This window comes from Notothenia rossii (genome assembly GCF_949606895.1).
Source record: "Notothenia rossii genome assembly, chromosome: 8".
Taxonomy (NCBI): domain Eukaryota; kingdom Metazoa; phylum Chordata; class Actinopteri; order Perciformes; family Nototheniidae; genus Notothenia; species Notothenia rossii.
In genome coordinates this window covers 17,589,216-17,714,009 of record NC_136906.1, presented here as the reverse complement: position 1 = coordinate 17,714,009, position 124,794 = coordinate 17,589,216, and the positions used below count along the sequence as shown (strand labels likewise).

General features: G+C 41.5%; 12 protein-coding genes and 1 long non-coding RNA gene across 23 annotated transcripts in view; 6 read left to right on the top strand and 7 right to left on the bottom strand.

The window, feature by feature from the left end:
* Nucleotides 1-4,801: 4,801 nt before the first annotated feature.
* Nucleotides 4,802-10,436, bottom strand: LOC307016608 (inward rectifier potassium channel 2-like). The gene is made up of 2 exons (XM_079645783.1): nucleotides 10,294-10,436; nucleotides 4,802-8,124 (listed from the first exon to the last, which is right to left on the bottom strand). The coding sequence occupies exon 2, from the start codon at nucleotides 7,874-7,876 to the stop codon at nucleotides 6,554-6,556; it is 1,323 nt and encodes a 440-aa protein (XP_079501909.1). The 5' UTR covers nucleotides 7,877-8,124; nucleotides 10,294-10,436; the 3' UTR covers nucleotides 4,802-6,553.
* A 780-nt stretch (nucleotides 10,437-11,216) lies between these two features.
* LOC307014535 (inward rectifier potassium channel 16-like) lies at nucleotides 11,217-15,545 on the bottom strand. The gene is made up of 2 exons (XM_079642516.1): nucleotides 15,274-15,545; nucleotides 11,217-12,517 (listed from the first exon to the last, which is right to left on the bottom strand). The coding sequence occupies exon 2, from the start codon at nucleotides 12,489-12,491 to the stop codon at nucleotides 11,349-11,351; it is 1,143 nt and encodes a 380-aa protein (XP_079498642.1). The 5' UTR covers nucleotides 12,492-12,517; nucleotides 15,274-15,545; the 3' UTR covers nucleotides 11,217-11,348.
* A 2,692-nt stretch (nucleotides 15,546-18,237) lies between these two features.
* LOC307016140 (5-hydroxytryptamine receptor 3B-like) lies at nucleotides 18,238-21,808 on the top strand. The gene is made up of 8 exons (XM_079645173.1): nucleotides 18,238-18,314; nucleotides 18,401-18,540; nucleotides 18,787-18,839; nucleotides 19,097-19,266; nucleotides 19,691-19,806; nucleotides 19,938-20,148; nucleotides 20,240-20,371; nucleotides 20,510-21,808. The coding sequence occupies exons 1-8, from the start codon at nucleotides 18,257-18,259 to the stop codon at nucleotides 20,764-20,766; spliced, it is 1,137 nt and encodes a 378-aa protein (XP_079501299.1). The 5' UTR covers nucleotides 18,238-18,256; the 3' UTR covers nucleotides 20,767-21,808.
* Nucleotides 21,809-22,026: 218 nt separating this feature from the next.
* On the bottom strand, nucleotides 22,027-25,656 carry LOC307015896 (Golgi apparatus membrane protein TVP23 homolog B). The gene is made up of 7 exons (XM_079644845.1): nucleotides 25,569-25,656; nucleotides 25,299-25,366; nucleotides 25,072-25,216; nucleotides 23,518-23,607; nucleotides 22,902-23,027; nucleotides 22,681-22,809; nucleotides 22,027-22,599 (listed from the first exon to the last, which is right to left on the bottom strand). The coding sequence occupies exons 1-7, from the start codon at nucleotides 25,578-25,580 to the stop codon at nucleotides 22,573-22,575; spliced, it is 597 nt and encodes a 198-aa protein (XP_079500971.1). The 5' UTR covers nucleotides 25,581-25,656; the 3' UTR covers nucleotides 22,027-22,572.
* Nucleotides 25,657-26,379: 723 nt separating this feature from the next.
* On the bottom strand, nucleotides 26,380-46,582 carry otop2 (otopetrin 2). 3 transcript variants are annotated; one of them, XM_079644545.1, is made up of 7 exons: nucleotides 46,471-46,582; nucleotides 29,003-29,373; nucleotides 28,782-28,918; nucleotides 28,629-28,687; nucleotides 27,872-28,014; nucleotides 26,928-27,775; nucleotides 26,380-26,839 (listed from the first exon to the last, which is right to left on the bottom strand). In XM_079644545.1, exons 1-7 carry the CDS (start codon nucleotides 46,515-46,517, stop codon nucleotides 26,669-26,671), a joined length of 1,776 nt encoding a protein of 591 aa, XP_079500671.1. In that variant the 5' UTR covers nucleotides 46,518-46,582; the 3' UTR covers nucleotides 26,380-26,668. The 3 variants fall into 3 exon arrangements, with proteins under 3 accessions (XP_079500671.1, XP_079500672.1, XP_079500670.1); XM_079644546.1 differs by lacking the exon at nucleotides 46,471-46,582 and adding an exon at nucleotides 29,906-29,927; XM_079644544.1 differs by lacking the exon at nucleotides 46,471-46,582 and having other exon boundaries at nucleotides 29,003-29,864.
* ush1ga (Usher syndrome 1Ga (autosomal recessive)) lies at nucleotides 31,411-39,635 on the top strand. The gene is made up of 3 exons (XM_079643572.1): nucleotides 31,411-31,813; nucleotides 36,999-37,452; nucleotides 37,829-39,635. Exons 1-3 carry the CDS (start codon nucleotides 31,650-31,652, stop codon nucleotides 38,627-38,629), a joined length of 1,419 nt encoding a protein of 472 aa, XP_079499698.1. The 5' UTR covers nucleotides 31,411-31,649; the 3' UTR covers nucleotides 38,630-39,635.
* LOC307015748 (tripartite motif-containing protein 16-like protein) lies at nucleotides 40,291-43,766 on the top strand. Its single transcript, XM_079644548.1, has 6 exons — nucleotides 40,291-40,922; nucleotides 41,153-41,248; nucleotides 41,356-41,589; nucleotides 41,830-41,995; nucleotides 42,712-42,786; nucleotides 42,891-43,766. Exons 1-6 carry the CDS (start codon nucleotides 40,404-40,406, stop codon nucleotides 43,415-43,417), a joined length of 1,617 nt encoding a protein of 538 aa, XP_079500674.1. The 5' UTR covers nucleotides 40,291-40,403; the 3' UTR covers nucleotides 43,418-43,766.
* amn (amnion associated transmembrane protein) lies at nucleotides 43,848-45,508 on the bottom strand. Its single transcript, XM_079644549.1, has one exon. It carries the CDS (start codon nucleotides 45,303-45,305, stop codon nucleotides 43,860-43,862), a length of 1,446 nt encoding a protein of 481 aa, XP_079500675.1. The 5' UTR covers nucleotides 45,306-45,508; the 3' UTR covers nucleotides 43,848-43,859.
* A 42-nt stretch (nucleotides 46,583-46,624) lies between the features above and the next one.
* On the top strand, nucleotides 46,625-49,596 carry LOC307015747 (proton channel OTOP2-like). Its single transcript, XM_079644547.1, has 7 exons — nucleotides 46,625-46,858; nucleotides 47,362-47,753; nucleotides 47,828-47,964; nucleotides 48,064-48,122; nucleotides 48,194-48,318; nucleotides 48,402-49,207; nucleotides 49,308-49,596. Exons 1-7 carry the CDS (start codon nucleotides 46,806-46,808, stop codon nucleotides 49,476-49,478), a joined length of 1,743 nt encoding a protein of 580 aa, XP_079500673.1. The 5' UTR covers nucleotides 46,625-46,805; the 3' UTR covers nucleotides 49,479-49,596.
* A 627-nt stretch (nucleotides 49,597-50,223) lies between these two features.
* On the bottom strand, nucleotides 50,224-60,092 carry hid1a (HID1 domain containing a). Its single transcript, XM_079644543.1, has 19 exons — nucleotides 59,881-60,092; nucleotides 59,116-59,265; nucleotides 58,080-58,250; nucleotides 57,454-57,570; nucleotides 56,445-56,551; nucleotides 56,213-56,329; nucleotides 55,443-55,650; nucleotides 54,736-54,792; nucleotides 54,508-54,648; nucleotides 54,330-54,420; nucleotides 53,589-53,740; nucleotides 53,424-53,502; nucleotides 53,103-53,267; nucleotides 52,718-52,945; nucleotides 51,603-51,754; nucleotides 51,438-51,524; nucleotides 51,260-51,351; nucleotides 51,014-51,172; nucleotides 50,224-50,931 (listed from the first exon to the last, which is right to left on the bottom strand). Exons 1-19 carry the CDS (start codon nucleotides 59,944-59,946, stop codon nucleotides 50,868-50,870), a joined length of 2,403 nt encoding a protein of 800 aa, XP_079500669.1. The 5' UTR covers nucleotides 59,947-60,092; the 3' UTR covers nucleotides 50,224-50,867.
* Nucleotides 60,093-60,836: 744 nt separating this feature from the next.
* Nucleotides 60,837-64,962, top strand: LOC307015750 (protein VCF1). The gene is made up of 3 exons (XM_079644550.1): nucleotides 60,837-61,376; nucleotides 61,626-61,743; nucleotides 62,880-64,962. Exons 1-3 carry the CDS (start codon nucleotides 61,360-61,362, stop codon nucleotides 63,102-63,104), a joined length of 360 nt encoding a protein of 119 aa, XP_079500676.1. The 5' UTR covers nucleotides 60,837-61,359; the 3' UTR covers nucleotides 63,105-64,962.
* Nucleotides 64,963-86,391: 21,429 nt separating this feature from the next.
* The window catches only part of bahcc1a (BAH domain and coiled-coil containing 1a), a 60,862-nt gene continuing 22,459 nt past the window's right edge, over nucleotides 86,392-124,794 (top strand). For 3 of the 9 annotated variants that reach the window (XM_079643565.1, XM_079643566.1, XM_079643559.1), the window contains exons 1-6: nucleotides 86,392-86,604; nucleotides 89,562-89,885; nucleotides 115,737-115,919; nucleotides 121,762-121,884; nucleotides 122,097-124,592; nucleotides 124,778-124,794. The exon at nucleotides 124,778-124,794 is cut by the window's right edge and continues 95 nt beyond it. In XM_079643565.1, coding sequence (XP_079499691.1) covers nucleotides 89,714-89,885; nucleotides 115,737-115,919; nucleotides 121,762-121,884; nucleotides 122,097-124,592; nucleotides 124,778-124,794 — 2,991 coding nt within the window. In that variant the 5' untranslated portion in view covers nucleotides 86,392-86,604; nucleotides 89,562-89,713. Of the gene's footprint in view, nucleotides 86,605-87,116; nucleotides 87,303-87,369; nucleotides 87,557-88,595; nucleotides 88,649-88,901; nucleotides 89,442-89,561; nucleotides 89,886-110,293; nucleotides 110,615-115,736; nucleotides 115,920-121,761; nucleotides 121,885-122,096; nucleotides 124,593-124,777 lie in introns of those variants that run through there. The other 6 variants (XM_079643560.1, XM_079643564.1, XM_079643561.1 and 3 more) reach the window with 6 other exon arrangements.
* The window catches only part of LOC307015142, a 59,412-nt gene continuing 54,342 nt past the window's right edge, over nucleotides 119,725-124,794 (bottom strand). Inside the window, exon 3 of the long non-coding RNA XR_013801429.1 lies at nucleotides 119,725-121,498. This is a non-coding gene — a long non-coding RNA (uncharacterized lncRNA). The remainder of the gene's footprint in view (nucleotides 121,499-124,794) is intronic.

Genomic DNA, 124,794 nt, shown 5'->3' with positions numbered 1-124,794 from the left:
AGAGGGATCAACACTGGAGATGACGTTGCTGGTTGCCCCGATATCGTTATAGTAACCCTAGCTGTGGGCCTTTCCTGGCTCTTTTAGGTGCGGAGGCTGCTTGGTCCTCAGGGGGCAGATGTGCCACACGTTCAGTGGAAAGAAGTCAGCTCCAATCACAAAAACAGGTTAACAACATTTAGTATGCAATTAGATTTGTTGAACATGGAGCCAGCAGCGGAGCAGGTTACAGAAACAGGCTTGTGGTCAAAAGTAATCCTAGAAGGAAGGGAGGAAGTAGAGTGGGTAGGAAATGATCACATCAGCGTGCAAACTCCCAGGTGTCAATGTGTGTTACTGTACAAGTAAAACATGGTGTTTTATGTTGTTTGGCAGACATCTACAGATATCAGTAAGCAATGGACTGTCGTAGATTTACAGTTGGTGGTCCTCAATGTAGTTAACTTGCTGGCAAGACCAGTTTGGTGGTAACCTTTATCACCAAAGGGCGTGACATAGTCCAGAGGTATCCGTCTCTCCTCAGCTGCCTTCATAAACAAGCCCATCTCAAGTATCCCCTGTCCTTCAAATTCTCCATTCTTGTAATTGCACATGATTTGATGTTTGAATATGTTCTTATTTTATCATTACTTTCCAGGCTTCACTCAGTGAATTTGTGTAATTTGAGAGGAGTCTTGGCAGAGATCCTGCAGCAGAATAACCACAGACAGAAAATAAATATATTCGGGAGGTCAAGGCAGAGTGAAAAGGAAACATTTAAAAAGAGAAAGCGACAGAAAAAAAGAACAGGTATTTGCACTGTTTCTGAGTATTAGTGGATCCACATTGTCAGCAGGGCTTTGTTATGACAGATAGAGGCATCCTAAATGGAAGATGGGAGGCTTTGTTTTGGCTGATGAACCTCCATTATAGGCAACACTGTGCAACACCACACCACACAGAGCCAAGTCCTCTCAGCACAAGGTGCCGCTGGTCAAGAGCCAACAATGAGCATAAAGTAGGTATCACTTTTCTTTCCTGGCTCTGGATGCATTTGTCAAGGTCAGAGGAGCCTGAGCCAGAAGGACAAAAGTCAGCGGCACGAATAGACAACCAGTTACTGAGAGGGAGGAGATTGCAAAACTGTAAATGTATTCTGCCCCTATATGATAATGTTCAGGAAACAGAGTCTCAGGCACAAACTCAGATATATTAGCATGAAGCATGAACAGTTATTAAAGCAATAAACTAATAATGCACGTTAAACAAACACACACGATTACATGTGGCAGCTACGTGCACACTTATTTTGTGGCTTCTAATGTGAAACACAGCCTCTGTGAATGAATATTGCCTTCATGAAGGCGTGGGTAATGGAAAAAACCTGAATCTTGTCCAACATATTGTACTGCTGGATGCTCCTACTCCTCCCGAGTGTTATGAGACTCAGCTGTCAAAGATAGAGCAAAAGCGAGTGTCAGCAGGTGTTTGTGTATGTGTGTGTGTGTGTGTTGGTGTGTGTGTGTGTCGGTGTGTGATTGTGGGTGGACGGGTGTGGGAGTGTGTTTTGTTTGTTTGCATGTGGGTTATTGTAGTTCAAGAATAAATTATGATTATTGAATACCAACAAGCAAAGTCATTTTGAAGATATTATATTATGTATTATATTTTTATATAAAAGTATCTGTAGTATCTATTCTTTTTTATAATAATTTTTAGCTAGTCAGAACTTTTGTTGTCAAAGAAAAGTATTCAAATCTAAGCGACAAAAGTAAGAAAAACTATTAAATGAAACTCATTAAACCAGTAAACTCCACATGGCCATCACCTACGATTTTGCTGTTGATCACTGCATCAGCTTTATTTTCACTAGCCGGTAATCCCCTTTTCACATAGAAGGTGTACAGTAGGTAAGTGTGTAAGCTATTGGCTGTTTGGTCTGCCGTTAAAGTAAATTTCACTAACAGCCAAAAGCCAGTCGGGGATTTACTCTTGCCTGACCTCTTGCTCAATTACTCTCTCTATTTATTATTTCCTTTTTCCTCAAACTTACAATCAGGTGTCTTTGCCTATACCACGATGTCCGTACCGACAATGATAAACTAACTTTGTATACTGTAGTTAGCTGTACAGCTAGCTAGCTAGCTTATTTTTGTTGTTTAGCTATCTAGCTTAGCTAGCTATACAACAAAGGTTCATAGTACCTAGACAGGCAGTGGGAAAGAGGTGTAATGTTTTCTTTTTTAAGTCAGTAAACCTACTCTTTTGGGTGCTTGCATCCATTAGCACTACTTAGTGCTTGTTGGCTTACACGCAACTGGTGAATTCAGAATGCACTTTTGCACCCGAGATTTCACTTAGGATGTATCGCAATATGATCACTGCAATTTAAAAGCAGCAGGTGGAAATTGTGCCTCGTTCCGCCTGTACAACAAGTCCTCATCTGCTATCATTGAGTAAATGGTTGATCGTTTTGGACAGCAGGTCTCCGCTGCACCGTCAGACCCACCAGGGGCATTACACAATAGCCTCGTCATTAGGATTATATAATTCCTTAATTCTTTTCACTTCATGCCAGTGAGTGGCAAACCTTTGGATGCTGAAAACCAATAATGATAACTCCCAAAGCATTATTAAATATATCTGTGCACACTGTTTCAGATTAGTCTTCAACAGGCAGTTAGTTATGACCTCGCCATGAAAAGAACATCTTGCAGGATTTATATGCTTGTCATATGCAAGGTCAAGCACATCCCTCAGACTTGCATTGCCCTGAGAAAAGTTTGCCATCTGCAGGTTCTGTCCCACTTCCAGACATGTTTAGGCAATAAGTCATTTTGACTGAATGGTTAAAATTTGCGAACGTCACCGCAGCTTTCCTTCACCGTCAAAATCATCACACTACTTTCACGGAAGTAACAAAAAATGCAGAGGCTGAGTAACAGAGACGTCACATCTATAACGGTTGAGAACCAAGTCTATGATGACAGGATAAAGCTGTGTATGCTGCAGCTTCGTCATGTTAAAAACGTTCACTTACTTATACACCAAATTGTATAAATTGTTTAAATGACTGAAAACCTTCATTACACTCTTTCATTTGACACATGTTTTTTTCTGAACACAGCACTAGACATGCATTTAGGCCAAGCCCATAAAGTTCCAGCTATTTATACTGTTGCAGTCTGTGAATGTGTCCCAGATATTTTTTTCTGATATAATACCCTTTCTAAATATGTACAGGAAAGACTTTGTCCAGACTAGACACACTTCCTCCTGAGCGATAAATATGACTGTGTGTTTTAACACTTCTAAAATGATGTGTACAAACTTTCTCTAAGTGTCAGTCCCTGAGATAAACCAGGGGTGTTTCTGAGCTTTTACAAAGGGTAAAAGAATACAAATGCTACACTTTTACTTTTATCTTTGTTGAGATCATATTCTTGCCTATACCTGTTTTCCTTCCGGATCCTAACCTTATGTTTCTTTGCTCTGCTGTCGCATTTTGTATGTTTATATGCATTCCTCTGATCTGAAGGTCAACTTGATTAGCCTGTTGTTAATAGATGGGGGATTTAGTCAGAGAGGCGACATCGGCATCATTGACGGGATTTCTCTGGCCAACGCTGGCTGTCAATTTCTTTGGAACAGGGCACCGGGCACAAACAGGACACACAGTTAAATGTTGAGTAAAACATAATTTCAGAGGTTCCAGAATTTCTCAACAGAAAAGGGACAGTCCTAATTTTCACCCAAAGCCGGAGCTTTGTAGCAGTTTCATTGGCTAATGTGGAAAAAGCCCAGAGGCAGCTCCCACTTCCTATGTAGAACCAAATCAAATCGGCTCACTGCCTCCCTTCGGACGTGTCTGATCAATAGATCCCTCGACTACGTCTCATGGTGGCATAATGCAGCCGTGGATGGAAACTAACTAAATTTGCTGACAGATGTGTTATAGTGCAAACCCAACCATCACTTCTGATACAACTATGTTGATCCCATTTTGTGCATATTTATGCTGAATTCCAAAAGTGATGGACCTTACAATGCTGGCTGGGTCCTGTGTGTATTACGCAATATGTGTGTCCATGTGGTAGAGAGATCCCCTTTTTTTCATCTATTTTGGAAATCTAAGAAAGAAATAATACATTGAATTAACAAATACATGTTCAGGACAGGATGATGACTCCTATTGTTTATTTGTGGCTTTGAAAAATATTAGTTCTACAATATAAACCCACGCTTATTTCTAAATGTCTCTGTAGTTTAGAAATCATTTATTTTCTACAGTTTACAAAAATGGAGTGAAGGCATTGTTTTCATTGCCATTACAAAAAGAAAATACTTCCAGCGTAGCCGACTGATATACTAGGGGTTTTCGATGGGACTTCACAGAAATGGAGTGGTTCAGTTTGGTGAAATAGAGCTAATGATGGGGTGAGCTCTGACAGATAACAACAATTAGTGGAGCACATCTAAAACAGTCGAGCCAGCCTCCAGATGTCACCGATTTTGGGTCAAAATTAGATGCATTGCTTAAGGGAGTCTAATCATTAACAATACATATACAGGTCATACACAAAGTATCATCCACTGAATCGTACTTTTTTAACAATTAATTCACAATCATTTTTAATGATTTTTTTCACATTTTTATTGAAAAAAGGACATAAACTGTTTTCACCAACTGCAATATAATTATACAGTGTTTATTTACAAAAGATTAAAAAAAAAGCCTGTACAGCCTCTGGTTTGTGCAGGAAGGTAGTAGGACCTTGATAGAAAAATAAAGACCTAAGACAGGAGAGGTGTCCATGTGAGATCAGATCAACATTTTTAATTGAATGATTTCCATAATTTAGAGGTGGAAATGTAATCCAAGCATGAATGTGTCACAATAAGAGTTCAAGCATTGTAGCTCAATCTCCTGTAAGACGGAAGTCAAGTGTGCTGCATTATTTTTGACTGTACCATTAATCAGCAGAGGTCCATTCAGACAAATAACTTCACAAGACCTGCGGTGGTTAGGTGTGAGGGGAAACTACAATGTCCAAATTCTGGACCACTTCCAAACCAAACTCATTGATTTTAAATAAAACAGACTATGTCAGCAGCATCTCAATTAATGCAATGCTTCAACGACCAACCACTGTTCGATGAGCAAAAGCTACAGTTTTTAGGTCAGCATCCGCTAACAGATTACTTTACAGTTGTTGTCTCATATATGTATGTACACATTTGGCTTTGGTTATTAAAACAATTTCTGCTGAAGTTGGGGGAATTCTCTTGTCAGGAATAAAAATGCACTAAAGCTTTGGAAAACCCACTGACAGAATCATGCTTGTCTACATCTAGCAATAACATTATAGGCTGCATCTGCAATCTTCAAAACCGATACTTTAAATTACAAATAATACATTTTGGCTCCTAGATTTCCATCTAAACATACAATATGTAACTTAGCAGCACTTATCATCAACATTCATAACCTCAGCTCACGATTGAGCTTCCTGTAATGCTCTTCCACGACCTGTATTGCACATAAGAACATGAAGTCCAGCAAAGACCTTAAGGAGTGGCATTACATTTCACAGTGAATCTCTTCTTATTGCCTATTCTTCCTGTGACATCTATTGCAGTGTGTGTCTCCACCAGGACTGAGACTTTTGTTAAGGCACACGTTGCAAGAGATGCTATACTTAGACAATGTGATGGGCTGAGGAGAAGAGTGTGCTCTTTCATGCAAATAGGAGTGTACTTGCACAACAGGGTAGGTGATGAGTTGAGGGTGAGGACACAATGAAAAACGAATAAATAGCTCGCACAGTACATGGCTCCTTAGGTGAAATAAATAAGTGAACTTTGGAGACTTGCCATGTGTGAGCTATTTGTTTTTCCTGTGTCACGCAATGAGAGTAACGCCATGCAAGACCACATGGAAGATAACTGTTATTATACTTTGCTAAGAGACCAGCTCATTAACAAACAGCGGCCTTTGTGCAGGTGGTTTAATGGGTCAACATATTTTTAGTAGCCATTGAAACAAGATTATTTAAGTGAAATGACAAAATCAAATATGGAGGAAGGTTGTCATTTAAGAGTCAACGTTCCAGGTTCAAATGTTAATTTTGATCTATATTTTTGTTTATGAAGTCACAACCTTGTGTGACTTTTAGGCTACTAATAATATCTATTATACCCAGGAAAAATATGCCCTTTAGAATGATGAACTGTATTTCCCATTAAATTATGGTAATTTTATATGAGCAACTGGCTATTTTACTAAACCTCTTTAAGAAGGGTACACTGCACAGTGTGTCACTGAAGGCATCTAACCCATTTCATCCCTTTAGATCCATCCAAGCAGGTCATTTATCACCAGTTTCATCATAAACAATATACCACCTCTGGATTCCCATGGTGTTGTGTCCGTGAGCTTCTGCATAGAGAACTTTTTTACCCAAGACACAGTCTTTAACAAACCGTCATGCATAACAAACAACAGCCAACAGGGTAAAATGTAAAAGTTTTAAAATACCATGTGGTAGTTTTTAACCGTTCTTTATCCCTGCAGTCATATTTCAGATTCTGCTGTCAAAGGCCTTGATTCTAAGGGCAAAGAGTCCAGATTGCACTCAGAGTCTGACACCACATCTGTATTTGTGTCATCAAGTGCACATACCTCAACAGCCTTTATCTCCCTGATTTCATCCTCCTCCTCGAACTCCTCCTCCATCTCAACTTTTTCGAGAGCCACCTCGTTCTCGTAGCAAAAGGAGTTCCTCGTCGAGTTGGAGGCGCTGGATTTCCTCTCGGCTAGTTCTCTTGCACTACAGTGGGGTGTGCTGGGCACCTCATACGTGTTTTCAAATCGAGAGTAGTCCACTTTGTAGTAGTTCTTTTCTTCAAAGAGCACTGGCTCAAAGCGATAGCCCCAGAGGATCTCGCTGGCCAAGTAAGAGCTCCGACACTGAGTGGTCATGGCTGTAGCCTCAACCATGCCCTCCAGAATCACCACAATCTCAAACTCTGACGTCTCCAACTCCTGTTTGCTCATATCATAGAATGGGCTGTCCTCATCAATCTCATGGACGATGGTGATTGGAGATACCAGGAAGATTCTGTCGATGCCACTATCGAAGCCTATGTCAATGTCTACCTGATCCAGAGGGATGAACTCTCCCTCTGCGGTGGTGCGGGACTTGAGCAGCTGGGCCCTGACATGCGCCTCCACCAGGTGACTCTTCCTAAGGTTCGCCACGCGCCACATCAAGCAAGGTTTACCATCCCTCATGGCCACTGTAGCATAATGGCTGAACACCAGGGTTTCATTCCTCTTTTTGGGTTTGGCCATCTTGGCCATGACAGCACCGATGATGAAAGCGTCGATGATGCATCCCACAATGCTTTGGAAGACGACCATAAAGACCGCAATGGGGCACTCCTCCGTCACATAGCGATATCCATAGCCAATAGTGGTTTGGGTCTCCACTGAGAACAAGAAGGCAGCGGTAAAGCTGTCCACATTGGAAACACACATCTGAGTCGAATTGTTTAAATCCCCGTAACAGAGGGCCACTAACCAGAAGATAAAGCCAAAGAACAACCATGACAGCAGGAAAGAAAGGCAGAATATGAGCACCATCCAGCGCCAGCGGACGTCCACGCAGGTAGTGAAGATATCTGCCAGGTACCGCTGGCCTTTCTCACTCATATTGATAAACTGCACATTGCAGTGGCCATCCTTCCTGACAAAGCGGCTCTGTTGGTGGTGCGCTGTGTGCACCTTTTTGACATTTCCGTTTCCATAGCCATTTGGTACGGCAATAGTGGCCAGCTTCATGCCGTCTTCCTCAGAGGAGACGATGCTGTAACGGTGGCTTCGCACACTCCCCATGACTTCCGCCTGGGAGGGCTGGGCCGAATCTGCTTTGGAAAACAGTCTAAGTTTTTGGTAGAAGCGTTGGAGAAACAGTTTTGAATGATCCTGGGGACAAACTCAAGAAGAAAATGTGGACAACAGGACTAGACCCTAAGGGGACCAATGGAGGGCAGGTCCGTGCTGCTGCAGGCGGGTTGTGCACCTTTGGTGAGGGCAGGTCACTCCTATCTGATGGCTGCTTTGGACCTCATCAGTGAAGTGGGCTGCGGAAATTAACAAGAGAGAAAAAACGCTTTAAAGTAATCAGCAGGAACCAGAGCAAAGATCAGTGCATGTGGGTGTGTGGTTACCTGCCGTCTAAATAATGCACTGCACACTCATAGTTATCTGTGCTATTCTTACCTACACTGACGATATACAAATGTGTGTGGTGCAGTCAGAAAGCACAGGGAATGCGTCGTGCATTACAAGTAGATTAACTATATTATTCAAGCACTTTGATAGCTGCCAAAGTAGGATAGGATGTGTTCCTTGCTAAACGTAAGTATTAAGTAGGCAGTTCAGACCACGGGGAGCTGAATCAAATTACATCATGTAATCATGTTAATCTATTGAGCCACTGAAACAAAGACATGTTGTAGCTCTTTGCAGATGTGTCTCAAAACTCTGTACCAAAGAAGTGAGAAAGCAACACGAGAAGAATACACATAGCAACTGTTTATTCACAACTACAGTTTGATAAATAAACTAAATCATGGAGGAGATTGAATGATTCCCGCTGCATTTCAGAGAGGATGGGTCTATTTCTCCGAAAGCGACAATAACCTTCCATCATATGTAATAGAGCCACAAGGACAACTAAATTAAAAAAGCTATTGACTTGGTTTGTGTGTTGTGAGAGGTCCATTAAAATGCACCACCACAGGCTACAAAGGGCCATGGTCAGCCAGACATGCTCTGCTAGTGCCAAAATAACTCCACTTTGACACTGTCTCATCGAAGAGTCACTGTTGTGTCAAAGTGAAAAGATCCATTTAGTCGACAGGAACTTTTCAGTAGATATTCTTAATACATGATCAATGATTTAATTTTATAGTATACAGTAGAGTTCAGGTGTCAACACAGGAAACAGTCATTTCATTTAGTGAACGACTCTGAAAGTGATCAGAAGTCATGTAGGATAAGATTTGCAGGGTTGGTGCTAAATCCCCCACCAGCATCATCTTTGTTTTTCTCAAGTAATGATCTCACTGCTGGGTCGACTACAAATAGCAACCTGTCACGCACACTATTGGGAATATGAGGCACCATTCATACAGTAATTGTATGATAGAACATGTACCATTATCTTATTTCTGCATGTTTTTAATTACTTATTATGAAATGCTTTCCCCAGTAATGATATAAATGATGTCCTTATTAGAAGGACGATATCCAGTTTCAATAATGAGCGTACTTTCTATTTAGTGACCTTTTTGTTTTGTTTCAGTATTTTGTATTATATTACTGGAACAAGGCAGACTTAACGAAAGTCTATGATGCACACAGTTTAGGCTACAATGCTAAAGATCCTTCAAAAGTGTGTGATTCATATTTTAAGCAGCCTGGATTAAACAGTGGACACATTTTAAACACAGCTGACCCCCATTGCAAATCAATCTCTACCTTTCGTGGTGTTGATGCACTGACACTGAGCTCACACTACACGCACTTATGTCACTCTCTTCTCCTCTCAATGCAAATGGCTTTTTGGTCACTAATCTCATATGTGCTCACTATATAACATCCCTTGTTGCTGCAGGTTGGTACCTTATGATAGTTCAAGGCCAGAGGAGGCAAAACTTGTGATTGTTTGTTTTGCGTGTGTTCTCAATTAGAGCTAACAGCTGAGGCAGATGGAAACTGGTTACATAAAGCTGCTCCATTTTTCATTACACCAATCAATAACTATGACCAATCTTTCAACAGACAGCATTTTTTGTTTTAAACCTTTACAACACTAATACTTTTAAGAGAGAATACTATTTCGTTTTTTGCTGTAATTTTACATATACCTTAAAGTCATATTTAGATTTGTTGTACACAACAAGATCAGTATAGTATTATATACTTTAGTTAAATCAAAGGAAGTCAGCGATACAGATCACGTCATCTACATCCTGCAATCTCCAATAGTAGAAGAAGCAAAACAAATTTGTAATAACCACAATAATAATAATAATAATAATAATAATAATAATAATAATGATAATACATGCAGATATTGTTAATAATACATAACTGTATTTCCCCGTAATTGAAATTATTACAGGACATCAATTTACTTTACCGTTTGAAGTGAGGTTTCACATAAATTATGCAGAGCAGATTTATTTTTCAGACAACATCACTTTATGAGTTAATTATAAATATGCCCTGCCTATTACACCTACCTGTTGGCCATTGCGTTGCAAATTGTCCGCGTCCTTGTTGTTATGGGTCCCATATGCTCCACACATGCACACTGCGTCCCTTTTATTCTTGCTGTTCTTTTATTAGGTTTACATAGCTTCCCGTCTGGCGATGCAAATTCTGCCATAACCCTCTCCAGCAATACTGAAGTAGATGTTTCTCGTTGCATAGACATACTTTAAAAACACGTGTGCCTATCCCCGCCCATATCACTGTAGCGACCAATTAAAATGTGCAGCGCCTGTTAGAGGGTCTGAGCCCACATGGTGGTTTTACATTATCGGTCTGGGTGTATGACAGGAAGAGTCAAACCCACTTTTCTCTAAAACCATGACGTTGATTTAACAGGAAACAAACGTCAGATTGAGAACAGGGCATCTCCAAAGCCGCTAAAAAACACACTGTATACATTTGTGAAAGGATTCAAAGTATTAACTTGATAATTCGTTTTTGTCCTATAGATACTGTCTGAGAATAGAAAAATATTTTGGTCATTGTGGAGTAAATCCTATATGTGAAATCTGTGACTTTCTAAAATAAGCATCACTGCTAGAGTGCTTTTGAGTGCACTCGGTGAACACAAGGTGGCGATGTATATCTTTAAATAGGACAACCAAGGGCTGGCATCACATAATGTGGTGACATTGTTATTATTATAATTCATGTTTCTGAGTTTAAAAGGCAGCTTTTGTTTGTGTTCCAGGTTATTTGAAAGATTGATATATTTTGTGTTAAAGTATAAAGCTGACTTACTGATTATTCGTGTATTTATTGTTATTATAAATTATTATACTATGGTATGTATCATTATGTTAATTTTGGATTTTTTGTGTTTTTGGAAAGTCAGTCATCGAGAACGTATTTACTCAACCAGAACATTTTTTATGAATGTCAACAAATTACATTTGTGGTATTGCATTTTATTCATCTCAACCATTCAAAACAGATTATAACCAATGTCTATAAATTCACATATAAATATATTTACAAGAGCACACCTTATCACACTGTCCATCACCAATCATCCTATTTTTAATCACAAACAGGTTTGCTGCATCACCTCTCCAGTGTTGTGAGTATTCTTTCTGCAAGTGTTCCTCTTGGCCAATGCAACGAGAGGACCGCGGGACAGACTGCCCTCTACAGGACGTCCCCTCCTGTCCAACTCCTCTGCACTGAGCAGTGGCACAGGAACCCACGTGGTCACATTGAACAGAGCGTAGTCCACCTTGTAGTGCTTCTTGCCCAGTTTCAGCATGTCCTGGAAGCGCTGGCCCCAGCGGATGTCTGCTGGTGTATAGGAGGTTCGAGACTGGTGGAGCATCCCCGTAGAGTCACCGTTGTAGGTGAAAGACACCACAAGCTCAAAGTCTTCCCCCAGCAGGTCGTCAGGGCCCATGCTGTAGAGGGGACTGCCAGGCTCCAGCTTGTGGACAATGGTGGCTGGAGTGGCGAGGACAATGTCTCGATCCTGGATGTACACGTCCTGGTATGACATCCCAACAGATCCCCCTGGCTGTTTCATATAGCGGACTAACATGGCCTTGACGACACCCTCCAGTATGTGATTTCCCCTGAAGTCCCCAAGTCGCCATGACAGACACAGAACCCCGTCCCGCAGGTTGACCACCGCACAGCTGCTGAAACCAACCGTCTGAGCTCTCTTACGAGCGGAGGCCATTTTAGCAATAACAATGCCAATGACGATGGTATCCAGGAGGCAGCTGAATACATCTTGAACCGTCACCAAAATAATTGCCACCATACAGTTCTCAGTCATCCCCCTAAAGCCGTAGCCAATCGTCGCCTGGGTCTCCATTGAGAACATAAAGGCTCCAGTGAAGCCACGCACGTTTTCCACGCAGGGACTGTTAGATACATCGTCAATGTCACCGTGTACTTTCGCAATGAGCCAATAACAGAGACCAAAAAAAAGCCAAGATAGAATGTAAGACAGAGAGAAACCCAGGAGCGTCACCCTCCAGCGGATCTCCACAAGGGTGGTGAAGATGTCCATGAGGTATGGGGTCCAGTATCCAGGGGCCTTCTGGAAAACCACTGGGAACCTGCCATCTTTCTGCATGTAGCGCAGCCGCCTGCCCTCATTTTTCCTGCCCAGTGTGTGGATTGTGGTGAAGTTGGTATCAATGATGACTTGCTCACTCCTCTCTGTGCTCATTTTGAATAAAACTGCCTCTCAGACTCCTGTATGAAGAAAAATGGAAGGAGGAAATGCATGTTAGGATGACAAAGGAGCTGGAGTGAATGCATTTTGCCCATTACATGTGACTTAAATGGTACATTTTCTCAGATTTGTTTGTTCAGCTGAATCCTTCATGATTGAGTGAGCAACCGAGGTCACACCGTGCCTCGGGCTGTCAGAAGCAAGCGACTTGAGCAGTGCCCAGCTCAGGGTGTGAAAAATGTACTTCAAGATCAACATTTCTTTACTGGTTGATTATTTACCATTACGGCCTGGATATTGTCAAGACTGCAAGCTGCTCTATAAACACTTTAATGTCTGCATTAGGGCCACATGTTACCATGCAGAGGTTTTGTTTTTATTCAGCTTGTTAAAATATATTTTTTAATAATCAACATAACATAAAATAAGCATTTTCAATTATCCAAAAAAACCTATTAAATTAAAAGCTTAAACTAAATTATAAAAAGCATGTTTTTTTCTTTTTAAATGAATGACAATAAGTGTTGATTTTGATTTCTATACACTATGTATATTGTTTTGTGTTTTTTTTGTTGACTTAAACATACAAAATAACAATAATTTCGTTTTCTTTTAGACACTCTTTTACATATAGATTTGGTCATGACCAAACACTCTGCCTGCATGTGAGGTCGGCCCAGACCCTAGTTTTTTTTTAATCAATACTAAAGACTCACTTCTTCTCCCTGGCCTTCTAGTCAGAGCGGAGCACGACTCATGACATTTCCCTGTGTTTGATTTTTATATTTGCTGTTGTAATTTATTGTCTTCTGTTTGCGATTGTAGTAATGTGTTATTTATTATTTGCATGTACAGCACTTTGGCTCGACCAAAAATCGTTTTTAAAATGTGCTATATAAATAAAACCTGATTTGATTTGATTTGATGACCATCCGACAATATTTACTGTTTACCACAGAGAGTTACCTCTTTTAATGGGTTTTTCTTATCTCTTTGTTTGTGACCCAAAACATATTGGCAAAGGAGACACAACCTTTTAAAAAGTCTTAAACTGACTAATTTTAGAAAAATCTAAAAAAGTAATGGGACTTTTTTGTTGCCAAACATGCATGCAAAAGTGCTCAAGTAATATAATTCCAAGAAAGTGTGTCTTGGTTAATTAAGCAAAATGTGACCTCTATTTATGTTCTAAGGGGGGTCAAGTATTATCCTCCAACCACCTCTAATAGCTATCACCTCCAAATGCTTCCTCAGATGTCAGACTTTAACCACACCCCTATTTTACTCGATAGAACATAAAACACACATTATGTTGTATTGTCAGTACATTTTTATCACTTTCTTATACCGTATACTGTACTTCGAGACTTGTAATCGGACATTTGCTTAAGTTGTCACTGATGAAAGGCACGCTATCAAGTTTCAGCTTGTTAACCCACTCACAGATCAATGTGTTTTTAAAGAGATATTATTCCGTCCAAGAAGTCAGTTCGACTTTCATCTAGAAATTTTACTGCTTAATTGACTCAGTTGAGAACATGTAGCTGGTCTTTATCTCAGTTTATGATAAATGGCTTACAACACATCCTTACTTTCGGTCAGGCAAATGTTAATCTAAATAAGATTTTGCTGTTTTCCACTCTCTTAAGAAATAATTGAAGAAGACAAAACAAACATAGTGACACAACTTGAGTGTTTCAATAAAGCATATAACTATAATTAGACTACAGATATATTTAACATTGTCATTCATTGTTGTGTCACAATGCTTTTGTAGCAGGTGGTGATGGTATATGGTTACCACTCATTTGTAAGCAGGTGAATAAGCAGCCGTGTCACAGTTACTTACAGACTGTTGATTTCTACACAGCAGTCCATGGAGAAGGACAAGTGTAGGTTATAAGGCAAGCCTATGTTATTAAGGTATGGTGGTTCCAAATATATATATATTTCGGGAACATTTCCGATAGCCTTGCTGTGTGCTTTTGTTATTCTCAATTTCTTAACCTCTTTTTACATATTTCACTGCCTTTTTTAGATCAATTTAACCTTTTTCCTTCACCTTTCAAACTCTTTTTTGAGCCATTTTGTGATTACACTGAGAGACTTTGCCACTACAATCTTTGGTAGCCTATATAAGAGCAATCTGTACCTAAGCTTGAATCTCAAACCAGAATGAAATGTCTTAGTTCCTAAAGAACACCTCATGTTTTCTTGTATAACTCTCACCGTATTGCCTGGAAATAGTTTGTGTTATGAGGGTTAATCCTCAAACAACTTCCAATCAATGCAGTTTATATAACAACACATGTTGATGTTTCCCCGTATTTAACAGGAATTCACAAACATTAGGTTAATAGAAAAAATATAAAATATTTAAAAACGAAAATCAATTCTCCGATGTCCTTTTAAATTCCAAGACGTCTCTTCAGTTCAAGCTTGGCAGTACTTAATAATTGCTGTTTGTTTTAAATGAGTTATAATGTTTAACTTTTACAACTTGTAGTTAATTATTTCCCTTCTATCTCGCTTGGCTGTTGCTAATATTATGGAGTATTAGTCTGTGGAATTTGTGCACCTATGCAGCTGCATTTGTGACAATTTAAACCATTTTACAAATATTTGAGTATTCTTACAACAAGAATTCTGAAAGTGCTTTAAAAAACAAAAAGCACTTTTTCCTCAGCATAGACACTAGTAAATTGCATTCATGTCATAATTCTTTATAGATAGTTTTTGTAAAAGCACACAAGGTAAATTGTAAAAGTCATCTTACTTGCAAAGCAGAAATCAGAGTTGTCCGGTGCCACAGAAGCCCATCAGTCGAGGTATAAGCGATGTGTTGCCACAGTGAAATTAACCTGCAGGGTCAGTCTGTTACCAATGTTTGTGGGCTGGCTCTGTGGCAAAGTCCCATTTGGTTCTGATATCACAGCAATCCCTTCCCTCTTAAACCTTATTGGACAATCTGAAATAATTTATGGTCTATGGAATATTTTAGAGGTTCCTCAGGAAAAAAACATAAATGCCCTTCAACGGTCTCTAGATGTTGAAATTGGTATTGCGTTATAAGTCTTTACAAAATATTGAAGGCACATGTTGATGATTTGTAATATTTTAGTGATTTCTATGATTCATTAGACAGAAAGTTAACCTTTGCTTCATCAGCTGGAGATGCATTTCTGATAAGACAAGAGAGATCACACCAGAGCCGCCAGGAAACACTAACCTTCAACACATTTATTGCAGTCATAATCTGACGATGGACAGAGGTCCACAACACCCAAACAACCGTGTTCTGGTTTTAAAAATAGAACATAGGGGTCATGTTTTAATTTTGAAAACAAAACTAGGCTGTCCTTTGAAACCTACCTGATTCATTACATATTGGTTGTTTAAGATGATGTGTGAAGACAGAGATAAGAGACATTCCTCTGAGAGATAACCTGGAAAGAGCAGTTCACACTAAGAGAATTTCACTTCCTTTAGCGCAGCACATAACAAAACCATAAACTGTGAAACAGTACAGTATATCGATGTTCAATTGATTTAACTGTCCACACCATGTGACTTCTTACGAGAAATTACAATATCATCCAACATTTCAATTTGTTTAATTCTGTATTTAATTAAGTGGGTCACGACCATGATTACATGGGGCACAACTGACAATGCAAAAAAATATAACTGTGTGTGTGTGTGTGTGTGTGTGTGTGTGCGTGCGTGCGTGCGTGCGTGCGTGAGTGCGTGCGTGTGTGTGTGTGTGTGTGTGTCTTTGTGTGTGTGTGTGTGTGTGTGTGTGTGTGTGTGTGTGTGTGTATGTGTGTGTGTGTGTGTGTGTGTGTGTGTGTGTGTGTGTGTGTGTGTGTGTGTGTGTGTGTGTGTGTGTGTGTGTGCAGACATTCTATTAGTTATTTGTAACCTCTTCATTGGTTGTATCAGGGCACTTTATTTGGGCAAGAGGGCCCTTTAAAGCAAATCTCTTACCAGCCAATGTGATCTCACTATATATTTTCTTTTATAAGGCCATTCTCTGCAAATTCTAGAGACTGTATGCATGAAAAATAAAACTGTTAAAAACTTCAAACCAGCCTGTCTGGCACTACCAACTATGCTACATTCAGGAAACCTAAACAAGTTTCTCCTCCATTCTGATGATTGGTTTAAACTTCAGCAGATCACCATGTCCACATGTCTAAATGCATTAGGTTGCTGACCCCGGATTGGCCTATTAGACAGGTGTGTTAACTCACAATTGCACAGGTGTACCAAATAAACTGACAAAATGTAAAGACACAAAATATGTTTTTTACATGATGTATATACCTCTATCTACATGATACCTGTATCTATGAACTTATTGGATATAAGATAAATCACTAAATTAGTCGTATTATAAACAATACACGCTACGACATGTCAAAAAATGTAAATAAAAACAGCCATAATTTCAATGAATAAAGTACCAATTAAAAAGCAACGACATGTTGGCGGGGACATAGTGAGCTTAGTTTTATGGTAGAGGGCTTTGTGTGGGGAAAGAACACTGATTTAAAGATAGGAGTCAAGAATTCAAAGAATGTGTTTTGAACCTGGGTGCCAAACAAAGAGAGACGAGAGGCTGCTGTATTTTCTCAGTAAAACCTGAATAAGAGACAATAAGAACAATGCAAGTCCAACACGCAGGATGACCCTGGGAGGCACGTATTCGAGACCAGGCGGTGATAACCTCAGCGCTGACTGATATTGATCAGATCAATCTGATATGACACAAATGTAAAATATTCTAAATAAAGCACCTGTTGGTCAAGTGGTCCAATCATTTAAATAAAACCACATTCCTAAAACTTGTATGAAAGGTTTAATATATGTATGCCCGATTATACACATGGCCATTAAAATGTACAAAAGTCACGTTTGGTAATACGATTTTGAGAAATACTATTTATACACAGAAATAAAGCAGAAACACATAAGAAATAAGCCAGTAATACAGTCATGTGATAAACCTTTTGGGGCTTTTTTATTAAAAGAGCATGCCTACAAATCTGAGATACATTTTATATTTAATAGTTTTAAGAGACACTGTGTACTGACCCTTATTTTAGCACTTTAAATCATCATAGTTATTTAATGTTGTAAAAAAAATAGATTAATACCAAAATATATCCTCTAACTACTATGAAATTGTAACTTTTATTTTAAGAATAACATTGTTTTATAAATATGTTAAATCGTATATTATTGCAGATGACAACCTCATCATGTAAGACATAAATAAATGTTGTGGCAGTGCAGTTTTTTGTAATAAAGATTCTAATTAACTTCATATATCCTAGTGATTATGGGTTTCGTATTGTCAAAAGTAAGGGATTCATTAGCAGCTGTCAAAACAAAAGTCATTCTGTGTAATGATCTTCCTGGAATACACTGAAACCTGTCTTTGTGGTGGACTCCCACGTTAAATATAAAGTCCCATTGAAATACAGGATGGCACGATATAATGACAAAAAGCAGCTGGAGCTTGACTTATGTGTGCTGGCAGGTAAACAGTGTAATTGCACTTGTGTTCTGTCTATTTACACAGGATCACTGCGGGATGCGCTGAACATGAGACGACCATATTGTCCTGCTTACACGGTGGTGCCGATAAGTTGTAAAACGTCACAGTCCAGCCTATTTAAGTGTCATGTCAGGGTGGCAAACAGCCATCAGTCAGTCTGCAGTTATCAATCATATGTCAAGTCTTATTTTCAGAAATGTTAAGATTTGTGAGAAACTGGAAAGCTCTCTTCTTACTGAGTTTACTAACAGTAGGTAAGTGTAACGAAGGGTTTATATTGGTAGTACACTAAAGGCAGTATTCATGTATATTTAATGCTTTGTTTTTCTTTCTACTTTAGGATGTGGAGATGCAGTCTGCACAACTCGCCGATGTCTGGCTGAAATGTTGATCAAAAAAGGCCTTCTATCACAGCCACAGACTGATGACTGCAGCCATGTGATCATAGTGCCGTTCATTGAGTACCAGACTCTGGCAGTTGTGAGTATCTGTTTTGTGCCGCTATCTGAGAACCTTGTTTCTCTTTTTAGACCTGTTAACATAAAGAGAAATACTCATTTATCGTGTGATGTTGCTGTACCTACTGAATATTTGTTGAAAATGTAATTTGATCAGGAAAAAAGAACATACATTACAAACTGTTATTAATCTCAGCAATAATTTGAGACAGAAGCAAACAGGTCTAATTTCCATCAGCATCCAATGATTTTGACTTTTTTTTAACAGAACACAAAGGATCTGCGCCTCATCAGTCGTCTGCAAGCACACATTGTACGTTTGTAGATATTTACAGATGGATACAAAATAAATAAATGTTTTAACCACATTCAATTTGATTTGAAACTACAGGAATGGTTCGATCCTGAGTTGCAATGGAACACATCAGAATACAATTATGGAGACGTGGTCCTGCCAGTTGGAAAAGTCTGGACCCCAGAGATCCTTATAGCAAATGGGTAAGGTTCATGATACAATTCCAACACATGTAATTAATGGACCTCTTGATATTCACATCTATTGTCTTTAACCTGTACAGAATAGTATCAACTATGAAGCACGGATCCAAGGATCTGGTGGTACTGAGTGATGGCACACTGAAGCACTCTGTGATCATTAACACAGAGGTGAACTGTGAAGTCAACCTCTTCAACTATCCATTCGCTTTTGATTCTTGTCCAGTCGCCATACAATCGTCGTCCGATGATGGTATGTTATGAAAACAAATATTATGGTTTTTTTTGTATCACTAACTCGATGGTAAGCACCTATTTTACTCAGCAATCAACATATCTGTGATTATTCTGAAGAAGATTTTGATAAACATTTTTGTCTCAAGTGACTGCGCTGTTGTTTTTTTGGGTCTTATCTTGATGAATTTCCAGTTATTAAGGCATCTTCATAATTTTGATGATTTGATCATCGTAAAATTAGGCCACATTAGTTTACTCAGATGTTTTTTAAATGCGGGTAATGTAGGCGCCAGGTTTTGCCAGAATTAGAGATGGAATAAAAAGGACTATATATCTGGTTCTGCTGCACTGATTTTGATTTTTTTTTTTAAAACTGCATATCATGAATCTGTCAGCGGTATAGGGTTGAAATCAATAGAGTACCCTTTTCTTTCTTTCAGGTTGTGGTTCTAACCTGATAATAGACAAAGTTTATAATGCTGATGGTAGCCAGGGAGACTGGCAAACTGAATCTGTGGAACTTCAGAATATAAGTGATATCCGTCAATACATCCTAGTAAGTTCATGAACGTGTAGCATGGTCATTTAGACTTATCATAGGTAAGAATTCACCTTATTGGTGCAAAAGTGGTAATACAGTAGCCTTTCTCTATTGTAATGTGGCCTTTTTTCTGCCATGTCCCTCAGGTGAATTTAAGTATCAAACCTACCAACCCCTTTGTAACATTACTGATGCCCAGTCTTCTGATCCTCTTGGCTGATATGGTCAGCTTTGCTCTGCCGCTGGAAGGTGGTGAACGCAACGGTTTCAAGGTCACGCTGGTGCTCAGCTTCACCGTGTTCCTCAACATCCTCAACGATATACTTCCTGGAGACAGCTCTTGCAGCCCCATCATCCGTAAGTCAGCTCACATGCAGACAGACACAAACCAAATAGATACACAGCAGCAGCATCATTTGAGTCACTAACAACCTCGTCTTTGCTGCAGGAACCCACTTCTGCATTTGTCTGGTGCTCCTGGTGTTTAGCATGCTGGTGTCCCTGGTGCTGACACGCTTGGCCAGAGACGGTGGTATCGTATTCTGCTGCGGCTCCAAAGGGACAGTCCCCGACAACACAGGTAACAGGGACAGAATGACCTGGCCTTTAAAGGACTTCTCTGTTTTGTTATTGAGTGGGGGATTTTGACGCTTACAAAGTCCTTATTTTTGATGAAACATTATATAACCTGCTCTCATTGCGGCTTCACTCCCTACAGAAGTAGAAGCTGACGTTAGTGTGGTTCAGATTAGCAGCCCAGAGGAGGATGGTAGAATGCTGAAAAGGGTGGTCAACTTCCTGGAGGCTGTTGACGCAGACACACTGAAAAAGGACAGACATTTGAAGCTTGCCAACAATTTGGACAAGGCATTTTTCTGGTTCTATTCAATAGGCGGAACTGTGTACTTTATTGGCATGATAACTGTTATGGTAAAGTATAGATGTGTGGTTAACCATTTTGAATTCTGGTATTAATAAAAATGCATGTTGATACTATAACAAACTGAGCGCACAAAGTTCAGGATATAAAGGCAACGATTGATGCCAATCTCAGCTTACATTTATAAAACTTGTTTAGCTCACTATATGTCAAATACTGCAGATGTATACTCTCAATTATGAAGATGTGCATGAACATATTTCTGAAAATCATACAAATAAAGGAATGTCATACTTCACTCCTGAATCATTTTGAGTCACATCGTGTATGGAATCATATATAAAACTAACATCTGCACACATGACAAGACCATGTTCCTTCAGCCCTCATAAACAGGAGATTTTACTCTAGGATTTCTCAATGATGATTAAGACAGTGTGGCCAGTGGCGTTTTTATATGTACAAAAGTGGTGGGGCACAAACAACTTAGATGTCTATAAGCTTCTGCAGTGAGGCACTGGCACTGACCATTCAGGTTTACAAATATTATATTTTGACCTAAATCAAAATCTAATATTATTTTCAAAAGATTTTTTTGTCTGATGCTTCAATTAATTTTAAACAGACAGTTCAACAAAAGGTTACCCAAAAAATTTAATTTTATCATTTAAATATTGAATTGTTCTCTCTTAGTAAGATCCCATTTTCAATAAAATTGCAGTCTAACCTTGACTTGAAGATGAAGTCCATTTGCCTACCCTTCTGGACAAAAATCTCTATTACTTGTCCCACATAGCTCTAAACAGCTCAATAGGCACACACTATAGACACTAATTAGAAGAAGACAGACTAAAACAGCAATGTACAGACGAATCAGATGATTAAACATCATCTTAAAATATATTTTATATAAAAAAAATTGCATTTTTTGGTAATCATTATTTGTAATACTTTCTGCTGACACTAGGTGTGGCTGTGCCCCTAATGACCAGTCGCCACTGTGCGTGGCATTAATTTGTATTGGAATGAAGTGGTTGTAGTATAATGCCTTTCTATACAAATATGTTAAATGCAAAGTAAAGATAGAGGAAATGGCACTTTGTTGCCACCTACTGGTTAAAGCCGTCACTGCAGGGGGCACTGCACTTTGTATCTGCTGAGGTTTTCCTACTTGGACCTGTTGACATTTTAACCTCTATTCCTTTCATTAAGAATTACACATACAGAATTGTTGAATGCCTGATGACAGGAATAGTGAGCCATTAGTTCATTACATTTCCATCCAGAGATATTTTTAGTATAATATGTATTTATGTATGTATTAACAACAGTTTCCCAGAAAGGTTTGTACAAAATCAGACCAACACTTTATAAACTTCTCCCCATCATCCACCACAATATAGCAGCCTTAACAAAATAAAGCTTCTTGAAACAACATATAGCAGTTAAATAACTTTTAGCTCCAAAATCCAGTTTTAGATAACAAATACCTAAAGTATTGCTTCGTTCCAAATCCTCTCAGGAATAATTATTTAAACACAATCTTCTTAACTTCTCTAAAAATAAAATAAAGCTTATTCAGGATTGTGCCAGTGATGCTAGTGCTTCAATTTCACAATTACATTACCTCAATAAAGATTATAACACTTCTGATCTCTGCATAAACTACTGTATGAATGTATTCTCAAAAGCAACTATTGGATTTCTTTAGAAAATGTTTGGCAATTATTCCTGAATCGATCAATGCACTTGGAGGAAACAACACATACAAAATCTGATTCATCAAAAACTTGAAAGAAATTATAAAAACCCATATAACCTCAAAAAAGACCAACAAGAATCAAGTATCAAGTCATGCGTTCTTCATTTTGCAGACGGGTTGTCACTCATTCTGTTCAACTTCAAGGTCCCTCTGTTTTCTTCATTGCCTTTAGTGAAAGAAATGTAAAAAGTTATCATGTCATTAAGGCAAAACTGTATGAAGGGAAGTATGATTACTCTTCACATACCTGTTTAAAAATCTCAACGGTGAAATAGTTCTTTGCCATGTTTCTCAGGTTGGACTTCCCGCCCACCTTGCATCTGACATAGCCGTACAGGTTGGCCCCTTGTAAAACCAAGCCCATGATTACTACAGCCTGTGGGGCACAAAGAGGAATGAGATATACCGCCACAATAAATAGGATGCAATTTAAATCCACATTAACTTAAAAAGCAACACTGAACTGACCAGCCATTTAATCTTGAGAGAGAAAATGGTGCTGAAAACGAAAACGATCCAAAAGAGAGGGCACACGATGAGTCCGAGCCAGAAGATCCGTGACTCAGCACCGCTTGTTGTGTTCAGACTTTGTGTCTATCGAGAAAGATAAACAAGACTTTGTGTGATGAATTCCAAGATACAAAACCGTCATAATCTTACAAAAATCGTGTCCGATGTCCCCATTGTGACATTTGTCTTCACTTCTATGTTACACTGTTTGATTGTTCAATCAGGTCATGCAGCTACATTATACCGTTAAAAGGAGAGCAAATGTTACACTGATACTTAGAACATGCTGTAAGGTTTATTTAGCTTGCCTGTGAAACTTTAGGTGCACATACAAGAATGCAGTCAACGTGTGTGAAGATCCTCATATTCAGATATGTATTACTTTCTAGGGACTTTGGTTCTAATCAAAAAGAAACATGATGAGGCCGTTTGGCTCACAAGGGATTCGTTTTTTATAAATGTGTCTGTCTTTCAGAAGAAAAACCTTTCTTTGGAAAAGATCATTCTTCTTCTTGAGTTGAAAAAAAGCCCAGTGCATATTCCTGCAAGGCATTCTAGAAATGTATCTGCTTACCTTTCGTGACTCAAATACCCAGTGGCTCTTTCCATCTTCATCCACTTGATTCCACCACCGCAGGCCCACCAACAATCTGCCAGATATATTCTGGAAAAAAAGGGGATCCATCTGTTAATGAAAGCCTGGTACTTTGATTTGATAAACATAACACACGCAGATTTTCAAAAAACAACCCCCAGTTTGAACATGGGACAAAACGAAATAAAAAATACTAAGTATGTAACTTCTGTTGTGTGTTGAAAAAATGTACATGCAACAATTTGAAAAATCAAACGAATTGTTTTAATATAATTTTTAAGAAAAAGCCAAACATGCTCCTCACAGCTGATTTATTGTAGGGATGTAATACTTTTTTTCATGTGATGATGAATTGAATAACAGGAACAGGAACTTCTTACTAAATGATTCATTGATGATTCGAGGAAATATTCTTGCGAAATATTTGGAACTGAAAACAATGACTGCAGCCCTAAATGTGCCGCCAACAAGGTGTTGTGTAGGAAACAAAAACATTACTAGGGCTGCAGTCGAATAGTCCATTTAGCTTAGGAACCTTCCTAACGGAGTGAAATGACCCGGAAGTCCCTCAGTGGCAGCCATGATAAGTGCCGTTTGAATTCTCTAGATGAAAGGAAAGGAGGTTTCAAACTTCCTTTATAACCTTATTTAGCTTAGGAACCACTGGACCTCCCTTTACGAAAGGAGAGGAGAAAATGCTGCCCCACAATGCCTTGCAGCCGCAGCATTTGCCGTCACACAACAGTCTGCTGTTCACGGAAACAACTGATTATGACCGAGAAATTATATCATGAAAGTTACGGTGCTTATTAAGCATTTTAAGACATATTTGGTAACTTACCACAGAAATATGAACGTTAGTTTTTACTGAAATGATCAAATAAAGTCAACATTTAACAGTCTTCACTGAGCTGTGTGGGGGTTGTTCAACTTTTAAAAGATGTTTGAATGGTGATATACACAGTGATAGATGTTAAGGACTAACGTTTATAATAAATACATTTGTATTGATTTTAAAAGATATTTTCATTGTTCATACGTATTGGGATCATTTGTATTAATGTGGACCGGAGTGAGAGGGTGACGAGCATAAGTTTCACTTTCCTTTTTTATTTCAATTCCAACTTTGGTCATGAAGAATATGTTTCTCTGTTGTCCACGTTCATAAGCATAAAGCAACAGCGTCAGAGCATGGTGCAGTCTCTAGATGAGTTTACAGTAGTCCCTCGTTCTTATTATACATCCATGTTGTAGTCCGCTGTATAGAAAACTGTAGTTTCCATAGTTTCCCCACAGCAGCAGACGCACATTCATGACGTCCACTGGCGAATCATAAACAGGTCGGATAGTGAAAGTGCAGTCGGATTCTCTAAAGTAGCGCTGTCTCTTCTCCTAAATCCTTTTGAATTCTCCTATCCACTATCCCTTAACCCCGTGACGTTTCACTCAAAGGTCAAGGAATAGACGTTAGGAGCAGATTTTTGGATTAAGTCCATAGAATATAAATTATCCTATGTCACCTGACCTGCTCACCTTGACGGTCCAGAAGTCACATGACAGCAGGAGGATGATGGTGACCATACAGGCAATGAACCGACTGCTGAACATGTCACACAGTAAGTAAACCAAGATGGCACTTGTTCGGAAGAAGAGATGAAAGAAGGAGACCACCGGATGTCTGAAACACAGATTTGATTCTTTGAAAAACAATGATCAAAACAAGATAGTTAATTTTAAGCTATAACGACAAAAAGAAGCACCTTATGTTGGACTTTCTAACCAACGTGTTACCGTCATCTTCACCAAAAAGCGGAGCGTCTTGGGAGTCCTAAAAACATGAGAAAACATTAGTAGGTTAACGCTAATGCTAATTTGTCAAATACATGTATAACGTTTTCATTTCGTTTAAATTATAGTTTCAATCCAAAGATACATACATGTTAAGGTATAACATGTCAACTAATGGTATACCATACTCAAATAAATATAGTTATTAAGTTATCCCGAAATACTACATTAGGATGGATCACCTGTCTTAGCATGTTGATTCTCCGGGATGTATTTCCTGGTGACGTGTAGTAAACAAGTCCGTGTGCTAAGGACCCAAAGGAGGGAGGTGTGGCTTTTAATATGCCTGACTCAAAGGTAAACCTAACATATCCGCTCAAAAGGGTAAGGCTTTTATTTCAAGCTCTTCTTTAGAGAGCATTTGTTGGGTGCGTTCAATCAAGTGACTGTGCTTAGTATTTCTTGGATAATCCACAGCTACTGGCACGTATTTCAAAACGTTTTAAACTACATGAACTAACACGTTTGAAATATCTTTTTTTTTAAAAAGCCTATAGGCCTACTTTAAATGCCACAGTAGTAGCCACAATAAGGTAACACATATATCAGCTATAACAGTATACTGTTAATTTAGTGCAAAATGAATAATTTCAAGGTTGCAACTTGCAATTAGTTTCATTATCCTTGTATAGTCAAATTTATTTAATCTATACAGTCAATCGTTTAGTGAAAAATACCCATGAGAATTTCCTACAGTCAAAGATTAAAAAACACAATTTAGGCTGAAACTATAAAAATGTTTCGTAATTTTCTTAAAAATGTACTAAAATGTTGATTCCTTTTCTTTCCGATATCTTCGATCACATAATCTGCTAAAGTCTGATCTAAAGAAAAACTGGTTTTCGACTACAAAGCTCTTTCAAAATAGGCTGCTTGTACTTTAGCTTTTGTATTGGGACGGCTAACCAAACCTGTGTTAAAATAATTACAACAATAATCCTTACAATTATAATCATGATAATTGTTGACACAATCATTCTCTTACTCAACCAATTGCATATATTGCCTTTATTTTGTGTGTAGGCTACATAGGTTAAAACAAAAAATAATGTCATACAAGATCAGCTTTTCAATCCATTATTATTGACTTCTGAAAATAAAGTTTTGAATACATTTACTTTGACTCATATACTTGTATAGAAAGTGATGATATTTGTCAGTGAAGAACTACTTCACACATTTATAAAGACATAACAAATATTCATCAAACAAACTAGACTTTATACAAAACAGCTTTCTATTGTCAAAACATTTGTCTGTACACATCATGTGATCCGCAGTGTTATGATGTCAGAAAGACCTCAAACAGACTGGCAACTGAATGCATGCGGTAGAAGATGCCAAATGGAAGTCCAACATTTACAACTGCAGCCCACATGTTGAATTGGTAGAACTCAGTTTCAGTGGCGTGGTCAAACTGGGGACGAGCACCGAATGCTGGCATTATCCACAGCTGTAAGAAAAGAAAGATGAGAACCAGTTCAGTACTTGTTGAATTTTAATACAGTAACTTTGAGAAAGTGATGAAAAATACTACTCACGATGACGTTGCCCAGCAGCAGAAACGCACAAACCTCCTTCAATACCCGTCTCTTCCATAACAGTTTAGGCCTGGGCTCGACTGTGTGGTTGTGCAGGCCGTCTGCTGTGACTACCGGGCCGGGCTTTGTGTCCATGTCTGATTCTTCAAGGATGCTCATATCTTTGCCTGACTCCAGCACATATGGATTTGCCAACACACTGATTGGTTGCAACTCATGGAAGGGCTCCCGATGTAGACCTTCAATGATGAAATAGTTCTGCAGGCCGAGTTGGATCACCATCAGGATAGCCCATGCTAAGTTGAGCCCGTTCAGGTAGCCTTTGGCTCCAGTGACAGCCATTGCGACGATGCTGAAATAGCTGATGATGAACTGCCCTAGTGAGGCTCCCACCAGCAGCCCCACATCCAGGCTGCGGGTGGGGTTTTTGTCTGATACATGTTCCCTGTGGTCTACCTGGTAGATGACACAGCCGATCACAGTTGAAACAGACATTAGTATCACAATCACTATATTCATGACAAAGTGGATCATTACTACTTGGTCTTTCTTGTCTTCATCCCTATTGTACTTAAGTATTTCCATCTCGTACACGATAAATGTTGCCAGACCCGCCACCACTAAGAGAACTCCTGCCAGAGGACCAAGAAAAACCTCAGTCGGGCGGAATTTGATTTTACAGTGTCCATGTTCTTCTGTTACTCTTCCCACATTTTTCCACATGATGTAGGTCATGGCCGAGGCAAATAGACTGAACTCGATGTTGAAGGGATACAAGTAGTAGTAGGCCTCCTTGAAGAAGCTGCATGAAGTGTGGCTGCACTTGCAGGTATCGTCACCATAACCCGCTGTAGGACATAACAGGGCACAGAAATGTTATGTCATGGTACTTTAGTCATTGCTTTATCTGTTTTGAGTTCTTCTTCTTATAATTCTATAATGACCTCTGTTGATGTATAGGCTTCGTCCAGAGAGTTTAGTGGTGTTGCTTGGATATTCTGGAACTGTTGTTTGGTGAAGGGACTCCTCAGTGACCGCAGTCATCCACACAACCAGATTTGTGGAGAGGGTTAGCATCAGCCCACAGCTAAATAATAAGACAAGAGAGAATAATGATCAGAGACAAAAACAGTTACATTACATTACATTTAGCCGAAGCTTTTATCCAAAGCGACTTACAATAAGTAAGTTACAAAATAACTTTTAGTAACTTTGGTGCAACATTAAAATTCAGTTTCCACCAAGTAAAAGAAGTCTTACTTGAATTCATGATTTTCAAACCATGTATAGGTGCTTCAACTACAAGTATTTAGGTCAATGGACAGAAAGAATACAAAAATATACTGTTTCCAGTGTAATTATATTTATATTAAATATAATATATATATTTGCTGGGTTTCTTAGTTCTCTATTATTGTTAACTGAACAACATTGCGTTTTTGACTGTAAAAGGCGTCAACTTGGGCTCTGAGAAATTGTGTTAAGCATCATTAAACGTCCTCTGAAATTTATAAACCAAATGATTTATTGATGGCAATTGATCAACTACACAACACAACGACTCTCAATTGTCAAGGTTACCATCAATTGTCTCATAGAACAAAAGATGTGTTTAGCAGGGTTCATTTTTAGGTATCACATAGATACCCTCAGGAATAGCCTGTTAACAAAGACAGTGAATGAAATTCAATAATCACGTACCGCGTTATGTTTCTTTGGAGCTCCACACAGTCCATGGCGTGGATCCACAAAAAGTATGTCTGCAAAGAGATTGCATAATTGCATCAATATTTTTGCAATAATGAAGAATGAGTACATTAATTGAGCTTCATTTCTTGTAATGGGTCATTTTACCTGCACAAGAACGAAGACAAGTTGCACCACAGGAAATGCAACCTTAACAGCTGAATCGCAGTGGAGGTAGCCCACATAGCTGGCTATCTTGAAAATGTCCATGATGATAGTAAGCAGTCCAAACAGCACAAGTCCTCCTAAAGGGGCAATAAACAGAATCATACAACGGTTTCAAAAATGATAATTATATAACAAAAACGTAATTCTAATAAATTACTTACCCCTGAGCCAAATAGGTCCTGCATGGCAATCTTTGTATGCAATAGCATTTTCTGTCCTGGCCGTGAAGGTGACATAATAAACCATCCAGATGGAGGTGAGGAGGAGGAGGACGAGGAGGAAAATCTGCAGGTCAGAGCTGCTGATATTAACATCTTTGTAAGCACTGCCGCTGACCAAGGCACATCCCAGGATCAAAATGTTTAAACAAATGATCACAGATAGCATCATTCCGAGGTGTCGACCTCGCTCCTTAAGGACCCCATTTGAAGGGATGTTCAGCTCCGGTTCACATGGGCTCCCGGATCGACCCGGTACATTGATGTCGTTGGAAAGATGGGCCTCCTCCCTCTCCCTGTCTTTGATGGTCATCCTGCATGGTTCACAGGGATTGCCATCGGTCAAACAGTCGCATGGATAGCCAGTGTTCAAACACATCCTTCTTTCTTTAAGGTCTGCTCACAAATCAGTGTTTTTTTCTGCATCTTGTTTTATACAAGACATTACAGGTTTAACAGCTACACCCACTCATCGGATCCCTGTAAAGACAGATCCCGCCCAAGCGAAACCTTTTTACTTGCACAAAATCAGCATAATTGTCACCCTGATGGTGCTACACAAAAGAGTAGTTTCAAATCAACAAATGGGATTTAATTTCTCCCTCTCCAGACTCCATTTGCCAACAATGCATGTGACTGGTGCGGTATTGAGTGAGAATTCACAAACACGTTTACATCCATTTTTATTTTAATCTACCTTCTTTGTATCAATAATAAAAGTAGGAATAACATTAGGACAAGTGAAATATATTTAAAAGTCGCTCTTGACAATTACCAAAATCTAGATCATATAACAATCCAACAAAGCATAGACCTTCTAATATCCAACAAGAGGTTTCAGGGTACCTGTAAGCCTACCTGATGCAGTGGGATCCTGTGAGGCAGTCTGAGCTGTCATGCCTTTTATATGGCTTTAGAAAACACTGTGGTTCACTTAGTCATAAATGTCAATAATCTGTTTTGAACACCATATTATTACCAAACACAGCCTGTTGTGCACAAAATATTGATGCAAAGTTCAAAAGATGTTTCCTGGAAAAACCTTTTTTCACGATTTCCAAAATACAAGAAACCGGTTTATTTTTGGATAAACACATTTTTGCACGTAAAAGCCTTCACAAAGCATGCACAATCTTAATGTTATAGAAAAAGGAAAAACTAAACTTTATATGTCAATAGTTATTAATAATCTTTTTTTTCATTATTTTTTTTGCATTTATGAATACTTTTGTCTGGAATCTTTTATTAGTTGTGTTACTTGGTTCTATCTGATTCCCTTTTTGCAGTCTGCATGCAGCTCACAATCTAAACATGATCTTAAAATAGCATAGCATGTGTTACTCTCTTCATTTCATTTCAAACCTTTATTTAACTCTTATCTTATTGATTCCCTGCTTGAAGGCAATACTCAATACAATAAGTTCTTCAATGCTATAATTTTGTCTCTATAGCTCGTCTCTTAGTCTGGAGGTGTAATACATGAAAAGCCACTATCAGTGTCTTTTGTTATGTGAATTTCAATGTGGGTAGCGTCTGATTCTTCAGTCTGCTGTCCCTGCTTATCCTTAATTTACATTAGGGTGGGGCTGATAGGGTACTTTTTCATTGCGACACTCCTGAAATCCATGTTTGTCTGCATTCATGTTTCTCCAGCAAACCTGCTATGGAAGTGAGAACAATGGTTCATTCAAAACAACACAAACTCACAATGACACCAGAGTGATTCTGACTATTCCCTGTGTGTCAGTCACATTGAGACCAGGAAATATTTTGTATTTTTAAATGTGCAGAGGGCGGAAGTAACTAAGTCGGTTACTCAATTACTTACTTAAGTTTACAGTAATTTGAGGTACTTGTGCATTACTTGATTATTTCCATTGTTGTACTTCTCCACAACAATTCAGAGGTATATAGTGTACTTTTACTCCACTTATTTTGTACCTTTAGTTACTTTACATATTTAAACACTTAAATAAGACTTTAGTTACACCTGGTGTAATGCTACCCTGCATACAAAGTCATTACAATTAGCTGAAATGTTACCAGCTTTGATAACACTTTAATGCCTCAATAATTATAATAAATAGGCTAAATAACATATCATAAATACATTATTCTGAAATGGGCAGATCTGAATGATGGGTAGGCCTACTTTTCGTATATGTTGATGCTAATTCTTCTACTGTCTTTAATTGAGTAACATTTTAATTGAAGGACTTTCACTTACAACAGTTTTCCTACACTCTGGTATTTCTACTTTCTATTAAGCAACATTTGAGTACTTCTTCCACTTCTGTGTATTTTACTTAGAGGGTCCTTCTGGGGGATGTAATTATGTGTTTTGACCTCGGCCACCAGGAGCACTGTTACCCACACAGTGTGTGTGCACCGGCGCGCCCATGCCGGATACCACCGACTGACGCCCTAATCCACTGATCAGGACCGCAGCTGGCTGTGGGAGAACTGCGGGACAAACATGGCACTTCGGCCGGTCTCCTACCACTACATCGCCGCAAGACGACGACCATGAAGGTGGTGGTGGGGTTGATGAAACGCAATGGTGTCGAGCATGGTGGATTAACTCTTCACCATGAATGACAGGTACCACCGAGCGGCCCGGGACGGCTACCTGGACCTGCTGAAGGAGGCAACAAGGAAGGATCTGAACGCCCCGGATGAGGATGGCATGACGCCGACGTTATGGGCTGCTTATCACGGCAACCTGGAGGCTTTGCGGCTTATCGTCGGGAGGGGGTGGGTACAAAGAATTGGAAGATATTATTATTATTATTATTATTATTATTATCATCATTATTTGTATTTCAAAATGTTCATCAATGTGCTCTGTCCCGGTTCAAATAAACGATTAAATTAAAAAATGAAATATAAGCTATAGCCTAATTTATCAGGACGTGTGAGCACTATACTTTTCCAATCTTCAATCATTTGTATTGGGTATTAAAACTATTTTTGAGAAAAGTTAAGTATTTCAGAGGTTCCTTTTCTTATTACAAAGGTGTGCGTCAGATTGTGCATAAGGCAACCCATAACAAATCTTCTTTATTGGAAATTATTATAAGAACAAAATGTATTTCTATGCTAGAAGTAGGGCTATGTAAAGGCATATTTTTCATATTTTTCAGTGCAGTTTAACCATACAATGTTCAGCTACTAGACTAGAGCATCAGTAGGCTACTCCACCAACAATGTCTACAGGTCTCTTCGGAACATTGCATTTACTCAGTTTTACCATGATAACTCACATCAAGTTGATATGCCATTATCTCTAAAAAAGCAAATTCTGTTTTCATGGGATGATGGGATATGTTTTACTTTCTTGAAATATTACGTTAAACATAAACAGTGTTTCCCCTAGGATGGAGTCATAACAGCGGTGCTAAGGCACGTGGGCCCAGCATCATGTGAGCGCGGAGCGCTAGGAATTTTTTAGTGTGTGTACGTGCGAAGTGTGCCCCGCCAATTTGTTTCTATGTGTCTGCCAGCACAAGAAACGCTATTGAGGCCTATAGTACCAGGGCCGGTTCTAGCCAATTTGCTGCCCTAGAAGAGATTTTACATGTATAAAGAATACATTAAAAATCTCTACAAAAGACAAATACACTACAAAAACAGAAACGTATTGATTTTTTTGAACATTTTAAAGTAAAATGCTTCAATCTGGTGCACTGTGAGCACACAATTACTAGAGACTAGATCTAGGGGGTACAACTCTAAAAACACCCATATGAAAAAGATCGATTTCCATTTTAATAATCAAATAAGTATATGAACATAACCAATAACCTACCATAGCCAATAACACATAAATGTAACTTATTTTATTTTTGTTGTTCATTCATATCTTATTTTACCTAGTTAACATTTATTTATTTATGCATATTTTTGTATCTCCAACTTTAAACAATATTTTTGGTTTACTGTCCTATAGTATACATTGGAATGATTTAAAACCTGTTTTTATTTATCCTAAGAATTATAAAGGAGCGCCTTGGAAATATGTGTTTACATAATTTGTGGTCAAACGTTTGAGACCCACTGAGATAACTTAAACTCAAATGAACTTATCTAAAAACTCAGAGAGTCCTTTACCTCACTGAGCTGTAATTATTAGCCTCTCAGTCTGACATGAGAGCTCTCCTCCACCCTAGTTGTAGAAACATCTACTTCTTATATCCGTTAGCGCAGCTAGCATCAGATTCTAATAACAACAGCGCCGGTACCGGTGCGCCCTCTCTCTCTCTCACTCTCTCGCTCGCACTTTGGCTGTGAGCTGTGGGCGCCTGATAAGCCAACATCCCCCACTTTCATCACTTACAGCGCCCATCGTACAGGGCAAATGAAAAGTGTAACCGGGGTGAAAAGGGTGTTACATTTTCGTAATTATGAATGTTGTTACATCAAGGCCGAAAATTAGGATGAGCGCCAACGGTCAAAAATGTTTTTTCCCCTCCCAGAGCTACCAGCGCAGCGCCCCCCAGATCTAGCGCCCTAGGCGACCGCCTATGCCAAAAATCGGCCCAAGTATACAGTCTCAAGATTTAGCAAAAATACAGATTTATTGAACATACAGTAACACAAATACTACAAATCCACATAACAAACAATCAAAAATGAAAAAGAGTTGCACTTATTATTATTTTAACTAAATTAAAAAATATATATATCTTTTTTTAAATTATTTTTTTGGGTACCTGGCTGGCGCCCCCTAGCAGCGGCGCGCATATTTCAGCAGCGGCGCTGCGCCGCCCCTATTTGTATATAGGGGAAATACTGATAAATATATATTGCCATACCTTGGAAAAAACTACATTTCATATTTGACACGGTTCAGTACTGCAGGCCCTGATCTATAATTATTCAACACAATAACCTCAGGCTTTGCTCTTGGCTAGAAGAACACTTTGACCAAACAACCTACTATTTGTCTAAAAACACTGATAAGAGAGTGTCTTGCCCAACAAGATTACAAAACATGTCTGCATAGATAACCACCAAGGCACAGGTTTTTGTTTCTGCATTTACTTTTGAAAATGCTCTAGGGATCTTTTTGAGCTGAAGTTGAAGTTAATGCTTTAACATTGATCAGTTAAATATTCCCCAGATACTTTCCACACTTTAGAATCATCCTCTGAAAGACTATTAAGAATATTTTACAGCGGGGGATACTTTGTGAAGCCATATAGGTTATTTGACTGTCAAATTAATCACATTCATGGCATTTAAGATGATGACACTGATTAAGGTCAATTGATGGCAGGGACACCTCTCAGGAGAGCACATAACTCATAGCGATATTAGTTCATCATGTTCTGCAGTCCTACATTCAGTGAATTTTAACTGTGTAAAAGCCAGAACATGTTGGCCCATTAAAATAACTATATGTAAAATAAGAAATGTCAATACTTTGTTTAAATCTGTTATTGTTGATGATTATCACTTTGATGGAAACTTCTGAAGTAATGGAGACAGGACTCAGAGAGACATGGGGAGAGCAGGAACTTTGATGGCAAACACTGATGGTTTATTTGGAGCTTTGGCCGGAGAATTCACAAGACATGTGCCGTGCCACAAGTTGATACAGCGGTTGCCAAACCAATTCTGAAGATCTCTACCCCAGACCCATGTATTTAGCTGGTTCTGAGAGAATAATCAATATTGTGCTTAACAAGATAAAACCATAACACCTCTATCAGCTGACGCCAACAGGCAGGAACAGGGAGACAACACACTGAGCACAGCAGCCCAAGGTTGCAGGTAAAATGGGTCAAAGGTGTGGGCCTAGAAAAATATTTCCCCAACAATCATAACAACCAATTGCACATTATCACCAGCAACATATATCTTTTAAATCAAATGTATATCAGTTAACATGTTAGAAGGCTGCTTCATTGTATAAATGCTGGCCTTACTTCAACAAAGTGAGCTAATGTGATGATGAGGAATCATGGACAGCTCATTCCTCATTTTTTTCTGGCTGACCTGGTTGGCACGTCAGCCACAAAAAAGGGCCCATTATGAAGCAGTTTAATCAGTAAAGTTTGTGAGAGGCTTACTGTAAAAGTGAGACGATGAAGATAATTCATCATGCGAAATATCAAATTTTAGGCCGTTTAGTTTAGCTTTTTTCTGTAAACAAACGGGCAACAAAGGGTGAAAGGCTTCCAGTCCTGATGCTAAACTAAATTCACTATTTCCCACGGAATAAGTACAAACAAGGCCCTAGAAGCATTCATCTGACAAGGACATAATATTCCTCTATTGATGGCACAAAACATATAAACCCCCTGATTGACATGAGGTACTAAAATTAAACATTAATAGCTGCCATAATGTTTCAGAGAGGCAGCAAACTCGTGAGACCCGGGGATATAATGAAGAGAACTTTAATACCGTTTGACAATTTCATGGGAAAGTTGCCATGCAGCGTATAGTATATTGCACTGCGTGACCTGCAATAACATCAAGCTGTCATAGGAAATGAAGAAGCAAACAACCTATAATGCAATAAATAACAGGGGGAGGGATAAGTAGGTAGAACTATCACTGCTGCACTCAGCATTTTACTGGGACAGACATAAATTATGTCAGATTAAGCTATCTTTTTAGATAAATTCTCCACCTACAACAAGCATACTGTATATAATATGAGGGTGATAAATATTTCATCTCAAAATCGAAATTGATCATTGCTAAAAAATTGTTATCTCTTGAAATTAGTTTATGGCTTTTTATGTTCCTATATGTATTCAGCGCAGGGTTAACAGTTCCTTTGTTGGACCATTGTTTTTTGTCTCTTTCTGGTGTGTTTGCCAAATATTGTCTATCATGCACTCGGTTGACAACGATTTCCCTTAAGTTGAACTTCAACAACCCCTGATCCTGAAGCTGCCGTTTCCTTTTGAAACCAAATCCTGTCCAGAAAGAAAAGAGCAAGGGGGCTGAAATCAGAGTGGGACTTTGCTTATTGCTGCCCAGGTTGGGTCTCGCCGTTCTGACACACATTCCCTGTGAAAACCTTACAACACAATCTATCAATAATACATTCACCTTTCGACAGTAGCTTCACGTCTACCGTATAAAATATTCAGCAGTCTGTATGTGGCTGCATTGGGTGTGACACCAATGAGATGTCTCCAAACTGAAAAATATAAATGCAAATAATTTAAGGGTAAAAAATATCAAATTGTTGTGGCCAAAAACATGCTCTATACAATATATCACAAATAAATCCTGTTTTTCTTGGAATGTTAATATCAGTAAGATCCTAAATGGAAACAAAAAATGGGAAAATGCAAATATTGAGTTCAATATTTTGCTTTTCAACTGTACTCTGCAGACAGCCTCTGCATCATTGAAACAGCTGTAATACTTTATGTTTTGTTCTGAAGGAATTCAGCATGACATCACCAGCTATGCACAAATGTGCTTTTTGAGTCGGGAGCAACCTATATGGCCTCCCCTGAAACTAGATACAGGTAGTGTAGCAGTGTTGTTGGCCAGCCTGTGGTCATATTACAGACAAGACAGCAACAGGCACACATAGAGGTAACCCTAAGGTCGCGGATTGTCAGACAAGGGTAAATGTTGCTTAGTTGCAGTTATGAATAATAGTCTAATTATTTTCATTTTAATCAAGACATACTGTTTGCAAATTGGTCAAAGCCTTTTAAAAAGTATTTGTTTTACAAAAGATCTGTGCTTGGATTTCCGAAAGGGCAATTTGGTGTTTAGATGATGCATTATTAAATAAGGCCCCAGTGTTGTAAGGTCAGTGTTGAAAACATAATCAAAAAATGTGTCATCCAAACAAAAGGCCAAGGAGACAACCGGTATCCATGACAGTCAAAACAAGAGCTGAAAATATTTTAGTCAATCTTAAAGAAAATTCTGTATCTAATATCTTTCTTATGACCCACAGAGGAAACCCTGACAAGTGTGACATATGGGGGAACACGCCGCTCCACCTGGCAGCCGCCAATGGTCACCTCAACTGCCTTTTCTTCTTGGTGTCGTTTGGTGCCAACATTTGGTGCCTGGATAACGACTACCACACGCCATTGGACATGGCAGCCACAAAGAATCACATGGATTGCGTCCGCTACCTGGATAACATCGCCACCAAGCAGACAGGCCTCAACACGAAGCTGGTCAGCAAGATGAGGGACAGGGCGTTTCGCGATGCTGAGCGGCGAATAAAGGAATGCGTGAAGATGCAGAAGAAACACCACAAACGCATGGAGCGGCGGTTTCAAAAGGAGACTTCTGAGGCCTCCGCATCAGACGTTATGAGCTTTTCCAGTTACAGCAGCAGCTCTCTTAGCCACAAGTTGCACAAATTAAATTCAGCCACAGTCAGCGTGCCATATTCTCAGGTCAGGAGTTCTTATTTTGTATTCTTAAAGGGTAGTTTGTTTTGTTTGGCATGTTTGCTTTGTTCAGGTTGCCAACTAGACAAGAGTTTTGAATCCCTCCTCTTTAATTAGTGCATGACATGAAGAGACTAAGCTGAATTCTAACATGGTCACAGTGACAATGCTAAAGAGCTATGTTAACAGATGTTACAACTGATTATTAAATTACTAGTCTTAAAAGTATTTGGTCATAAACCACAATATTGATTTATATTATTTTGTGGACCATTGACATGTCCTGTGTAATAATTTAAATTGGTCATAAGTAATGTTTGAAACATTTGAATCTTTAATTAGTTATTGTGACTAATTACTGTTTTTATTTATGTCGTATTAGGCTACTCTTCATGCCACAAACCGCGGGAAGACCAAGATACAGAGGAAGCTGGAGAAGAGGAAACAAGGAGATGGAACATTTAAAATCTATGAGGAGGGGAGGAAGAGTGTTCGCTCTCTCTCTGGACTTCAGCTGGGCAATGATGTCATGTTTGTCAAACAGGGGACTTACGTCAACCCTAAGGACCGTGGGCGTCCCAACGTTCGTGACATGTTCCCCAGAGACAATTACGATGCCATTTCACGTGCCATGAGCGAGCCGGACCTCCACGGGCCCGATGTGGAATACTCTGAGATCAGCACAGACTCAGGACATGATTCCCTGTTCAACAGGCCTGGTCTGGGAACGATGGTCTTTAGAAGGAACTATGTGAGTGGGGGGATGTTTGACCTTGGCGGTCGAGATAAGGACAGTGTAGACCAGTCAGGCAATAATGTGCGTTTACGCAGTCGGCTGCAGCATTACCCGAGTGCAGATGAAGACAGCATCGGCAGTGCGCGCAGCCTTCAGGAGAGGAACGTGGAGGAGCTGCCCTGGGAAGACGTTGAATTAGGGTTGGATGACGATGACGAGGCTGACACAAGCCCTTTGGAGGTGTTCCTTGCCACTCAGAGCATGGGTGACTTTATCTCCATTTTTAAGAGGGAGAAGATTGACCTTGAAGCTCTGTTGCTGTGCTCTGACCATGACCTCAAGAGTATCCACATCCCCTTAGGACCAAGGAAAAAGATCTTAGAGGCCTGTAAGAGACGGATGGAGACCATAGAAGACCCAGACTACATAGAGGACACACAACTGTGACTGATGGGAATTTCTGTTGGAGAGCGTAGTGAGGAAATATGCAGATATTTGTTATGGTGTCTTTGAAATCCAGCATGGATTGTCTTCGGTAACCCACTGTTTCTTCACTTAATTCTGTCCTGCAGATAATGAAAGTTGTTTTATATGGCTCCTCATGATGTGGGCTCATCCATGCTTAATGTTCAGGGGAGCATTGTGGAGTGAAGATTTGGACAGGGAAGACATAATGATTTACCTCTCCTGGTACCTCAGTGGTAACAAAGAAGAAAAGACATTGTGAAGATGAATGTGTCAAGCAAGAATAGGTGATTGTGAGACAAATTCCTCATAGGGTTCTGTAGGATTCAGTGTCTTGTTAGCCTTAGGAGAGTCACTGCAAATATGTGTTGTATGTTGGATGGTGGGAGTCGCCTGCACTGCATGGTTTAACAAACTGAAAGACCATTTTCAGAGTGCAGTCCTGTGCATGCCATGTGAGACTGTTAACAGAGGACTGATTGTGGGGCCAGTGTCCCCTGAAAATGTTTGCCCCTGTGGGGTAAATCTTACCACCTCATGTGCCTGCATTGCTTGTGCCTGTGCATTTGCTTAAAGGTGTCTTTTTCATAAATACTTTTGACATTAAATTCATTGTTAGTTTATTATTAACTCTTTCAATCACAACATTCTGGGCAAAATGTCCACCCACAGCCACTGTTTCCTTCTCTGTGAGTGTTTACAGAAAGACTGTCATATTGTGGCTCACTGTTATTACAGGCAAATTGTTCATGGAGATTCCTGATTTCTTCAGAATGTGAAAAGTGTCTATAGATCATTTTATAAATCATTCTGTTCTATATTTTGCATATAGATTGATTAACTTTTGTAAATAACTAATGTTAGTGTTGACAATTTAACAGTTCTCCAACTGTTGTATACCGAGTAGTTCTACATAATGTATTGCATTCGTTACTGTTAACTACTTGTTTAAAATTGCTAACAAATAAATCCATACATTTTAAGCTGCTCACATTTTAAGAGGTGCCTTTTTGGGATAATTATTGGTTCAAGCTTAATAAAATGTGGCACAATTCGGGATTTTGTCAAAATGTCAAAATTGTGTGTGTGTGTGTGTGTGTGTGTGTGTGTGTGTGTGTGTGTGTGTGTGTGTGTGTGTGTGTGTGTGTGTGTGTGTGTGTGTGTGTGTGTGTCACAGAGAGTGGAACATTCTTGTTTGGGCATCTTCAGCCAAAATCCTCACATGCTGTTCACACACAAAAGACAAGTGTCACTGTTGCCTCTGTACTCCATGACCCGAAATCAATCAGGAAGTTGTTCTGCAGATAAGTGGTGTTGCCTGTAAGCTCCATGCCTCTGACATAACACTGTTATCAGAAGGAAACACTGTCTCCCTCTTGATTCCTTTAGCCACATTCAGTAACCAAAAGCTAAACTATACATAGACTTTAGAGATGATTTTTCAACTTGTTTTCTTATTGGCAGTAGGAACCAGACACTACCGGTTTTTGTGTAACTATTATTGTTGAAATAAACCTTTAAACCCAACTTTACCAGGGAAAGTAAAATGAGTAACTAAGCCAGGTCATTAACAGAATTAAGGAAAGGATGTTTATTCCCTCCCTGGCTTAGTCATGATAAACTCGTAATTTCCTCCTCTCATCTGCTGTATCCTAAGCTTGGCGAGTGTGGATACAGAACAAAGAGAAGAGTTAAACGGGAGGGGCGAACATTGAGAAATGTTCAGCTGGCTGAAACACTTCAGGCGTGGTTTTAAATGTTTTCCTTATGCACTCTGGCGGTCTTTAGATTTCAGAAACGAGCAGCAAAAAGTAGTCTGTTGTGGTTACCGCCTAAAACAGCTTTAGGTGTCGAAGGAAAACTGTCAAAGATGGCCACGCGCAGCAGCAATAATGAGGAAAACTTGAAGGATATTCAAAACAACACCGACTTCAATAAGGAAGTGAGGGATCCTACCACCGAGATGCTGCTCCCACAAGATGTGGTATGTGATTCCTGCATCGACAGCCCTAACAAGGCCCTAAAATCCTGCCTGACCTGTCTGGTTTCTTACTGCGAAGCGCATCTCAGACCCCATCTGGAAAACACGAAATTTCAAAACCACCGGCTTGTGGATCCTCTGCACGACATCGACTGTCGGACTTGTGAGGTTCATCAGCTTCCTCTCGAGCGCTTCTGTCTGATGGACGGCTGCTGTTTGTGTCTGGAGTGTGAGAGCCAGGAGCACGAGGGGCACACGACTGCATCTGTGGGGGAGGCACGGACACAGATTGAGGTCTTAACAACACAACAATTTATTCAACACAGACAGGTCATGTTGTAATGGTTATCTTTGCTATTTGTGCCATTTCTTAAGGTGGTTTCGACTGCAAAAAAAAGCACACCTTTCAACATACCAAAAGGATTGAATATTACGTCATATTAAGTACTTATGTCATATGTAATGGCCTGATATCTTTGTAGCGACTGTTTTTTATGTGTTAGTTACAATTGTTTGTCCTCTAGACTGAGATGCAGAATAAACAAGAAGAGATCGGTCAGAGCTCCTCAGCAGCTGAGAAAGCAATTGGAAAGCTCCAGGACAACACTGACTTAATAAAGGTATGTTATAGGCAAACATACACCAACACACATTTTCCTTCGATTCATTTAATGCACACTGGTCTGGTTTGAATTATGTTTTTTTTCTTATTCCTCTTGATCTTCAGTCTTCAGTGCAGGAGGTTTGTGTTATTGTTGAACAGCAGTTTTCCAGGCTGCAGAAAACTGTGGAGGAGGCCAGGAAAGGGGTGAAGGAGGTGCTGGAGGGAGAGCAGAGACAGGCCCTGAGACAGGCTGAGGGCATCCAGGCACATTTGGAGCAGAAGAGAACAGAGCTGCAGAAAACTTTGGCTCAAATGAATAAACTCTCCAGGAGCAAGTCAGATGTTGACTTCCTGCAGGTACAACATATCTCAAATATTTCAGATAAAAACAAATAAGTGTTTTGTCTCAGATGATCTGGGATAAGCACAGGAAGTTCTCTGAGACAAGGAGTTTACTTTGGACGACTGTGTGTTGACAGTATATACAGAACAGTCATTTCACTTATTTTTGCAGAGATCAGGGTCAAAGCAGTTGCATATCATTCAACAGTCTCGTTTCACACACTAATATATGTCACTTTTGTTTGCTTGTTCCAGGAGTACTCAGAGTGGAATAAAGGAGTGGCAGATGTATGTCTGCCTAGCCCCTGCATCAACCCCATGAACCATCTAACTTCCTTTGTCCAAGTTGTGACAGATACTACCAAGGAGCTGTGTGACCTGATACTCTCGTCCTGCACAGAAAGACTGAAATGTAAAAGTGGTGAGTGTAGTTCATACTCTATCAATATAAATTCCTATCTTAAGCTTACCATGGACAAAACGGATTGAGACTTCCTTTCTTCAGTGTACCTTGTAACTAGGAGTGAAATGTGATCAGAATTGCTCTTATATCAGTTCAAACATACAACTGCTACAATACATTTGCTGATATCATAATGTCTGCTACGATTTGATTTTGACTTTAATTCGATTTAGGTGCTTCGCGTAATCATTAAGAGACAATATCAAAAGCCCCTTTTAATACAATCAGATTATAAAATGATGAACAATATATTCCTTTAAATTTAAATAATAAAAATATATCTGTATAACTTTTCCCTCTTAGAGGTCAGTGCACCATATGTAAGCATGGATTGTTGTTGTTGTTGTTGTTGTTACAAGATGAGTACAGTTATTTTGTTAATTTCTAAAAATCCATGTGACTTTAAAGAAGCTATTAGGACAATTGTGTAGGATTAAACTCTTCATTTTGAAGAGGAGAAGGCCACAAACCTGGTGAAGAGTGCACCTTCCTCTCTTTAGACATGCGTTTAGCCATCCCAGTGCCACTGTCTCACAAGGCCACTACGACTGCTGTGCTGTAGATATGTTATGCTTTTTCATCTTTCTTTGCTCAGCGTTATTTTGTAAACCTTTATTTACACATCTTATTGTCTTACAATAAACCCAACAATCTCTCTGCATAATATAAACTAGGTACTAAATCCCTGATGCAAGACTCTGAACCTTCAGCATTGCCTGATCCTGAGACCCGAGAGGACTTTTTAAAATGTAAATACACTTTTTATATATATATTATATCTGTGTTTACCATTTGTTGACTTTGAATGTTTAACTAAGAATGATTCACCAGCTATATATCCCCTATATTGTAGACACAAGGAGTTTGACCTTTGACCCAGACACCACCCATCACTTTCTCCGTGCAACGGATGGCAACAGAAAGCTGACCAACACCAGCCCCTGGCAGCACAGCTACCCAGAAGACATTGCTCGCTTTGATTATTGGCGTCAAGCAATGACTTCGGACAGCCTTTACTTGGGGAGGCACTATATGGAAGCAGAGCTAAGTGGGGAGGGAGCACATGTAGGAGTCACGTACAAGAGCATCGATCGGAAGGGAGAGCAAAGCACCAGCTGCATCAGTGAGAACGACTTTTCCTGGTGCATGGGAAGGAACAGCCGAGGCTTCTTTGCCTGGCATACTGGTGTGGAGACGCCTTTGGGTGGCACTGATATCACAAGAATTGGCTTATATGTAGATTTTGAAAAGGGCTCTCTCTCTTTCTTTGATGTAACAGGTCCTATGCAGCTGCTACACAAGTACATGGTTGATTTTATAGAGCCCTTATATGTTATAGCCTGGCTGTCAAAGAAAGACAATGTCATTTCTCTTGTTTAAGTTAAATGTTCAGCTGCCTTCACTGTAAGCTTGTTAAAGAGTATAGAGTGCCTTATAAATGTTTATTGAGGTTACATAACAAGTTATCTAATTTTATGGTTCATATGGAGGATTTTTTCACATACGTGTCAGTTAAGGTTACATTTACTACCATCTAGTGGCAACTCTGCAACATGACCTAAGAGACCTGCGCAGCAGTAGGTGTGTTAGGAATTTACTGCAGCTTTACTGCTCTTGAATTTAAAACAGATGGTGAAAAGAAAAGTACGCAAATGTCTGCCAGCATTTCTTTTATTTGCCTTTCATACACACTTGCTGAAAAAAAAAGCAATAAAGCTTTAAGAGGATATTTTTTGTCTATGAAGTGTCTGTAAAATCAAGTTAATACCATTAAGTCATTTTTTTTAAATCATTGACATCTTAAAAGTTTACTTGTTCACCTTCAGGCATTAAAATCAGTTTCATTATCATCATAAACCGGATTTACAAAGTGCACACCTGACTGAGTCATGGAGATTGAATTTTTTGTTTCAGTCGCATACAGTCCAGGAGCTTCAGGCATCAAGTTTGGCTTGTCAAAAATTGGATTGTCGTAACCGTGATCAATAGGCCCATTGAGGTCTTCCTCATCTCTGCTTCTCCTAAAGCTGCTCAGAGATGGCAGGGATGGCAGCGATGGCAGCGATGGCAGCGATGATGGCATTTGTATAACCCCTCTACGAATCAGAAAGACCAAAGTGATTATGATTGAAATCCCAATCAAAACTCCAAACACAGTTCCAACCACCATCCCAGCACTGCCTCCAGTCTGATCGCTGCTGGTCCCGGAGGAGGCTTGAAATTCAGCCTCAGTGATACCCAGGCTTGAGCCATGAGAGCGTGCATCCTTCAATATGTCCCTGGCCAGACCCTCTGACTGTATTCCCTTCTCTTCATCCACAATAACCACCTGGATCTCAGGTGAGGTACCAAAAGGGATGATCCCCATCAACTGCTGTGACTTGAAGATTTTAGACATGCCCAGCTGAATGGATTTGTATTTTGGCAAAACTAGAAATAGGTGATGGATTCGTTGCCTGTAAGTTTGCAGGTTGAAACCAGTGGCAAAATGGATTGTGACAATGGCACCACAAACTTCACAGCAGTGTCCGACAGGGAGGAGAGGCTTCTTACAGCCCAGAGAGGCACATTGAACAGTGCTACAGATACGCTTATGGTTCACAGAATTCCCACAGGCGCAGCCAGAAGGATCTCCACACTCTTGGTTCCCAACAGTGACAGCAGAGGACCCGTGAAACTGCAGCCGGCCTGAAGGTGAGCTGAGATATTGGGTGAACTCAGAGGTGCTTTCATACTTCTTCCCCAGCACAGACACAGATTTGACAGGAACAGAAGACTGACTGGTGCTGGTGTCCACCCTGAATGAAGAGCTGGCTTTAAAAACCACATCGTCGTTCTGGCAAGGGACACTCTCCTCGTGGACTGAGAACAAGAAGTTTCCACGCTGCAGGTCATCCAGGGTTGCAGACCCCTGCCACAGAGCTGGGTTTAACCATTGAAGAGACTCAGAATCTTTGAACTTTGTCGTAACACCCGCTCCGCAGTCCGGATCCTGTCCACTCACAACATAAAATCCAGCTCCTGAATTCAGGATGAACTCTCCATCCACTGGCAGCCTCATCTCCTGCACAGCATGTGTGGTCTCCACAAACACGGACACTTTTCTCTGGACTGGAAACTGAACTATGTCGTTGCCACATGGAACAGATTCTTTGTCCCAGTTGGTCTTGTTCTCATAGTTGGTGTCAGGAATCCACTGTTTGTACAGGGAATCCGATGTCCCGACAAGACAGATGAGGAGAAGAAGCATGTCTGTTGTTTTCAGCATCCTGAATGTTTGTGACGGGCTGCGAGAACATTAGGTGAACTTTGTTTCTAACCTTGTGACTGACACATGAGTGAACACCAATAAACAGTGAGGTTGGTGAGCTCTGAACTACTGTACATCAACCTGTTGAAGCAGCTGACCTGTAAACTATTTACTTTTACTGCAGCAACAGCCCTGATTCATTCTTTGCTTCGTGTGTCTTTTATCACAATATCACACAAATGAATGAATTATTAACACATACTTGTATTCTTTGAAAAACATTTCCATAAACAACTTCTGAACTGTCCTCTCCGCCCATTTTACCCCCAAGTTGACTTTGCTGAGGTTGAGAACTGTTCAATACATATTTGCTTTCAAACTAAATGTCAAAATCTCCCACTTGTATTTAGGATGAGTGCAGACATGCTGAGGCCCATAAATGAAACAAAGAAAGGATAAATATTTCACTATTATCCAACTAAATTACAGACATAAAGCTGAAAGAAAAAATACTTTTTACAACTTTACATTTCTTTAGGATTTCTTTCAAGATCGTCCCAAACATCATTATTTTCCTGGAGGAGGCATATATTTTGAGCCACGCCCTTCAGATTCAGATTTCTACATTTACATGAGATGGTCCTTTGTCTTTGGCACTAGTAAAACAGCACTCACCATACACAGCACAACATAAATACACAATACACGAAAAAATTGCATCTTAAAGTCAAAAAGGGACTAAATGTCAGTCATAATAAAAGTGCTAAGTGACATTTTCTTTGACTTGCATGTAGTCCATTGAAATAGCCTATCATGGCATGGAAGTTTATTAATGATATTGGTTTATAATGATGATAAAAATGTATACATTTGTACTATTGCTTTTGCATCAGAATAGTATAATAAGACAGAAAACAGCTTGTTTGTGATTTAAACTGTATTGGATTTGTCCATATCTGATTCAGCAAAAAATGGGTTCAATCTGCAAAAAAAGCATTCATCCTGCTTTCTCATAGAGGTACCAGGATCATGCATGAAAAAAAAATAAACATTGAACGCACCCTCATTGAAAATGAACGCCACCTGAGGCAAGATGTCTGCACTTGCGACACAATCCCTTACTTGTACACATAAGAAAGACATGTTTTTCTTGTTTACATAAAATAACAATAAAGTAGCCTACTTTTCCAGACGGGAGTTGACTTCGTAGTGACGATCGGAACTTCCCATGATAAATATTTGTTTGGGCTGCACTGTGCGTTCGGCGGCGCGAGACAATAAGTAATCAGCTGAAACTCATTACACCTGTTCAATTAGGTTACTGCTGCTGCTGGTGGTGAGCGAGCTTTCTGTGCACTCCACCACCAGCAGGGAGAATAACACTTATTATTTCATGAATTCCAACGCCCAGTGTGTTTTCTCAAATCATGTTTCATCGTTGAACTGATATAAACCTGAGACCTTTTCCTGACCTTTTTTTTTAGTGGCGTACAGGCCCAGTTTGGTCGGACAGACATCATGAAAACTGTAGCTCGACAAATGTTCCGGACCTGCAACAAACTTTTCTCTAGGTAAGTTTGTGGGGGAGGGATGTATTTTCCTACTTTTTATATTAAATTGGGCTGGGCCGAGTATAGGTTCAGAGGACTATCCCTGAAATGTTTTAACATCATATTATGAGTCTGGGGTCCAACGTTAATATAACTATTGCTTTAAATGTTAAGTTAACTTGTAAGTTGCAGGCCCTGGACACTCTTTCTGGTACACAAATTACAATTTTTAAATGCGATCCAATACATCATCTGATCAATCCACATTCTAGATAAAGGAATATTCTAACTTTTTTCTTTTGACACCGTCAGATTAGTGTAATATGTTATGTTATATATTTAGAGATTCTGTGTATTTTAATGAAGGAGTGGGGGGCATTTTAAAGGGATAATTTAACTTTCTTTTTGAAAAATAAACCTTCAATCTTAGAAATATTGAGGCTGAAAATATTTCAGTGAAGGCTCATAAATTGTATTTTGTCAGCTGGTAACTGTAATATTTTTAAACTTGTTTTCTTTTGTAGAAAAACTCTAAATGATGTTGTGGAGGCCCATCCATCCAACATGGAGACAGCAGCACAGATGGACAACATCCAACATTTGACCAGTCCTTCCCATAATACCAGTGTTAGGGACAGCATTCACCATATTGAGGCAGTGATGGAGAGGGCCCACCATGGTGGTGGATGGCTCCTGTCTGGCATTATCTGCATCAACATCCTGATCCTGGGCTGCGCTCTGGTCAGTGGAAGTGCCTTCAACAGTGTGGCCATTACTGCTGTACACAGGCAAATCTTCCTCATCATTCTCCTACTCCTCACAATGTCGTGGATGCTGTTTTACACAGTCTTCACCTCACGAAAGGATGAGGCTGTTTCGTTCAGAGATGGCCATGCGGGGCCTGCATGGCTCCGAGGTCAGTTCATTCTTGGTTTAGGTTCTAGGTGAATGTCATTTCAAGATTGAATCACTTTAATGTTTTTGTTCCAGCTGGACTTCTACTGTTTGGACTTCTCAGTCTCATCATGGACATCTTCAAGATTGCCACCGCTGTGGGCTACCTTCACTGTGACTCTGCTGTTAAAGTTGCATTTCCTGTCGTCCAAGCTGTGTTTCTATTTGTCCAGGTTGTTTTTATTTTTAAAAACGTTATGTTAATGCATTGCAAGAACATGCAATCTGTTGATGAGTTGGGAAAACTGAACAAAACCCTGTCGGCTTTTTAGACATATTTCCTGTGGATTCATGTGAAGGACTGTGTGCAGCTACACACAAATTTTACACGGTAAATTATTTTCTTTATTCATCAGAAAATATACCTATTCTTGCTGCACACTCATGTTTTCATTCTTCCAGATGTGGGCTTACTCTTACGCTCTCAACTAACCTGGTGGTATGGATGGCAGCCGTCACTGAGGAATCTCTTCACCAGACTGACATTCCTGATCTAAACTACAATGTCTCACAAAGGATGTACAGAGGTATTTCGAGATGGTTTATTTTCAACTCTTTCAGATTTATTTTAGCATCAATAAGATAAAAATAACTTAATCTTCCATTTCAGCCAGCTTTGTCAATAAGAAGTGTAATTGCAGTTACTCGGCATGCTACACCTTGAAAGAGGCCTCCTACTACCTGTATCCCTTCAACATAGAATATAGTCTCTTTGCTTCGGCTATGGCCTACGTCATGTGGAAAAACATTGGTCGGCTTGTGGACGATCACAGCCATCACAAGATCAAGTTCCGCATAGGGGATGTGTGTTTGGGACCTTTGACCGGCGTCCTCCTGGTGGTGGCAGGACTTGCAACATTCATAGTGTATGAGGTGGACATAGAAACAGGGGATGTGAAGAAAACAGACAAGGCTCTGCTGATCCATTTCATCATGAATATAGTGATAGTGAGCATGATGTCCCTCTCCACTGTGATTGGCTGCATCATCTACAGGTTGGACCACAGGGAGCACGTATCTGAGAAGAATCCAACCCGCAGCCTGGATGTGGGGCTGCTGGTGGGAGCCTCACTGGGGCAGTTCATCATCAGCTATTTCACTATCGTGGCAGTGGTGGCGACAGAAGCCAGAGGATATCTGAACGCCCTCAACCTGACCTGGGCCTTGCTGACAGTGCTACAGCTCGGCCTGCAGAATTACTTCATCATCGAAGGACTCCATCGGGAGCCCTTCCATGGGATGCAGGAAGCGGCTCTGCACACAAACGCTCATGCTTTCCAGGGACGTCCAGAGATTATCATTGTTCAGGAAAGCCATAAGTCCAGCCACTTCCTGACTTCAAGCCGTGATAAGCCTAGTTGGAAGAGAAGAGTACTAAAGGAAGTCTGTGCCTTTCTACTGCTCGCCAACATTATTGTAAGTTTAAGCTTATTTTCTTTCATTGATTTATATTGAATCAAACCAATGATCAATAATGTTTCTGTTTTAAACATGTCTTTATTTTCTTACTCTGCAGCTGTGGATCATGCCCGCCTTTGGTGCTCGTCCCCAGTTTGATCATCCCATAGAGATACAATTCTACAAAGTCTCAATGTGGACGGCCATTGTGAATATTGGACTTCCTTTTGGAATCTTCTACCGTATGCACTCTGTCGCCAGTCTCTTTGAGGTGTACGTCATCTCGTAGATGGACTTGTGTTTGGGAATGCAGAGTAATTTTATAAACGTATGAATTGAATGTCCATTTTTATTTATCAAACGTATACATTGACCTTGTTATATTAATAAATATTATTGAAACATAAAATACATGTCATGTATAACTTGTTGGCCAACATTTAAATACAAATATTAATTTGTATTTAAGATGGATATGCCTTTCATAATGTGCTGCACTTTACAGGCACTAGCATTTAAATGTATTATTTATGAATGGATTTTGTATTTTTCCTCAAAGGCACATGGTCAATTTAGCAAAGGACAGAGGTTTTTATTTAAAGGATCAAAAGAAACTGTCTGGACTGTAAACATTACAAATGGTTTCAACCCTTATGACTTTTACCCTTTTTAAAGTACTAACTGCGTGTAACAGGTTTGTTTTGGGTATAGATAATATAATCGCATATTAATTATGATTATGTATTGATTTAATCCTTTAGAGGCTTCAAGGGGTACCCAGTATTTCACAAGAACATATACTTTTACTGGTTGCTTGCTGGAAAGGGGCAATAGTGCCTTCTAGTGGTTATGGTCCAAAATATGTATTTTTCACTTTAAACAATTAATAGTTTAGCAGTTATGATTCAGTGAGAATTTAAGTTTTCTTTCAGTATTGATGAGACTCTACACTGTTAAAGTCTAAAGTGTGACCTAGTTGTAGTTCACGTCTTTCCCATTAAAGCACAGAGCTCAAGAAAGATACCAACCCAACATTCACAGATGCATAGTAATATATATTTTCAGGATCATTTACGTAAAATACAATTTTCAACATCAAGCATTGTAAGCATAGCTGACCAGATCCAAACAAAAACCTGGTCATACACATAAAAACATACAATCTGTATAATTGTCTCCAAAATCCTGTAGTGTAAATTGTCACAAACTACATCCATTTTATTAGACAACCAGTTGAGAGTGCACTTAAAGCATGGCAATTACAACAAATAACGTGAAACACCAATAGTGTGCCCTCCAGGATATTTTACAAGCCTCTCTTGGAAATGATAATATATTCTATAGTAAGAGCTGACGGCAAAGTTTAGCAATTTTTAATCTTTGACTGGTATGTTGCCAAGAAAAGAGCCTCGGCCTTCAGTAAATGCTCCAGACATTCTATGGTCTTGGGAAATGTACAAACACAGTAGTTCATGGGCAATTTTGATAATTCAATCATCTCCCATTATCTGAAAGGTATCTCTACCCCTTACGAATGACTTGCCCACCAAAGTTGGTAGAGAATAAATGTTGATGATTAGGGAGGCAAGTTAAACACAGTGAGGTTTATCAGGAGCCAAGCGGATAATGAAGGGAGGAGAAACCCTGGAGTTGAACAGTTCCATTTTTGGTCTTCTGCTTACATCTTCTGAATCTCAAAAAGGCGGACATCAGTGTCATACCAGATAGGAGGGTCCACATTGCTGGAAAATCAAAATCAGATGTAGGTGTTTAGTCAGTGTGAATAGACTGTTGCATAATTCTCAGCTCTTGTGGTTGACTTACCGCAAATAAACAACCCCCCACATGTAGGTGCGAAACCACATGGCAGTGCCCGCGTTGGCCTGATACTTTCTGATGAGGATAGGGTGAGGAACTGGCAGCAGGCCGACTAATGTGCCATGCTGGAGAAACTTCAGGATCTCTGATTCATCTGTCAGACCCCTGCAGTGAGACAAGTGAGCACACATTAAAACAAGGTAACATTTCAAAAGATATGACATGGCGATTAAAGAGAAATCGTTTATGTACTTGTCGATGCAGATCTTCTCCACCTGGGGAACCAGCACCTGTAGAAGTCGCATTATAGTCTGCAGGGGAAGTTTACTTTTCCAGGAGAGGACCTGGGACAATAAAGATAAATTCCGATCAGTTACACATTCTGCCACATCTAAAATAGGAGAGGCTGAAAGCAAAATCAGATACTGACCCATTCTGGTGTTGGAGCCCAAGAAGATGTTGAAGACGCTATTGAAAAACGCCTTCTCTCCATTTCTGCTTCAGTGTAGAAAACATCCTAATAATGTAAAGTAAAAGATGAACTAACTTTGCTATTCTTTTAAACAGAGACGTGCACACAAACGCACACACTTACTTCGTTGTCTCTGCCTGAGTTGGACTCTGTGTCACTGGTCCCAGCGACTGCACTTTGCTCTGAGGGGGCTGCTTGGGAGGCGCCTGTCTTTTGGACCGACACCATGGTGCCATCCTCTGACACCTGGGACTTTTCGGTCAGTTTATCTATAGCTGCAAAAACACAGAAAGCCAATCATTATTTGCAAGATACGTCTGGTGATTTAATTTATTTTTCTAATTGTCAAACAAACCCATGAAAACAGCAAAACCAACATGTATAAGTATTGTCTGTGTATACAAAACCTGATACACTATAGTGTATTCTTCTGTACCACAGAGCTCCAGTTTTTGTCCAACAGCCAATAAAAACACAATTGGACATTTCCCCTGTGTAACTGATTAATTTTTACAATAAACATTGGTACTAAAGTTTATTTTCAGTCGACTCTACAATTTCTTCCTGCTGTTAATAGTTGCTACTGCAAAACTTTGAAAACAATACACTATTTAAATCTGTTTGGATAACAATTTTTTATCAAATGTAAGTAAATGTTTGTTTGTCCTCTTATTAGGTAGGACAATAAGCTTATTTTTGTGCTTAACTTGTGTAATAGTACATAGGACAAACACCCATCCTACAGTCAAAAGTTATTTAGTAGTCAATGTCTTAACATATCAAGTTGACCTATGATCCAATTTAACCCTTCAATAACACAATAAGGGATAATGGCCGTTTCTCAATGTCGAGTAAAGCTGCTCCAGAGCCACTATTTCAAGCATACTAAGTCATCGAGGGCCGCCGAAGGACTGTTCCAATGTCCAGTATACTTTGAATTCTACCGAGCCCGGCGTACTTTGTAGCGAGAAATTTCGAGGCTGCACATGTGTAGACTCCGCGGTCTTAAAATCCCCCACAATGCTTTGCGCACGGACCAATTTCCCAAAATCTGTGGCGGAAACTGTAAGGCGGGGCCTCTCATATGACGCACACCTGCACACTTGCTCGCCTGTTCCACTCTTCGTTTTCCGAATGCCAGGAAGGATTCTTACCTCGCTTCTGAAGCAAGTGACTCGGAAGACATGTGCTACCAAGCAAGCGTATTCGGCATTGAGAAACACCCAATATGTCAGTACCTGGTATAGCAACCAGGCTGGTCTTCAGTGTGCCAGGCTCTGCCGGCACAGCAGGGTGCGAGCCCTCCATGGATACAGTCTCCTGAGAGCTGGTGCGGGAGATGACATCCGGAGTCTTCCTCTTCCTCTGCAAACCCTTCTGGATACAGACAGAATCAGAGGGCAGGTTGGCCAACTGGTGGAAGACGTTGCGTTTTCGGATGATGGCGTACACCAGGTTGCAGTTTCCTTAAAGTGATGGCAAGAGGGAAGGATTTATTATGTTACAAATATCTTACTCAGTTTATTCTAACACATTGATCTTGACCACAAAAGGAAAAAGGCGGTTAAAATCCTTACAAGAGAATTATATACAACATTATGTTACATGTCAGCTTTTCCTTACCATCAAACTGGTACTGGATAATATTGTTGAAAGCCTCAAGAAGAAAGAACACAAGGTGATGGTTCTGGGCTACAGAGAACAAGAACCAGGTGGTGGAGAAGGCCTCCAGCAGGTGGAGCAGTTTATTGGCTGCCACCATGGAAAGGCTCTTCAAATAGGGAGACACTGCAGGATGAGAAATGTCATTAAATAAGGAAAACTATAACCATTTTTATTTGATTAAGTGGCATCTATTTCTTATGAGATGATAAAATGTTTAAGTAATTGATGCTGCAAATAAGAGGTGTGTGTTGCCAGACACATGTTGCCAGAGCAATTCACCGTTTACAACAATGGTGAGTAGGCAGTCAAACAGAGGCTGGAGACGCTGGTGGCCTGTGGTGATAATCTTGTGAAACACCTACAAAACAAAGACAGTGACAGTTGTGAGCATTAACTGTAACTATATTTGGCAGGAATTAAGACTATTTCAGAATCTGTAGTCACCACTATAAGCAGGTCGGCATGAGTCCCCGTGAACACAGGGATGTCCATAGGCACATGGACGGAGTAGGGCTTATTCAAACGCACGCCAAAGTTTCTCTCTCCACTCAGCAGCAGCAAAATGAACACACCAATGTGCATGAGACCAACACGGGCTGCAGCCATAAAACACATCAGAATATAATTAAAGGTCAACTATTATGCAAAATCCATGTTTTCATTTCTTTCATAGATAATCATGTGTCCCCTCTGTGTAAAGAGATTCTGAAAGTTTCAGGAAAAAAGATTCGCTCACTTTTTGTCCTGATCCATTTATATAAAAACCTGTCTGAAAATGAGCTGATCAGATTTTGGCCACTTAGTGATGTCATAACGATTTTTTGGGTTGTGTAACCATTAGCCAATAACCAGCCGAGGTAACACCCGCCCACCTTATCACCTGAATCTCCTCCTAGTAACATGGTGTTCTTTTTAACCAAATATCTCTCAGAGGGGCGTGGGGAGTGGCTCCTTATTTTTCATCTAAAGTAAAAGACAGAGAATCAGCACTTTTTAAACAGGGCTGCAACAGAGGGGATTATGGGATGCTACAATGCATGATCTGTTTGGTATTTCGAACCAAACACTTCAGAGACATGTTTTGTATATCTCTGAGACCTATAATATATTGATACCTTTAACTAAATGCTTATTAGAGATTTCTTGGGTGCAAGGACCATCTGAAAACACTGGGTTGAAACTCACACTGGTCAGCCCTGGCATCATTCAGGTAGAAGAGTATAGGAACCAAAATATCCAGCACATCACTACTCTTCAGGACAAAAAACAGGAACTTCTGTCATGGGAGCACACAAGAGATGTTGTTGAATAAAACAAAGCTCCTAATCAAACAAACATTTCATTTTTTGTTATTTGTTCTAACCTTGTTAAAGTCACAAAGCTTCCAGAAAAGCACCAACAGCTCTTGGTGGAACTGGATCTTCTTTGTAGAGTTAGGCAGGTAAGTCTGACTCAAAGGGTTGGTCAGCAGACGAGCTAGGCCCTTCAGCACAAAGTCAAAGTCCTGCCAACAGAGAGGGAGAAGATTTGCTTTTGACATTTTTATAGGGTATATCTTTATGTTTTTTAATAGAAATGACAGTCAGCCTACCTCTTCTCTGTGGATCCTTGACAGATAATTCACAAAAAGGTTTTCAGGGCCTGCAGTCTGCACCAAGATAAAAAGATGATTTAAAAAGACATTAAACAATGCCATTCAAGGCAAGGTAAGTTCATTTATATAGCACCTTTCAACACAAGGCAATTCAAAGTGCTTTACAAAAATGAAAGACATTAAGAGCATTAAGAAACATATTATAAAATGGCATTTAAAAACACTCATTTAAAAGTGAAGATAATGAAACATGAATAACAAAAGGTACAAAGATAATAAAACATGAATAACAAAATGAAACATGAATAACAAAGGTACAAAGATAATGAAACATGAATAACAAAGGTACATGAATACAAATGACAGTACAGTGTGAGATACACACATCTGAAATGTTTAGGTCTTGCTAACTTTTTAGCAGAAATTGTTTTTTCTTTGACCTCACTTTCTTTCTACTTTCTTTTTTAACTTATCCTTTAGTTATTTCATGCTAAACGAACCCCCCTTTAGAAAATTCTAATCGGCACCCCAATATTCAAAAATTCAACGGATCCTGACCATAATTGTGTAGCAGATACAATTAATTTGCTCCCAGACATTCATGTGGCTTGCTAGTTTTGGACCCCATCTGTAACCCCAATACACATAGGGGACTTTCATTCAGTGATCAAATGGATTTCTTTGAGTATGTATTGGTCTCGTACCTCTTGTTCCTCAATGCTGGATGGGGAGGGAGGTCGATGTGGAACCCCTCCGTCATGCTCCAGCGTCACAATAAGGATCTGAACAGCCTGCTCCACCAGCTGCTCCCGGTAGTCGGAGAAGAGCAGGTGGTTGTACGGGATGCCATAGCCCACTGGATCATAGGCACACACCACATTCAGCAGAGAGGTGAACAGAGGCAGAGCATGTCTAGGGAAAAGGACATAAAGACTAGGTTACAGAATGATGTGCTAGAATTTACCCATATCATTTTTCTTAAGGAAAAAAAAATGTATATACTCTATTTTGTAATGAACTCCCCTATTTAAGTAAAAGCAGAATGTAAGTAGTTTACAAGACAATCAGAATCCATTCATAGTTATATAAAAATGTGTAAGCATGAAAGACCATTCAGCAACACAATTCAAGACTTTGGAAATAATAGTTTGACTGTAAAGAAAGATCTAAAAGAGCTGCATATAATAAATGTTTTCCTCATCTAAATGCAATTTCCATGATAATGAGCAGATCAACTTGTGATGTTAATCATGAAGTGCGTTTGAAAGCTCTGAAAGGTTTTGGACTAGATTTTTTTGGTTAAAACTGTAACTCTTTGATTATCTGCCATGGCTTAATTCTGGTTAAAGGTAGTCCATGTATTCACAGTAATGTAACGTCCTCTAATCAAGGTTTTACTTCCTCTGGCATTTAAAATGAAACCCTGCATGTGTTTGTCCATACATTTGTGAACTTGCTTAAATCTGCTTATTACCTGTTTTCTGTGGAACAGAAGAATGTCACCCAAGGGTTGAGGACGCTGTTATCCGTAGAGGAAGGCAGATACATGGCCTCAGAGAAGCACGTTAGTAACAATCTCAGCAGCTCTGCCCTGAAGAGGATCAGTAAAAAATAACTTAGAGGTTGACAGAAAAAAGTTACCCATGTAAAGATAAGAGAGTAAAACCTGTACGTGTCACAGATCCTGTCAAGCCGGCTTGACTCACCTATTTAGATCATGAATGTAATTGAGAGGGGGCGACTGTGCAAAGCCCACCCCTGCCTCCCAGATGTATTCACAGCTGTCTATAGACTGCATGTTCTCTACTGAGTCCTGGATGAGGTCACAACAAATATCCACATTAAAATGTGTTTAATATTAGCAAATTAAAGGTGGACCCTAACCCTAGGTACATTTGAGAAACCGGCTCGAGATACACTTTTTGTTATATTCCATGAAATGCTCTTAACATCCAGATAGCAATGAATATCTTCAGTGCTTTGACAAAAAATCCATACAAAAATGTCATCTGTGGATGCCGTAGCTCTGTAAAAAGCACGACCAATCATTGTAGTCGGCCCGGCTAAAATAACTGGATGGCCTACCTGCCTGTCAGCCTTCCATCTGTGCACAAACTTATCTCGTGCCCTCATTGGTCATGTGTGCGTTCGTGTGTGTTGGAGGAGGGGCTCTGTAAGGAAGTGGCAGATTTTTTCCGGCTGTGTATTTTTAATTTCTAGCGCACTCGAGCTGGTTTCTCCAAAATTACCTACCCCACCTTTAATGACACAAATAAATCATATATATAAAAAAAGATTAGCAAATTAATTAATAATAAATGTTTCCATGATGTGTGGCTTGTGGAAATGTAGAAGTGATTACATAATTAGCATAGAATAACGACAACAAAGGTTATCAAGGAAGTTTAAACCCCTTAAGAGCATTTACTGTTAACAGAGTTGTAGTTTGACGGAAAATTCCTTTCTTGCTCATGAGAGTTGAGGAATTCTTCCAGGTGAGAATGACAATTGTGATCTTTTTCTATGCAAAGTATTTTCAGAAACTAGAGTTACAGGTTAGTTGGGCAACATAAGAACGAGGAAGTAGGAAAAAAAAAAAAGTATCTTTAACAATCAAAATACATGTTAACCATTCCCAGCTTTTTTTAAAAACCTATCATTAATGATTAATGCTGGATGGATTTGACATGGCAATATAACAAAATGGGTACTCACAGGGCCTCTCCTATGGCTGTGCACAGTGAAGTCAGGGCAGAAGAGGAGGTCAGCGATGGCCAGGAGCAGAGACTCGGCCAGGGGTCGGGCTCCATCATCATCATCCAGCTCATCAGACTGGAAAAGATGGACACATGTATGAGACTAGATCCAGATGATCAGCATTATTCTGTATCCTTCATTGAAAGGCGTTGTGTAAATGGTCAAAGATGTTGCAAAGACTTGTCAGAAATGTCTCAGTACAGCTGAGTTATTCGTCTCTACAGGTAAAAAGTCAAAAACACCTCATTACTACTGGAATGGGAAACAACTTTAACTTAAATAAAATAGTTTTACATATAAAAAGACCAGGCTGATAACTTGTAATGCTATAAACACTGTATCGTATGTTCAAAGTTAGTTAGCATCTGAGAAGCATTATCATAATGTTATTTTGTTTGTTATATTTGTTGTTACCTGAACAACATCAGGTTTTCAAAGTAAGATGTCGTCAACACTTACTTATAACAACATTTAAGAGTGAGTGCTGTTAAAGTATTGTTAATAATAATTAAAAGACTTGTTTTGATTGTCTCCCCCAGGAAACAAAGCATTTTTGACTCTGATTGATTCCTGTTCCCACTCACCCCAGCCCGCCCAGCCCCGGGCACAGTGGACCAGAAGAATCCTCTCCAGTCCTGGTCCTCAAAGATGTAGGGAAGGATGCGGCTGAGGATGCGAGTGCAGTTCAGGACCACCTGCTTCTCCCTCTCTGTGGGGCAACCAGACTCTGCACCCTGCACCAGCTTCTCCACGGCCTGAGGACAACAGAGGAATGAGATGTGTGGTATTGAAGCATTTAGTGATGTGCTGAACAACATGCTCTTATTTTGTTTCACGGTTTGGTCTCAGTCGGTTAATAATTACCCAGCCAACATGCTCAGTACAATAATAAACACCATCATTTCTGAGGCATCTTGTTCCATAAAAAAGATCATGGCCATTTTCTTTTTTGTTAATTATAATAATTGTATGTGGTTGAGAAAGCCTTTTAGAGTGAGCAGACCCTTATAATACTTTTATTATAGGAGTATTATAAGGTTAATAGTATCATATACACTGGACAATATTGATTTTATTTTTGGAAAACAAAGACAAAAAACCTGCAGCACTTACTAAATTGATTGTTAAAATATATGCGTTTTGATTACACTGGGAGGTACATTGTCTGAAAGATATGGGGACATGTGTTTTTGTGGCCTTCAACACATATTTACTTGAAAATAATTATTGATCTAAATTCAATCACCAGCATGTTGCTGGCTGTGTTCAAAATATGTAACAAACCCCTTTGAATTAGTAGCTTCAAGGGCTCTCGTCTCCTCCTCTTTATTTAATTAGGCTCTAAGTACCAAGTGGGCCTGTTTTGTTTTTGATAGGCGACTTCAAACGGAAACTGGTACCAAGAGACAGGAAGTGAAGGGAAAGGAAGGGAGAGTTGACTCACTTCTTCCCTCATCTGAAAGCATGAGGCAGTGCTTTGCTGACAGACTCCTCCGCTGGGCTCTGACAAATAACACTATTCCTCGATGTAGCCTCAACACAAGGAGTATTCCTATGCGATCTAACATTATAAACAAGATTCTGTTACACAGATGCATTAACAGTTTCTTCAGTGTGTACCTTATAGCAGAGAGTTGCTAAATTGGAGGGGGACTCTTCTCGAACAGCTCTTATCTCGGCCGCTGGCACCAGTGCAAAAACATCCTGGACCGTGGTGGTGGTATCTGCCCAGAACTGGTCCCAGAAGGCATCGTCTGTGGCTTCCACTGGCTGTAAAAAAAACATGTTTACTTTTTCATTCCCATATGAGTCAAATGGAGCATTTCATTTCAGGGAAATTTAAAAAAACGACAGCCCTAATAATCTTAAAGTGCAATAATATGATATAGCCCTTTTAATTCAGAATGCACCTTCTTTTGTCTGCATAGCCCATCCATGGCCGACCTAATGGCAATGTAAACACAAGCTCTATTCTAGCAGCAGCAGTGAGGAAACATGATATGGCACCCTGGTCTAGCACTGTCCACCTGCCGCATCTGCAAACGCCAGACTACGTCATCAGCTTTGATTTAGCAAAGCCATCTTTTTTTTTTCCTTCATAAAATACCAAAACATGAACACATCTTGTGATTTGCATCGTATAATAAACCATAAATGAATCCATGACAAATACGACATATTTGGACAACAGTGATTTTAACATCGACCTTAGGAACACTTAGGTAATGGAAAATAAATATTGAGATGTTGCATGCAACATGAGACTGTTTTCCTATCGCTACCCCATCATACGCGTCATCTCCTCGGTGATGCTCTCCAGCACGCTCATCGGCACATTATCTATCAATTGTACCCTTTGCTCAGCTGTATTGGAGGCGCATTTACCTGTGTTTTTGTTGTCAGCTGGATCACTGCTTTCCTGAAGTTCAGTTTTGAGTCGGTGCTGCCCATTGCGATTATTTCCCTTTATACTAACAGGGCCGCTGCTGCCGAGGATCCTTGTTAATCTCACCTCCGTCCTTCGCTTGAGTCATTGGCGGAGGCGTTTTTTACTCTATTGGCTGGCTGGACCTGCTGCAGGCTGTAACTTCCGGGTTTGGAAGATGTCAACAATTGAGTCAGATTGGATTGTTTTGTTTCTAGCATTTTAAACTGCTATAAAGCCTAAAGACTGTGATTTATTTATTTTCCCTTAGGGGGGAAATGTTTCCATATTATAAAATAACCATACTGATTTTACGTGCAGACACCCACTTTCTGTTTGTAGATCTAATTTATTGAAGAAGCAGTTTTTTTATTCCAACCCAAGTCATATTTACATCGGTCTGCTATGTGTTGTAGTAGGCTATTAGGTTTAAAACAGCGACATCTTTTGGGGAATGTACCATTTTTGTCAGAGCCTTATGACATAGTTATTCAATTGGTGTGTCTGATTAAAAAGACCACTTATTTTTACAGAAGAATCTTGTTTTAAAAAAACGAATTGTAAAGTTTAATTCAAATGAATTACTCAATTAAATCAAACGCTTTATCGTGGACTGCAAAATGTGCACCAGTGTTATGACATGCTGCATTTTAGTGCTACTCGTAAGCCCCTTGTTGTTTTTTTGCAAAATGATGTTACCCTCATTGCATACGTGTAAATGATATTCATAATTTGCCTTATCATCATTTTTATCATAACTATCGTGCGTATTACACTTCACATATCTGATTCCACATTAAACTCTGATTTGAATGTCCTACTAGCACAGTCTAGTTTATTTTTCCTTACAGCCCTTAAAAGCAACACTGCTGGTTTTCGCGCAGGCGCAGTGCCATGTAAACACAACTGTCGCGGTTGGTTGTGGTTCTGGCTGTTTTATCTAGATAGGTTGAACAAAAATAGCTGTTATACTCGGGCTTTGGCACTGAGATCGTTAGCTTTTTGACAAGGAAACTTTACTTTTTTTCTGCAGTATGTGCCTTTGTCAGCTATTTAAGAGCATCAGCTTCGAAGATTAGCTAGCAGTGCGTTAGCTTTTAACCTAGCGTTTGTGACTGGCTTTTTTAACTGTCCTAGCTAGCTTAATGCTATTTCGGTAAGACCCGGTTACTATGCAATTTTTAATTACCAATTATTTACAATTTTGAGTAGTTAATTATACATGATAATCCTTTCGGTGTTGCCAAAATGTCTTATAGTTTCACATTCATATTTACCATAATTAGCTAGCTTGGCAAGGCTATTTTGCTAACTCAGGCGATAGGCCATCGACTGAAAGGAATCAAGCTAACAAGTCGATAACGTCAACTGTTCGGGTCCTCGGTACTGATCAGAACAAAAACAACGGGAACTCACCGAGATTGATTTAGTGTCATCATATGTTGACTGAAAACAGGTAAGGGAGGCGTACAATACATAATATGACGCAAACAGATGAGATATTGCTCGAAATAAATGTTTTAGTTTCGTTGATGTGGCCTATATCAACCACCTGCATCAGCCATTTAAAAATAATTGTGATTATGGGGTTGGTGTTGAAACATGCGAGCTGCAGTTGATCGTTCATGTGTCACAGCAAACATTTACATGTTAGAGGCTATATGTGTTTAAAATGCGTGTGTGGATGTGCTTGAAACCCGAACAGGAAACGTCAGCGCAGCGGCTGTGATGAGGAGAGTGGCCACCTGGTTCCTCAGGCCAAGAGGCAGAGCAGATCTCACCCGCTCTCTCCTGAGCCGGGCCGGGATGCGTGGGACTCTGAGGTACGTAACACTGTCATGAGGCCTACTATAGTAATACTGAAGAAGCTGGACAGTTGTCTTCTTTCACTAAATGTTCTGTAGCAGCAGATGTCAGCAAATGTATTTAATTTGTCTAAACAAAGAACCAAAAAACTGAATTTTTTTATTATTTAGTCACCTTTTGAGTTAAGATAAGATAGGAGTTTATTTATCCCGAAGTAAATTGTTTTGAGTTACAAAAATACAAAGAGCAATTCAATGTAGATCTACAGGAAACATAGCCACATAATTAATGTAAAGTACTGTACAGTGACAAGCAGTATTTAGTAGTGCAAAAAAACGTAGTCGAAGATACGTAATTGCACGTTATTATAGAACATTATTATTAATAATAATAATAATAATAATAATATTGCACATGTTATATAGCAGAGAGTGTTTTGTAATGGTATTTATATTGCACATAGTGGTGGTGAAGAAGTTCTCAGTTCCCTTTACTGAAGGGTGAAGAGTTATAGAGTTTGATGGCCACTGGGAGGAAAGACCTCCTGTGCGTGCGGTGGTCTCAGTCTACAGCTTAAAGTGCTCCGGTAGGAAACCAGTGTGGCATGCAGGGGGTGAGACTCGTTGTCCAGAATGTTGAGAAGTTTCCTCAGCATTCTCCTCTCCGTTAGTGATCACAATGAGCCCAAAAAGCAGGGCTAAATATGAGACGTATTAGTGACTGCCACTGTATCTCAGGTGCATTAAAAGTGACACATGGGAAGAACTGGGATAAAGTACGTTACCCTATCTGTTTCATCTACTTTTCATTGTCTGATTTGTAAAATCCTCAAACTCACATGGAATACACCACCTTTAGTACTGTCATTGTTACCAAACAATCTGACCTTCAGAGTTTACATAGGAGATGGATTATATATTAGGTACCACCATCAAGCTATGGATAGAATAATAGTAATTTAGATTTAGATTTCATCCAAACATCACTCTCTACTGGTTAAACTGATACCCGAGTGTTTAGGGCATGAACCTCATGGGGGGGCCCTGAGCAGCAAGCCTGGTTAAAAGGCTTTTAATGTATCCAGAGAAAACCACCCTTAATGTTGACATTCATATCTAGTTTGCGCACTGCTAATGTGACATCTGCATTTCAGTCCTCCAACAGTGAGAGCAGCAGCAGCATCAGCAGTCCGGAGCATGCGGCTGGGAGCTGTGGCAGTCAGTGTGTTGTGGGCCCCAGCAGTCCCGTCGGCTCCGGGGACTGTACAGAAATGGCCGGTGGCGCCACAAGCCTGGTGACCTACCTGCAGATCAACCGCATCCTGAAGCACGCCCACTTCCAGAGCCTCCAGAGCCGATGTCCAATCAGAGACACATGACGACCCCATGTCTCTCTCTGTGTGCCACCAGAGGAGCGAGTCCCTGAGGCATGCCGGAGCCCCACATGCTGATTCACTTCATTCAGCTCTTCCCACCCATCTCCAGTTACTGTGATCTCCCACAGCTCTAACATACCTGTGGATGAAGCGATCAGCCCTTGGTCAGGTATCTGGAGGGGATTCATCATTCAAATAAATCAAAAGTGATAATCATTTTAGCAATAATAACTGTGTGATCAACTTAAACACATTTTTTGTGATCCACTTATTTTCTGACCAGTCTGGTTTACATGCTGCTCTGACGGGACTGATTGAAGATGACAGATCCCTGTGTGTTGTCTTAAATGTTGTATGAAAACAGTGCTACTGGAGCTACAGAAAGTGGCACCAAACACGATTTTATGCCGGTCCGTGTGACTCGTTTAGTCTCATAGTAGGGTACGTAAGTTGTACTGAATCTGATGTCTGTGTAAGAACATGGACCAGTCTCAGGGAGGATTTGCACTTGTCTTGGACTGCTCATTTGCTTTCATATTCAGACGGGCAACCCTCTACAGGGACCTGTAGAACCATGGGTGGTAACTTGGCCAAGGAGGTTATGCTTTCTGACCCTATTTTGTTAGTATATAGATTATTTAGAGTTCAGTTAAATTCAGTGGAGAGCCATCTTATGCGTTAGGTGATTTGGATTTAGTGTGGTTTGCAGGTTTTTTTAGGACTTAGAACCCTTCTACCAATTGTCCATCCACATCTGCACTTGTGTGTACAAGTACAGTATGTTTGACGGTCCTGATGCTGATAACAATTTGAAAAACCATTGATTGCTAAACCAGGTGTTGCTTACTGACATCTTTTAATGTTTCATTTTCTCCTGATCAGACTTATTAGACCATTCATTTGTCAGCAGGAAAATGAAAAACTATTGGCCTGGTTTTCATGAAATTCAGTGGAAAATGTAAGCATGGGTCAAAGGAGAACCCATTCAATTTTGGACCTGGATCATCTGTCGGATACAAACTTTATCTTTTACTCCCGGAAACAGCCTTGGCAGAGGTCTGTGCTCCGCGTGTGCCCTCCTCGTTATTTAAGGAAATTAAATATTTTGTAATGATTCTCTGAATACAAGTTGATTCATGTCAAAAGTGATCATGATAGGAAGCTAATAACTTGGAATCATTTGTATAGGATTAGGTCTGATAAGTAGGCGGTTAAGGTTTCTTAGGTTTTCTTGTGATCATGGGAACATTTAGTGATCACAATATTACCAGCTTTGTTTTGTCATGACCACAAAAGCAAACAAGACAATGGTGTTCGAACCGCAAACTCCATACAACTTTCCATACTCCTTTTTAGCCTTTTCAAATTGTTTTTGATTGTATGGAAGCGTTTGAGCATGTAGGAAAAAGTAGTTGTGTCTGTCCAGAGGGGTTACATCACAGCCTTTAGGAACAAAAAGACATTCCCTGGGCTTTGTTTGCGATATGACCACTGAAATGCTGTTTTTAAAATCGCAGACAAGCCTTTCTGCCTGTGCACTGACATTGGATGGTTGCTGTGTGTGTGTCCTTGTGCACTGAACATCCAGGTACAAGCACTGACCACGAGGCTGTGCGTCTCTTCTCTGAGCATTAGATTGGTTTTATTGCTAAAGCCTCATTGCAGGAGTAAGCATAGCTGTTTTGATTTTATTTTCAGACTGGTGTGTCAGACGTTAAAGCATTTTGAAGATGTGGTTTATTTTTTTCAATGAAATATTTTTTGTATTTAGTGATGTACATGACATTAGCCTGCCATTTACTTTTTTTTCTTGTAAATACCCCTTCATTTCCAAAATAAAAATTAATGTTTTTGAAAAAGGCATTGTTTACTTATTTTGTATTAAGCTGCATTTTGCCCTTTCCTTCCCTCTCCTACATGTTGATGCTGGGTGATCTGGTTCTATTCATACTGTTCCTCTTTTTGAGAATATACCTATTTGGTTTTGCTGACAGGAATTCCTGCCATCCCCACATCCTCCCTTTTCCCTCCAAATAGCCAATAATGAATGACTCCCCATGCATTGAGAGCATCATTAATGAGAGATGACCTGTGTCAAAGCGAGGAGCAGGGAAAGGTTTCTTTAATTAGCACACTGCATGTCCTTGTCTTGTCACAGACACAGTAACAGATTACATACATTAATGCACCACACGTAACCACGGTTACCTTGCAGGCCACTGTGGGTCCTCATTACTCGCCTTCTTTTGATTCCCTCGCTTCACCTATCCGTACTAAATTAGAGATGACGAATGAACCAATGATAATTCAGGATTAGCAATCTGCCTGCATGTAGCTCTTTTTTTCTCTGGTGCATGCCTTCTCATTATCCTGAAATGCAGCACTATACAGAGAGGGACAATTAGTGAGTCGTAAATGAACGTTACATTTTAGCATCATCTGAGGTATTCCCTGTTTTAACCAGCCTTTTGTATTGTGAAGCAAACATCCCATTATAGCCAGGCAAATGCTGTGGCAAAAAAAAAGGTGGCAACAATGCAATTAGCAGCATCTTGGATAAATATTTATTTTATTAATAATCAAATTCCTGTTTACGAAAAACTTTATTGCATGTTGAATAAATAATTTACCCGAAAATGTAAATATAATCATTGGCCCTATTTTTTGGTATCGTTAAGTTAAAATATTCTTTAACTGCAGTAGAGATCAGCGTTTATATATATATATTTTAAAACAGCCTACTGGATGGATGAGACTAGCAAAGTAAATATAGAAAGTTTAATTCAGTGTAAAACGTGTATTCTTTTGCACACGCTGTTTAAAATGGTAACATTTCTGGGGGAGGTAGTATTAATATTGTTGTTGTAATGTTATTATTATTATTATTATTATTATTATGAAGAACATTAACAACGGCGATAATATCTTTCAGGGTGAATGATTAAGTAGATAAACTAAATAACTAAAACGTTTTATCCTTAAATGACCAAGAGTGAAATGTCACAGCACACACTAGTTTTTACTGTAAATACTGGGATAGTGTTCTTTCTGACAGCAGATGTTCTGAGTCCAGATGTTTATGAAATGATCAGCAGAGGGCAGCACACTGAGTGTTAGCTGCTGAAGTCCTCGCAGACTGCATCATATAAAAGATGGGGTATTCTACAACAGGGTCAAGAAGTGTGGGCTACGCGGAAGATATTTATCTTTAATCTGTTTTCACACACAAACACACAAACACATCATACACACTGTCCTTTCTGGGCAGCGCACAGATATGAAGGTGGGCGGTGATGAATGGCTCATATCAGCTGAGTGAAGATGCAGGAGAGAGTTAAATGAACTGTCCTTGTTCTGGGGTCTATGTATGCGCATACATTGTTATATTTTTACCGTGGCCAGCGGGAAACAAAATCTGGGTTAGTCTTTGGTTTGTTTTCTTTTGTGTCCTCTCTGCTAAGATTCCTATCTCTCCTCAAAGGCAAACGCACACTAAAGTAATCAGCTACAGCCAAACTACTGTATGTTTTAGATGTATCAGTGTCTGGTTCACCTTCAGCTTCAACACTAGAATAATCTCAACAATCTTATTTTAGAAAAGGAAAAGGCAAACAGTCTTTGGAGTGGCGTCGATATATTCAACATAGGAATCACGTCAGACCTAAAAGAACAAGAGCAGAAAAAGGAAAACTAGGCTAAAGCTGACCTTGCCACCCTTAGCTGTCTTTGCCAGACTTTGCCTGATATGTGTTTGGGCAGCTGTTGCCTAGCATGAGCTGGTGATTGGGTTGGCATCAATCGTGCAGCTTACCCTCACCAGCCAACACAAACATCTGCTTTACCTCCCCACAACTATTTTCGCCCAACATCAAACAACAAAGCTCGCCCGCTCTACTGCCCCCATGGACATCCGAAGAATTAATGACCCACCAAGCACATTAGCGGTGCCCTATTGCCCCGGCCTGGCTGGAGCGGGGAATAAGGAAAGCTGTGGCAGAGAAACAAGGAGAGGGAAGGGTTAGTGGGTCGGGATGATGAAGTGCTTCGTAGGTCAGGAATCGAGATGGATAGTTATTCAAGTAATATTGTGATGTTTACTGCATTCATGCAAATCCCTTTTCATCCTGCAATGCGCCTTCAGCATTCATTTTACAGTCACGTTCACAGATGAGACATTTGATTTCATAGCATCTTATTGTTTGCAATTCTGGTTCTATGATAGATGTTAAGGGTTTCAGTGAAAGCACAGTATTACTCTCTATTTTTGCAACTTACCCTAGTGGTGTACTCAGGTTGAGGAAGGAGTTTGTTAAAATACAAATCTATGACTAGAAGGCAAAGCACTCAAACTGAAACGACCTGCTCTTGAGAAACAACGAAAACAGAAGAGGATCTTCTTCCTTATCCTCAGTGAGTCAGCCGACGCTGCTGCTGCTGTGAAGGCTCACTCTTTCCCCAACTGTTGCTGTTAGGGTGTGGAGAAGAGGGCTGGGTTATCTCACTGACTGCAGCCTAAACATGCAGCCTCGATGCAGCTGAGAAACAGTCGTCATTTCCCTAAGAAAAAGAAAGAAAACCGTCCAGCCACTCTCTTTAGAGCTGTCTGCAGTTTTAAAGCTTTGAACGGACTGAACAGAAAAGTAGGAGGATGACCGACAGGCTCGGCGTGCTTGGGTCTGTGTCTCCGGTTTCACTTTATGGCCTCCCTATTCAATTTCACACAATGCGCTCGAGAGACAATGTACAGTAAACTGTTTTCACAGCACAGCGAAGTTACAGTCATGGCCTCCATCAATCATAATAAATGTTCACCCCAGTACACAGAAAGAAAGGCTTTGAGCAGTTTTTTGTCCCACATGCAGGCCACCAGTGTTCCTCGTTTTGTGGTTGCTTGTGAGGATATTCACACACCCTGGCTTATATTTGTAAAATGTTTACAATTTTCAGTTTTGTCCTGTTCAGCTGTCAACACTCGCAGGCCTTCAACCCAGAGTGTGCAGGAGGGAAGAAGTGCAATAGTTTAGAGAGAGTCGTGCTAAGTGAGACTGTTTAGGATTGGTTGGGTAGAGCATGCACTCAGCGCACCACAATATATACCGCTGTTTTCTAAATGGCCCCTATTAACTGAATGGGAATAGGCTGCACTCAGGCCTGTGCTGTTAGCTCAGAGAGGACAGGCTACATGGCTCACACAGCCTGGTGTCGTGTGCACACGGCTGACCTACCACACAGACATGTTTCATATCCAGAAGACTGATATGGCGCCGTTCACAGTCACTGAGGTGCAATTTGTTGCATTTGGACTATAACTGTCAGGAAGAGATATACCCTCACTTAAATAGCTGCCCATAATCTGCCCCTCTCCCTGTATTATCCTAATTGAACCCACGGGCGGCCAACGCCATCAATAGCTGAGCTCATCTGCAAATTAATAAAACATGGGCCCTCTCCGAATCTGTGCTTGAGATAAAGCTTGAAGCTACTTAGACACACTAAGACTGAGTGTTTGTGATTGTTATTTTCAAAAGGAATGGAAGCACAATAAAATGTTTTCATTTTCTTTTTCAGCAGTGATGAGTCCTTATGGCTCTCCAGGTCCTATGTGTATTCCCAACTCGCTAGTTCTTCCTTTTCGTAATGGAAACACTTATTAAAAACATAAAACGTCATTTACCTAAACATGCTTTTGCAACCCTCGAACACAGGGATGTTAGATCGGAGGCCACACAGCTTTGAGGTGCAGATTCTTGATGATTCAACAGGTGATCACCGAGCAGGATGTTTTGTTTTCTCCTCACTGCTGACTGTTGTGAAGCTGCATTTTCCTTGGTCAGGACTTAGACATACTGGCACCACCAACAAGTGCCAGATCAGCACAAGAACAGGGGGCTTTTTGACTTTGTGTTTATTTTGACTGTCTGGACGGACGCACAGCGTGATGTGGGAGTTGATGAAACGGGTGGTCATCATAATAAGACCTAGATCTTAATAATAACAAATCCTAGAGGACACTAAAAAAGCAACCAGGGGTTATTAAAGACATCTATCATGTATCTTGGGCTCGTAGTCACTGAGTTACCATCCCTTCCTCTTCCTCCTCCTCCTCCTCCTCTCGCCAGGGACGTGCACAGACATTTGGAGGGGCTATTGCTTTAAACTGGAAAAAGGGCCTCCCCCCGAAAAAAAACAAAAAACCTTTTGAAAATTCTAACTTGTTTTTAATGCAAAAGAAACCAAACGATTGTTACATTAACTAATTTGAAGAGTAATTCACATTATCATCTCATAAGAAAAAAAGCTAAGGCGACTACTTGCATTCGGTAGTTCATAAAAAGAAAACCAGGGACATTTTTTGTTTTGCGGTCCATATCTCATTAAAATAAATAATGTTACTAAATATTAAAGAGAAAATGGGGACAATTCTGTTTTCATGTAGTTTTGTAACTGCTGTGCAGACATACTAATAAAATAGGGCTTCTAACTAGTTACCTTAAATAAACTGGCTAATTAATTAAACCAGTTCAATACGCATTATTCTTATCATTCTTTATGAGCGCAGTAACGGTACGGTATCTAATTACCTATTTATTTAGTATTCCATAACTTAATAACAGAGATGGTCAAACTGAAGTAGAGACATGGCAGAAATCCTACAATGAAGCGGGACAGTGAAGTGTTCTCCTGAGAGAGGGCGATCAAGAGAAGAGAGAGAGGGCGAGGGAGTTTACAGATGAAAAGACACAGAAAGACAGAAGCACAATAACAAGTATATTTAGGTGTTTTTTTGTAAATAACAGACGGTGTCAAGAGGAAGATAAGTCCCCTGGTTTGTCGCCTATACTCTAACTGTCATGAGAAAACTCAAAATCAATTTTCCAAAATCCGACACTAGAGGTGGTCTTTAAAGGCCCAGATACACCAGCCAGTCACCTGAGAAATCGCCGACGCCGACACCGACTGTTGCGTCGCCGGACTCTCCTGCATATTTGCCGACTTCGCGCACTGGAACACACCGCACCGCAAATCCGAGCCGAGCACGTATGAACTGCGCATGCGTGAGTGGCAATAACTCTCCTTACCAGCAGGCGGCGGTAGAGTGTATTCATCATTCAAAAGAGGCAACAACCGGAACAACCGGAAGACAGAGAAGAAGAACAGACTCCGTGATATAAACAAACCACAAATAGCGTTTTCTTTCCATTTTCACTCTCGTCCATTGAAAACATGAACGAACAGGCTCTATAAACCGATGAGGTGAAATAGCCGTCCGTGTGTGTTCCATCTTCCATTTTAAATCATTTGTTTACCTCCCTCACTTCCGTTAACGCTTCTCATGCAATGTGTGTTTTATCGCGTGTATTTATCGAGACGCTACAATACTTGTGGGCTTATCATGTTGATTCGGCCACAACAGAGGGGCAGCCGTCAGGTCAGGGCAAACGGGCCGTTGTGCCTGTGCACGTCCCTGCCACTCGCCATTGTTGATCACTCTTCTGTTAAACATGCAACCAAGGCCATGGTGACAACACTTCCCCTCCTTCTCTTTTTCTCCCCCATAAAACTTTCTATCATGGAGCACAAATCCATTGATTTTCACACATACATAACCCAAGCAAGACTTTCAACCTCCTACTGTTCCTCCGAATGGAGGGCCGAGCCTAAAGTGGCATCAGTCTCATGAGAAAAGTTGGGACTCGTCCATATCAACATAAGGTACATGGCCTTGAGTGCACCTGAAAGTGGTTGGTTTGCTCTTGGGTTTATTTTACTGCACAGTCTGCTCAGGACATAAAGAAAGGAATGCTGTTAAAGCTGGAAGGCCATGACAACTTGATTAGCCATCAAGATCAACTGTGAACAACCTGGGAGCGCGGAGAGAAAAGGCTGACATCACAGAGCTCGGGTATATGGAGCCATGGATATATGGACAACATAGAAAAAGCATACTGACTCTCCAAAGAAAACAGTGACTAATCCTGGGACAGAGTATTGTTTGGGCATGCACATGATTGTTGAAACACCTCGATGCCACAGTGAATGATGGTGCTCACTTGTCTATGCTGGACCAGTTACAAAGTGAGGGGTGTAAAAACACGAGTAATCATCAAACCAGAGGGTAAGCAGGTTCCCATGAACAATATACACAGAGACAAGCCTTTTCATCCACAGAGCCTAGATGGTTGAGCTTTAACAGTGCACACCATACAAAAAGAAGACACAAGGTGCTTAAGGCATCTTACATGGCACAAAAGGTCTGCTCATTTGTTGGATTTGTTTTTTTTAAGTGGTTTCGACCTAAGTGTATTTACTCGAATATTACAGGGCTCATGTTTTGTCAAAGAAAAATATTGTACCTTGAATAGGCCACTCAACTGCTTTACATTACGTTTTAAATCCCCCATTTTGTTCGAATCGTTCTCTATAGCAACAATACAAATGTTTGCCATTGTATTGATTATGTGTCAGACAATTGATTTGCCAGGAATGGTAACTCAGCCGTTTGCCTGGACACTCAAAGACAATAATAGTTAAAAAATAACATTGTGTGAAACAGCAGGGGGTCAAACATTGAATTGATGCTTGTTACAGGTTAAAGAAAACATATTATTTAGTGACATTTGGAGATATTGGTAAGTTAACCACTTTGTCTAACAACCATATAGCCGTCTGGGAAATGATATGATTACTTGATGAATTGTGGGAGTTCATATATATTTAACAGTTTGACGAACTACTTAAAAATACTCCTTACATCTGTATATCAACATTTCAGCCCTCTGAAAGTGACTATTCATCACAAAGAGTGCTGTTACTTTTGATACCTGTATAGATAATGTTACCCTTAATAATTTCTTTGGTCATGTTTTATCTGCATTGACACTGCAAATGACATTTTTAGGGCTAAAAACACAAAAGTGCAGTGTAATATAGGGCTGTATGCATTCTATTGAATGATTTACTCCACCAAACTTCAGTGGAAACATAATATTTTACATCCCTTTGAATGTCTTGTCTAGTGCAACAGAGCGTTATGTCGACTTTCATTACCGGAACGGGTTTTTTGGAAAAAGTAAACCTTGGAGTTTAGGCAGTCTTGTTGAAATTTGCTGTGTTGATTAAAACATTTTTTTTTAAAGAACTCTCTCACTGTCATTGTCACTACCTATAAAAAGTGAAGCCCAAAGGACATTAAGTGGAGGATTTATGGCCTCCATATATTTGAGTGGAGGGCTGCTAAACCTTATGAAGTCTCTCTTGGCGCTGTAAGGTTTTGCTTTCTCTGTCTCGCTCTGTTGGTTTTTTCCCTGTTGCTTGAGAGTGCCTACAATTTCCCTCTCTTTATTTTCATTGGCATTTAAAGAGCTCAGTGCTCTGTTGAATGTACTCATTCAACGGCGAGCTTTTCAACACACACACGCACACACAAACACATTAGAACACACATGCATGCACACACACAAAGAAAGCAGCCGCGAACATGCAGAGAGTAGACCCTGACTCTCATGTTAAAGGCACACAGGAAGTTGAAACACAGCAAGTTTCAAACGTACATCAGGTCTGAAAGCATTTCTCCCTGTCTATGCTCGTTATTGTTTGGGGGCATTAATTGATTGGCTTGGTTTCTATTCCCTTTTGTGAAGTGGCTTTAGTCCTTGCTTTATGAAGGTTGCTGAAATCCATTCAGACCGTTCTCTTTGCCTGCCGAGCAGAGCACAGCGGTGGAGCAGCCGCTGTCTCCACCTTTATTGGTGGAAATCACCCTTGCACATTTTAATCTGCCATCTCCTGGGGTGTCATAATACTTTATAGCTTTATATGTCTCATCAGGTTTAATATTCTAGGATCATACAAAGAAATGACTTTCCTTTTTATTTTTATTCTCTTGATCTTCTTGGCTTTTCGGTCACCATCATGCTTTTTAGTTCTTTTAATCACTTTCTGCTGTGTGTGTGTGTGTGTGTGTGTGTGTGTGTGTGTGTGTGTGTGTGTGTGTGTGTGTGTGTGTGTGTGTGTGTGTGTGTGTGTGTGTGTGTGTGTGTGTGTGTGTGTGTGTGTGTGTGTGTGTGTGCGTGTGTGTATAATTGCCCACACATGAGATCAAAGTGTGTTGGTGCAGCAACATTTTATTATCAGCTTTTTTTAGTAAAGGAGTGTGACAAGATGCTGAAAGTCTTTGTACACTCTCCAAACTATGTTCCAGTAATTAAACGTTTAGCAGTTTTTCCTCCCATAAAACAGCCAACCTTCACCTCGAGGCTATCAGGATCTACAATAATCCTGATGGGGGGGTAATTGGAGAGGTAAGTGTAAGAATCAAAACATCAAAAATAGTTACGTTAGTCAATTTGACTCATGTGAGCTGCAGCTTTCCATGACTGCTTTAAAAGAAAAAAAAGAAAAAAAAGAAAACGCACACAGTCACACATACACACACAAAGTAACAGCTCATGCAGATGGTCCTATCCACATCTGGCGACAGCTGGAGTTGTAAGCACATCTGTTCCATCCTAGGTGGAAACAGAGAGGGTTACTGCTGCTTTAATACTGACCTTCCTTTAGATATTTTTTCCCTATTTTCAACCACATGGTGGCCAAAAACCAATAGCAGGGGGGTTCTCTTCCCCCAATTCAGACAGGATGGGCTATTAAGCTCGCCCAATGGGAACAAATGTCTTCCCAAATCGTTTACACTCTCACACACACACACCATACCACCATATTTTTCCTCTTGCTTCTGCAATGTTTGTGTCCTTTGTTCTTTCGCTTCTTTACTCATGCTCTGCTTTTCCTTCTCCCTCGATCTCATGTCAACATATGATCAAAGCAGCTGGTGAATCACCTTGAACGGCTTTGTTCTGCGGACAACAGACCGCTAAGATCTGTGTGTGCGGGAGACGCATCGTTGCTACAGCTGCGAGGGTTGGTGGTTATTTTGTTGACCACTTTTCTAATGACACCTTGCCTTCAAAAACCACCTTTTGCATCGTAACAGATGTACCTTTATAGGGCCAGTGCAGGTGGCACAAAAGATTGGAAAACACACATTTTGAAATGTTTAATTTGAAATACAGCCAAAGACACATGGCCTGTCTGTTACTCATTTAATTTCACTCTCCCATCCTTCTTTCTGGAGATCCATGAGACCTATTTCCTTTCTCTTCCATCACCTTCTACATCTTACTTTTTACTTTCCCCATCTTGCAATCAATCTGCTGTTCATCTTATCTAATGAGCTCATTAGGGTGTCTTAAGCAATGGTGATTGATAATAATGGCTTGGAAATGTCCCATTGATTCACTTCTATATCAGGCCTGTAAGGTAAAGGCACTCTGCAATAAACTCATAGGTCAACTGAACCCTCGTTCCTGACTATCCCCTAAATCTAGTCGTTTGGTATCAACTCAAAGGCCCCTCCCCTCGTTTCAAATCATGATGAGTGAGACTGGTCTTTAGTTGACACATCTGCTTGGACTGGTGATAAACATTTACGCAAAGTTTCCGTAACAGTGTGAAAATGCATCACAGTTTAAGGGATACATCAATGACTCGTTTTTTCCTTGAACAGGTTTAAATCCTGACATATTGTACATGTTTACAGAGACTGGTGAGTGAAACCGAATGTTAAGAATAGACATCTCATTTTTCCAGCCAACCAAAACATAGGAGACGTGTTACAGTTGGTCAGTTTGCTGGAAGTATTTAATTTTTATTGCTGGGCTTCTTAACAGCCATGACTGATGGAGGCATTTGGCTTTAAGAGCTACTGTTTGGAATATAGGAAAGTTTGTGAGGCCACTGCCAATATGTCTGAGGTTATACTATAGCTTTTATGTATGCCGTTTGTGTGTTTTCATTTGTATGTGCATGAAGGAAATAAGGAGAGTGAAAGACGGGTAAGGGTGTTAATGATAATTTGGGAGGGGGTGTGTGACAGAATATGCACCAATATGCATAGCGCACAGTCAGCATGCGAGCTCAAATCACTTCAATAGTTTCACATCAACCGATTTAATGGCACAATCCCGGGCCAGTGAAGTTTTTATTCCAAATCCTGTCCATAATCTAATGGCCTTTGAAAGTCTGCCACTTCCCCCTGGCTGACAGGTTGTGCATTTGGATCTAATTGAATCCATTTACATCCTGCACAAATGGAAAGCACATGGAGGCCTTCCCACCTGGTTCTGATCAGCTACTGAGTTGGGAGAACCACGCTCTGCGGAGTGCGCCTGATGCCAGCAGGGGATACACCAGTGAAGTCAGAGAGAGGGGAGGAAGAGAGAACACCTTTTGATAATTCTCCTGGCTTTAATTTAATTCAGCTTGAGTTCAGTTACCTCTTCACATTTCCATTTATTCCTATCTGTCTGGCAGATTGTGGTCTTTTTCCAGTAGTGTAATATTTAACCACTAGGGGGAGTCCAACTAAACCCTCTCATGTATCACTGTGTCTGCTAATGTGGACCTGTGAGCATTCATATGCTGTACAACAGAGAAGAGCTGAGTTAAGTGGAAAAATGTTACGGATTTCATTACATTTAACAAAACCTTAATGTAGAGTTTGACATCTGGGCCACAATTATTTATTAATTAGCATTTGACATGGCAAGGCAAGTTTATTTATATAGCACCTTCAACACAAGGCAATTCAAGGTGCTTTACAAAAATGAAAGACATTCAGACAAAGGCATTTAAAAACAGTCATTAAAAAGAAAAGATAATAAAATAAATATTAAAAGAAAAAATACATGAATAAAAAGTACATGAATAAAAAAGTACATGAATAAAAAGTTACAGTGCAGTTTAAGATATGAATAGTTCACACAGAAGTTCCAATTTACTGATGAACACAACGGCTCAGTTTCAATTAAAAGCAGCGGCAAAAAGAAAAGTCTTCAGCCTGGATTTAAAAGTAGTAAGAGTTGCAAGACATGCCTTTACAAAGGTGTGGGAAGTTAGTTTAGGGTAATAAGACGCATCTGTCAGTGAATACAATTTGACAGTGAGCTGTTTTAGGCTTTCAAAGCAAAGCATGGCACCTGATAACTAAAAAAGTTATTTTTTTAATATAAAAAAATTCGGTACAAACAAACAACGAGAATGAACAATAGAAATTGATAACTCTGTTGCTTATACGTTTTCATTAGCATGTTTAGCATGAAATCTAATTGTATGCACAGACAATGTGCTTATTTGAACACTACAGGTCATAAAATAAATAGTTTGAGAGTCAAAGAGGGGCTTGCTTTATTTCTTGCTGAGGAAGATGTTAGTTTAACAGTGACAGTAATCATGTATGTTTAATAAACAGGCTAAAGCAAGCAGCCAAGTAGCTAGCTTAGGACCAAGACTTTTAGCACCCCGTTTTATATGGATAAAACAAACTAAATAATGTGTTAGCAATGAACTCTCAAGGGCTGGTAGGCAGATTATTTTCCCTTTTGGACAGGTCAGATGTTGCACCTTTTCTAGTCTTCTGCTGAGATAAACTAACCAGCTGCTGGCATCAGATTCATATTTACCTATGAACATGATAGGTAAACTACTCCCAACGAGGGACTCGTAGTGGCATTTCCACTATTCCTATTTTTGGTCTGGACATTATTTAATTAAAATAGGCCATGTTTTTTTTTTTTTTTTTTCATGGTAGTGTCATTCATTCTTGCATTTGGGTGACCACAATATTACTATACACCGGTTGGTCCTGACATATGGAAAATTGTGTTATGGAGGATTTATTTGAATATACACACGAATAGTCCAGGCTTTAAACCTGGCCTACATTCATGTGTTTTTGCAAATATGGTTAATGGGGGCAGTGGGTAACATCATGACCTTCATCAGATCTCCCCTCGTGGTCCATTCAGGCCCCACCTCAAAACACATCTGGTTTGACCATCTCCCCCCCAGACCCCTGCCAGCCACCCCCGCCTGCACCTCATCAATCCTCTGTGTCATCATTGCCACACTTCTGGCTATTGCCAAAGTAAGCCATGACACAAAGACGTGAAAATGATGAATGGACTTTTCCGGACAGGAAGCGGCGATGGTTGAAGAGACACCCCACCCTCACTCATCTTTCCGATCCATTTTTCACTTTCTTTCCACTGTCACGTCTCTCTGTTGTCTGTCCCTCTTAAGTCAATAGGAACTAAGCGTTCATATTCCACAAATAGAACCCTCCAAAATATGTGGTTGTGTTTTTCATTTTCTTAAGAAAGTTGAGTCCTAACATTGGCTTTGAATAACCAACGTTTTGGTTTGGTTTTGGGTTTTAAGCAATGTTGTGGAACTGAAGTAACTGAAGAAACTTTGGCCGGACAAAAAGAACATTTATATAGACTTGTAATTTTCACATTTCTTACATCTGCGTCCCACTTTTTCTTCCAGTTTTGACAATTAAAAACATTGTAGGTTATCGCTGTTTACACAATTCAATATGTGACTACTTTAGTCCTCACATCTGCACACAAGAGTTACAGTAAACCTTGTGACGACTTTATACTGTCCATTGTTGTGTCTGCCTACCCATAACATGTCCATTCACTAGTGAACAATGCTGTCCATTAACTATTATATGAGTTGCTGTGGTTTTTCTGATTGTTGATGGGAACAGAAGTCCCACTGTGTTCCTTCAGAGACATAATCAATCTTGATCGCCAAAACTATCGGTTACAATTTACGTTCTAAGCAAGGCATTGGTCCAACACAGTCCCTAAACGCTGTAGAGTTTCTCATAATGGCTCATGAATGAGATATTCGTTGTTAGCTTTCATCAGACATGGTTATTACCTTTATAAATTGTAGTAATTTTCTCTGTCATAGCCTATGTCATATGATTTTAATGTTTGTGTCAGGGTGTGTCTCGAGGCTTTAGGCGCATATTTTCCAACTGAGCTAGCTCTTAAAATCCTTATAGTCATCGCTTACATTTTGCCTTCATGAACTCTAGCTTCCAATATCAGACCAAAGAAACACTCCCTTGTTTCAATGCTCCCTCAGGGCAAAGTGGCACTGGTAGATTTTTAAGGGATTTAGGCCTCCTTTGTTTAGGGTATTGAAGCCACTCCTTCCCAAGAACCCTAAAGCAGTATAGGAGCAAGAGCGCTGCTTTAATAAAAGATCTTCATCATCTGATATAAGACACCAAAATCTTAGTTTCCTTCAAATAAATGATGAATAAAACATACAAATACAAGTTTTCTTGAGACCATTTGTTTTCATGCCTCCAAAGTAATTCTCCAAGGAGTTACACAGTTTGTCTGACATCAATTATTTCAAATAAGACAAACAGCTCGTTGGGCCCTCTTCAAGCAGCAGGACAGATGTGAATATTCAATAAAATACCTACTATTGCAGGTTAAACACTTCACCAAGTAGACGTTTTGGGTGCTCATATTTAATTTCAGTTACCCCGAAAGACATATAGAGACTTATTCTTGCATATTTACAGATTCTCTTTCATGTAATTTGATTAGTGGACCAGGATTTCAGCCAGCCCTCCCTAATTTACTATTACTGAGAAGAAAAACAATTAAGCTATACGTGTTAGCTATCAAGGAGACAAGGCACCCGTTCACAGGCACACCAATGGATACAACACACACACACACACACACACACACACACACACACACACACACACACACACACACACACACACACACACACACACACACACACACACACACACACACACACACACACACACACACACACACACACACACACACACACACACACACACACACACACACACACACACACAGTCTAATTTAATCCTTTATGATGCGCCTGGAATTTGTAATGATTTTAATTAGGAAAGGTGCAATAGGAGTCTACTCCGAGGCAATGCTTACACTCCAGGGTGCCCGAAGCCAATTAAAAATATGTGCTGATCAAACAGCCTGCCCTCGCCATGCACGGCTATCCCTGGAGCCTCCGCTGCTGCAGAGGGACGGCCAAGCTCAGGGCCTCTTGCTCCCACCGAACAGGCTGCAGAGAAGTCGGGGAGCTCCACCCAAAACTCTCCGCCCTGAGATCTGGTTCAAGGCTCAGCTTCGCCCATTAGCTGCACGCTATGGTGGGCAACCGGCGACTAAGCAGCCCCATAAGAGGAATCTTTCAATTCACAATCAAAGGTCTGTGAGAAAATGTCACACACCCATTTGATCCCCACAGAGATCCTTTTTTCCCCACGAGGGAAACTGGCTATGCCTAATTTTCCCTCACACTCTGAGTGAGAATGTCACATTAAATTAGAATTATTAGACAATTTAGAGTGACAATTAAGCCTGATATTAATTACAATGTTCCTTTTGTTTTGGGCATCCCTGCGTGTTGCCAGACCCAGGGGTGCCCAAAATAGATACATTTAAATGAATTTGAAAGCAACATATATTTTCCAAATGTTAATATTCTAGAGGAATCCTTCATCTATGTCATATCCTTCCCCCTCCTTTCTCTGTGAAGTCCCTCCTCTCTCTATCATTAGAAATCACTGTCCCCGGTGATTAATGATACTAATGAGCATGTGCAGCCATTCACTCTGCCACACATTATTCTATCCTCTGGCCCAGGCCATGTGTCATGTCCTCCTAAGAACTAAAGAACATGTTTCTCTGGTCTTATACTCTAAAACAATAATATTAACTCATATCTTTGGCAAAATCTCTGTCAATTGGTGCATGTCCACACGTGTACTGTACGTGCAGAAACATGCTTACCTTCATTTTGGACAACAAAGATTATGTTATTATTTTTGGAAAGAACCTTGTGTAAAAAAGAAAGGACATGGAAAATATATATTTGCATGTACACCGAAGGCACAGGATAATAAGACAACTCTTAAATGTAGCTAAATTGATCCTTAATCAAATGTGACAACCTAATGCTGTCTGACCAGAAGGAGTCCGAATTGCAGTGTGCACTATCAAAAAAGATATCTTTCTTTTGTTCTTACATTTTCAGATATTACTGTTAATGAACGTGTTTCTGTTAGTTAATGGTTAAAAGTTCCCTAGTGCATATTCCCACCTCTTCTACCTGTAGGGTTTTAGAGCACATGTTGCTCATTGAACCCAGAGTGCTCACTGCCATTTCTTCTTTTCTCCACTTTGACATTGTTGTAATTATCTGGCATTGTTAAACTTTATCTTTGGCACACGTTGCAGGCTTGTCAGGTGGGCAGCCAGAGCGATAACTGCATATTTGAAGATCCATAAAAAGGCCTTCCTATCTTTGGGAGTCGTATCAGCCAGGACACTGAAATACAGCTCATCACTTTTATGTCAGAACCACAATCAGCCATTGGGAAGTGAAATTAATATGACAGGGGGGCCATCTGCTATAGGGAGGGGGGGGGCACAATGGCAGGCAGGAAAACGGGTTTAGGCCTTGCAGAGGACATATTTAATTGGACGCTTCATGTAAAAAGCATATACATGTCATATAAACTGATTTGTTGGTATGATGACTGAGCTGGATTTATAGCAGCAGGCACAGACACAGGGAGAGGCAGAGAGAGAATAAAAAGCATGGCATGGAAGCAGACAGCTGTACAGCTTAGCTATTACTTTCATCAATGCACATCAGATAACTGTGAAGAATGCTTGGTTTAGTTTAGTTGCTCGTTATCAGAAGCCATTATAACATACTCTAACTTCAGTACATGTATGTTTTTGTTGTTTTTGTTACAGCAGATAACATTCAGAGGCTGTTGCCTGCTGTGCTGCAAGGCCTGAATCAGTGAACCCCTATTGATCATTCATCAGTATCTGGTGGGCCTGGTCTTAGCCCCTTCTTGATTCAGTTAACAGAGAGGTGGATGATTGGATGCTGCTGCCATGGCTTTACCCTGGGTTCATTTGCTGGTTGCCTTGCTGTCAATTGTTCCTACTCTGAGGTTCACATTAGTGATTGTTACATGTCTTGGTCACATTGCAAAAGTGTGGTGAAAAAGTTCAAATGTTAGCAATGTTTGGTCAAGTGTACACCAAGCTTTAATAGCCGATTACAGTTTATGTCTACATTTCATTCCAAGAGATATGTGGACATGTAATTGCAAAAAATATCCAGTAATATGACTTTGTAGGCAAAAATCCATTATACAAATGTAAGGGAATTTTAGCTGTGATTCACAAATCAGTCTCCAGAGGATTTTATCAGTTTGTTACAAGTCAACTTGAAGAAGGCGCTTCTGCATAAGACAATCTCTCTCATATCCCTATAGCATAAGCAGGACATAGCCTTGATTTGCACCATATCAATCTTAACAGAATTCCTGTGGTGTTTCTTTATCAAACTGGCAAGAGAAATCAGAATATCTTAATAAATCAGCCTTAACAAGCATTAAGGGGGTCGTAGAAGAAAGAGAGAAAGGGAGCATTAAGTGTGTAAAATGAATGCTGGGGGATCTCTAAGTGAAAAAGAAAGAAAACCTGGGAGTTGGAGATACCAGGCCTATGTCTGGGAACTTCAACTGATCTCTGCCTAGTTTAGCCATGTGATGCCTCCACCAACCTGCAGCTGGGGGAGAATCAATCACACCACAAACAACCTTTTCTTCTCTCAAACAAGAGCTTTTTAGTGACAACAGCCCTCTCGGTCACATGACCATGGGAGCATCATGCATCCCCCCAGTGTCCACCAGCACCCTTCACTGCAGATGTTGGGTAACAACATGGCTGGTGAGTTTAATAATGGAGGCACAATGTTGCTCTTGTGCGTTGTTAAGCCCTAAACAGCTGTTTTAGATATCCATGATCACAAGACCTGGTCAAGGAACATGATGACATATTGTGCGGGACATTCTGAAGAAATTATCAATGAGATTATTGGAACAAAGAGTCAACTAATTCAATTTATATTCATGTTAAATATTATATTGTCAGTGCAGTGATATTTGAAAGTATACAAATATGCTGATGTCCACATCCCATACAGACAAAATACAAATTGATTAATAAGAGTATTTATATCTGTAAGTGTGAGGTTTAATAGCACATTTATGGGTTTTATTCTGAAAAGTGTATTGCTGTTAGCATGGAATTGCACTTGCAGCCTCCAACCGGTGAAGAACTTTTCAATGTTTTAATTTCCACTGAGGGCACGCAGGGCTGCAGGGGAACAGACCTGGCCTCATCTAATCCCAACTAATGGGGGGGGGGGGGGGGGGGTTACAAATACAATGTCAGGTTCCCTGGGTTGATGAACTTAAATGTAAAGAAGGGGATGTCACAGAGTTGTAGACTAGTGCTATTGTCTAGAAGATCTTCCATTTGTATAGACAAATACAATGCATGTTTCATTATCAAAATCACTGTGTAGAAAGGATACTTTTTTATTTATTTAAGAAAATAGACATTTGGCATAAACAATCATGGACATGTGCATTTTTTAATAAATAAATATAATTATATTCATTACATAGATTTTTTATTTATTTTGTTTTGTGCTCTATACTATAAGCAGTTGTTTTGCATTGGCTGTGTTTACCGTCTTACCTCCAATGATCGTTGGTTGTCAGTCAGAGGAAGTCTAAATGAACGAGATCTGGTTTAAAATTGATTGGCCTTTTGCTAAAAAAAGATTAAACACGTTTGTGCTTGGTAATCTGAGACTAGAAAAAAAAAGAAAATACGAACCAATACACACATTAATAATTACTGTGAAATTTGGGTTCCCCCTTTAAAGCGTTTTGGGATCAATGGACACACACACATACAGAGACACACACACATTTAGATGATGTGCCTATTTCCACCTTGAGTATGCCGCGTCACCCATGATAAAAATTTAACAATTGCCAATTTTTATTTAATTTATCCTGATTTATATTTTCTGTACTGCTCTCGATATTCGAGCAGTTGCAAAATGTTATGAGCTTTGAATAAATCTCACGTACACACACACACACACACACACACACACACACACACACACACACACACACACACACACACACACACACACACACACACACACACACACACACACACACACACACACACACACACACACACACACACACACACACACACACACAGGTCAAAGGCTATTGGTTGTCAACTCACCCCAAATTATTTCGGTTGCATGACTTGTAACATGACCAAATGAAACGCAAAAAAAATGATCCCAAGTCATTTAGGCCTGTTCACTTATTTGGGATGATTCAATTCATTTTTAAACAGTTCTTGCAGTGAGATTTTCATTTAAGTGGCTATATTAGGAAGACCATCTATTTTAAGATGCCCATACAACTTTAATCTCGAGGTAAATTAAAGCGTTGTTGTTTTGAATTTACCCTAAACAATATTTTCAGAGAAGTAATTCTGTGTCTAAATTTCCATTTGATCCAATGTGCTTTTATTGTATTTCATGTGGGGAAATAAAAGCGTATAGACAATCAGTTTGTCCATCCTTAATGTCCAAGGGCCCTTTCTCGTAGACGTGGGTGGGAGGCACACACTGTCAATCATCAACGCTCCATTGACCAAGGACAATCCTCGTCGTAAAACTGGTATTTTTCTTAAGAAATCACTCACTCCGCATTAATTATCTCTCGTCTGTGTGTGTATGTGTGTGTGTGTGTGTGTGTGTGTGTGTGTGTGTGTGTGTGTGTATGTGTGTGTGTTTGTGTGTATGTGTGTGTGTGTGTGTGTTCATGCACGTAGAGCTAACCTCTTTGAAACCTCTTTGACTATTTCACATTGCATGCACTCACTCAAGAGGAGCCCACTGAGATGAAATTCCAACACCTTCTGCTAAAATACAAGTTAGTATTCAAGCAAAGCAGCCGACCTTTTGTACAATCTCACACAGCAGGGCAGTGCACAGTGAAAATAGTGTCAGCTGTGGTGGTAAATGATTATGGTCACACTGAGTGGACGCAATAAAATCCATTAAATTTGGCTTGACGTTATTGTGTGCAAGCTTTAGAAATATTTCAAATTTATTTTGTATTGGCCTATGTTGAGGGAGGGAAATCATGCCATATATAAATATTATACGTCCCTCGAAAAAATATATAAACACCAATTACTGAAGAGTACTATGTAAAAAAAGAAAGTTCTTAGGTATAACAGGGCTCATTAATAGAGGAGGAAATTTGGCAATTTAACCATTTTTATGTCAAGGGCATTAATAGCCTTGCATATACATTATTTTGCATAAAATATTGGGCCTCGTTAAATGCACGTTATGTAAAGAAATAACCAAATTAGACGTAAATTAGGAATATGATCTTCTTTATTTTTTATTATAAAAACAAACATAACATAACAAATATATTGTAAGTGTTAGGGACTATTATTAGGGAGCCTCCAATAAGTATTTCCAGAAAAAACAACTATAAAACAAAATAAAATGGCTGCGTGGTATAAACCATGTCAAATATTTTTGGCTGCAACACATTTATGATTATTTCTACATCGTCTTCATACCCACTGCCTCCCCTGGCTCCATGAAAATATTTGATACGCAATTCTGGATTTACCGACTAGAGCCACAACGACTAGCCTAAAAACAGCATGCTATGCGAATGAGCCAAAGCCATAATTGATATGAAAGAAATTATTGTTTTTAAGACGTTTTATTTTAATTTCCACCACACTAACCCCACGACGACAAACCTCATGCAGCCACAATTTTAAAGGGTGAAAAGACTCCATGCAGATTTTCTTCATTAAAGCGGTTTTCAGCAGGACGATCCACAACCGGAGCTGTTTCTCTCCCTCCTCTCACCCTCACGCGCAGCATATAACCTGATATTGTTTGGAGGCTCGTGTCACTTGTTTTCATAACTTTTCATAATAATTAGCCATTCGATGGTTCGCATTTATCCCAAAACTAACCTCGATTATTTTAAATATCCAACATATAATTTCCCTCTCTCTGCAGTGTTCCCTTTGATTCACGCTTGACTCATATGGCTTCAGGGCCAATGGGGGTCCGCCTTTGGGGTGCCTTGAAACCGACTCTTCTTATCCCCTTTCATCATCTAACCAGGGACGCCTTGAAACCGCAGGGCCAGTTATTGCCTCTTTTTTTCAGTCAGCCCAATGCGGACTGGCCAACAGCCAATCAGAGTCTTGTTTACACTTTGTGACTGACAATGCTCTGGCACAGCGCCAGCCAATCAGAAGCGTACATACAGGGAGGGATTCATTTGTAAACATTTAGCATAATGTAATAACCAAGTCCATAGTAATAACATGATGGAAATATTACAATTACAGTCTTGTCTGCATGATTCAGTGTAGAGTTTCAAGAAAGTGGCTTTAAAAGCACTCGTCAAAACGCCTCTAGTGGTTTGATAGCAGGAAAAATTAGACTGTAAATGTCATAAATGCCTTAAATTGTTAGCAAAAGTGTTTTTCAAAAAGGTGTTTTCAGATGAAAAACAAACATACATCTTAAACAGAGCTAGTTCAGTTTTATATTGCAAAAAGTCAGCTGTACTTCAATTCAATTAAGTTGTATTTAGATTTGGTCAGCTTTAAAATCAGTGTGGTATTTAAACATTAATGATTAGATATTTGTTTTAATATATTTTGTAATTTTATTATTCAGCATCATAAATAGTTGAGGACTATTAAGCAACAAGTCACAGTAAAGGAAGGGATGTAAACATTCAAAACAATTTTAAATGTGGTATCAATCTTTTTTGATTTGTCAAAGCATTCATTTGGGTCTTTTTCAAAGCACTAAGCACATGTACGTAAAAGTGCACCTTTAAAAAATATATTTTTTTGTTTGTCAGTATGTTTGGGTCTAATTAGGCTATTTATATTACTATTACCTATTGTGATGTGTTCAGGGTTCTAGGCTAGAGCTTTCTAAATGTAATAAAGGTAAGGTAATTTAGCCTAATTGTTCGGTTCTAATATATTTTTTGCATTATCCATTATATGTAAGTTTGGGGTTTTCTTGAAAGCATGCATGAATAGAATTGCACATTCTGATTGAATGTATTTACTTTTTCATTAGGGGCTGTAGACTTTTTTTATTATCTACATTTTAAGCTGTTCCCAGGCTGCTCTGAGTTGTGAATGATTCAGACCATCCCATGCTTTAAATCTGGCGCTTTTCTCTCTGTTTAGCATTGCCAGTCATCACACTATTGGCCTGTGCTACCGGCCAATCAGAACCTTCTGTATCTCCGGGCGGGCGGCACGAGCTAATTAACATGCAGGTATCCGACCAATGGGAGGGCGTGTTTACCCTGCCCCGAGACGCGAGGTACGCAGTTGCACCGGGAGAGAAACCGCTGCTCGGAGATCCGAGCCGCGATCCAGCCAGGCCGGAAGCCCTAGTTCCACAGCTTCCATAGACTGAACCAGCAGGCTACAGCACAGCCTCAGATGGAAATATTGTAGGATTTCACTCTAGCCACATGGTTTATTCAGATTTTGACTTTAAATGGGCGTCGCACTTGGCCTTACTCCTTTCCACCCTGTGTTTTGTGATTTTATAATTTATTGTTATGCAAGGATTTAACATACCAGTAAGTAGTCATTTTTATATTCAATTTTTGTATTGAATACAATTTATTAAGGCCTGTTTCCTCGTTTAAAGACGACAGAGGTTGTAATTTAGTCCAACACGCTATGACATGCATTTTATTTTACCAGGTCCAGTGCTATAATTTACAAAATAACACAACATGATGTATGAGGTGTATCCTATGATAAATAAATCGATCATTTAATGCATTGAGCTGACACAAAATACATCCCCCTGAATAGTTTCTATTATAACATATTATAGCCTAGTTTTATTAATATTAGGTGGTCCACATATAATATGAGCATTTCTAACAATTTAAATGGTCTCAATATATGTTGGCATTGGAAGCATGTTCGTAAATATTAAAAAAATCGGACTATTGATTGGATTTATTTGCATGTTGTTTTATTTTTGAATTATGCTATTACAATGGTGCAAGGCTGTCTTTTTTTTTTTTATCAATAGGCGAGTTCGAGCATTTACAAATTGTTTAAAAATAATGTAGACATTTTTGTGAACCGGTCAGTGGGGGACTGACTATTGTTTTATTTATATTGCAATAAACTATAAGCGTGTAACTTGCATTGGTTAAGCGGAAGACGTGTTTCTACCCGACCCGGCAGAGGTGCACTCCCTGCCGGCCAGCTCAGTCACGGAGGGCCGCCTGCCTCTCAGCGCGAGCCCGAACTATACAGCGTAATTTGATTTATTATCTGCGCTTCTGCTTTCGATTGGGTTCTGTAAATGCAATTGACAGCTGCTTAATGAATTACATTAGGGGCGTCGATCATTTGAACGGTTAAAACAAATTAAAGCGTATATGTGTGAGGATATTTGCACAGTGGAGGCTGGGAGAAACCTCCGTTTGTTTTTACGCTGCCGATATTTAATTCATATGATTGTAGGCTACCCTTCGAACATTTACAAAACAGCGGTCTCTTCACAGCCTGGTAAATGTTAAATATTTTTTTCGTGAGGATGTTAGTGGACATACAGAGGGGGCTGAATTCAACAGCATGGCGAGGGGGAAGGTAATGGCTGACTGAAAAGCACTGTCTCAGTGTGGAAACAAAGACAGTCCTGCTGACGGGCGGCCATTCACCTTGGATCTCTACACAGTCCTCAAAGTGAAGACTCAGCCTTCATGCAGGCAACAGCAAGGCTTCTTAAAAGTGTTCACGTTAAAGGACCTACATGCATGCAGCACATTAGCTCAGGAAGCCTCAGTGGAGGAGATTTGGTCCCGGGCAGCTCCGTATGGAAGGATTTTATTGTTGTTGATGTGGCACTGAATTGGAGGCTCGGCTGTAACTGGCTACATGTGGAGATAATAGTGCTTAAAGTAAAATAGCATGTATTTAAACAAATATGCCATTCTTACACACTTTAGCCTATATCTATTTGTTATAATTAATTATAGCCTTATGGTAAAACCACTAATTTATTTTTATTTTTTAACACCCCCTGCAACCAATTCGAATCCCTGTAGGGACCCCAAATTGAGATAATAAAAATGTAAAACCACACATAATAGTAGCTATAGCTGTAGTCTACTGTATTGAGAATAACTGCATTTTCTTTCAAACGTATACTCATTTGGACCTAGATACAATGGCCTTCTGTTTGCCTGCTTTGTTTGTAATTACTCACAGGAAGAAAAACGATGATTTCTGTTAGGATTAACATATATTTTAACAGTGAAATTGCTTTTAATTTTTGCAAATTAGGGTTTTTTGTCGACTAGCCATTATAATGTATACTACTCCATTTGATTACCTGACCTGAAATAGGTCAAAGCAGATGAAGACAGTGAGAGTGCAGTTATTCACATGCACACACACACACACTCGCGCACGCACGCACACACGTACACAAACACACACACGCTGTGCACACACGCACACACACGCACAGAGTGGGCCCATGTCTTTCAAGAGTTGATGCATCTCTGTTATGGAGAGCTATATTAATTATAGTCTTATTTGAATATCATGACTTGCTTTACGGATGGTTTATAAACTCTATTTAACCAAAAATAACAGGTTCGTTTAGCAAATTGTTCGATGCATTATGCATTTTTTCAATTGAATGTTTTATTATAAATAAACAATTTTGTAGATAGTGCAACATATTGTTTATTTAGGTTATTTTTGGGTGCTTATATATACGATCACTGTAGTGCAGAATGTGAACATGTGGTGTGTAATGAGAGCTGGATGGAAGTTATGGAAGCAGAAAAACGCCCGTATCAAACCGAGACAATAGGACGAGCAGGAGAAGGCAGGCAACGTTGTTCACCTTGAGATGTAGGCTGAGAAGGCTTCAATCATTTTAACCAGCCCACACTGGACACCACTCTTTCTCCTTTTACAATATGAGGCGTTTTTATATTTGTTACAGCATACACGATTTCATTTAAAAACAAAATGCACGTTTGTTTTTTCATGGTTTTTAGAGAGAGTGACAGCTGGCAGCTGCTGACGTGGTTGTTGAATCAATTGTTATGATACAATATAATATGAACCTTACTGAATACAATGGGTTATATGGAAACCTTAAATGTGATAATCTGCTCGTTGTGCCTGTGTCTTTGGGATATGAAGGGCTCGTCCCATATGATGCATATTAGGCCTGTATCCCAGGCTGATCAATAGAGCTGAATGAAAGCCCGGCTCAGTGGGCTTGTGGACGCCTCGCCTGCCGTTTCTATCTGCGGTGATATTTTTGCACCATCGGTTTTAGGTCGAAAGGGTTGATTTCAGTTTTACGCATAATACAGGAGACGCCTTGATATGACAGATTGTATACTGGGCTACAATTCATTTTAATGGAGCGGTACTAAGAATTAGTTGTCTTTTACATTTTTACTGCACTGTCAGTAGCTATGTCTGCATATTGCAATTCCTAACAGGGTTTACCATTTCTCTTGATAATGAAACTGGATTTCTTTGACAGAAAAGATGATCGGGGGCTACGTTTTTGGCTGGGGAAGCCTGCGATCGACTGAATGCAACACATAGATCTGAAGGAAAGGATTATTATATGGGTTGCATTTGATTTTCCTGACCTGCCCTATCCGGATTTCGGATTACTCAACATTCTTCGGAATGGAAGGACGAGATTTTGCTGCTCCGGCTCACCTCCTATCAGAGCGGGGCGCCCTGGTGCACCGAGCCGCCTCTCGGATCGCTCCCTCGGGCCACGGCTCTGTACAGCACGGCGGTCACTTCACGCCGGGGAAATATTACCCCTCGCACATACCAATGGCTCCCCACTCAGGTTAGTAAGAGGTTTTTATTGTCATACAAGAATGCAACCGAAATATCTGTTTCTATCAACATGCTATCTTAAAGCTGGCTCTTGTTTCAAATGCTCTTATTATGTTGCACTATAAACCCTGTGCATGTATCAGCGTTTACTGATATGCTATGCCTGTATGTGTGGTGAAGTAGCCTACAAAGCAGGTGATGTTTTGCTCAAAAGAGAATAATTTTACGGTGTTTTCCATTTTATATAAATGATTGCTCAGGTGTGGCTGTTGACAGAGTTTCTCTATTCAAATATCAGCTAATAAATCAGGCGAAATTTGATTTACACAAGGGCTACGATCAGAAATTTTGATTAAGCTGAATCAATATTTACAGCTCAAATACCTCAAAGGTAATAAAGACATCTTTGTTGAACAAATAGCCATTTAATAAGTTATGTAAATGCCATTGTATTTAAAAGTTGCATTTCACATCCGTTTTAGTTTGCAGGAAGTTGGACAGATCACACTGGCACTGGTTTCCCACTGGCTTTGGGGCTGAATCTGAAATGAGATTTTGTCACTTCACGTTAAATTGACAAGTGTCACACCATTGCCATCGCTCAACCAAAATAAATAAATAAATGAGCCCTGGGCCATACCCAGAGCCATGGAGCTGGGTGATCAGGTCTGCATAGGTTACAGTATGATGAGGAAGAGGAGCAGTACTGAAATCCTCCTTCCATATTGGGCTTCAAAGTGTCAGGGTGCAAATGTGTTCACAGTGCATGCATCAGGTTTAACAAGTAACTTGGGTATCTTATGTACCCAAATGTGCACTTTAACAAACATGGGTTCACATTTTGTCGCCAGATAGAACAGTCTGAATATATAACTCAGCCTTAAGACTGCTGAACAGATTAACAGCTGTTATATTTTAAAATATGGGTGTGGACATATACACATAATAACTTTAAAAGCAAAAACGTAATGGTTATAATCATGCTTAATGATCATTGTTTGTATTATTATAATGTGCTATCTGGTAAGATAGCACAAAGATATCTGGTGTTAGATTTTATTAAATCAAATATAATCCCTTATTTCGTGTTTAGAAAGAAACAAAATAAAAGAGAGTTTAAATGAGGCACTTATATGACTGGATCAGAATACACTGTCTTCCTTTTATTATTCCCCACCCATGTAACACAAAACATATTTAAATATGTCACAACAGTGGCATACTGGTTGCATCAAACAGTTATGCTTCTGAAACTTGCTTTGAAAATATTGTTGACGGTTCTTCAAAAAAACACATGTTTATCATGCAGCCGCTGAGAAATCTAGGGTCACAAGGAAGCAGGGAATCTTTAGCGTTTGAAAGTTATTTTATGTAACATATATCAGCCAAAATTACAAGTGGGCCCAGTGTAGGTGGTTGTTGTAGGTGGTTGAATACAGCACGAAAGTAACATTTACCAATGTTTTTGTATTCTACATTAGATTTTATTTGTTTATATAGCCTATATATTTTAAATATGTTATCAAATGGTTATTCTATAAGAAGTATTATGGCAGGTTAATTCAAGATGTAATTGAAATTCATTTGATTGTGAAGGATTAATTTGCTAAATTATGCAAAAAATCTGTTTTATTTTGTCATTCAGCAGAATTCATGGGCAATGTTCACCATTCATCACACACCATTCATGTTTACTTTGGCAGCACACACACACACACACACACACACACACACACACACACACACACACACAGATTGCCTGCGTCTGTATGTGTTCCTCTCTTATGGATGTTTTGTTGAGAGCATGAAGGGTAATGCTGGCTACAGGGTACAGGTGCTCCCCAACCAGATTTGCAGTTTCTTTTGTATTATTGTGCCGCACCAACACGAAGGCCTACCCTCCAAATGTCATCACTGTTCAATGAGCAGCACAGGTGGTTTATTGTTCTCCCCAGCCTCGTCAGTAACACATGGGCGTGACCGTAGAGAAGTCTAATATCCTCAAGATCTAAAAATGACTTAATTTCCTACATTTAAGGATTTATTTTATTGAATTAACACGGAGAATAATTTGAGTTCCCATAATATCTAAATCCCCTCCAGGCGCTGTTAGAATTATTTTGATATTTGGTCCTGCTGATGTGCTACATCTGATTTATTGTCTTAATATTATTTGAAAATGTCAAGCATGTCATAACGCAAATAGGTAGCTGAGACATGAAGCATTTTTCACAAATATTCATTACGTATTTTTTCAAGATGGCAATTCATCAAAACCATGAAAGACGGAAAAAAAAATCAGGAAAGACAAAAACATGTTTCTCTATTATGTCCATAAAGTTTAATACACAATGTATACTTGTTATTTTATTTAACAGTAATGACTAATTACATCTGTCTTATCTCATTTAGCTTACCCAAATGAACACAGGTCAGTTACACCATGTAAGACCAGTCAAATGCTCGTCGGTTTTCGGACCAAACTGCTCCCAGATTGTTGTTCATATTGACAGGGACGGTCATTAGCGTCCCTTCAAGTGTCCCGTATGCTAGCAACATTAGCACAACTGAGTGTGTTGGATCTCTTCAGTTTTCTCTGCACTTTCCCCCTGGGGACTAACTTGCACACTGGTTCACATGAATACTTTACAAAGAGCATGAATATTTCAGGGTTGATGTAAAAATGCATTCAGAGGCAGGTTTCTGATGTGGCTCCTTGAAAAGGCTCATCTGACTTTGCAGAGGTATTTATTGTGAGCGCTCTCTTCACCCTCGCTTCCAAAAAAAAAAAAAAGGATGGTGGTTGCAACACCCTCCCTCAACATTGTTCCTTGCCGTGTTACAGAATCTTCAACATATTTCGGGGAGGAAATCTCCTTTCTTTTTGTTGCGCACACTTTTTGGTTGCAATCAGGCAAGCACAGACACACGCTCCTACCCTGTTGTTCACTGGAGCATGTTAGCTTAGAACCGGTAGAGATTCTGTCAGTGTGCATTTGCCTGTGTCCATCTTCACCTACTACAAGCCAGTCATTTGTAATGCATGTCAGGTGGTCGATTTATGTTTGCACTAGGTTCTGGGAATGTGACATTGAAGCAACTTCTCTTTGTGTGCTTGCTGATACAGAGAGAAAGACCTGTAAACTCATCTAATGCTGATTCATTCAGCCAGTTCATTTACAAGGACTTTGAAATAGTAATTTTATCTCCTGCTGGCTCCGGTACCGAGTTGGAGACAGTCTTTTCTTGGCTGTGAGGCCTGGATTCAGATGTTGGATAGTGTCAAAGCAGGAGAAACAGTGAAGCTGTCTTTACCACTGGCATTTATGGCTGCGAGCTCATCTTTCAGCCATATTGTTCTGATCAGTGTGCTCTGGCTGAGGTGTGGCTGTGTGAAAGCAGCAGGGGTTCAGAGGCGGTCCATGGCTGAGCTCAGCTCTAAACACCCCATGTAATGAAAGGTCATATTTGTGTCATCTAGCTCGCTCTGCCTCCCCTTCCTTTACTTGTCCCCTGTCTCCTTTTCCGTAAAGCTGTCCTCTCTCTCCTCCCCCCCATTTCTCAGTCTCCTTTCTTTCCAGCAGGAAGACCCTTGTGTCTGGGAAGCGGTGGTCTTCCTGCCACCTCTGTTTTAGCCACCCTCCCCTGCCCCGGGCCATTGTTGCAGACCCCAGCTTTGTGTGCGTTTTACGGCTGCTGTTAAAGATAAAAAACAGTCCCTTCCACCCCCTTTATTGTTTTCTGGTAGGATGTCCCTGTCATTCCCTTGGTTTTTATGTCCTGGATATCAGAGAAGCTTCCCCCTTCAAAGGTTAGCTATGCTGTCTGCCTTCTCCTTCTTTTTTCTCCAAAGGGGAATAAATAACTTTACTGAGACTTTTATTGAATGTCTCATTGCTGGAGTATCCCATGGCTCTGTGGTTGTTGAGAAGACGCTTCAAAGGCAAACACAGGTGTGGAGTGAGCAAAGGGATGGTTACAACCCGGGTCTTTAAAAGAATAAACCTCAGTAGTGAGTGAGTTGTTTGTGAGAAGGGAGGCTTCTTCTTTTTGGCCTTGAAGCTCTTGTGAGCACTCACAGATTGTACCCTGCTTCCCCTGGCTTTACTTACCCCACCATCCTTGCTGACCCCAGACAAAAGTGTTGGATGGAGTGTGTTGTACAGCACACAGTCTCCCTGAAATTCAATACTTTCCTTTCTCTATATATTTAACAATTAGGAATTGTAAAGAAAGAATTTAGATAGATATGGAGCACGCCATTTAAGCCAACAAGACATAGACAATTTGCAACAAAAAAAAATACAATACTATAATTGAAAATAGCTTGAATAATAATACAATTTGAGCGTGCATGTGTGCGGTTTACATTAAAGGGGTTTAATGTATGAAATTCAAGAGTTGAACCAGATTGCAAAGAAAACTGATATGCTGAATACCCCATGTTAAATATTACATTAAAAGGCCATTTGTATCAGAGAGCCACTGTGGTGGCAGTACAGTGACAGAATGTGGGTCTCAGGCCAATTCCATTTGACTCTGGCCTTGTGCACTCCCTCTGTCTTTCTCTCCGGCTCTGCAAAACATAGTGAGAACCTTGGCCTGTTGTCAGGCTCGTTTGTGGATTGTTGTGAGATGACACGGTTCAGCCACGATGTCACAGGAGTCCCCCTGAATAGTGAAGGTGTTGCTTGGCATCCTACACCTGGCTGAAATAGCAACTTGCCCAGTGCCGCCGCCATCTGTCACCTTCCACTGACACTACCACTGGAAGCCCAAATGACTTGCAAGGCAGTCAATTGCTTTGAAAGGGTAAATCCCTTGCATATTTTTCAAATACCTTTGGTAGATTGCGGTCACCAATTTTTCCTGGGCATCTGTAACAAACTCAGCCATTTCTTATCACTATTTAGATCATTATACCAGGTGCCAAATATCTATTAGTAAAACAAATAAGTAACAGCACGTGTAAATCATTAAACTCAGGTAACAGACAGATTTGACGTCAGAACTGTTTCAAAATGGCCTAGGTTGAGAGGCGAGGGTCTCAATTTGTAAGAGGAATTTAGCTAGTAAGTAACCATGCCGCCTCATAGACAGGCTCTTCAAACAGACCGCCACCCATACTACACCGTGTGGCATGGTGCCACAGAGCCCTGGCCTCGAGCGTGGGGCGTGTACGCTGGACAAATACAAAGGAGACCCACGGGTGAGAGTGACGACCAGAGTAATACCTTCCTGTATCGCATTTCAGAGCATTAGATTTCAAAAACCTTCCCATCTATTTTTACACTCAACACAAGGGAAGTGAGAAGTTGCATTACAATTCAAAGTGGCTAGGAACATTTAGCCACTTTTGCTTCCCATGAAGAACACACATGCACACACACACACACACACACAGAAAAAATGGAAAAACACTGGACTGAAAATGTATTGTTGCAAGATTAAATAGACTGATACGGTTGCCCAAAGTCAACCACTTCTGTTTTGTTTGTGATTTGGATCTCTCTGTTTTCTCTTTCTGTCTTTTTTTCCGCTTCATTCTCCCTCCTTCTCCCAGTATCAGGCTGCCCCTCATCAGACAGCCCCAGGCCCACCTCAGTGCATGGCTGTATTGCATGTGACAGCTGTTAGACATTATTAACGGCTCAAGCAGAAAATCCAGATTACTTGTTTTTTAATTTCAATTTTATTATTGTAATCGTTCAGTGAAAAGAACAAAAAAGGGCCGTTGCCCTATTGTTGTGAGTAGATTTGTGGTCAGTGACAACAATATAAGAGCGGGTGTGTGCGGTAATGTTTGGGTGGGTGGGTGTTTTTTTTCCTGTGTGTGCGTGTGTGCTAGTCTGTGTTCTCCAGACACCCCCACTAGATCCGAGGCACCCTGTGGTTGGCTGTGAGGCCCAGACAGGTGCATTGTTAACCCTCTAACGCCTGAGTCTATCCCTGGATGTGCTGCTTGCTGTTCATGGCAGGGTTTTATGTACGTGATGCAGCTTTTGTAGCGTTCACATTTTTCCAAATGTTGCAATATTTCTCTACATATTAGAGAATGTTGTCAAAAATCACAATTCTGCATCTGTCAGACAACAGTTAAGCATTCAGCCAGGAATTCTACATAAGAGCAGACTGAAGTTTCTATGCTAGCAATAACAAATTGTTAATGTATGGGATTCATTTTTTAAAGGGAAACAATTATAAAATTCAGCAGTGGTTCCTCTACTGAGCTTCCTTTTTGTCTGTACACTTGGCTTCCCCACTCCTTTCAAATAGCAGACTATGATCCATAGATGGGGTGTGATGGAGTGGAAGGACTAAGAGCAGATGAACTCAAATACTGGGCCTCAATGTTGGCGACTGTCAGTGCGAACAGTGGGGCGCTAGTGACACACGGTACCAAACAATGAGATGTGCTGCTAAATGTATGCAGAGATTTGCCATTAAATATACATGCCTCTCAAGGATGTGTCAGCCCTTTTGCAAGAAAACAAAGATTAGCATCAGGAATTCCATTTTAATAAGTCTCACGGGACAATTGAACCAGCTGCCTAGCCCGCGATCCAAAGGGAACTTGTTGCTCCCTATTTTTGGCTTCCTCCCTCTCTTGCATGGATTTCCTGTGCTCCTATTGACATTGATCAGAATGAAAATCCTGCCCCCTCCCATTCGGTTGTATTTGTCAAACCATTTGTGTTACACCACAAATTCTTTCATTTATTCATGTTCTATCATTGATGATCTTATGTCTATACCCCCTGCACCTCCACTCTCTTTTGTCCACCTCATTTTCCATGTTTTTCCTTGTCCCCTCTGCCTGGTGTGACCACTAGGCTGCACTGCCTCCTCTTTCTCATACAGTAAGTGTCCTGAAGATCTGGGGCAAATGACTGGCTCCTCAGCAACAGATGTGTGTTTGTCTGCCGGTGCTGCATGCATTAGCTTCTTCTGCTTGAAATGCATGGCCACTGACCTACCCTCTGGTGAATGTGGGGGAGGGGACTGAGAGAGTTTGTGTGTGTGCATGACAAAGAGACAGACAGGCCGAGAGAAAGAGGAGGAGAGCGACAGCAAGACTAGATGCATGCTGTCACATGCTGTCATACACTTGCTGGTGCATTGCAAGTAGACGCACACACACATACACACACAATCACAATCACACACGCATAAACACACACATATACACACGCACGCAGACTGGCACTACACTCACACATCTTGCTTCCCAGGAGGCCGTGGGGCCAGTGGGACAGAGCAAGCTTGAGAGTCTGGTTTGTCTGTTTACATCTAATTATAGAAACAGGACTATTTCTGCAACCACTGCTCCAGCTTTTTATATTCAGAGAGAGAGGGGGAGAGAGAGCAAAGTGAGAGCAAGGAAAAAAAAAAAGAAGCTTTGACAGCCTTTTCTCACAATAGTGAATGGTTATCTCATCCCCTCAGAGCTGCTACAGTCGGCGGGCTCTCAGTACAGTACGGCTGGAGGCAGGGGGGAGGGTCTTGTATCTTACTCTCTCATCCTCATGTAACATGAATGTACAAGAAGCAAGCGACAGAAAAACAAGGCTATGTATTTCCCCCATTAGTCTAGCTGATACATTCAGTTCACAGTAAGGAAAGACGGAAAAGAGAACAATGTGTTCACCCCTGCCCTGAACGCTCTTGCCTTGACCCAGTGGAAAGGGCTGTCCATCACGAGAGTCAAAACAAAAGGAAGAAAGAGTTGATGTTAAGGATTAGCGTTGTATAAAATGTATCTAGAATTAAAGAGACAGGGCCAGTGCGGTAGTTAATCCTCAAGCTTGGTGGCTGATATCCAGCTGAGTGGCTGTTGTTAGCCAGGGGGGCCTGGAAGGGGGGGGGGGGTGTGTGCTGTCAGCCCTGTTGGCCCTCCTGGGGTTGCCAGGTGAGAGTCAGATCCGGGCAGGGTTGTGGGTCCGGGCCAGACAGGTTGCAGCCTTTTGCAGGTGTTCTCATAAAGAGCCCCTGAGGCCAAATCCCAGCCTGCTGGATGCAAACATGAGCCAGGTGCTCTCCATCCCCCACCCAAAAAACATAAACCACTACATAATGGAAAAATGTGCTTGCATACACCCCACTAGCACCACCCACTGCCACCCCCCTTTTATTCTGAGACATGGCAGGTAAATTAATTGGCCGTGAGTATGTAACGTATATGCCGAGATAAAGGTGCACTGTCTGGCCGATGCGTAGCGTAACGGCCGTAATGATGGCTCCATTGTGTTGATGTTGAGGGGGGGTAGTTAGCGGCACTGCCAGCGGGGCCTTTGCTGGAGGGCTGGATAGTCTCTGATTAATAGTGGGGAATGCTTTGAAGTGACACCCAAGTGCACCGGCTCACAGTCTAATAGCAATGCCATCAGTATGGGGAGTGCTCCCTCTTCCTCAGTCTTCATTAGCTAACGTTTCCCTAGCGCTATCTGGCCACCCTCCCCTCACACGCCCGCCTCATCTACAGAGGGCCTTTAGCAGCTTTTAGGTTTTCATTTTTGTAATTGTTTTGTGATGTTACTGTCATTTCTCTCTGTCATGTTTGGTAAAGTGGGAGATTTTTTTTCCTAGAAGGCAGAGAGGGGGCCTTTTACTCAAAGAGCTCCAGCGCAAAGGTGAACTGTGGAACGGCCTAAAGACTCCTGGGATTGATGTGGCACACGTGGGACATGGCTGGGGACTATTCCCAGGATCCATTTTGATCCCCCGCACTGACAGACAAGCTACAGCTGTGTGTGTGTGGGTTTGCATAATATGTGTATGTGTATGTGTGTTTAGGAAGCCGAGGCGAGGAGGCAGGGTTGGGTCTGTCAGCTGTTGGAGTAAAGTAAACTATTAGCGGTGGGAGAAGGCAGTGTTTCCAGTGAAGAATTAGAACCACTTCTAATTGCAGTGAGGTTGGGCTATGATTACATGCTGGCTAATGCACTGACAGACCTCTCACTTGGCTGGCGTTCAGAACGCTGCTGAAATGGCTGAATGCCTTTTGGTTATACAGCATAATGGGAGGGTGTGTGTGGACGCACGTGTATGTTTGTGAGTGTGTTTGCAATGTGTGGGTGGCTGCCTGTGTGTATCTGTGATTAAACTTGTATTTAAAAGTGATTTCCTGTGCTTTTTACATGTTTTTGTGAGTTATGCATTTTGCTTGCATACTTGTGTGTTTGTTTGGTGTGTGATAACTGCTCTGCTTGTTTTTTGAGTGCCTGTCGTTATTTGTAGCGGAGGCAACTTTTCTCTCCAAATCAAAACTCAGCTGGCGCAACTGTCTCCGAACAGTACAGAAGAAGTGTGCTTTTGTGCGCTTCAGCTTTTGTGCTTGCATTCGTTGTGTTAGCGTATGCCGACGGGAAAGAGCAATCAAAGGAGCTGTGTGGTGGAGAGATTGTATGAAAGGATCCAGAGAGGAAACAGAGTGGCAGGCAGCTGAGAGGGCAGCATGTGGGGGTGGACGGGGGGCTGATGCAGGTGCCTAATTCTACCTCAGCTCTAGGCGTTTTATATTCCATCCATCTCTCTCTTCTCCACTTCTGCACGGGGCTGTTGGGAAATGTTGTAAATCCACGTGCTTTAATTACAACGTTGATTAGCGGATATATCTGTGACAGTAATCGGAATAATAACACACACAGATGGATTTATACAACATTATATTGTAAATCTGTTACATAAGTAATCAGGTAAGAATCTAAAAGAAGCTGTGTTCATTTTTCAAATCATAATTTTAATTACTCATTTTTTGCGTGTGGAACAGCTTGCTCTCAGGTGTGCGGATGCCCCCGTTTGCGGGAAGCTGCAGTTTACTGTTTTTAAAGACGAGTGCTGTAAATCACATCACATTCCCAGCATATGGAATGACAGTTATGGGAGTTATCTGCTGTTTCTCCATCACGCCCTAAGGGCTGTGTTATCTCTCTTTTAACCAGACAGAAGGAATACAGACATCATTGGGGATTCTGTGAGGGGTCAGGAGTTTATACTTCCAGCACAGTAACACAAGTTGTGTTGTCTGCATCCCTGCCTATTTCCTGGGTTATTTATGGGTCAAAGATAGGCTAAAGGACTGATCAGGTCACAAGGGACCTACAGGAAGCATTATGCAGGTTTTTGGAAGTCAGCATAGAGTGAGTAAGTAGGGATTGGTTGCACACATATGGATTTGTGTGCGGTTGTTAGGAAACAAAACAGGACGTGTTCAGTTTATTTTGGTGATGTGGAAGGTCTGTACTTTTTCAGACACATGGAGTATGAGGAGAGAAGTGGTCATCCTGGGTAACAGGGCATTACCAGACCAGAGTCGTCTGTACTCATGGAAACTGGATGTGTCAATACCACAGGCATGCTGGATGTGGAGTAAACTATGCAGCCGTGTGGGAGTGAGGATGGTCAGGCATACTGGAACTTTGATGGTGCTGCAGATGTCTGGTATTTACCAAAAAATAATTACAGAATGCATGTCCTGCAATTTATGAACACACACACACACACACACACACACACACACACACACACACACACACACACACACACACACACACACACACACACACACACACACACACACACACACACACACACACACACACACACACACACACACACACACACACACACACACACACACACACACACACACACACACATTTCCTGGAGACTTATCCTAACCTTAACCATAACCAACACATGCCTAACCCTAACCCTAACCAAGTCTTCACCCCCTCCCTCATGGGGACCTCCATTATGTCCCTATAAGGGAGGCGAGTCCCCACACGTGACTGTAAACAGATTTAGGTCCCCACAAGGATAGTAATGCCAGGCCACACACACACACACACACACACACACACACACACACACACACGCACACGCACACGCACACGCACACACACACCGTTTTACGCTTACTGTCTCATCTGTCAGTTGACAGAATTTTCTCCCGCTCCGTTGCTTCTCTTTCCAGCCAGGCAGATGGTGTACATTCAGAATGAAAGCAGATCGTTTTGGATCGCCATCAGTTCGGTATTCTCTGAGCCTGTCCTGCATGGGGCTCAGGTTACTTAGCAGTGACTGAGCCCAACCAGGGCGTAGTCGCTGCCTTCCCTCCCTCTAAAGTGTACATATGTCCAGTCTTAAGTGTTTTTTAAACCAAAGCAGCGGTCCATATTCACTTGCACAAACACTGGAGCTGAACAAGGGCTTCTGACATGTTTCATTGCGCTCTCCTTTGCTCCCTACCAACTACAAGATACCTATAAACCCAATGGGGTGCCTCCATGCTCTGCTCTACCACATTCGCACACAGTTTCTTGTGAGCTCTACTGTGTGCAAATAGCAAATGCTCTGATGAACCCATTTCCCCATGCACCACCCTCAGTCCTCCACCCTCTGTGTTTTTATGTGACAGAATGAGCTGGATTTATTTTAGCACGCGGGCTCGGACCCCTTTAACAGGGCTGGTTTGAGGGCACGTCACTTTGAACCTCTCCTAACTGTAAGTGATTTTATGAGACGTGCCAGTCAGCCAGGACACGGCGCCGCACTCGGATTGGTGGATAGCAGTGGGGATTCCAGCACACCATCTGGAAGACAGTGTACGTTCCTGAGTAGGTGATTATACACATATGTTTGTGTAGGTTTGTGTGTTTGCGTGCATGTAAAGGAAAAGGGATGGTTAGCTCTGGCTGTGAAAGGAAAAAAAAGTTAGGCATTTTCAGGGAGGCATCATACTGCCACTGCCAGCATCTGCTGATTTATGAGCTTGTGTAGGAAATCTCCCATTTGTCACTTTTCATCTCTTTTCTCCACGTTATCCTTTTTTTTCTCTCTTTCACTCTCAATGGAATTCAGCTTTTCACCAAATCTTCCACTGCCTCCTAAGAACAGAAAAGAAGGGAGGAAGGAGAAGGGAAAATGAAAGCAGCAAGGACGGAGCTGTTTTCCCCCCCTAACCATGTAGAACAAAAGGCCTGTCTATTTGGATATGTTTTAGTAAATATTCATAGTTGTTGACACCTTACCCTGACAGCGTAATGTATTTTGTTTGTGGTAAGGAGGTATGTCATTAGGCAGTGTATACTTTCAGCGTGTAAATAATTCAAAGCGCTTGTTATGGTGGTGTCCCCTCTGCACTGTGGTTTAACCATTGTTGAACAAAGTAAGAAAATAAACATTGTACCTGAGTCTTGCATGCAAAACTGTTTGTGTGTGTGGAGAACAACATTTCTGGCCAGAGGTACACACAGGTTTGCTGCTCATACATACATACATGCAATACTGCACTGAGGTCACAGTCAGGTCAACTGTAGTCTGGAGCCTGTGCGTGCGTGCGTGCGTGCGTGCGTGTGTGCGTGTGTGAGAGTGCGTGTGCACCTTACTCACTCAAGCTCTAGCTATAAATCTACCTCACCCTTTCCTGGCCCGCTGAGGACACAGTAGGAGCGGTTTGGGGTTTCACTCTTCTTTTAAAGCGGAGGAGAGTTGGAAAGGGAGGGAGAGGGTAAAGGGTTGGAGGGGAAGAGAGATAAATGAGGGAGGGGGCTTAATGAGAGCCCTGACTCACATGATTATGGTACTGGCTGATACAAATCAGGATCTTTCTCAAAGAAGTCAATTAACCCCCTCCCCCCTTGCATAATTATGCATGGATTGCTCCACTGGCGCTTTACTGATATGGCTGCTCAGCTCAGCTCAATATGCAGACTCATGCTGCCTGCATATACACAGGCTTGTGTGTGTATTGTGAGATCCATCCATCACATATTTTTTGTCTGAATGTCCTGGCTGTCTGCTTTAAACTGCAGGGTTTTTCATAGCCATTAGTTATCCCCAAGCCACTCATCTTTCTTCTCACCTGACAACCTAAAAGAGCAAGTACCGATCCGAGCCAGGAGGGGGCTCCACCCCAGGAAGCCTCTGGTCATTAGTGCTTTAGGGGCTAGATGATGGCTGAACTCTGTGGTCAGAGTAAATAAGCAGTGCTGTAGAATGTCAACACGACCAGGCGGCTCCTTCACAGCACCCAGTGTTGACATAACTGCTCTCTTATCTGAGGAGCGCAAAGCCCAGCCCCACAATAGAACCATGTGCCAGAACAAATACAGTAAGGAGATAACACACACGCACACGCACACACACACACACACACACACACACACACACACACACACACACACACACACACACACACACACACACACACACACACACACACACTCACACACTCACACACAGGCCATGAGGGAATGTGTGGCATGGCACTAAAAGTCTAAACTGCTGCTGATGCCGGCATCCATATGGCACAAAACAATGCATTACTAAAGCAGGGCTTTACAGCGGTAGTGAAATGAAATTCATGCCACCAGACTGTTTGGTGTTCATGTGAGCTCATGAAAATAATGGGGTGTTTAGGATCGGGATAAAGGACCTAGACTCGGCTTGCGCTGCTTAACCTGGCAAAGAATGAAGGGCAGTCTGACAGTCATGAGATGAGCACTGCCGTCTGGCTCCAGCGAACGAACAGTTTGTGGACGTTACGGCTGGAGCTATCGTGTGTGTGTGTGTGTGTGTGTGTGTGTGTGTGTGTGTGTGTGTGTGTGTGTGTGTGTGTGTGTGTGTGTGTGTGTGTGTGTGTGTGTGTGTGTGTGTGTGTGTGTGTGTGTGTGTGTGTGTGTGTGTGTGTGTGTGTGTGTGTGAGAGCAGAGGGAAAGAAAGGTTACAGAGAGAAAGATGACAGTGGTTTTCTTTTCAAACCCTTGTTTAAGTACCTGTGTCACATTTGCTATTTTTCTGTGTCAAAACATTTCAGATGTTCTTCTTCCCCTCATTGCCTCACATCACCCTAATAACTCTTCTTTATCCTCCTTCCCTGTCTCTCCCCGTCCCCCTCCACCTCCCCCTTCCTCTCCATTATGGCCCGTGCCAGGTCTAGACTGAGCTTGGCTCACACTGGCATTGTGATAACCTGATGAAAGCTGTTGCTCTCTCGTGGATATGAGGACACCCATATGTGCTACCTCTCACTGGTGCTTCCTCCCTTTAACTCTGCAACCATGACTCTCTCTCTTCGTTCCATGCACAGATTCCCCAAAATAATTTCTCTGGTCAAGCCTGCCACATAGCTTGAGGCTTTCCCAACACATAGGTGCTGACATGTTTTATGGCCAGTGGAGCTAAGCGTATATTAAATACATATAAGAAAAGCCAACATGTGCACTCATAGGCCCACTGTTCAAAGCCAGTTTAATGGTTACTCTGGGATGTAGAGTTTTTATTTGAGACCCCAGAACACTACCAGAAGTGCCATTGAGCAGTTGGAAAATATATGATTTTAATTTCGACCCTGCTGACATTATATATATATATGGTGGTATTTTGTGTGTGTGCTCTTTCAGTGAGGATGGGCTATGGCAAACAAAACGAGCAGCTGCAGAACATCTGTTAACTTCGATCAGATGCTGCAAGCCTCCCGTAGCCCCTACAAGCCCCCCCTTCTTTTCTGTGCTGTTCCTGAATACGACCTGCAGAAGAAATACACAGGGAGAGGGGGGGGGGGGGGGGGGGTTGTGACATGTGACTGTTTGGCCCGCCTACCTGTCCAGCGGACTAGATGTGATCACCGCAAAGGAGATAGACGACCACAATAGTATATGTGCAGTCAACCAACCAGACAGACAAGCCATGAGCAGTTGATCAACATGATACCCCTCCCCTCCGTCTCCCTGGATTGACCTTGGATTGTGCCTTCCCTACAGTTAAGGACTACATCAAGCTAACCAGCTGGCAAGAGGAGAGGAGAGCCTTTTTATGGCTGCCCTGCTCTATGTTACACTCCATACGCTCATGTAAGGGTGAAGATGACCTTCTCTCCTCTGTACAGATTGCAGGAAATGCTCCTTATTCTACTCATGTCTGTTCGAGTGTGTTGCTGCAGATGTTGAGCAGGCCTCGGCAGCAGCATTCCACGGATGACCAGTGTCAGCAGTTGGGAGACACAACTCATATTTGAAGCAGTTTGTCAAATGCATTTTGTAAAATTATTTACTGTGTGATTTGGCTGACCTTGTAGGCACTTTAAGGTGTATGCTGTTGGTGACTGTGGGTTTGAAGGTGGTTATCTGTATGGGCCAACTGGATTAACGTCCTTCAAGTCAAGGATATACAAGCTTGTTATAAAGTGTGGTCTTTACAATACTTTATATGTGTTGGCCTTGCCTCTCCAGGTACATTTTCTCCCCTGGTTTGGAGGCTATCAGAACAAAATGGTTGCATTTGTCTAGGCTAACGCTACAAGAATTAAACCGTTCTCCTTTGTTCCCCTTGTGAACCAGCAGCAAATTATATTCAGGGCTGCAGAAAGACCTTGGGCTGACTGGCTAGTGCGGTGGCTCTGGGCTCTGTTATCTGCACTGTTCTGTCTCCGCGCCCCTGACAGGCTACATCAGACGGAGAGAAGCCAGAGCAGGGAGCTGCCTTCTGTTTCTCTCACACACATCACTCCAGGACTTTATCATATTACAGTCCAATCCAAGAGAACTCAGAGGACAGCAGCAAAGCAGCCTCTTCAACCAGGCCCCTCGTGTCCACCACTGCTCTCCATGACCTAAAGGAGGCGCCGGGCCGCAGATTAAATAGGGAGGAGAGAGGATGGGAGTACTAAAGAGAACAGGACATACCGACAAACCCCGGTTGCCAGTTGAATGCTGGGACTTATTGGTAGTTCTGACGGAGGGAGGGCTGGTCCTATGACTCCCCATAAAACAAGACCTTCATTACCCTCCCGGGCTTGAGGAATACTGATGGACAAACAAGAGCAGAGACACAGAAAGCAAGTGGGGCCAGGGAGTGGGAGGGAGGGAAAATCGTTTTTAAAAAAACCCAAAAAAACTAAGAGAAAGTGTTTCCATTTTTGTAAGAGCGTGGATGACAGCAACTGAGGGAAGAGAGCTAGGTGATGAGGGAGGACAGAAATATGGAACTTAGCAGCAGGGGGAAGGAGTAAGAGTGATGGAGGGATGATGGAGAGGGTGTGAGGACGGAAAGGGAAAACCGAGAAGGGGAATGAGTGATGGGGCTCAAAGGAGCAAAGGGAGAGGAGGGATGAAAGGCGAAAAGGAGAGACAGCAGGCAAAATCTGCCCCAATGAGTGGAGCTGCTTGCAGATTTATGTGGAGTTGTGGGTATCATTATACATCAGCCAGAGGAGATGCCGAGACTCGAGGAATGTGACGCCTTTGGGGTTGTGTGTGTTTATCGGTGTATGTACTGCACCGCACTTTTATTCTCCATCCTCGCGCTGTTCATATCTCCTCCAAAGCAAACTGACTTCTGAGTTCCACAGAACACACTCGCCTGTGGTGAGGTAACATCCACCCACAGCCACACTCCACTTTTCCGAAGCCTATCTTTCTAGCACTGCTGGTTGAGAGAAGAAAGGTGTAGACCACCCAGGACCGGGTAGTCAAAGAGCTGCTTTGATGTGGCACAAGCATATGTGCAGTGCATGGGTACAATCTCTGGTAAAACAAACTCGCAAAACACAGTTTTACTGCCTCCTGTGCGGCATCATTACTCCTCGTCACAGGAGCGGTGGGATGCTAGAAAAAGAAAAGAGTGTGAGAAGAGGCAGCCACCTCCTGTGCCAGGCAGTGCCGGGCTGAAAAACTGGAGCCGTATGGTCACCCTGAGGGAGGGGAAACCTGCCCAGTCGAACCACATCTCAATTAACCAATTACGTTCAAAGTTAACAGGGGACTAATTAGAGGGAATAGTGCTGAGCACTTGTTTTAATTTGCCTTTTTCCCAGTACCAGACACGTTTGTGTCCGTGACCTCGCTGGCTGAGCTTTGATTGCGTTGGCTGAAACATGGCACGCAAGCCAACGTTAGTCACCCATCCCTCCGCTTTGCCAGAACATAAAACCAATGGATTTAGACAGATCAGTCATCAGCTGTAAAACAAACCAGATCCAGAGCATTCCACGTGATGTTTCCAGTGGAACAGTAGAACCATGAAAATCCCATTTTTGGATCTGGAGATCGAAAGACCTGTGGGAGAATGTACTAAAGTGGAGTCATATCTAACTTAGCCGCTTCCTGTTTTCCCCTCTCGTATCTGGTCCTACAGATGGGTTTTAATGGATGCCAAATGGGAGGTTTAGTGCTCCGCTATTGGCCTGTCGGAGTATCTTTTTAACGTTGTCATATTAAATGACTTGTGCTTAGGACTAGAGGCTAATGTGTGCTTCTCTCTGTGACAATATGCCTCAGGCAGAGAGTGTTTGTAACTTACCTCTAAAAGTACAAATTTGATCCCTGTGTTCAAGAGGAGGAGGGGGTGTTGCTATATTGGCTGCTACCACCAATAAAAGATATGTAGGCTGTATGACACAATTGTAGTGGGGCTGCTTTAAGCCCCGAGCCAAATACAGTGTGCTTGGAATAAGGCTGACAGCTAGAGAAAGAGGTGGAAATCCCTCTTTGACTCTTCTCGTCCTATAGCGAAGATATCTTTTTTTTTAGGCTTTAATCAAATGCTATTACACTTTAAGTTCCTACATTCTTGATTAGCTGTGTGTGTACGTTTCAGCATGTGTGTTTGAGGGAAAGATTGTCAGGATGCAGTTTGAGGGGTGAAGGACTCCCCTGTTGTATGTGAGGCCCTGGAGGATTCCTCCCCCCTTCCTCTTTACCTCCTCCTTCCTTCTGCTTCAGCCCCCTCCTTACACTCATGTCTTCCTCTGTGAGATCCACAATGCTGGGAAGAAATGTGTCATTAACAGGGGAGACCAAAATAATGTTTATGGGCTTAAGCAGCACTGAAATCATTTTTCCATATCAGTGCAACTGCATGGGCCCTGTGGGGGAGTAAATCAGATTTTCTCCTCCCTGTGCCAATGGGAAACATCATGGGAAAGAAAACAGATTGGATTGTTAGAGAGATGGCCTGACGCAGCTGTGGGCGGCTCTTTTTGTGTTTGGGTGTGTTACTGTGTGTGTGTGTGTATCACGAGAGGGGAAGAAAGAGACAAGTAGAGAAGGGGAAGAGATCAAGAGAAAGCAAAATACAAATGCGAATATTTAGCATGCATGTGTGAATGAGAGAATGAGACGGATGAGCCCCACTATGGTAATCACAATTTTATGCCTCAGGAATAAAGAGCCGGAACGCAGCAAACGGCCCTGAAATGCCCTCATGTAACAATTGGTCAGTTAACAAGCACACTCACCAAAGTTTGGACAGATAACAAATGGTTCTCCTTGAGAAGTGTTTAGCTGCCCTGTATACAAAGCGCAAAATGATTCTGGCCTTGAGATCGCCCAGAAAAATGTCAAGCCTTTATTGGCCATTCTATAAGAAACACTTGCATATACCAGGACACAGAAATCACTTACATTGTTACGTAGCACGGAGGAGAGATTTAATAAAGTGAAAAATAACAAGGAGTTGCTTGGAGACATAACACTTTTTTGCTACAATATGCACATCATGAATATGTAAGTTCTCAGAAGGTGAATGATAGTGAAAGCAGAGTTTGTGTTGTGACATTGTTTTGCTTGTGTGTGCTATTACACCTCTGCTGTGGGAGTAGGAAATGTGATTGTGTGGGTGGATTTAAAAGGAAGGTAATGGGCCTTGAGCTCATTTGTCCTGGCCTGGTCCTGCTGCTGTTTCGGATCTGTCCTCCCACCTCCTGTCCTTGCCTGGAATGTCTGCTTGTTGTGCATCATGGCCAGTGACTCAGGACACTACTGCACTTTCACACGGATCACTAAAACACAAGTCCAAATGACAAATCCAAACCCAACAGACAAAACCTTTACTTTAGCTTTCTACCCAAACACTACACAAACATTGTCCAGTATCTTTTCTTATCAGTAGCATCAACTCTGGGCCACGTGCCCTGCACTTTACCCTAAAACTCTTCATCTATATCTCTTCCTACTCTGAATCCTTCACACTTTAGCCAGCCCTCACTTTTAATGACAATTAGTTTATTGTCTCTTTAACAACACACTAACCGGTCTGCTCCTGCAAATAGCCGCACCGGTCTGTGTCCAGCTCTTTATTCACTGTGCCATAAAAACCCCTTCCAGCAGGAACTCTTCCAGACATTACTATCTCTTCCTGTCTGTGTGCCTCAATGCCTCCCCCACAACGCTGTTGGCACAAGAGTGACGGGATTAGAGGTGGTGCCCCTTTTTGACAATGATTACCCTCAGATAAATGGAGGCTTAATGAATGATTTATTTCAGTAAGTTGAGGTGGAACACCCCTTGAGGGGGGCTGGTCGAAAGTGGCACACATGTAACACTAGCTGATGTTTGTGCACTCTCCTGTACAAATAGTGACGGATAGGGAAATAAATAATGGAGAGAAACATATATTGGTGGGATAATGTTCTTTGACGTAGCTTCAACCTTTTTTAGAAGAAAATATCCTTCAGAGAATGTTTCGCAAGGCTTTTTCTCTGCTATCTGTTTTCTATGCAACATCACTGCCTGTTTGGATCCATTGTTTTTTTCAGGCTCCCTGCCAAGCCAGGACGAGCCAGTTGGACTAATTTGTTTAGGATTAGAATCTCATATCCCTATCATGTCAAGTTGTATATTGTATAAACAGCTGGGTGAAGTGCGTGGGGAGCCTTGACCCTCCCCACACCCATTTTATTTGCATAGTAGTAAAAAAAGAAATGTTCAGAATTAATTTCAACCCTCCGTCACTTCAATCTCGCGCAAGTGGCTGACCACGAAGCCACTCTGCAAACACAGGCTGTCAACTTTCAGCGAGACGACCACCATACGCACACACAATCACAAACTCAAAGCATAACATATGCTCAGCGACACACACTCCCACACACTCGCTGCTGCTCCCTCACTCTCAAACTTTCTCACAGTTCCTCACACTCTTATCTACACTTCTAGTCTCAACTCTCGCCCCTTACCCCTCCTCTGGATGTTGCCCTTTCGTACATTCTCCCTCTCTTCCTCCGTCCATTCTTTCAACTGCTTCTCTCGCTCCCTTTCCACTTCTCCCACCCCCGCACTGACCACATCCACTAAACTCACTCCACAGGCACGCAGTGTGGAGAGTGTCGGAGGCGTGCGCTGCCGGCACTTTCCCCCACCCCTGCACTGGGCCCGGCTCCAGAACTGGACCGCCTGCTCACTCTCTTTCTCACTTCAGCATGCTTCTGATCAGACCAGCCTTCCTACTAGAGGGGGGGGGCTCGCTCCCTTAGCCCTACCATTAAAACACCCACCAACCCAAAAAATATAAAGTCAGGGAGGGGATTTGTAAAGCAGGGGGCAAGTAACTACCCACACAAAAAAAACACTTGTTTCTGAAGTGAAGAGGTATCTGGCTACAGTTGCACTAATGTTTTCAAGATGGCTTTGACTGTTTGAAGGAAATCCCCCCTCTTTAGTAGCCATTTGAAATTCCTTCTGTGTTTTATTGTGAGGAAGTAGGCGCTGGGTTAGTCAGCGGCCCTCCAGGGTAGCGTGCAGTCTGTCTGGGGCTGCTAGTGTGTACAGTCTCCCAAACCAATCGTGATTCCCCGTGTTGCCAGAGAGGGTCAGAACATTTCGTTGTGTGTTTGTGAATGAATATGTGTGGAAAGTCTGAGTGACTTGTTCTTAGTCGTCTGAATTGCTGGGACATGGAACTATATCAGTAGGAGACTCTGATGAAAAAGACATATCCTGCTCAATATGTTTTTACTTGGTAAGTTAACTTTGAATTGTCTAATTCTTCACTCCCTGCTTTAGATTTCTCAAGTGTTAAAGAGCCTAACCAGGCCATTACAAACTTCAGAAATACTCTTCAAATATGTGATTAATACCTGTGTTTGTGTCTTGTCTTGCTGTGTCAGAGTTGAAGCAGTGGAAGCTTTTATTCTTTAGATTTCTCGAGTGAGCCAAACCATAACAAACTTGCCTAAAATCAGAAACCCTCTTTTAATATGTAACCAACACATGATATTGTGTCCGTTCCTGCTGTGTCAGTTAAAGCAGTGGAAGCAACAGTTATCATTCTAGACGCTGAAAAAAGGCAGCTCTTGGAAAATAAAATGATTACCTAACCTTTTGATTGAATTTACTTAAGACAAGAAGGAAGGGGGTTTGTGCTCTGTCTTTGGATGTGAGTTTGGAAGAGTATATGAGCTGTGATCGCTCAGGGTGCATTATGAAGAGCTCCAGAGCCTGGCTGCCACATGGCACTGACCGCTGACAGTGCAACCTCAACTTCTTGTGATCGTAGGTCTAATAAAGGGTGTGTGTATGCGTGTGTTTCTGTGTGTGTGTTGTTTCCAACTCCATGCATTTCTTCCTCTTTTAGCCTTCCCTCTCTTGTGCTGGCTGATCACTGAGCTGTGGAGAACAGGTTGATGCCGTCACACCTGCAATTTTTTTTCTGTCTCTTTTCTTCTCTTGTCACCATCACTCTCAACTCTCGTTGTCTGTCTGGTGTCCTTGTCTAGACGACACGTCCATCCGTCCCTTCAGGCTGCCGTCTGCAGATAAGATAGAGAGCCGCAGACGAACCTGGCTCACTTTTCAAGAGCAGACTGAGAAATATGATGCACCTCGGAATAATTGTTCTTTATCTTCTTTTAGACAATAGAGATAGTCGTAGATCTGAGCTGTGTGTGTGTGTGTGTGTGTGTGTGTTGATGTGTGTGTACGTGTAGTGTGCTTATATGCCGAACAATGAGTGTGAACAGGTGTGTGTTTCTTCCGGACCAAATTTTGATCTGATCCCAAGGATACAAAGAACGCGTTATGGGTGGGTGCTTGCTGTCCTCTCAGCTTTGTTACCCATTGGGTTAGGGTTTACATCCTGTTATTGTTTAAATCCTTGTTAAGACACCAAATGACCACTCACCCATAAGCTATAAGTAGGGGCAAAGATTATGACTGCTCACATCCCACAAATGAACAAATGTTGCCATATTTAATTCCAGAGAAGGTTTGTTTGTGTATGTGCTGAGCAGGAACTTGGGTGGGGTTTAAGGTATGTTAGAAAGGCTGTTGCTGAGCAGCACACTGACCATCTGCATCTGCCCACTGCTGTTGTAATAGCTAGCATTCAGCCTCCTTGCCTCAAGCGCTGTTTCTATTTCGTTCCCATGACAACTGGGCCTTCATTCTCCGCCTCCCCGCCTGCTGCTCACTCCGTGCCACGCACGGGGGCCTGTGCCTCGGCCGACATTACCATTTGTGCATGTGTGTTTTGGTTGTTGTGCACAAACTGGACTCCTTCACTCTACACTTCCACACTGGAGTGTGGGTGGAGTAGCACTTAACACCTCCACCTCCACAGGATCTGGGATATTTATTTGTTTGTTTTAGTGTTTGTACATTTGAACCAATTTGAACACAACTGTGCCAGTGACGGTGTCAGGGTGAGGAAGGTGGGGTTACCCATCCCAATGCTCCGCTCTCCTTTAATTCTTTAATAAGATTAATCTTCATTGCTGTCAGGGATCGGCACTGATTAGGATGCACATGACCCGATTTCCTTAAGAGACCATACGAGTGCACTGCTGGCCCCACTTAAGAAACCCAACTTTTACAAGGAGCTGGTGTGGTAGTGGCATCAATGTCACCGTTTAATAAGCTGCTAAACAAACAGTTATGGTGAGTCCAGCCCCGGTGCTGTCATGCCTCAGAGCTTTGCTCCACTTGTTCCGCACTGCTTTGGTTGGCACCTAAACTGAAACTGCCCCTACACCGAGGCAGACCAGCCCTCTTTAATAACCTGTGTTTTTTCTCACCAACACCTCTGATTCATTACGCTTTGAATGGGTTTAGGGAGGTCATCATATTAAAACAGCGTGAGTGTTGCACAGGTCCTTAGATTCCACAGTGGTATGAAAACGCTTAAGAAAATTGCAAGGGAAAAGCGTTTTTGCGCATCATGCACAGTTTACTTCTCAGCAGGTGGCAAACAATAGACAGAGCACAGAGGGAGGGGTCATTTAATGAGTGACAGACTGTGTTGTCAGCAAGAGCCAATGTGACAGAGGTGAAGGCTACTGCATTATTATGTTGTACTAGATGAGATTGGGCAATTGCCCTTCTCCCAGTAGACACGGTCAGACTCTATGGCCAACCTGGATCACTGAGCGGTCTCCTGGCCTTGTATAAGTTGATCTGAGACCCTCCTACGGTTTTTCTTCAATGCCTTTCTCCCCGAACATAAGTTTGAATTTCAAAGATCCCCTTGCCTTACACCATGACATTCCCTTTTTATGTATTGTAACTCTCCTCCCCATGTCCTTCTGGCAGATGATCTCTCCTCTCTTGGTGTGTAAAGAGGGGCTTCATGGCCTCTCTTATGTCACTCTCATTGTCTCTCTCACCCCTTCTCTCTCTCTGGGGCGAGGCTGTTAATAATGCAGGAGGATTAGCTGATTTATGTGAGCCGCAGGCACCGAGGAAAGCTGGGGTTCCTGGGGGCGACTGGCAGAAAGAGAGGGCAGAGAAGTGTGCAATGTTGTGGGCGGTGGCATGGAGCCCTGGGTGTCTGGATGATGGGGTCTGGATGGGTGCCTGGCGGGCATACTGGCAATAATCCACTCCCTACTGCCCCCCAAACCCCAACCTCATTGTGATAGGGGGTGGCAGCAGAGAAGGAAGAGGCAATGGGGTCTGAAAAGGAGAAAAGCATGGATACTGTCATCAGGCTACATCCCTGCAACATGTACGATGTTGCTATGGCACCCATTTTGACGTGGTTGCCTATTAGTATTTTGTTGTTTCCCTAGCATGTTATCTAAAATACATTTTGTGTAGTTTGAGTCAAAAGGTTGAGTCATAAAAACAGTTTTCAAAGCATGTTTGTGCTGTTGTACGGAACAATCTATTACTCAAATAAAGAACCTACATGTATAGCACTTATATTATGTATGGTGAATAGGGATAAGATAATATACTTTATTGATCCCAAATTGGGATACAAATGTGTAATGTTTAGGTAGGTGTGCTGGTCTTGATGCTTAATGTTGGTGCTAATTAGTAGCACGCACACACACACACACACACACACACACACACACACACACACACACACACACACACACACACACACACACACACACACACACACACACACACACACACACACACACACACACACACACACACACACACACACACAGTTGGTTTTAAGGTGGTTTCTGAGGAAGATTATGGTTGGGGATTGTGGGGGATTTCCACCTGTCTTGGGCTTTGGTGCAAAGTGTTTTTCGAGGTGTGTCTGCCTATTTCTCTCTCTGTGTGTGTGTGTGTGTGTGTGTGTGTGTGTGTGTGTGTGTGTGTGTGTGTGTGTGTGTGTGTGTGTGTGTGTGTGTGTGTGTGTGTGTGTGTGTGTGTGTGTGTGCGCGCGCACTCGTGGTATTTGAATGCTCCTGTGCTCTGGCCCATGAGCCACAAGCCATCGGTGCAGGAGCCAGCTCAAGACTGATGGGTTTATTCCTGCTGTCTGCTCAGAGGATGCGCTCGCTCACCGCTTGGCTGATTTCGACTTCCTTGCAATTGTTCTCACACTCCCAGAAAAAAAGGTTGATTCATGTTTGAACTGATTCATGCTTAAAGGAAATCAAATCACACCGTGTTCCTTGTTAGATCAGCTCGTCATAATGGTTGATAATTAATTTGAACCATGTTGCTCTCCCCAACGTTTTCATAGCCAGTCCCGTGTGCACAATGTATGATACACCAATGTGTGAGTTTGTGCAAGTATGAGCCTGTGTGCTCTCATCCAGGCACCATACATATGCATGAAACTTCACGGCAGTGTGACTTGGGGGAAATGAATGTGCAAAGAGTCGGGCACCTAGACCCCTCTCTCAAGTGCACTGGCGGGCGCGTAATGGGAATGTAATTTAAGCAGTGGTTAATCAGTGTGTTTTCTCCAGATTGCCCAGCAATGCATAATAGACAATCAGCCCCCAGTCACACGGGCGTTGCTACGAATGGTCAATTACTCATCATAGTCTTGTTAAACACACAGTTCAGCCAGCCAGGGACAGATTGCTCTGCTGGTGCCATCATTATGGTAAAGAACAAAGCAAAGAAATGCTATGTGTCAGAAAGAAAGCCGGAGAGAGGGAGGGATAGAAAAGAAAAGGAGGGTTGGGAAGAGGCATGCGCATTGTGTGTTTTTGCTCATCGTTATGGGACAGTGGAGGGAAAGAGACGAGAGGAGAGGAAAGGGCCACTGTGATAAAGCAGAGGGAGAAGAATAAGGAGTAAAACGCCAACATGGAAACAAAGAAGAAAGTACGGGATTCTCAGAGTCATGCAGCGAGAAAGGAAGAGCGGAGAGACAGAGAGGAGGTGAAATGGAGCAGAGCAATAAGAGAGATTGAGGGCATGAAAGTGAGAGATAGAGAGCATAAGATAATGGAGGGAGGGAGAGAAATTGAGAAAGGGACACTGGGGAGCGGGAGCAAAAGTGTGTGAGAGCGAGAGGGAGAGAGCCTGAGAAAGTGTGTACTCAGCTGTGAGATGAGACCTCTGTCTGCCCGTGGGGAGAGGCGGTGTGAGAGGAGAGAAAACGAGGGGAGAGGCCCGGGCTGTCAGTGAGGGGGAGGAGAGTCTCACACTTTTTCTCTCCCACACACACACACACACACACACACACACACACACACACACACACACACACACACACACTCATTCAAGCTCTCCACGACCAAATCGGCCTGGCTTTGTGATTCCAGTGGGCTCCATCCTTTTAGATCTGTTGTTTTTTGTTATGGTCACACTCATGGCCAATTTGCACTCCTCTAATTCTAACCATGTTTTCTCTCCTACCTTTTTTCCCTTTGGGTACGCAGGCAGTGGATTGATGGGCAATTCCTCCGCCTCCTTCATGGGGACCTTTCTGGCCAGTAGTCTGGGTACCCCCTCTTCCCACCCGTCTCACCCTTCCCGGCCGCCCTCCTCGCCCTCCTCACCTTCCTTCCGGGGCGGACCTCACTCCAGCGCATCGCAAATCTGGTTTCCCCATTCGCATGAAGGTACCTCAAATCACACATGTACACAAACACATGGCCCTGGTCTGACCACATATATTCATGTCCTGGCAGTATTGGGGATAGAGCTTCACAGGGTGTATTGTTACTCTGATATTGTGTATTTTTAGGTTAGGTTTCCACAAAAGCAAGGCTTGTAATCATCCAGCAAGAGCCAGGCTCCATCCCTTTTTATTTGAAAAACCCAAAATAGGTCTGGAGTACAGTGCCATGGTTTCTGGATGGGGACACAGGGTCAATAGTTGAGCCAAGGAATCTAGCGGTATTCAATTCACGTCAGCAGGAATGTCACTCAAGACTCTCTGAAGCAGCACGCGACAACACGCGGGCTAATACAAAGTTGCAGTGATTGCAGAGCTTTCAGCTGGTGTCTCCATCACAGCTTAATAGGGTAGTTCCCAACCAATGCTTAGGATTACAAAACCCTGACACACACACAGAAAATATAAACACACACTCAGTTCAACACGTCACACTTCTTTTTAGATACAGCCAAGAAGTCAGACAAGGATAAAGTAGAGAGATTAATCTGTTGGGGTATTTTTGAAATGTTAATGCTAAGAGTGATATATAAATGTAGGACCTTTTCATTGCCACCCACTGATCTTTTAATGCAAGGTCTTTCTTTCTGAGACTGCACATCTGTAACTGTTTATAATCTTTTACTAATTACAAGATGTATTGGCAGCCCAATACCATCTAGTGAACCACACTGGTAGAAGTTGTTGGACTCTTGCTATTTCAGCCCCCTTGTATTTATTTTCTAAGAATAGCCCAGCTGTTACTCCATGGGCGAACGCCAGTGGGTTGTATTTGTTATTTGTGGTCACTGATCAGCGTCGCCCCAGTTGCCTGATGTTGGTTTGGGGCTGATTGGGCACATACAGCTGAGATGCAGGTTTTTGGTGTCTGTTAAGCCATTGCATGCCCCCCCACACACACACCCACCTCACTCTTATATCCTGACTAGGGGTTGTGTTGGTGGACAACTGCTACAGTGGTGAGAATATCTGAAACTCTAGACCTTTTCAAATAAACATAGAGACGGGACAATTACATTTGAATGAGATATGAACTACCTTCGGCTCAGTCGGAGACAATTTCCATCAAAACTAATTTTGTAAGCATTAGTGTTCCTTTTACCTTATAGTTTCAGGGTTTCATTGTCAAAGATTTTTGTTCTTGTGGAAAAGTAGAATAATATTAATAAGAGTGATGATGATAATGCCAAGCCTAATAAAAGTAATGGAGGTGATTATGACTGGGATTATTACTCTGTTGGCAATGGAGGCCATTATCTCTATTGCAGTTTAATTGCATATAACGCACTAAGAGCATGATTGAATCCAGACTGTTCATCAACCACATTCAGCTGTTCCCTCCTCAAGATAATTGCATATTGTCTTTTTCCTGTTTTGCATAAAAAGCAAGTCATCAAAATGAGCGGCACAATTACCCAGACTCTCGCCTCCTCTCTCCGGGTGTCAGCAGAACCCCACCAGCAGCAGAGCAGGAACTGGCTCGTGTGTGTGTGTGTGTGTGTGTCAATTGTAACCTTAAAGATATTCTCAGAATGTTCTTCTTTTTTTGTGAGCAGTGTGTTTTTAAAGTGGCTGTTTGCATGCAAATCCAAGCATAGCAGCTCGAATTTGTATTCAAAGATTACTGTATGATCCTCATGTCTCAGGGATATACCTGTCATGGTGCAGAATGTCTTTGTCTCTGCTACTCTTCCAACACGTTTGCCACAGATTAAAGAGGGAACATCTACCACGTATCGAGCAATACATAACAAGGATCTCATTAGCCACTCAGCATCCATTCACTTAATGTCATAATCATAAAATATACGTCTACATTAGGTAAGTGTCTTAAGAACAAATGCTTAGTTTCTCTATACGAATATCAATAGCAAGCTTTTAAAAAAAACACCAGGGAATGTTTGGTTTTTAATGATACAGTACAAAAGGTGTAGACATCATTTGGAGGTAGATCTGCAACAACATTCACACATGCGGCTTATGGGTTTATTCCATTGAGTAAAAAAAGCAACAAATGTTCAAAAAAAAAAATCGTGAAAATGAAATGTAATCTGGATTTGAATCAACAAATAATCACAAGATTGTTTGCCTGAATTTCCACTACATTAGAGATCTGTTGACTAGTTTTTTTTAGATATTTTGCTGACTGACATAAAAATAAGCCTCTAAACAATAGCTCCTTCGGGAAGATAATAGTAATAGTGATAATAATAATAATAATAATGATAATAATAATAAAAAAGATAACAATTAATACTTCTGCTAATAATAATAATACTAAATAGTCATTCTAATTAATTCCATTTTTATTCTGGCATTAGAAGGCAACATCAGAGAGAAAAATAAGTGTTTTCAATAGTTCTGTGTTTTTAGTCTCTCTCTTTAGATTGACATTGTGTGTACTCCACACTGTTGTTTATCTGCTGAGTGGAGACCTGGACTCATTGGCACAGAGTTTGAGAGGGAGAAAGCGGTGGCAGTATATGTGGGTGGAGGAACACAGCAGAGAAACTGTGGTGAGCGTTTTAATAAATGTAATGTAAAATGTTTTTCACAACACCTGGTAAAACGGATTTTCGTCCTCTGAGCTTTTGGGAGATTTATTTTCATGTTTGGAGCAGTTAAATAAACAATGAACAACCCCCCCTGAATCAACTGAGTGGAAAAATTAAAAAAGAAAAATAGACTAAAGGAAAAAAAAACCTGCGGGCTCCTCGAAGGCCTGAGGCCAGCTGGCTGCAATCCAAATGACTTATTACGGTATGCCAAAAACAATTGCAGCCTCATATCTCTGTCAACACATAGACACACACAAGCATGAACACACACAATTGCCTGCGCACACCTGTCTAATCCACTTCTGTTTGATACGCCTTTCCAAGCCTATCTTCAGTTGTCCATCTTTCCTTCTGTGAGCAGTTGCAAGCCTTTTTTCCTTTGTGGGATTTAAGATGCACCCCCATCGCTTATTTTCCATACTCCTGCCTTTCATTCCCTCTCTGGCACACTCTCTCTATCTTTCTCTAGCTCTCTCTCGTGCCAGCCTGCATCCCTTCCTTTCAATTAGTCAAACCTGAAAAGATCCACCACAGCACTGCCCCTCCTCCACCAAACCCCTCCTCCTCCCGTTCAGCGTCTTGATGGTTCTGTCACTTTTTCTCAATTAGCGGACCTGACAGGCAGCTCAGCCTGCTCCTCCTCTCGGTCCTCTTCTGCCATGCTCTCTCTCTCTCTGTGTCCCATCTCGAAAATGTTACAGCCATTTTCGTGCTGACAATTTACACTTCGGGCTTATGTTATTTTGCCTTTTAGCAAATGAAGAAACCCACATGAGGAAGTATGGGCTAGTGTGAGGAAGGGAGAGCGAAACTAAACATTGTCGTCTGCCTCTTATTCAGCACGCTTAATTCTCCACTGCCTCTAGGTGCTGCTCTATATCCAACCCCCTTCTTTGTCCTTCATGTCGGCCTGCTTCTCTCAACCCACCATGCTGTGAGAAATACCTTCAGAACTTCTGGAAATCCCTCCCTGGGATGCAGCTCTGTTTGTTCTGCCGCTCGCCCCTGCTCCGCCCGTGGAAAAGAGGGCAAGCGCTGTGAACTCCCTTCTGTCATTCACTTGCCGATGCTGACTCGTTTGTGTGTGTGTGTGTGTGTGTGTGTGTGTGTGTGTGTGTGTGTGTGTGTGTGTGTGTGTGTGTGTGTGTGTGTGTGTGTGTGTGTGTGTGTGTGTGTGTGTGTGTGTGTGTGTGTGTGTGTGTGAAGGGAGAGAGAGAGAGCGAGGCTGCTGTGCAGTCAGCAGACTGCACTAAGACCCTGCTCACGTCGCCTGCAGCAGCAGAAGCAGCAGCAGCTCCCCTTGTCCTGCCCAGATTAATGGCTGAATGGGCTCTGCCGTGCCCAGCAGTCCCCCTCTTGCCGCCCCAATGGAGGGCATGCTGAAACTGAGCGGGCTGGCATTATCGGGCACAGCCAGACCACGCTGTGAAAAGGGATTACGCCGTCAATCGTCACGCTCACAAACAACACGCTGCCGCAGAAAAAAAGCCCCTCTCCCGGCTTGGATAAAGCCTACCAAACAGCTCTCTGCTTTTTCTCCCTCCCAAAATCAGAGAAACATTTATTTCTTAAACAAAGGATTCCCCCTTCCACACTGTAGATGAATTGGCATAAATGTGTGTGCTTATTACTCATTAAAAAAGCAAGACAATCAAGAAAGAGACAGACAAAAGGGGAGAGATAGAAAATAGGTTGAAGAAAGAAAACTAGGGAAAAGGTGAGGGCATGTAATTATCACCTCATTGCCCTCCTCAGAAAGCAGCACCTCCTGTGTTATTGCAGGACTGTTTGCCATCTCTATGCATTTCATTAATTAAGATGGGAGCATGCGGAGGCCGCTATGAGACGAGGTCATTAAGCCCACCACAACACTCCTCCTCCCAAGAGCCAGCTCACAGCACCAGGCCCATTGTTCCACCGGCAGAAAGTGAGACATTCAACACCCAGAGCTCCTGTTAAAACCACGGCGCTGCGCACACACACAGCCAAATGAACTGCATCTGCGTATCCTGGATCAGGCCGCACGCTTACCAACACAAATATGTCTGTCTTTCATTTAGCTTGTACAGCTATGTTTTCCTCCCTTTATCCCCCCCTCCTCCTTCCTTCACGATGTATGCGAGTTGTTTGAAACTGAGGCTGGAGGGTGAGGCAGGTGCAGCATGAGGGGAAAAGAGATGTGACACACCTGAGCTTCTTTAGATGACTCAGAGGTCACTGAGATGGTTTAATGTGGTGGAACGTAGACATACTGTCTGAAAAGAAGCACAAAAAGACGCTTCATGTCTCTGGTCTCGTTTGTCTGTATTTTTCTCCTTCGCTCTTCTTCCTGCCCTAATACTCTTTCACTCATGGTGAAAGTGAATTTATAGGTTATTTTCCTCATTCTTCATTAATATCTCTGTAGGCTTTTCGTATCCATAAGTATATGGGTGGCACACAGGTTCATTCATGCATATTACATTACATGAGGTATTCAGTAAAGAATATGCACTGCAATGTTCAGTAAAATATTTGATCAAGTGAATTTTTGAGTATTTAATTAAGAGCAATTGTGTTAAATAATTAATTATACATAAGTAGAGATGGGCTGATTAAATTCATGTTTATTTGTTTTAGTTACCCAATTGTGTAAACGGGTTGTCATAGTGATTCTTTGTCTAATACAGCGATAGGCTTTCATCTCAATCCATGTTTTCTCTCTCCTCGCCCTTCAAAGTCTTTTGTGTTTTTGAATGTCCCATTGCAAAAGGAGTTTTGTGTTTGGTTGTGGTGTAAATCTCCTCCTGATGGGCTTGATGCAATAAGCCCAGGTGTACTGGCTTAAGGGCCCAACATTGAAATGACCTTTTACCCCTGGTCAGTAAAGGTCAACCCCCACCCCAGCTCTCTCTTCATTGTAAACACAAGCTTCAAATCCGTCCTTATCGCTCCATCCAGATGGAAAGAGGTGCCAGTGCCAGCTCTGAAAAAGAGATAAAGAAAGAACCATATATTCCAAAGACAAATTTCGTACAGCAATCTCCAATCTTGTCTTGTATTGTTTGCATTCTTAACTCAGGCAGGAAAGGCAAACATGACAAGCAGAGCCAGTACTTATTTGCGTATGAACACCACCAGCTGCATTGGACCTGAAGGATTATGCTGGGTTAGTCTGGATAACTACATCTTGGAGGTTATTGTCCTGTCTTATCAATTATCCCCTCTCTCTGCTATCCGTTTCAACAGCTCCAGGGTATCCTCGATTCTCAGGGAGTCTGGCCCACACGTTTCTTCCCATGAGCCACTTGGATCACCATGCCAACAGCGGAGTTCTCTACGGTCAGCATCGTTTCTATGACACGCAAAAAGGTGAGGCAGGCGATGATTGAAATGTAATCAGACAGAAATAAGACATCTAAATCCTATTCAAACAACATAGTATGGTGTAATTTGATGTGGAATATTTATATAAGGATGCCTAGGGACACTATCATGAGAGCTGAACTATTTAATTCTGTCATTGCCTTTTCCTTTCTTGACTAATGCATTTGTCTTCACTGTCTTGCCTTCCTTCCTCTCAGAGAACTTTTATCTGCGAGGTCTCCCGTCCCAGCCACCCCTCATCTCAACCAATCACAGTCTGCCACCTATGTCCAGGGCAGGATCAGGACACTCTCAGGGGTCCTGCAGCAGAGACAGAGATCCAGGGGTAGGGGCAGGTCTCCATAAGGGCCTCAAAGAGGGGTCTGTGGAGAGAGGAGTTGTGACTGCTAAGGACAAGGAAAGGACCAGTAGCAAACAGGAGGCAAAGGAGAGACAACAACAGCAGCAGCAGCAGCAACAGCAACAGCACCACAGCCACCAGCCGCCCCAGCCCACACACCACCACCATTCCCTCTCCCATCAGCAACACCCACACTATCCACAGCACCCACTGCCTCTGGAGGAGGTCAACAGTCGGGCCCTGGAGAGGCATAAGGCATCTCTCACAATGGAGTACAGTAAGGAACACCTTCAGAGTATGGGCAAGCCCCTCAGTGCCTGCTTGCACAATGGAAAGATGCAAAACGGAGATGCAGGAGCTGGGGCAGGGGCTAAGCCCCCAATGCCCAGCTGTGGGGGGGAGGGCACAGTCCTTGTGGCTATGGGAGGTGGGGGGAGTAGCCAGGGCATACATATGGTTCCCAGTAGTAATGGTCGCTGCGGCAAGGAGGGGATAAGTGGGGAGATGAGGATCAGTGAACAACCTTCAGACTGTCTGGAAAGGAGTCAGGCACAGCTCCACCACACTCTTTCCTACTCAGTACCCCCAACCTTACACATGGGTTCTGCTGCGGGGGGTGCACACCCCCATCAACATCCTCATGCTCACCCCCATACACATCCACACCCAGGGGGCTTCCACTGCCTTCAGCTCCATCCCAGCCACCCACACCACCCACATCATTCCCACCACGCACACCATCACCCAGACTTTTTCTGCCCGCCCCCTCCGGCTCCTTTAGCCAACCCTGCCTCACATGACAGGGGGCCAGCCAATGTGGGGCGAGAACCTAAAGTCACAGGGCCTACATTTGTGCCATCAGTGGCAGGCCTGGGGGACAAATCCAGTGGTCCATTCCAGCATGGTAACCCCGAATGCCGCAGTGTGGTTGGTGTGGTTGGTGGCGGCAATGCCAAGGAGAAGGTTGTAGAAAAGAATGGAGGCAGTGGGCATCATAGTAGTTGGCACAGAAAACAACAACAGCAACAGCAGCAGCAACAGCAGCAACAACAACAACAGCAACAACAACAACAACAACAGCAACAACAACAGCAGCAGCAGCACACATACAGAAAGACAGAGAAGGCTCCGGATTGGATGCAGGCCCACCATCAACATCTTCAGCCCTCACAGCTTCCTCAACCTCCCCAACTACAACAGCCTCCACATCCCCAACAGCAGCACCAGGTTGTACGATCACGCAGTGCTGAGTGTGTCAACAGTGTTGTGGACATGGATGTGTTCAGACCCTCGCTGTCCCAGGGGCCAAAGGCTGGACACTCAGTCCCACATTCTGTCAACACTTCTCCTTACAGAGACTGTTCTCATCCAGGACCCCAACCACACTCCTCCCCGCTGGGAAGTAAAAGCATAGTCCAACATAGTGGAGCTGGGGCAGCCCATGGTCCAGGTCCTGGAGTTGGCTGCACCTTACAGAGAGATGGTCAAAAAGTAGCCAGGATACGCCACCAGCAGCATGGCCGACCTGCGCCAGATGCTCCTTCTCCTGCAGAGTTGAACCAGGGTACTAGTCAGGAACTAAAAAGAAAAATGGACATGTCTCCTTATGGCTACAGCAACAACAGTGGGCAGCATCACCACCAGCAGCCCCCAGTGCCATCATGGGCCATGAGGCCTACCCAACACATGTCCCAACCTGATGAGCAGGGGAAGTCTTACATAGAGTTAGGGGTGACTAGTGGGCAACACTCCCAGCAGCAGCAACAACAACAGCAGCCAGGAATGCCACTTCCCCAGCCTCCCCCTGCACCTCCCCTCAGTCAGCAACAGCAGCAGCAGCCACCACCGCAGCAGCAGCAGCAGCCACCACCACCGCAGCAGCAGCAGCCACCACCGCAGCAGCAGCAGCCGCAGCAGCAGCAGCAAACGCAGCAGCAGCAACCTGAGCAGCAACCTGAGCAGCAACCTGAGCCCCAGGGCCAAACTCAGGGGGAGAGCAGTGCCATGAAAAGCTTACTTAAGTATAGCAACCAGCAACAGCCACTGCTTCTCTCCCAAAAAAGCCCATTTGGGGGCCTTGGAAGCCTCAAATCAGCTGCTGCTGGGGGGAGCTGTGCCATGCAGGGCAACAAACAAACTCTACCTTCCAGAAAGGGCCCAGCCAATGACAACGAGCGCTCTGATTACAGCGGGCGAGGCCGGGATATTGGAGACACAGGACATGGGGAAAGCGAGGTGCGGCAACCACCAGTGGGAATTGCAGTGGCTGTGGCCAGACAAAGGGAGCCACCATGTCGATCTGCAGACGGTCATCCAAACAGCCGACAGGGCAGGGTACATCCCTCAGTCAAAGGTAAGGAGTATAAGTCACTGCCTAATAAACAGATGCAAGGAATACTGAGTCAAACTAATATGAACCCTCAGCACTGTCACTATGTATCTTGGGAGTCATATTAGTGTTTTGAGAAATGGTGAGGGACTTGGGAACATATCCTTACCAGGTGAAAGCTAATGGTTAAGCTAATACTTCTCTTGCAGGACCGCCCCGCCCCATG

What these genes read in the sequence shown, in the direction of transcription:
- otop2 (XM_079644544.1), bottom strand. Translation starts at nt 29,438, where the DNA reads ATGTGTTTGAACACTGGCTATCCATGCGACTGTTTGACCGATGGCAAT. An exon ending in AGGACCTATTTGGCTCAGGG is followed by an intron (nt 28,919 to 29,002) that starts GTAAGTAATTTA and finishes TTGCCCCTTTAG; the next exon opens with GAGGACTTGTGCTGTTTGGA. An exon ending in TTGTCTTCGTTCTTGTGCAG is followed by an intron (nt 28,688 to 28,781) that starts GTAAAATGACCC and finishes ATCTCTTTGCAG; the next exon opens with ACATACTTTTTGTGGATCCA.
- LOC307015748 (XM_079644548.1), top strand. Translation starts at nt 40,404, where the DNA reads ATGTTTTCCTTATGCACTCTGGCGGTCTTTAGATTTCAGAAACGAGCA. An exon ending in AGGCACGGACACAGATTGAG is followed by an intron (nt 40,923 to 41,152) that starts GTCTTAACAACA and finishes TTTGTCCTCTAG; the next exon opens with ACTGAGATGCAGAATAAACA. An exon ending in AAGACTGAAATGTAAAAGTG is followed by an intron (nt 41,996 to 42,711) that starts GTGAGTGTAGTT and finishes AATATAAACTAG; the next exon opens with GTACTAAATCCCTGATGCAA.
- LOC307016140 (XM_079645173.1), top strand. Translation starts at nt 18,257, where the DNA reads ATGTTAAGATTTGTGAGAAACTGGAAAGCTCTCTTCTTACTGAGTTTA. An exon ending in CTCTTGCAGCCCCATCATCC is followed by an intron (nt 20,149 to 20,239) that starts GTAAGTCAGCTC and finishes TCTTTGCTGCAG; the next exon opens with GAACCCACTTCTGCATTTGT. An exon ending in GACAGTCCCCGACAACACAG is followed by an intron (nt 20,372 to 20,509) that starts GTAACAGGGACA and finishes CACTCCCTACAG; the next exon opens with AAGTAGAAGCTGACGTTAGT.
- LOC307014535 (XM_079642516.1), bottom strand. Translation starts at nt 12,491, where the DNA reads ATGAGCACAGAGAGGAGTGAGCAAGTCATCATTGATACCAACTTCACC.
- LOC307015750 (XM_079644550.1), top strand. An exon ending in GGGATGCGTGGGACTCTGAG is followed by an intron (nt 61,744 to 62,879) that starts GTACGTAACACT and finishes TCTGCATTTCAG; the next exon opens with TCCTCCAACAGTGAGAGCAG.
- ush1ga (XM_079643572.1), top strand. Translation starts at nt 31,650, where the DNA reads ATGAATGACAGGTACCACCGAGCGGCCCGGGACGGCTACCTGGACCTG. An exon ending in CGGCTTATCGTCGGGAGGGG is followed by an intron (nt 31,814 to 36,998) that starts GTGGGTACAAAG and finishes TATGACCCACAG; the next exon opens with AGGAAACCCTGACAAGTGTG. An exon ending in TCAGCGTGCCATATTCTCAG is followed by an intron (nt 37,453 to 37,828) that starts GTCAGGAGTTCT and finishes ATGTCGTATTAG; the next exon opens with GCTACTCTTCATGCCACAAA.
- LOC307015747 (XM_079644547.1), top strand. Translation starts at nt 46,806, where the DNA reads ATGAAAACTGTAGCTCGACAAATGTTCCGGACCTGCAACAAACTTTTC. An exon ending in GGGGCCTGCATGGCTCCGAG is followed by an intron (nt 47,754 to 47,827) that starts GTCAGTTCATTC and finishes TTTTTGTTCCAG; the next exon opens with CTGGACTTCTACTGTTTGGA. An exon ending in CTGTGTTTCTATTTGTCCAG is followed by an intron (nt 47,965 to 48,063) that starts GTTGTTTTTATT and finishes TCGGCTTTTTAG; the next exon opens with ACATATTTCCTGTGGATTCA.
- LOC307015896 (XM_079644845.1), bottom strand. An exon ending in GTTAGAAAGTCCAACATAAG is followed by an intron (nt 25,217 to 25,298) that starts GTGCTTCTTTTT and finishes TCTGTGTTTCAG; the next exon opens with ACATCCGGTGGTCTCCTTCT. An exon ending in GGGTATTTGAGTCACGAAAG is followed by an intron (nt 23,028 to 23,517) that starts GTAAGCAGATAC and finishes CTTTCTCGATAG; the next exon opens with ACACAAAGTCTGAACACAAC.
- hid1a (XM_079644543.1), bottom strand. Translation starts at nt 59,946, where the DNA reads ATGGGCAGCACCGACTCAAAACTGAACTTCAGGAAAGCAGTGATCCAG. An exon ending in ACAGCCATAGGAGAGGCCCT is followed by an intron (nt 56,552 to 57,453) that starts GTGAGTACCCAT and finishes GACCTCATCCAG; the next exon opens with GACTCAGTAGAGAACATGCA. An exon ending in ACTCAGGCAGAGACAACGAA is followed by an intron (nt 51,525 to 51,602) that starts GTAAGTGTGTGC and finishes TTACATTATTAG; the next exon opens with GATGTTTTCTACACTGAAGC.
- LOC307016608 (XM_079645783.1), bottom strand. Translation starts at nt 7,876, where the DNA reads ATGGGGAGTGTGCGAAGCCACCGTTACAGCATCGTCTCCTCTGAGGAA.
- amn (XM_079644549.1), bottom strand. Translation starts at nt 45,305, where the DNA reads ATGCTGAAAACAACAGACATGCTTCTTCTCCTCATCTGTCTTGTCGGG.